This window comes from Polypterus senegalus, chromosome 6 (assembly GCF_016835505.1).
Source record: "Polypterus senegalus isolate Bchr_013 chromosome 6, ASM1683550v1, whole genome shotgun sequence".
NCBI lineage: Eukaryota > Metazoa > Chordata > Cladistia > Polypteriformes > Polypteridae > Polypterus > Polypterus senegalus.
The window spans coordinates 153,326,182-153,470,360 of record NC_053159.1 but is presented as its reverse complement, the minus strand read 5'-3'; positions in this window follow the sequence as shown (position 1 = coordinate 153,470,360).

Here is a 144,179-nt window from a genome sequence, read left to right as displayed (position 1 = left end):
ATAGATAGATAGAACAAGGCACTAATATAGATAGATAGATAGATAGATAGATAGATAGATAGATAGATAGATAGATAGATAGATAGATAGATAGATAGACCTGAACACACACCAGATTGACTATAAAGGAAGAAAATTAAAAGAAAGAAACCTTCTGACTTGGCCGTCACAGTCCTAGTGAGGCATTAGGCAGAATGCATCCTGTAACTGAGCCTGCCCTTGTAAATAGCTTGGTGATTCAGGGCTTTTTGCAGAAGCTCTTTAAATACATAAATACATAAATAGATAGATAGTAAGTAAACAAATTATTTAATTAATAAATATACACATACTCTTTGGTCTGATCCTACACCCAACTGAGTATAAAGCAAGAAAATTAAAAAGAAAAAAAAAACTTCTGAGTTGGCTGTCACAGTCCCAGTGAGGCATTATGTAGACATATTCTTGTTGATTGTGAAAGAAACCTGCTGAGTGAAAGTCCTCAGTGTTTGTGTGTCAGAGAGAGCATGTGCAGCATTGTTCATAATGGTGCTCCGTTTTGTTTGAATTCTCACCTTTACCTCCATGGGTGCCAGTGTGTGTCCTAAAGCTGAGCCTGCTCTTTTAATCAGCTTGTTAATTCAGTGGGCCTCTCTTGAAGTGACGTTACCAGCCCAGCATACCACAGTGTAGAAAACTGCACTGGCCATCACAGAGTGGTAGAAGATGTGAAGCATGTCACTTTCCACATGAAAGGAGCACAGTTTACTAAGAAAAAATAGCCCGCTCTGCTTCTTATACAGTTTTTCTGTGTTCTGAGACCAGTCCAACCTGTCATTGATGTAGACCCCCAAGTACTTGTAGGAGTGGACCACCTCTATATCCACTCTTTGAATACTGACCGGACATAGGGGCTCATTGATGTGGCAAGAGTCGATCGCCAGTGCTTTGCTTTTGCTCATGTTAAGATGCAGACAATTCTCTTTACACCAAGACGAGTTCACCAAGTTCTCCACTTGACTCCTACACTCTGTGTTACCCCCATTATTAATACACCCCATAAGTATGAACAGAATGATCTCCTTCCAGTTCTGAACATTTTAACTCTGCCAGGGTACGCAGAACAAGAAGTTCTTTCCATAATCATACCTCCTGACACTGGAGGCATACATATATCATTCAATGTTAAATTGAATATATGGTTTTGTATTGATATTTTTTGTTCATATATCTTAGATCAATCATAACAGAGGATGGAGAGCTACAGCAAATCTAGAAATAACCATAGAATGTAATCAGATTGTACAAATAAAAAAAAAGATATCAGAATTGTCAGTGCTGGTGCTTAGTTATTTTGCACCTTAGGCCACATTTATTAGTGTGCCAGCTCATGTGGCTGGGTCACCCCTATGATCTGCACCCTCAGTGAATGCCTAATTTACTTTAATGGTGGTGCCGCCCCTGGGGAGTGTTATATGACCAAAGAATCAGTGCAACAAGAGCAAAGGGTCATGTGTATAAAGCAGCCATCAGACCTGCATTGTGGTATGGATCAGAAGCCTGCACAGTTAGAAATGTTCTATGGAACTGAAGATGTGGATCAGGAATGAGAGGATCGGAGATTCAGTTAAAGTTGGAAAAATCTCTAAGAGAATTACAGGAAAGGCAGTTAAAGTGCCATGGGCATGTCATGAGATTAGAGGTGAGCAATGTAGGGAGAGGAATCGTGGATTATGGAGGTGTCTGACGACCAAAGACAAAGTAGATGGACTGTGTGAAAGGCCATCTAAGGGAGGGAGTGGTATCAGGTATCAAGTATATGATAAATGAGAGTGGAGGAGGCTGGGAAAATATAGGGACGCCACATGAAAGTGGGAAAATCTTTAGAAGAAGAGGAAGTTGTTGTATTGTCTTGATGGTGTTGTGCAGTTACCTGTCATTCATCTGTGAGAGCCATGTCAGTAAGAATCTCTTGGTACAGTGTACTCATGACAGTAAATCTGAAGTTGGAGTTAAGAGAATACAGTGCAGCCCATCCTGAAACATGTAACATGCATGATACTGGCTGCATGATTGTGACTGCCATCTGAATCCTTCTCATATCTATAGGTTGGATTTAGCAGGTAAAAAATTAAAATAATCAGTGAATGTCTGGGAATGGGTGAGTTAATTTCTACCTCATTTTATGAGGTAATGTGTTAAATCATTTTACACCTGATCTTTACTCCATTCCGATAAGCAGGCAAACAGCGGAAGGTCTGCCTGGGTGCAGATTAAAAAGTCTCTCCTGAAGGGATTGTGAGATTTTCTTTTGCACAAAGATTGAAATTCAGAAATCTGAATGCATGACATTAATGCAGTTACCTTTTTGGAAATTACCTCTTTCATAGTTCATGCCTGGCTGAAGATTCGAGAGCTGTTATTTCCTTGTTATCTAGCAGACACAGAGTGTAAAAGAGATAATTATACACAAAGCATATTTAAACCAAAGCAGTTGGCAGTTTTCTTGTGATTTCTTCTGTCAACTTGGTATATTTAGTGGATATCAGACTACAGTGTTATGCAAATGCCAGGCAGAATCGGGTAATTCATATAGCCAAACACTTTAAGACGCACCTGTTAAGAAAGACAATGAGGGGAGAGCAAATGTTCCGACTCAAACTTTGTGCTTATTCTCTACAGTATAAATTCATCCAACGTTTCTTTAAAGCCTTTAGCTACCTCTCAGAAATTTGAAAAAAATGGAGCGCTGTTAAAAAAGTCTCCATATTGCAGGCACATTTTATCTCTTTTAACATGGATGTAGATTTTTGAAATGATATTCGTATTAGGTTGATCTGTGATTATAAACTGAGAGTGAGAGTGTGCGTGAATGGTCCCGGTGGAGTTCTGGGTTACTTTCTAGTGTTACTTCCTGCATTGTCTCAGGGATAGGTACAAGCCCCTGCAGCTCTGAATTGATATGGGCAGATTTTACAATGTAATATTATCTTATTGTCTAATATAGCCAACAATCAGATAGTGAACTGTATATTGTTAAATATGAACTATTTCAACATGATATTCTTTGATTATAACAGCTGTCACGTACGTGCAAGCTAGAGGATGTTGTATGGACCAAAGAGAAGGTAATTCCATGCAAGGCCAGGGGTCACAATGTCTGGACTCCAACCAAAACACTTCTGTCTTACAAATCAACCCATTGCATCCAGGGATAATATACGGGTTGCTGCCCCAAACCTTTTTAAATGTGTCGAGTCTGATCTTTCAAACAGCATAATGCTGCAACAGACAATCATGATGCCTCACAGATTCCACATTCTGGGTTGGAATCCCATGCCTGGTCGTTGTGTTCAGTTTCGTTGTGGATTTCCCTCCATTGCTCCAAAACACATGCCGATAGATTAATTCTCAATGTGATGAAAAGGAACCCACCCTGTACTTCCAGAATAGTCTCTGGACCTTGGGACTCTTAATTGGGATAGTGCAAGTGGTAGAGATCGTCTCCCACAACAAATCCAGAACACAACTGTTAAGACCAGGTCTCTCCTCTTCCTTTTTAGGTGAGCGTTCTCAGCTCCAACTCAATGCACCATGGAGGAGAAACATTTAGAGCACGATCTGGGACTGTTTTGCATGTCATAAGTGTTCTTCAATCATACTTCCAGGTAGGATGGATGAGGGCAGGGAAGCTGCCTCTCAATAGGTTTCTTCAGCAGTTTTGGAAGTCCCCAACAGGGTTGCTTACTCCAAATACAGTTCCTATGTAGCCCTGCTTGAATCTAAAGTGGAGAGATGCCAGAGCTATGCTGACCCCCAGTATACTGGATGACCACATAACCTCAACCAACAGTTGCCCACTACCCATCCATTATACTGGCTAGGAAAGGTACCACCAACCACCTTGGCTAAGTTGCCAAGAGTGCTCTCCAACAGTTCTGGAAGTCCTGCTTGCTCCAACTAAATTTCCCATAGAGCCCTGCTGGAATCTAAAGTGTGGTGATGCCAGAGGTATATGGCCACCCAGCAAATTGAATGAACTCATTACTTCAGCTGACAGTTGCTCAATGCCAAACCATTACACTGTCCATGAAATTTAACACCAACCACTATGGCCCAATTGCTGCCAAGACCTCCTTCCAACAGATCAGGAGATCCCCAAATGGATTGCTTGCTCCAATTACATTTCATTTCTGTCCTACTGGAATCAAAAATTGAGTGATTCTGGAGCGATTCTGCCACATAGCATAATGAATCAGCACATTGCCACAGCCAACACTTGTCCACTGGCCATCCATTACACTGGGTAGGAAACTTACCAACCAGCCTGGCCGAGTTGCCAAAAGAGCACTCTCCAACAGTTCTGGAAGTCCCTAACAGGACTGCTTGCTTCAACTACTTTTCCCATGGTGCTCTGCAGGAAGCTAAAATGTGGTGATGCCAAAAGTATATTGCCACCCAGCATATTGAATGAACCAATTGCTTCAGCTGACAGTTGCTGACTGCCAATCTTTTATACTGCCTGGGAAACTTACCACCAACTACCCTGGCAGAGTTGCCAGTCCATCCATGGCTTCATTTCTTGCAGATTTGAACAAATTACATTGTGGTTAGTGAAGCAGCTGTTAGTGGAGTGGGGCACCAATTATGGTTATTGGTCAGATATTTATTTTTCAAATACAGTATATGCTGATGGAAAAACAAAAAACAATAGTCATTGTGGAAATGAAATTTCTACTTGCATTGCCAAAATAGCAAGCTAATTTGATTGAAAAGAAAACAACAAGACTACAAGAAAAAACTGCATAAAAATAATAACAATTATGAAAATTAACAACAGTAACCTTGCAGTTCTTCAGTGTTATGGACACATTGAGTATTTAAAAATACAGGAGATGACAACAAAGAAAAGAATGTGGTGAGGCAACCCAAGGTTCAACAACGTGAAATCAGAACTAAACTGGGAATACCGTGAACAAAAGGACAAGATGGGATTCGAGAAGTAGAGATAAAGTTAAAGTGGAAACCCAACAAAAAATCCTACTATTAGGGCCTACTCGGCAAATAAGTTAATGGATGCTAAAGATTCTTTTGAACTTGTTTTTTCCACTGAAAAATCATGTTTGTGAAAATGCTGCCATATTTAAAGAGTAATGTCTATCGTGTCATCAGTGTGACAATTCAGGTCACGTGATCTGCAAAATAGCATCACATAAATCTGGAAAACCAAGACATTTGGATAAAATTCAAAGAAAAACATGAAAAAACAGCAGAAATTGATTCCTCGTGTTTTAAAACCCAAGAATATGCAGAGGAATATGTATAAAAGCTGTCTAATACTATACTCAGTATCTTGGCTGACCACCTCTTGTAGCCACCACTGCTTGACAGCTCTAACCCACACCCAGTGATCCTCTGAATCTGCACTTGCTGAACGTTTTCCCATCTCTGCAGAATCATCTAATAAAGTTGCAGGCCAATGGCTGGCAGAAGGTCACATCTCCAAATGTTGCAAGCAATGGCATCATATAGGTGTTTTATTGGATTAAGAGCAGAATAGAAGGCATGCCAAGGCAGCAACAAGCACACCACTATTCAATCCTCAGGAAACCAGAGCAGCTGCTCTATGTGTGGCCTGGCATTGTCCTGCTGTAAGGTCAGATGTTATAGTACTGGCCACAGTGCCGCTGACTGATGGCCTCACAGAGTCCACTCCCCACTACCCTGGCACTGAGGTGGGTATTCTGTCCACTGGCAAAAAGGAATGTAAGATAAATGGTGGCAGCTGTTCTGTGGATGCTGTACTACTATATGGTGGTGAAGCGGGAGATGAATCTAAAAAGAAAACTCTTTGTTTATTGGTCAGTCAACATCCCTGTCCTCACCTATGCTCATGGGCTCTGTGTAATGAGATAAGCATCAAAAAATGAGGTTTCTTCACAGGACTGCTAGGCCGACACCATGTAATAAGACAGATAGATAGATAGATAGATAGATAGATAGATAGATAGATAGATAGATAGATAGATAGATAGATAGATAGATAGATAGATAGATAGATAGATAGATACTTTATTAATCCCAAGGGGAAATTCACATAATCCAGCAGCAGTATACTGATACAACAAAACAATATTAAATTAAAGAGTAATAAAAATGCATGTAAAAGCAGACAATAACTTTGAATAATGTTAGCGTTTACTCCCCCGGGTGGAACTGAAGAGTCGCATAGTGTGGGGGAGGAACGATCTCCTCAGACTGTCAGTGGAGCAGGACAGTGACAAAAGTCTGTCACTGAAGCTACTCCTCTGCCTGGAGATGACACTGTTCAGTGGATGCAGTGGATTCTCCATGATTGACAGGAGCTTGCTTAGCGCCCGTCGCTCTGCCACAGATGTTAAACTGTCCAGGTGTGAGGCGACCTTCATCTTTATGCTGCCTCCCCAGATAACCACCGCGTAGAAGAGGGCACTCGCCACAACCCTCTGATAGAACATCTGCAGCATCTTATTGCAAATGTTGAAGGATGCCAACCTTCTAAGGAAGTATAGTCGACTAATAAGGTGAGAAGCACAGCAATTTGTGAGAGCCTCAGAGTAGAATCACTGCTCCTCCAGATCTGGAGGAGCCATTTGAGGTGGTTTGTGCATGCTGGTCCTCCTCGAGCTTCTCTGGGCTCGTTCCACTGGGTGGAGACCCTACGGCAGACCCTGGACATTAAATCTCTCAGTTGGTTTGGAAACACCTTGGGATTCTTCAGGAAGAGCTACAATCTGTAGCTGGGGACAGGGAAGTCTGGGCAGACCTGTTTGGAGCCAGAAAAGCAGTTTCAGAAAATGAGAGAGATGAGAAAACTAAACGTTTCTCATTCCAGAAAATGTGTTCCTTTCTTCCATTAGTTTATATCTATAAAAAGCTATTTGATTCAGTGTTCCATGATTCCCAAATCCTACGTTTGAATCCCATGCATATTCTCCAGTGCTGGTTCTCATCACTGATCCCCAAAGATATGCTTGTTAGGTTAATTGGTTCCTTATTTGCCCCTGTGTGCATAAGAGGGCACTGCAAAGGATTGGTACCCTACCTCTGGGACATGTTCCTACTGGAATAGGCCCTGGCACCCCCTCAAGCTCTGATTTAGATTAAGTGGACTGAGAATGTTATTTTTTTCTCATATGATATTTGATTAGCTCAGAAAAGCTTCCAAGAAATCTTTCATGTAGGTAAAAAAAAACAACAACTCTTTTTTCTGTCAAATTATAACAGACATAATTTGTCAAGGTCACTGACAACTTTTTTTTGTATTCCTAGGAGATGATGACACCAAATTTTGGCAAAAAAAAAAAAAAATAACAAAACAACAAAAATCCCTTTAGGATGTTTCAGGCTGGTTGACAAAAAAGGAGATCACTTGTCTGCAGTCTCAATTTTGCTTTTTATTTCAGCCGTCACCCACGGCCTTCCTTTTTTTTTTAGCTTCTTATTTTAAGAAAGTAGATCTGCCTAGCACCGACTTTGCTATCAAGCTGATGGGCAAAATGCTTGCATGCAGAATTTGCTTCCAGGATAATTTAATAAAGGATAAAAAAGGTGCCTATATACAACTTCACGGGAAATAATCTAATGTGGCATTACTACCATTGCCCTAATATTTATTATTATACCACCAGCACAGAAGTTCAGAAATGCTGGAAAAGATATTAAGTTTATCTACTGATTCAGCAAGGCTGTCAGAGTCAACTGGAGACTGTTTCCTGTGACTAGCTTTTCAATATCCCTCTTGCCAAGTCAATTTCATGAGACACATTTCTTTTTAATTTTAAGTATTTTTATGCAAAGGAAGGTATAATGCTGTCTGCTTTGTATGTATGGATTAAAGTCCCCCAACCTCCGAGAAGGAAGACTCAGTGGCTCATGTGGAGACATCATAAGGTGCCACACCAGTCAAATGGACCAGAATCCAACCAAATGTTTTCATTTTTATTGACTAGTCTTTTCCAAAAGAAACTAACAATTTATACCTCAGAATCGTTCGAGAACTGAATACTACTAAACACTTATAATGGCTGACAATGACCACTATAACAACAGTCACTACTGCACTACAAGTTAAGCAAGTTATATTATTTATCTATTTCTATTATTGTACTCAACGTATATGTGCATCATACTTAAGTGCAACATTTAACTATTCTATTATACTGCATTATATTGTATTGCATTATAATTTAACCAGTAACATGCAGCGAATACACTTGACTTGAGCATTCCTAGTTTTCATACTCTTTCTCTGTACGTTTAGCATTCATTTGCTCAGAGGTTGATGGGCTTGCTGCTTCCTGACCAGCTCTTCTTTTCTCCACCCTAGCGGCCTGCTTCTTCTCTTCTTTCGTTCGCATCTTTTTACTTTAAAACTGATTAAGTCAGTGTTTGTGTTGCAATTACTTAGTATGTTTTCCTTAATTTCTCACTTAAGCTGGCACTTAAGTCTTCAATCTGCCTCAAGAATGATTTAAGATATGAAGAGGTAGGGGAAGTCACGGCAAAGGTGGTAGGGATGAGAACGGCGCCCATACAGATGAGCTGCACTGCCACCCTGCTGGCCACTGCAGAGAGTTGATTCTACAATAAAATAAAAATAAAAAGAAAAATAACCTTGGAGGTCAATCATCACCCTGAAAGCGGATGTCATGTAGTATATATGTACCAAATTTCAGGTCAATAGGTGAAACGGTTTGCAAGCTACAGGTGATTGAAAATCCTGGACAGACAGATAGCCATGGTAGTGTATTATATATAAAGATTAAGTCCATTATAAAGGGTGTCCCAAAATTCACGCAAGATTTGAATTTGGCGCCATTTGTGCGGTAAAGTGTTGCCAACGAAAAAAAAAGACAGGGTGACAGCCCATAGTTCAGGGTTATTAAAAATGGAGCGCTACACGAAAGAACAACGCGTTTTCATTGTTGAGCAATATTTTGAAAATAATGAAGGTTTGGCAGCTACAGTTCGCAATTTTCCTGGTCGTGTAATTTCCCGTTTTGGTGATCAGAATTGGCCATCCAGATCATGCGATTTAACGCCTTTGGACTTTTTTCTTTGGGGTTTTTTGAAGTCTAAGGTTTATGCCATCAAGCCCACGACCACCCACGCCTTGAAGGAGGAAATTGAGCGCTGTACCAATGAAACTCAGCCACATTTATGCAAAACGGTCATGGAAAATTTCAACAAAAGAGTGCGTATGTGCAGTAAAGACGTGGAGGCCATTTATCCGATATGCTATTCCACACATAACCCTATACTGTATACTTTATGAATCAATCTAAAATTTACAATTTTTAATTAAAAACCTGTGTTCTCTATCAAAATGACTTCTTCCATGAATTTTGGGACACCCTCTATATGAATGCACCTTTAGGATTGCTGCAGTTTTGTTGTACTAAGTGCAATGACAAAAAACGAATCTGGAACCTAATACATTAAATGCCACCTTAGCTGTTTTGTATCCATTGAGCTTGAAATAACACGCAGTGCTTATTAACTCACCTTTCATGTCATTAACCAAAATTTCCTGGGTATATTTGTATAATGAGTTAAGATAGGAAATCATAACTTTTTTTAAATGATGACCCTTTCGTCATCACCGAATGAAAGGCAAGTACCTCACTACCAACTTCTCCGCTCTCATGAGTCAAGCAGTTTTCCTTTTTGTGTATGATTGAGTCCATGATTGGTGTAACTGCTTACTGACTTTGAACCATAAACATTACTACTTTGGCTTATTGTGCTTTAAATAATAGATGTTTAATCCTCCATTAATAAACTGGATGGCTTGTTGAATTTTTGGACCCATTAACAGCATCTACAATGCGGTGGGGATTGGGGTTCACAGACATAGTTGTAGGTTTCTGTATCATTACTGGAGACAGCACCAGTGACAGTATTCAATAATGTTATAAAGCAGTGGTTCTCAAACTGTGAGGTGGGCCCCCCTAGGGGGGCATGAAGTAACAAAAAGGGGGGCGCGAAGATGTGAAAAAAAGAAAACAAGAATCGAAAATATGAAAAATACATCTATTGAAACCAAAACAAATTAAAGTAAACTACATTCTGATACTAGAAAAATAAATATAGAGTTAGATAAATGTCAATAAAAGTTAAATAGGTATAATAAAATATCCATCCATCCATTATCAAGCCCGGTATATCCTAACTACAGGGTCACGGGGGTCTGCTGGAGCCAATTCCAGCCAACACAGGGTGCAAGGCAGGAAACAAACCCCGGGCAGGGCGCCAGCCCACCGCAGGACACACACACACACACACACACCCACACTAGGGACCATTTAGAATCGCCAATGCACCTAACCTGCATGTCTTTGGACTGTGGAAGGAAACCAGAATACCTGGGGGAAACCCACACACACACGGGGAGAACATGCAAACTCCACACAAGGAGGACACGGGAAGCAGCGCTACCCACTGTGCCACCGTGCCGCCCATAATAAAATATGCATCTATGATATATCATTAATTAAAAAAGAACAAACTGGTATTAGTGGGCTCCTTTCAAAAAAACCTTAGGGGGGCACAATTAAAACTGTTATGAAAACTTGGGTTGCAAATACTTAAAGGTTGAGAAACACTGTTATAAAGGTTAATTCAGAATGGATTCATTCAACATTTATTTAAAATCAGTATGTTCACTTGAATAAAAATGATGTGATGTCATAATCCCTTCTGCCTAAAATAAAAAAATACAATCTTGCCGTTGTTTAGCACCACCATGATAGAAAATGAGCCAGTCTGCTCTGCTCAGTCAACTTCTCGCCGATTAGCAGATGTTACATGTGACAGTTTATTTCAATTATTGTTCCGTGTACCCACTGGAATGAAATTCTTATCTGGACGTTGCACCAACATGAAGCAGACCACCAGGGTCCATATCTGGAGGTCTGAATCCTGCTCTGTTGGTTAGGTATAATATCCATCCACACATTTTGTAAACCAGCTTATAATATAATATCACAAAACAATAGGTAGTTGTGAGCAAACAGTCGAGTTCTCTTTTCAATACACATTCATGAAATTGAAAACAGGGTGTTTTGGAGTTTATTTGGGTGGTTGAAAGAAAGGAACATTACTGCTTAACAGTTTAGCAACACCTTTAGCACCCATACATTTCTCAGAAAAGTATCATGGAAAACTCATCATGGAGATTCAACATGGCTAACCACAACCCATGATGAGCCAAAATGACGTACTCTTAAACAAAAGCTGTAATCCAGCAGGATAATAAAATTGTTACCCAAATTAGTTGAGAAGAAAATGGTGTACCTGCGGTACCGCTTTGGCCAGTGCAAACTTATCGGCATGTACTGATAAAGTGTCCTCCCATTAGCAATGGAGCTGTACAGTAAAATTTAGTGGAAATCGATATGGCTGCTTTTTTAAGGAATTTGGCATACAAACAGGTTGACAGGCAAAGTGTACGATAATTTTATTTATATAGATTTCCTGAGTAGTAAAACAACATAACATATGCCCAAAGACAGACATCAGACAGAAAAGATAAGATAGATTAAAAAGGAAAAAAAAATCACTGATAACATGGTGGTACAGCAGAGAAACGCTTGGAACTGTCCAACATTTCACAAAAAAATTAAACATGGTGAAATGATGTGCCTTCTGCTGCCATATGCTGTGTTACTTGACAGTGTTGTATGGCATCATGGCATACTAGCTAGCACTGCTGCCACACATCTACAGAGCCCAGTGTTCCAGTCTCTGCCTAAGCACCATCTTTGTGAAGTCTGGAAGTTCTGCTTTCAATTTCCTTGCAGACACCAGACACCTTCCCATATGCCTAACCTTTATTATTATTATTATTATTTTTTATATAAAATGGGCCATACACTGTATGTGTGAGTGGTATCCTGTCCTCAGTTGTTCCTGCCTTGTGCCCAAAAGAAACTCCTGTTCCCATGACTAGATTAAGCAGTTTTGACAACAGAAGAGTGGATAAAACAAAAATCAGGAGCCATGTTTGATTACTGTTCCCAGAAGTATTATGGGATAAAAAGGTTTTTAGAAGTGAGAAGTGAGGTGCATGAAAGCACCAAATAAATTTAGAAGTGCATGCATGTACCAGCTAGTGGCTGGGGTTGAATGTAATTAAAGCGGACTGCTCCATACACACACACACACACACACCCACACGCACGCACACACACACACACGAGATAGACAGACAGACAGATAGACACACACACAGGTGCGAGAGAGAGACACACACACACAAGTCTTTCAGTTATACACTGTATAAGTCTAATCCTGCAAGCTGAACTGAATCAATCAGGACTGATGAATGATTAAATTTCAAATACATGGGAGGACATGAGAACCAGGGTTAATTTACTGTTCACTGTCATCCTGGCCACTGTCACTTTCTACTGCCTCTCAAATTCCAAAAATGTGTGTGTTAGGTTCATTATTGAGGTTAATGAAATTGACCAGTATGAGTGATTATTCGTTGCGATGTGCTGGCTTTCCATTCAGAGTTCATTCCTGCCTTGGAACCAATGCTGTCCTGCTGACATAAAAAAGGAGACTGTAAGTTCAGGAAAAGAATAGTAGTAGGTGATTTGTGAATGATTTGTTCTTTTTGAAAGAGTCTTTTCAGTGAAATCATGGGAATTTTGGATCATTACTAAAGGTTTGACTTCAGTATCAATACCAGCTTTTCGGACCTCAGTAATAGTACCAAATAGGTCCCCCTTGAAGTTGCCGATGTGTCAAACTTCAAGCACATCACTCTTCATATTCTTGTCTCTGATGCACCGTGTCATATACCACATTGATCAATAAATTAGGTGATCCTCATGAAGTCACGATTGTTTCAAAGCAATAAGGGGGAGGGTTCCCCCTTTAAGCCGAGAGTGAGTAGAAACAAGGGTGCGGAGAAGGAGCCCATGAAGTCCTGATAACACTACTGTTCATACTACTGCATCACTTTTCATAGCTGTCTCCCATCACATCACACTAAGCACTGCATCGAAGCAATGAGGGTTGGGAGAGCTCATGAAGTCATAATCACTTTAAAGTGAGGGGGGGACATTAAGCACCGAGCATGTCAAAGCATTAAAGAGGGGGTTAAGTCAAGGTTGAGGGATCGAGAGAAAGCCTGACGTTTACTTCCAGTACTGAAAATATCAAATGTTGGTACCATACCGTTTGAAATGTTGGGTTCTTTGATACCTTTCTAGTACATGAAATCACTTCCTTATTAATTTAATGTTCCTGTTTCCTTTGTTATCCAACTTGTACTGATTTTCATGACATTTTAAATGAATGACAAGCTGTTTAGCTACAATTTAGAGGTGATCCTTCTGGGATCCCATATTTAACTCTGCACTTTTTGGACCTGAGGTGTACCGGAATAGTGAAGGTCTACCTGTACTTACCTGTGTACCGTTTGTGAGTTTATAAATAGTTTTCTCACTTTTTCTATTATAAAATCCTTATTCAGGAAATGCTATTTTATGTTATGTTTTTTGATGGCTACTATAATTTTGGGACAATCTTTGTATGGCCACAGTCCTGTAGTTTATGGTCTCTATGCCCATCATAAGTCATGTGACTGTCATATATACACACTTTTATGTGTGAGCTGTTGTGTCATTTAAAGTATACATAGCTAAAGAATCTTATTTTGATGTTTGTTTTATGTTCTGAGTTGAATTTAAAAATGCATATTTGATAACCCTCTTGATTTTCATTATTTACATGGCACTTTCAGGTCCTGAATATGTGACGGTTGTATATTTTTGTTTTACTCTGAATCATTGTTATGTTATCATTTTAGGTTATTTCTTTTGATGTTGTTTTTTTATTGATTAAATATGCACTGTCTCCTTTTTTTTTCTTGCACTTTGTGGGTGGTCCCTCAAGAGGCGGGGCCACCCTGATATCATAGCTATTGAGTCCTCCTTCTGGTTTTATATTAGAGCCAAAGGCAGAATTTCAATACTTTGTTCTGTTAAATTGTGTATATTGTTATTTGTTATTGGATTTTCTGTTTTTATATCCTCTTGCTGTGTTTTAAGGATTCTGTTTCTGGATTATGCATTAAGACTTTTTTATTTAGGATTTCCTATTAAGCAGCTCCTTTTTGCCTCTTTTGCTCTTTGGTGACTTGCTTTTCATTTATCCTTTTATGTTAATAAATACTTCTTTTTATAAAGATAATCTTGAGGCCCTCTGCACACAACCTGAGGTTTACAGTGACCCTCCTACTTATGGGGCTTTTTTTTGATAGATTTTAAGAACTGTTAAAGTTTCTTTGAGGGCTTCAATCCCTTTAGGGTCTGCTAGGCCTGCGCCAAGCCACTGAACCTGGGATTAAGTCCCATTGGGGTGAGGCTGTTCCAGGCAAGCAATAGGAGGCCTGGCCTGACCAGTAAAGCCTCTCATCGAAGCCTTTTGTAGGCCTCACCCCAATTTTGCCTTGTTTGAGACTCCATATCACATCACATTGTGACATCACAGAACTTTTCACATACAGTAAATGTTGCAGCTTCAAGTAGGCCCTATTGTTAGGGTTGCTTTCCTGGTTTTGAATATTTGAATCACTTCAAGCTCCAATTATGCCACATTGAAACATTTGTATACCTGTATTTTGAGGTATTATGTTGTTTGTATTAACAGAGAATTCATTATAACAGTTTCTTTTTTCTTCTTGTTGATTTGCTTTGACAAAGTCTTTTCTTTTACTTTTTATTTCATTTTATTCTTTGCTCATGTGATGCTGGTATTGCATCATGTGACTGTGGTCATCGCGGAAATTGAGGTATAAATATGGCACAATTTCTGGTGCGAATTATCACTCTGTTGGATGAAGAAAACAACTGCATAGTGCTAGTTAGCTTCTTTTTCAAAGCACACCTAACATCAAGTATTGTTTTCACTTTTTGAACTTGCGTTTGACTTTGACCATTCATTTTGGTTTCCTTCTTAATGGCCTTTCTGGCTCTGATGCAGGATTTGCTTTTTGACAATAATTAGTTAGTTCAGGCTCTTACATTGTCCTTCGACACATTTTCATCATAACAGATTTTTTCGCTCTCTGGCTTCTGGCTGACTGAATTTGTATTGGTTCCTAGTATTTTGACCTTTGCATTCCCTTTTTGACCACAATTCTTTGCATTTATAATAATCTGCAACACCCTACAGTAACATTTTGTGTCATCACCTCCCACCTATAAATGATGTGGATACACAGATTCTGGCATCTGTGTATTGAATCTTTTTTTGAAATCTCTCAAATGTTAATGCAAATACAAGCTTAAAAACATTCTTTAGGGAAGATTTAGTGTGAGGACCCCTTCCTTTGACCACAACGTCTATTTAACATTGATGGTTTTGGTTCAGTTCAGCTTTTCTGGTTTTTGAACCCTTCCCCTTGGTTGACTACATTCCTACCTTATCCTTGCTGTTCGCTTTCCAGTTATGACCCTCTGTATTGCCTCCTGATGATCTTATTAGTTTCCTTAACAGGTCCTACCTTTTTCACTTTTCTTGTGATGTTTCTTTCCCACTTGACCCATCAACGTTATGCTCAAGAACTAATTATATTTCCTCCTGCCTCTCTTTCTTTAAACCCTGGTCACTACCTCTCGCCATCTCAGCCTTCAACACAAATTGCCCTCCTAACGTCAGGTTCTCACAAGCTGTGATGCTGCTTTAAACATGATGGTCAAAAATTGCAAATAACAGGAAGAAACCTCAAAAACTGTAGTCTTTTGCAAACCAAAATTTAGTCCATCTAACATGACAAATTAAAAATCTTAAATTAAAGGAGTAAAGACTCGTACTGCGGAGATTCTGCTTGGACTTGTTAGTTGGGGTGCAACCACCATAACCACAAAAGAGAGGAAAAAAACCCTGAAGCAAAATTCTAGTGAGGACCGTTAACTCACAAATCATTCCTCCTCCTTCTTCCAAATGACTGCCTGTAGTTGAAGACATTAGGCAATCTGTCAAAGTAGTTAAAATCACACCTAGAATAAACAACAGCAATACTGCATCACCTCTGGAGTTCTCTTGAATACTAAAATGACAGTTTTGACAGCAATGATTATAATTCAAGCCATTCCGAGAAAATGAAAAAACAAACATTATTCTTAATGGAGGATGGCGGCGGTAGTTGATGTATAGGTCTGAAAAGAAAATGTGTTACATAAAGAATCAAAAACTAGGAAAGCCCATCATGCATCCTAAGTAGCGACTCCATGTATTTTCATGGTGCAGTTTGAAGAGGATCACTGGAATGGACTTAAATTGTGTTTATATTGTAATGGCCTGGGCTGCTTTTACTGAACATGTGTGGTTTTTGTATTCTGTGCTCAGATGCTTAGCTGTGCCCAGAGAAGTCTATTCACCCAACTCCAGGTCTTTAAGGGTCACATTCAGTCTTGATGCCTACTGTGTTTGTATGAAATGGATTTAGGAATAATCTGAGTGCCAGAAAGAAAGCAGACTTGCATTTGGGAATTTCTAAGATATTGTCTTAAAAGAACTGGCACTCTCAAACATACAGTACACAGTTTTTAATGTCTGGAAAATATTTGGGATTAAATCACTTAGAGATCTGTATATAGACAACATCTTTGCATCCTATGAACAATCACACTCCAAATTTAACTTTCCAGCAACACATTTCTTTCACTACCTTCAAATTAGAAACTTTGTTAAACAGAACCTGCCCAATTGTCCTCACCTCCCACCTACCTCTATGCCAGAAAAAATATTGGTCAGTCTTGAGGACTCAGACAGCATCTTAGTAATATATAAAACCATTTTAAAGTCCCTCCCTTTCAAAGATCCAAGAGTACAGTTGGAAAAGGATCTATCACTCAACGTGTCAGAAAATGGAGTGGAAGGTATGCACAGAGTTCAACTCAAAATTATATATAGAGTACATCTCTCTCATTTAAAATTGTCCAAGATATTCTAAGGGCAAGATCCAACCTGCAAATGCTGCAATCAAGCTCCAGCCTCACTGGGCCACAAGTTTTGGGCAGGCGCCAAATTAACATCATTTTGGGCTAAAATCTTTAAATGCCTTTCAGACAGCCTTGGAGTTATAATCCCTCCTAACCCACTAACAGCTGTGTTTGGTGTTCTTCCAGATGGGCTTAAAGTGGAGAAGGGCAAACAAACTGTAATTGCCTTTACTTCACTACTGCCACGTAGACTTATCTTGCTCCACTGGAAGAATCCAAACTCTCCTATTCTAAGTCAGTGGGTAACTGATGCTATATACTATTTCAAACTGGAAAAAATCAAATTCGCACTTAGAAGACCTGTACAAAACTTTTTCAAAACCTGGTAGGAACTAATCAATAACATTTTAGAATAAGCATTTTAATTGAGGAAGCAGGTTGTCTCCCCTCTTTTACTCCATGTATCTTTATTCATTTATTAATTTACTAGCAAAATACCCGCGCTTCGCAGCGGAGAAGTAGTGTATTAAAGAAGTTATGAAAAAGAAAAGGAAACATTTTAAAAATAACATAACCTGATTGTCAATGTAATTGTTTTGTCACTGTTATGAGTGTTGTTGTCATCAAGGATTTGATTACCATTATTTCTTTCAATCAGGTTCGTATTTGGAGGACGTGTTGTTTTGAACATTTCGTGTTTGTCAACCGTTGTAAAGATAACAGGTTTCATTCATCAAAGTGTTCACTACGCAAAGCGCTACTTGTGAATGTAAGATATTTAACGGGCATTCCCGGTATTATCTTGTGCTAAACGTACCATGGTGTGACGTAAGGGGAGCTGACTGTAAAAAGGCAAGGAGGCGCGTATTTTGAACGTAAAGGGAGAAGACAGCGAAGGAGCAGAAAAGTGAGAAGGAAAACGGTTTAAATAAAGAGCTAGGAAGGTGAATGGAAAGAAGCAGCAAGCAATAAAGCAAGAAAGACTTCTTAATAAGGATGGTTCGGTGCACGTAGAAGGTGTAACAATAAGATTGTTAAGCCTTATGATAATGTTCCCGGATGGAGGATTTAGAGAGACGCACTGGAAGAAGTATAATCTGAACCTCTCTACAGTTTTGTTTTTTTTCGGGTTGTAATGTTCATCAAATTTACGTATCATCTGGTCCAGTGGCAGACCGTGCATTTCACACCTAGGCCTTCAGTAGTGCTCCGTCTGAATCAACCCACCCCTCAAAAACTAATTTATGGTTAAAAAAACCATCTTAATATGCATAAATACAGTATAAAGAGCCGCTGAATCGCAGATAGATAACTCTTGTAGCCACAATAAATGCCTTTATTGATTAGATAAACCAGGGGTGAACAAGTTCCTGTCTACTGCAGCTACAGCCGCGACACACATAAAAAACCTCAATAATAACTCATAAACTTGCAATATTATTTAGGAAAATCGCAACATTTTACTCACCAAAAATTTCGATTATTTGTAAACAAAATCCATCCTCCTCTCTTTCCTCAAAAAGAGTTCAATTACTCTGTTGTACAGATTATTTGTGTGCTTCATTTCCATCAAAAAGTCCCTTTCCAAGCTAATGATGAAAGTCGAACCTGCCCTGTTGTATTTCTGGCATAAGTTTTAATTCGCTTTAGGGTTGAAAATGTTCGCTCGACAGAAGCAGTGTACATGGGAATGGTTCTCTGCCTGGCAACAAATTATGGCTGAAATATGATTGGTTAAATGCTTTAATACGAAAATACATGTCTGGAAGCAGCACAACCATCGGAAAAGCTATGAAAGGAAGTGGACAGACTATTTGGAATTATTTAATAAGTATTCATGGACAAAATATAATTAACATCAGTTTGTGATTCAGATATGTTTTTAGGCCATCAGAGAAGACATGACTTCGCCAGGTCTTTAGCATGAAGGCTTAATACCCTGCGTCTTCTCATTAAACTTGTATCTCGCGAATATCATGTGCGATCTTGCGATGTCCACGGCTTTATTTAATTTTAGCTCAGGTGGGCACTTAAAAGTTTCTCTCGCACTTTCGCTGAGGGAGGGTTTCCGCAGTAGCTGCACTTATGAATATGCTAAGCACAGTCCTTTATGCGGGAGGCGTGATGATGCGAGACGCAACTCCGCCTGACACGGCGACTGAGATGCAGGCTATTACAGTATATGGACGAAAGTAGGTTCCAGTTATGACCGTTACGCGTAGAATTTCGAAATGAAACCTGCCTAACTTTTGTAAGTAAGCTGTAAGGAATGAGCCTGCCAAATTTCAGCCTTCCACCTACACGGGAAGTTGGAGAATTAGTGATGAGTGAGTCAGTGAGTGTGTGAATAAGTCAGTCAGTCAGTCAGTGAGTCAGTGAGTGACTGAGTGACTGAGTGAGTCAGTCAGTCAGTGAGGGCTTTGCCTTTTATTAGTATAGACCTATTTACTTATTTTTACTGGCTTAATGTTTTACTCTGTTGGCCTAACTCTCTTTCTCTGGGGTGGGGGTTGATTGTTTCAAACCTATTTTTGTAACGCTTGAATTATTTGTATGGAATGTTATTTAATTCTAATAAAATCAATTAAATCAATAAAATTAATAAAAAAAAGTCAGCGGTTTAATGGATCCTTAACCAGACCTAAATTGGTAGTGTAACAACATGGTCAGGAGTCAAAACCAAGTCATTAATAAAATAAATTCATGATTTTGAGAGGCTTTAGTGCTGCAAACTCATAGGTCTTTGTTTTACTGATTTGCAGTTCAGACATCAGTTTATATGCACGTCTGTGTTACATAAAGGTTGTGTGATGTTGTCATATGTCTTGCAGCAACATGGTAGCACTTATGAAAGCAAAGTACAGAATGGAGGTATACAATGAAAAATTCTTAAAGAGAATGGTAGCTCAACAATAATACCAACACAAATTAGAGCAGAACATTAGAAAAGTTGTGATGACAAGAGGCCATTTAGCTCAACAAGTTCTTCAATTGTATTTTCTAGCTAACAACAGAATTTGTAGGTACCTAAAGTCCTACTCACCAAAACACTACACATTAATTTATTCCATGTTTCTGTGGTTATTTGTATGAAGAAAAACTCTAACATTTGTGCAAAAGTTGACCTTAACAAGTTTCCAAGTGTGTCCCTGTGTTGTTGTTGTTGCAGAATTTATGTAGAAGAAACAATTGGGATCCACTCAACTTCCTTTCAGAATTTCGAAAAACTTAGATCTTAATTTCCATTTCTTTAAATTGAAAAGTTTCAAATCCTTCAGTTTCAAACCCCATATTGACAGAATTAGCCTTGTCACTCTTCTCTGGACTTTCTCTAGTGGTTTTATGTCTTGTTTGTAATATTGTGACAGAAAGTGAACACTACTTTAGATGAGGCCTCACTTACTTAACTTAAGTATGATCTCCATTGACAAAATCCACATATCACGATATATAAACTAACACCCTGTTAGCTTTCTTCTGTACACTGTTTGGATATACTGTAGATTGTGACAAGTCCACCATGAAACTTGGGTCCTTCACTTAAAGTGTACTTTAAATTTTCAGACCTACTATTGTAAATTCAAACCTAACATTTTACTTCCTACATTTAATACTTCTTATTTACTTACATTAAATTTTATTTTCCACAAATCTGTCCAGGTATGTATGCTGTTGCAAGTCCCTCCGAAACAATTAAGCTGATTATACATTCACAGGGTTTATTAAGGCTACTGAAGTTGCTCCTCCATAATTAAAACAACTGTGGTAAAAGCAAGACATTGTTTGGTTAGTAAGTAGCATATAACCAAAAGAGTGGTGCTTTTATGTGTGTCACAGTGACACCCGCATGTTTGTTTGAGATGTTGGTAGTGAATCCCTATATTGAGAATCTTATGCAGAATATTGCAGAGTGACTGGCAATTGGCGCCACTCGAGACTTTGTCTGGATGGGATCTCTATGTGTATGTGTTTGTAAACTTATGTGTGTGTGTTACTAATCAAGTGATAGAGTAAATGAACCCAATAAATGGTACTGGTAAGTCTCACAAATTTCACAATAATACAGTAGCCATTGAACTGGGTAATGCTAGCTTAGCCTGTGCCTAAGTCCAACGTGCAGGTCCAGTAAATGAAGGGGTGGATGCCTCATACCTTGTATTACAGTGGGCTGCACTTAAAGCTACTTCAGGTCTTTGTTCATTTTTCCTAATGCTGTTTACACAAATAGATAGATAGATAGACAGACAGACAGACAGACAGACAGACAGACAGACAGACAGACAGACAGACAGATAGATAGATAGATAGATAGATAGATAGATAGATAGATAGATAGATAGATAGATAGATAGATAGATAGATAGATAGATAGATAGATAGATAGATAGATACTTCATTAATCCCAGGGGGAAATTCACATACAAATACAAAGACACTCTAATTAGTAGGCTTTCTATTTCCATTAAATATCGTTTAATCTAAATGCTAAAGGTGGTTAATAATACTATACTTTTAAAGAGTGTATTTATATATATATATATATATATATATATATATATATATAAACATTCCTTAATGCTCTCAGAACTACTGTGAATTGTCTGATAGTTTTTTTTAGCTGACCTCATCCTGCTAATATGAATACCAAAACCATTGTAATTAATGACTCACTAAATGTCAGTTATTAAATAGTGGTACATTTTGAGCATTTATTTGTCTATGCTTCTTTAATTCTTTGTTTCCATTAGGAAAATGGTTAATTGTAATGATCTCCCGTGCTGCTGTTTTTTTTAAGCCAACACCATGTTTCAATGGAAACTGTCCACAAAAGTTTTTTAGCTGACCTTTCTGACATACTTATTATCTTCTAATTTTTAACAACCTGCAGCATTTATTTTATTGTGTGCATGATTTGAAGTCAAGAGTTGGCACTTTATTCTAAAATCGCCACTATAATATTAAAATGGATCAACAGAACAAATGATATAGCAAACTTGACAGGCAAGTACATTTTAAGGAGTATAATTGAATAGTGAATACCATTAAAAGCAATTACTGCTTATTATGAAAGAATCATTTATATAATGGAGGGAATAACTGAAACAAAGTCATTGTGTTGGGTAAGGCAATCTCCAGCTGTCATCAAAATGCACACAAAGGAAGTGTTGGAAACTGAGAGGCTAACAAAGCCAGTTTTAATACTAATATTTGAAATCTCCCATAATAAATAACATTCAAATATCATGATTCTTAGACATATCAGAAATGACCTACATTGATAAAACTATTGCAGATCCTGCTGGCGATTGCTCCTTGCAGATGTATGCTTTTCAACATTATTGATCTCCAGTCCTCAAGGACAACAACGCTGGCCTTTCCTTCCCACTCAGGTTATTTCACTTAAAATGTTCCAGAATATTTTCAGTGTATTATAATAAACATTGACTGTTATTATGTGTTACAAATGATACTCTAAAAAGGCTATTCATAAAATATGCAATGCCAGTTACATAATGATCAAATACAATATGTTGAGTAATAAAATAACCTTGATTAGTCTGAATCAGTCGGTTAGTCTTTCCTTTACATATTGCCCTACATAATATACACAAATAATTAATAATGAGGAGGTCACCAAATCATTTCAAAAGCTTGCACACGAAAGACAGTGCATATCACCAGGGTCTCCATTTCACATCATACATCAACCCAGGGCCTCAGAGTTGGTAAGGAGTTGCTGTTCCAGTTGAGCTAGATAGAATTTCTGTCTTTCCAATTGAACAAGTGGTCTTCCGACTTCTAAACTGCTACTGGAAGGGGTTCATGATTTAATGGATGTGACGGCCTTTTAACAATACCAACTGAAAAAAAAAGATCAACTGAATAAAGTGGATTTTAGGGGTCATGGTGGACTCATCACTATCCACATCCTGACAGTGCACAGAAATGATCAAGAAGGATATTAGAATATAAATCACAATGTAGAGAGTACAAGTCAAAGGAAGTTTTATTTAAGCTTCATAACACATTAGTGAATCATCATCTGGACTAATATATACAGTTTTAGTCTCCATAGTACAAAAATGACATAATGGCATTATGATTATGAATGAATTAACTCTTTTAGGGCAGATGTCGACTGTTGTCAACCCAAGGAGTTGAGGGTGGATGTCGACTAAAGTCAACATTCAGGTACAGAGGGCGATAAAAGCTGTAAATGTCAATAAACCTGACCATTACGTTACAGGTAGACCCTCTATGCTTGGAGGACTGTTAGACTCGTTGACTTGACGTCAAATCCCTGCCTGTGCGTGAGTAGCATAGAGTGAACATTTTCTATAATGGCAGCAACATCAGGCAAGAGTGCAAAGCGAATGCGCAAAGCAAAATACTCTGTGTATATTTATTTTACTTTCTTGCGTATTATTATTGCTGAACCGGACTATTCACTTATCGAACTCTGATTTTGAGGCAAATGATCTAGAAATCGAAAATGAAACACAGGTAATTGCATCAGCTGACCGCCACCCAGTGGATTGTAGTGCTGAACACGCTCGTGTGGCTAACAGTAGAACGGTAACGTTCACCCTGGGAAGACGAAACAGATATACATCTGGGCTACTGGCCATCATCAGACGACACGGCGTGTTGGCAGAAACTGTGGATAACCAGCCGTTCGATTTCTTCAAGCTGTTTTGTTTTTTTACCAGAAGGAGCCTTTCTGTTTATGAGTGATGAGATAAACAGGTGTGTAATAAAAATATGAATGTACACATCGTAGGGGCTCATAGAACATAAAATAGAGTGACATTTGTCATAAATAAGTATTTTATGTTCATTTATGTGTGAAACCATTGCTTTTTAGAAAACTGAGATTTTTTGGAAAAATATTCAGGCCTGGGACAAAAGGAAAACAAAAAAAAAATAAAAATAATTAGCCCTAAAAGAGTTAATGAACCTTTATTATCATAAAAAGCCAAGCTGTTAGAAGTTTTCCACAGGGGGTTGTCACGGTATTTATTTGTTGGACTAGCAGAATACCCGCGCTTCGCAGTGGAGAAGTAGTGTGTTAAAGAAGGAAAGAGAAAGAAAAGGAAAAATTTTTAAAAATAACGTAACATGATTGTTAATGTAATTGTTTTGTCATTGATATGAGTGTTGTTCTCATATCTATCTATCTATATATCTATATAGCAAAATACCCGCGCTTCGCAGCGGAGAAGTAGTGTGTTAAAGAAGCAATGAAAAAGAAAAGGAAACATTTTGAAAATAACGTAACATGATTGTCAATGTAATTGTTTTGTCACTGTTGTGAGTGATGAGTGTTGTTGTCATATATATATATATATATATATATATATTTACACACACACACATAAACATATATATATATACATATCTATACATATACACATATATACATACATATATATATATCTACATATATACACATACATATACACACACACATAAATACATACACACATACATACATACACACACATATATACACACAAATACATATATATATACATACATACACACACATATATAAACATATATATACATATACATACATATCTACATATATACACACACAGCTATTTCAGATCAGTGCAATACGCTGCTTGTTAAAACGGATGACTCCGCTCTTACGTGCAAGTCTGCGTGGATATTATGAACTATCGTATTTGTTCAAGTTCTATTTAAATTTTAAATAGAAGGAATTTTTATTTAGTCGACAGAAATATCTTTGGTAGGAATGGTAAAACAGACAGGAATATTATTCGTGAATAAATCAACTCAAACCTTAAACAACTTATAATATTTTGCTCTCCATAAAAATATATCCTGTCTAAATTATACAAGTTAGAAATAAAGTAAACGTTAAAAGAACAAACATTCAAATTTCTTTACTCTTATGTAATTTTATATAAAAAATAAACTTAGATTTTAAATATCCCAAAAGATTTTGCTCTCCATAAAAATATATCCTGTCAAAATTATACAAATTCAAATATGAACATGCTGCATAACAAAACCTGGAAATATAAATAAAATGTGTTCCTTTCAGCAATAACAAATCAAATCATTCAGTTGTCTTTGCTCATATGTCATTTTAGAGCTGGACGCCTGGCATCTTTTTTGGCACAGGTTCGTTTCTGTTTGGTGTGAGGTTCTGTGTTGTGGAGATTCTCAGGATGGATTGCAGGTGCTCATCAGTGAGGCGACTCCTGTGTGCTGTTTTGTTAGTCTTTATCACTGAGAAGAGCTTCTCACACAGATATGTGCTACCAAACATGCACAAGGTTCGAGCCGCATGTAGACGGACTTTTTTTGTTCTTCAAAGTCACCAAAGCGCCGTGCAAACTCAGTGCAGTGCACCAGTTTATCAGCAAAGTGCGATTTGGGAACACCGTAGTGACGACTTGGTTTAACATTACTTGGCAACAGGGAAAGTGGGGCAAATTGCACTGGTGCATTGTGTCTCCCATAAAAGCAGCTTCACTTGAAATCACTTTGTGATTGTGCACGGGTTAAAACGTCCGCTGAAGTGTCAGATTCTTATTTAATATGCTGCTTTCTGTATCTTCTGCATTGCATTCAGGTTACCCTGATGTTTTGTCTCATAGTGCCGTCTTAGATTAAATTCTGTAATTACAGCCACATTAGCTCCACAAATGAGACACACGGGTTCAGTAAACATATACTCAGCCTCCCATCGGTTTTTAAAGGGCTCTATTTTCAGAATCAACTTTTCTCTTCAGCATCGTGTGAGCTAGCTTCGCAATAACTTGCAGCATCATAAGGTAGACTTGATTAACGCGGTAAGTGTTCGGCAAGGCAGCTGAAGCGCTGCATCATGGGATCTGTAGTTTATTGTGTTACCAGCGCTTCATATACCGGGCTTTAATAACAATAATACAGTATATAAAATGATCTCGGGGCGGATATAATTACCGCCCGCTGCCCTTGAGTTTGACACATATGGACTAAATAGAACTTGAAAAGATATATTTTTCAAATGTGATCGCGCAATTCAGATAGAGTTGACGCGCACTACAGCCTGCATGCCTCAATAAGTCATCCTCCCCTCGCTCTTACTTTTTACCGTTCATCTAATGAATACACTGAGTATGGCTTTACCAAAACAATCATTGATGGCGAATAAAGTATCCATTATTCGAGTATGTAGATCGGGATATATATATACATATATATATATACCCGCGTATCAGCGAGAAGTAGTGTGTTAAAAAGCTAGAAAAGAAAAGGGAACATTTTAAAAATAACGTAACATGACTGTCAATATACAGTATTTGTTTTGTGAGTGTTACTGAGTGTTGCTGTCATCAAGGATTTGATTATCATTATTTCTTTCAATCAGGTTCGTATTTGTAGGATGTGTTGTGTTCAAGTTACATTCCGTGTTTGTCAATCGTTGTAAAGATGACAGGTTTCATTCATCGATTCGTTTCTTACTGCATCAATAAACAGCTCGTCTTCTTCTTTATCTGAGACCTGACACACTGCATGCACGGGTTTTTTTTACACTGTCTTCCTTTAGCGGGACATTGACTTTTTCCAACGTGTGCTTTGTTTCCGCAGTAGTTGGATTTATGAATATGCTTATATGTATCAGGCGCTTCATATTTTTGCTGCCTTTTCAATTGTGTAATTCGGTTTTGTTCAGCTCTTTGGAACTGTTGCTTTTATCTGTGCACTGCGTCAGTTCCGTGAGCCACTCGGTGTACATGCATCGAAGGTTCCCAGCTGTGCTGGTGCCATCTCGTGCTATCCATGGCTGTATTTAATGTTACCTTAGTCCTGGCACTTAAAACTTTCTCTCGCAGTTTCGCTGAGTTTGTGTCAAACACCACCCTGACCATCTCATCTTCCTCTCCATAAGCACAGTCCTTCACCCGTGAATATTTACCCGTGGCAGTTTGCTATTGGATTGCCGCTGACGGACGGCCTTATATGGGCAGGCACTAAATTACAAACGCCAGCGGAAGCCTGTCTATGAACTTAATTTAAAGTGTAGGTTTACATCGTGCTTTGTTTCCGAAGTAGCAGAACTCATGAATATGGTTGTATATGTCACTCGCTCGCTTCTTATTGTTTCGCTGCCTTCTCAATTATATAATGCATATTTTCTTCAGTGCTTTTTTGAGGTCTTCCTGGTTTTCTATGTACTGCGTGATTACGTGGGAGGCGTGATGATGTCACACGAAACTCCGCCCCCACGGCGTTGAAGCTCATCTCCATTACAGTAAATGGAGAAAAACTGCTTCCAGTTATGACCATTACGCGTAGAATTTCGATATAAAACCTGCCCAACTTTTGTAAGGAAGCTGTAAGGAATGAACCTGCCAAATTTCAGCCTTCCACCCACACGGGAAGTTGGAGAATTAGTGATGAGTCAGTGAGTGAGTGAGTCAGTGAGTGAGTGAGTGAGTGAGTGAGTGAGTGAGTGAGTGAGTGAGTGAGTGAGGGCTTTGCCTTTTATTAGTATAGATTATAGATAACTCTACAAAAAGAAACACTTACCTTTGGACATAGGAGGAAGGGCAGAGACAAAGGGGCTCTGATTAGGTGCAGCTTCATGGGTGTGCGCACTCGGAGCACACACGGGCATAGAGTGCTTCACTGCCCATATGCACCTTGGGCAGATGAGGTTAGAAGCACCCACTTGAGCTAATGATGCGGGAGAAAGGATCTGATGAAGTGGGTGGTGGCACAGCCTAAAAAAAGGCTAAAAATCTTTAAGGATACTTACTGGGGAGGGAAAAAGATATAGTGAGAAAGAGAGAAGACTCAGCACCAGGTAAGGGAGCATAGCATGTGGTGAGCGTCATGATGAGGTGTCCTACTGGAGGAGATTAATATGACGATCAGTAGGATTGGTTGCATTAGTCTTGTGGCCGTATAAGACCAGGACGTTAGGAGCAGATGGAGGTCTTTCTGCGGTGTTCAACAGGACAATTCATACCTATCTGGTGCAGCAATATTAGGGAGTTAGCACTACAACGTGAACAGCAGGGGCTGATTGGGTAAACTGTGTGCTCATTTTCTTCATGTATTTACTTGTGGATAATCAATTTTATTTTTCTTGACTATACTAAGAAGACTGGAAGAAGAAAGGGTTTACTGTTTTGATTTTTTTTTATGTTGTGTCAAAATGACTGTATACATTATTTTTAATGACACTGCTCTGAGTTTGTCCGGAATATTACTTTTTTTTGGGTAAGATATTTATGTTAACCCTTCACTGTAAATAAAGAAGCACCTTTTTTCACTTTTACATCTACAAGTCTGTATCTCATTCTCTCAACCATTAATGCTCTGTGAATCAAGGTGAATCGTGTGTGACCAACGGCACAGGGCATAACAACAACAACTTATTTCTTTAATAGCCCAACAATCCCACAAGGAATGCCTCAATGGGCTTTAACAGGCCCTGTTTTTAACGAACCTTGACTCTCTAAGAAGACAAGAAAATACCCCACTCCCCACCCCCAAAAATCGTTGTTGGTATAAATCTCGGGAAAAGCAATTCAGAGAGAGACCCCTCTTCCAGGTAGATTGGATGTGCAATGGGTGGGGTAAATACAATACACGAAATTGAAAACAAGTAATCCAAACAAAACACAAGTAGTGTGGCCATAGCTACAGTATAAGAATATGAACACAAAGTAGACCAAAACATACAATATTTAACATGGCCACAATAGAAGCAAATAAAAATACAGCACACATTACCTAGAAAATCAGACCACATAAACCAATATGAAGATGACACCATGATAAAGCGCTACTGCCTCATAGCCCTATAGTCCAGTGTTCACATTACAGTCCACACTTTGTGGAGTTTGCATGCTCTCCTCATGTCTTTGTGGACTTTCTTACAAGTACGTCTGGCTTTCATCTTAAAGATGGCTTAATTGGGGATTAATTGATAAATTGGCATCTCAAAGTTATCCCAGTGTAAGTGTGGTTTCCAGTGATGAACCTGCACCCAGTTCAAAGGTAAGTTCCTATCTTGCACTCACTTTTGCCAGGATGATCTTAAAACAGATGAATAGTTGCATTAATTAATATCACAAATTTTAAAGGATTATCTTTATTAGTTGTATGAGGATATTGTGACAAGGATGGACAGGATTAAAAATGAGTACAGTAGAGGGTCAGCTCAGGTTGGAGACAAAGTCAGAGAGGGGAGATTGCGTTGGTTTGGACTTGTGCAGAGGAGAAATGCTGAGGATATTGGGAAAAGGATACTAAGGATAGAGCTGCCGGCCAACAGGAAAAGAGGAAGGCCTAAGAGAAGGTTTATGGATGTGGTGAGAGGGGACATGAAGGTGGTAAGTGTAACAAAACAAGAGGACAGGAAGATATGGAAAAAGGTGATCTTCTCTGGCAACCCCGGAGCAGCCAAAAGAAGAAAAAGATCCTTATGCGTTATAGCAGTGGTTCTCAACCTGTGGGGTGGGCCCCCCTAGGGGGGCGCGAAGTAACAAAAAGGGTGGGGCAAAGAAGTGAAAAAAAGAAAACAAGAATCAAACATATGAAAAAAACATCTGTTGAAACCAAAACAAACGAATTTAAACTACATTCTGATACTAGAACAATAAATATAGAGTTAGATAAATGTCGATAAAAGTTAAGTAGGTATAATAAAATATGCATCTCCATTTCAAAAAAATGTTGGGGGGGGGGTGTGATTAAAACTGTTATGAAAACTCAGGTCGCAAATACTTAAAGGTTGAGAAACACCTACAACTCCCAGCAGACCCTGGCAGTATTATGTCCAGGGGCAGATTCAGAGATCACAGGGGTTCCTGGAAGGAAGGAAATTTAGATAGATAGATAGATAGATAGATAGATAGATAGATAGATAGATAGATAGATAGATAGATAGATAGATAGATAGATAGATAGATACTTTATTAATCCCAAGGGGAAATTTAAGTGATCACTTTAAACAGGTACCAAAAAGATACCGAGGGGATCATGGTCATCTGTCTGTATTTGTTCCTACACATCACACACTATTGGATTACAGTTTGTATCTGGATGTATGTGCTGCTCTGTGCCTGCTTGTCCGTATGATTTCATCTTGGCTAGATACATCTTTGTCCATGGACCATTCCCAAACAGGCCAAATATTCATGCTACAACTGCAACCTGGTAGGACATTCAGAGTGCTGTGCACAGGGGTTTTCACTCCACACAACATTGTCATCTGCACCTACTGCAATGGACTGTTTGGACTTTACTGTTAGCGTTAATTGTTTGCTGAGTGGTGTCTGTACTTTTGTTCAGGTTCATGTATGTAAATAATTTTTGCTAGCAGGGAATCAAGGACAGCTTTTGTATACGTATGTGTTGTTTGGTTAATAATTGTTTTTTGCCTTCTTTATTTGTTGAATATATGCTTTATTATCTTTATTATTTATCAATTCATTGAGCCACTTATGGGTGAGTGTGTGTGTGCCGAGTCAAGGCTGAGTGTGTTCCTGGGGTCCCTGTGTAAAATAAGCAAATCACCATCTTTAAAAGGTGTGTGTCTTAGCATCCTCGCGATTGCTACAAAGTTAGAAATTTCTCGGAACAGGATAACTCACAGCAAGCCCAATGTCATTTATTGAATAGAACCACAAGTTTAATGAACCATTACAGATTACATTAAAAACAAAATAGAGAAGTTTTAGCATTTTTGACAGTGCGTCAGGTAGTTTGATGAATTGACACTAATACAAGTAATTAACACGATAACAAATCACTTATGTACAGCATACTGAGGCTTTTGATTGTGTTTTTAACTGTTCTTACTCACTGAAATTCAAACTGTTGATAAATTCATGTATGCAGATGACATTTGATTAGTAAACATTGTCTATAATGAATGCAGCATTTTGATATTTTTATTTATGTATTCCATTCACTTAATACTAGAAATTATTACTAAAGTATCCTTGTTCTTTTTTTGTGTAGGTGGCCTGGGACCCAGTAATTAACAACAATGCGTGTAGGTTTTTCTCTCAGTAGTTTGATTTCCTGTCTCACATTTGGTAATTCTTAGTTGGACATGAATGTGTGTGCATTACATGACATAGTCCAGTGATAGACTGCCACTCTTTTAAGATTTATTATTATTATTATTACTTTCTTGCTGCCGCAATGGACAGCCACAATCCTGTAGTGTAATAAACAGGTTTAAGAATGCTACAATAAATATGATTTGAAACTTAATCCATTTCAGGGTTGTGGGGGCCAGCAGCTAAAGCAACTCTCACAGGACATACAACTTGCCTATAAAGCACCACTATATAGACCCATATTAACTCAATGCATGAACATCCCACATGGACAAGGGGATAACATTCAAATTCTTCATAAACAGTTCTTTGGCCAGAATTTGAACTTGAGACTCCAAAGCAGCGAGGCAACAGCTGTAACTAGTGCACCAGAGTGTCACCTGCATTATGCTTGTGATACACACATCAGAAAAGTTGAGCTGAACCTGAGCAGACCAACTGCAACCGTAAGTAAATAGGGTATGTCATAAAAGTGCAAAGAAGTGGGAATTCAAGGTGGGGTGTATAGGTGGGTACGGAATTGGCTCAAAGACAGAAAGCAAAGGGTTATAGTGAGGGCAACTTTTCAGAATTAGGTTAATAGTGGTGTCCCTCTTGGACTGATGCTGGGGCTGCTGCTCATTTTAAAATACAGTACATACATGATATACACCAGAATATAATCGACAAGCTGGTTAAGTCTGCAGATGATACCAAAATAGGTAGAAAGAAGATAATGCAGAATCAACTAAATTAGTCTGACTTAGTCAGTATACAGGCTTGGGCAGATTTGTGGCAAATTAATTTTAATGGAAGTAAATGTAAAGCATTACAAGTATCAAGTAAAATGTTAGCTATGAATAATCCTAACCTTAACTTGACAGTTCGCCTTACGAGAAGGAACTGGGACTTGTAGTGGACTCATCAAGGCAGTGCACAAGAAGGATATTAGATTATATATCACAAAGTGTGGTGTAAAAGTCAAGGAGGGTTTGTGATGCTCTGGTGCCCACAGCATTGGCATTTCCTCTTTGAACCCAAACATCCGTAGATGGCTAGGGCAATGAGGTCACATTAACAAGCAACAAGGTTTTGCATTTTGTTTCCAAACAATAAAAGCAGTGTCCGATAAACTGTACAGTGCAATAAATAATTAAAATAAATAACTCCAGTGCTTGTGAGAAAGTTAAAACAACAAATAAATAACCATAACAATTCCATAAAACCAAGGATAAACCAGAGTCAGAATCGCCTTTAATTCATTCCCTGGCGCGTCTCTCTTTCGATCTTGTCTCACACCACTCACCTATCTGCCAGGTATGCTCAGCGAGGCCAAGACCCTGGCAAAAGCGGTCCATTCATGACTCCCATCCCAGTCATCTTCCCCCGTATCCACTGGAATACGTTGACCCTGACTCCGTCCACCCTCGGCTTCTGTCGGCTTTTGTGGGCTCCATTGGAGCCCAACATCACTCCTACTCGGTACTGTGCAGCAGAGCGATCCTGTCCATTCCATGCTCTCACCATGCTCCTCCGCAGGGATTCCCCTGAGCACTTTGCCACCTTTTCTATACACTGGCTTCAACTCAATACAATGCACTCTGTTTATTCATCTTACTTCTTCAATTTCTTTTCTCCTCATTCTCCTTTCTCTTTCCTACCCAGGCCTTTTATACCTTGTGGGTGCAGATGCTTAGTCCAATATCCTGCAGAGGGTCAATGAGAAAACCTGCTAAGCCACAGAGAGTCAATTTCCCTTTAAAAACTCTCAGGCACACGGCATTGCAGCAGCACAAACACACAACCACAAGTCTGAGCCGCACTGATTTTTACATCTAAAATCTGCACCACCACTGAACCCTTACTCGCTTCACCACAAGATTTTGTTTATGAAGTACCAAGGAAGCATTACCTGTAGATACTGTGTAAAGTGTTGGTCTCCATATTACAAAAAAGTCATAGCAGCACTAGAGAAAGTCCAGAGATGAGCGGCTAGGTTGATTCCGGACAGAGAGGTGTGAGCTATGAGGAGAGATTGAAGTAATTGACCCTTTTCAGTTTAAGAAAATGGAGATTAACAGGAGACAAGATTGAGGTGTTAAAAATTATACATGGAATTAGTACAGTGGACCCCAGCTGTTACTTTAAGATAAATTCTGCAACAAGAACACGGGTACACAGTTGGAAACTTGTCAAGGGCAGAGTTTGCACAAATGCTAGAAAGGTTTACTTCATACAAAGAACGATAGACACATAGAATAAATCACCAAGTAGTGTGATAGACAGGTGGAGTTTAAGGACATTCAGACGTCAACTTGATGTTATTTTGGACACTCCGGTGAACAGGATGGATGAGCTTGTTAGGCTGAATGGCCTGTTCTTGTCACAATACTTCTAATGTTCTAATAAGTGTCACCTCACAGCTTACAATTACATTAAAAAACAAACATTAGGTGTAAAACAGCTCTATAATATTCCATTTCAGTTGTCTGTGGTGACCCCCAAAACAAGCTAAACTTGAAAATATTGATAAGTCATTCTAAGCAGGAGCAAAGCTGCAGATATGTGAAAAAAAATAATCACAGAAAATAATTTGTTTGGAGTAGCAGAAGAGAGGGTAGAGAGAATCCATGAAATTATATCCCCAGGAAGAAGAGATTGAATGACAAGAAATAAAATTCTAAATTATGCACAACATACGTTTATAAAGACGAAGGAATAATAGTTTTTAAACTTATTAGGTTAACTAAGCCAATTATTTTTTGTTGGAGTCAGACACTCAATGATATAAAGCTGAGAATAGACATGTTAAGACCAGAAAGGTGTTGTAATTTCCCTTTACAAGAAAAATCTTGAATAATTGGAATATGCAAGGAAGTCATGTCAGTTAAATTGATGGACCGCAGATACTTAAGGGAAGATTGAAGTGATACTCTGGAAATGATCCGTTAGTCTTGGCTCAGCTGTGAAACTTTCCACAAAATGGAGAAACGCGTATAAGCAAAGCAGAGAAAGCTCGGCCCTTGGTGTGTGTCTGCCTGTAGAAGCAAGTAGAGGGGCTGCTACTTTTTTATTTGCGTTTGCATGCCTTGTGTGGTCGTGACAGAAAACAACTTGATCACTATGTAAATTGAGTTGGCAAGCATATAAAAAGATTGAGATTAATCACTCAAATTCCAATTACTTTAGCTTTTAATCAGGTTTAAAAAGATGACTTGTACTATTTAGGATTATCACATTTAATATATATTTTTTTTGATGTTTTTGTACGTTTGGTTAAAAAAAAAAGCTGAAATGAAATTTAAAAGTGGGATGATCATCCACCAGGTTGCAGGGCTGAAGGTAATTAGTTTTCGAGAGTGATGGGGATGTGCTGAATCTTTCATGTCAGAGAAAACAAGATGTGTGTTCTCAAAGAAGCCTGACAACTGCTACCTTAAAAATATATTTGTAAATGAAACACAGGCAGCCACCATATTATTAACCCGTGCATAACAAGGTGTCTTGAGTAAACAGTCTCACAGACAGTGGAAATGTGATTTTTTTCTAGACAACAAGCAGAGTGTAGCATTTTCAGTCCAAAGGAAGGAAAAAGGATGTGGGAATGGCAAATATTATATATGAAATGTATTATTATTATTATTATTATTATTTTGCTCCTAATTTGGAGATGATCAATGGGACATCTAGGAACTATATTGAAAAATAGGAGGTAAGATACCATTAGATTAATGTCAGGTGCCTTCTTACCACCACTGCAATCCTATGTCTTTATTTCTATAGGCTGCGGCAGCTTCATTGGCAGGACTGAATGTGATGTCACTTCCCTTCTTAGCAGGCTATTCAGTTCTCTTCTTTTGCAATGAACACCGTAAGACCAAATGTTTGTGGACACCCAAGAGCGGTGTTTGGGGGGAGGCAAGTTGGGTGACCACTCCCCAGACCACGTGCCTAAGTGGGCCCCGCTTTTGAGGTTCATGTGTCCCATTCGAGGGGATTTGTAAAGTTATATTATCCAGTTATATTTTGATAAAATCAGCATGTTATCTTGCAAAACATTAGCTGAATACTACAATGAGAAAATCCGATGTATGTTAACATTATTTTTATTAAATTCACATGCAAGTTTATACAGTCCACTCATACCGGTAACAGTGTTTGACGTAACCGGCCCTGCGTGGGGTTGGTCAGCTCTAGGCCCCGCACACCCCTAAGGCCGCCTCTGTGGACACCTGAACATCACATCTGTATGAGTTTGTTTGACATTATTTTCTAAAACCATGGGCATTCATAAGGAGTTGACTTCCCAACCTTTCAGCTATAGTAGACTCCAATCATCCTCAAGATTTTGAATTTTTCTATCCATTCATCCAAAAACGGCACTTGTGTTTAGGTAGTGACTTTGAACAAAGAGACCTGCCTTGCAATCGGTATTCCAATCCATCCCAAACTGTTCAGTGGGGTTGAGGACAGGGCACTGTAAAGGCCAGTTGAGTTCCTGCATATCAAACTTTTCAAACCATGTCTTTAGTGATCTGGCTTTATACTCAGAGACAAAGAGATGCTGAATCAGTAAATGGTCTTTTAACAATTGTCTCAAAGTTAGAAGTGCACAATTGTCTAAAATGTCTTTGTAAGCTGTTGCATTAACAGTACCCTTCACTGGAACCAAGGGCACTAGCCATGCCATGAAAAACAGCCCCAGACATTATCCCTGCTCCACCAAATTTTACCAAAGGTAGTGCTCTCCGGGCATCCACCAAACCCAAATTTGTCCATCAGACAGTGATGTGTGATTCATCATCCCAGAGAATACATTTCCACCTATCCATACTCCAAACAATTATGCATAGTGATGTTAGGCTTGTGTGCAGCTGCTCAGACATGGAAACCCATTTCATGAAGCTCCAGATGCACATTCATTGTGCTGATGTTTCTTCTAGAGGCAGTTTGGTGCTCTGTTGTAGGTGACGCAGCTGAGGATAGGAGCTCAGCACTCAGCGACCTCACTCTGTGACATTGCATGGTCTCCTATTTCATGCCTGAGCTGTTTTTGTTCCTAGACACTTCCACTTCACGCTAATAGCACTTAAAGTTAAATGGTCAGACATTTCTTATAATGACTTGTGTCAAAGGTAGCATCGTTTTAAAGTAATTGTGCTCTTCAGGTGATCCTTTCTTCTGCCAATGTTTGTCAATGGAGATTGCATGGTGATGTGCTTGAATTTATGCACCTGTTAAGAAGTGAGTGTGGCTTAAACACCTGAACTCAAGAATATGGAGGGTTGTTCACATTCGTTTGGCCGTATACAGTGGTGTAATGTTGTTACTAATGAATACAAGAGCTGGATTTGGGTTTGCTGAAAGGGCAAATGCCAGTGGGGTGGATTTGGCTGCTTTATTGTTATAGTATTTAAATTTATTGCATTCTATTTCCTTAGTTTATGTAATCTTAATATATATGAGATAAAAAGCTCCTTATTAATGAGGCATTGAAATGAAATTTTAACAATGACTACAACTGGACACCATGTCAAAAACGAACACCATTAAGATATTAGCAGAGGATTAAGTAATCATTTATAACACTTTATGGTTAACACAATCACAAAAGTTGAGTCATAAATGTTTCTACTGCCCAGGGGGCAACTGCACCCCTGTATGTAATGCTTTCACAGGTGAAGAGCGGTTTGCAAGAGCATCGAATCAGAAGATGCAGAAAGTAGACAATAGCGTAAAGAGTTAAGGCATAAGGTGAAGAGAGGTGGTGAAGGCTAAAGAAAAGGCGTATGATGAGTTGTATGAGAGGCTGGACACTAAGGAGTGAGAAAAAGACCTGTACCGATTGGCTAGACAGAGGGACCAAGCTGGGAAAGATGTGCAGCAGGTTAGGGTGATAAAAGATAAAGATGGAAACATACTCACAAGCAAGGAGGGTGTGTTGAACAGATGGAAAGAGTCTGTGAGAGGCTGATGAATGAAGAGAACGAGAGAGAGAGAGGAAGGTCAGATGATGTGGTGATAGTGAGTCAGGAAGTACAACGGATTAGCAAGGAGGAAGAGAGGACAACTATGAAGAGAATGAAGAATGGAAAGGCCATTTGTCCAGATGACATGCTTGTGGAAGCATGGAGGTGTTTAGGAGAAATGGCAGTGGAGTTTTTAACCAGATTGTTTAATGCAATCTTGGAAAATGAGAGGATGCCTGAGGGGAGGAGAAGAAGTGTACTTGTGCCGATATTTAAGAATAAGGGGGATGTGCAGAGCTGTAGTAACAACAGGGGGATAAAACTGATGAGCCACAGCATGAAGTTATGGGAAAGAGTAGTGTAAGCTAGGTTAAGAAGTGAGGTGATGATTAGTGAGCCGCAGTATGGTTTCATGCCAAGAAAGAGTACCAAAGATGTAGTGTTTGGTCTGAGAGTGTTGATGGAGAAGTTTAGAGAAGGCCAGAAGGAGTTGCATTGCGTCTTAGTGGACCTGAAGAAAGCATATGACAGGGTGCCTCGAGAGGAGCTGTGGTATTGTATGAGGAAGTCGGGAGTGGCAGAGAAGTATGTAAGAATTGTACAGGATATGCACGAGGGAAGTGTGACTGTGGTGAAGTCTGCGGTAGGAGTGAGGAATGCATTCAATGTGGAGGTGGAATTACATCAGGGATCGGCACTGAGCCTTTCTTATTTGCAATGGTGACGGACAGGTTGACAGATGAGATTAGACAGGAGTCCCCGTGGACTATTATGTTTGCTGATGATATTGTGATCTGCAGCGAGAGTAGGGAGCAGGTTGAAGAGACACTGGAGAGGTGGAGATTTGCTCTGGAGAGGAGAGGAACGAAGGTCAGTAAGAACAAGACAGAATACATGTGTGTAAATGAGAGGAAGGTCAGTGGAATGGTGAGGATGTAGGGAGTAGAGTTGGCAAAGGTGGATGAGTTTAAATAATTGGGATCAACAGTACAGAGTAATAGGGAGTGTGGAAGAGAGGTGAAAAAGAGAGTGCAGGCAGGGCAGAACAGGTGGAGAAGAATGTCAGGAGAAATTTGTGACAGATGACTATCAGCAAGAGTGAAAGGGAAGCTCTACAGGATGGTAGTGAGACCAGCTATATTATATGGGTTGGAGACGGTGGCACTGACCAAGAAAGTAGGAGACAGAGCTGGAGGTAGCAGAGTTAATGATGCTCAGATTTGCATTGGGTGTGACGAGGATATACAGGATTAGAAAGGAGTACATTAGAGGGTCAACTCAGGTTGTACATTTTAGAGACAAAGTCAGAGAGGCGAGGTTGGGTTGATTTGGACAAGTGCAGAGGAGAGATGCTGGGTATATTGGGAAAAGGATGTTAAAGATAGAGCTGCCAGGCAAAAGGAAAAGAGGAAGGCCTAAGTGAAGGTTTATGGATGTGGTGAGAGAGGACATGCAGGTGATGGGTGTAACAGAGCAAGATGTAGAGGACAGGAAGATATGGAAAAATATTATCCGCTGTGGCAACCTCTAACGGGAGCAGCCGATAGAAGAAGAAAGAAGGAATCAGAAGAAGGCACAGACAGGTCAGTATTCAAGCTGGGGTAATAACCAAGAAAACTGCAATTACTGTACATAGACAAAGCGCAGGACGTATAGCCAGAATCGTTGTCAACGCTCAGAGTTGGAAATCATAAGCCAGAAAAGGATACATGTAACCAGAGCCAAAAAAAACATGAGACATAATTTGCAGTCAGAAGACAACAAAATTAGTTCAGAACTAATAATATGTTTTTTCATTCAAGAATCCAACTTTGGACAACAAGGAAATTTCCAACGTTGAAGCATATCTGGTCTAGCGGGAAAACCTACCCATCCAGATGACTAGTATATTTTTTTTGAAGTATCATGCAAATTTTTCATCATAATTTTATATGCTTCAAATTTTCCTTTGTGGTCAGGTGGCATGGTGAGACAGTGGTAGCGCTGCTGGCTCATAGTAAGGAGACCAGGGTTCGTGCTCTGAGCCCACTCTGCATGGAGTTTGCATGTTCTTCCCATGTATGCATGCTCCGGTTTCCTCCCACAGTTCTTAGACATGTAGGTTAGGTGGACTGGCAACACTAAATTGGCCTTGGTTTGTGGTTTGTGTGGGTGTGCTCACCCTGCAATAGACTGGCACTCTGTCTAGGGTTTGTTCTTGTCTTGCGCCCTGTTCAGGATTAGAAAATGACTGACTGGCTACAACATCTCAGCCGTCAGTCCCTCATAGGCCAGGTGTCATGATTTGGTATTTTGGAACTTTCTGTTTAATTTTTCATGCATATTTTTTACACTGAATTTGACTTTGATCATTTGATAATGTTTTGCTGTTATAATTATAAAGTGATTGGGCCTCCGTTTTATACTTCATTTTGAGTCCTGGTCAGCTCTAAAGTGTGTGTTTTCCCAACTGTCAATATGTTGGAGCAAAATTGTGGTGTCACTAGCACAAGACTGCTGCTTTCTCCAACACCTGAAGACAACAAAGGGGGACTTTGAGGGTCGAGTTTCTCTTTATCCTGCATCCAAGTTTGTGCCTCAAGCTTCAAGGAATTCATCTTACAGTGTAATAGCATCTTTACTAGTAAGTTTGACTTGGATTATGATTAGCATTTTGGGCTCAGTTACTTTCACGTTTAGTGATTTTTCTGGCATTTGTCCCCATGCACATTTTTCTGATAGTTTTGGTATCTTTCCTAGTCTTCTTTTTTGCCTTGCCTCCTGTTCATGGCAGAACACAAAGTATGTGAGTTTTCTAGGTGAGTTAGACAGAATAAGCTTTTACCAGTTTTTGTTTTTTATTTCAATCAATTGCTGGTTTTAAGCTTCTTGTACTTTCTAATAAAATTATTGTTGTGATGTCATTGCCTAAAGAGGCATTTCAAAAACAACAATTAAAAACAGCAATTTTACATACTGTCACCTTTCTGTTTTATTAAAACAGAAATCACAACTGAAAACATAAATATATTACTTTATGGTCGAAACAAGACCTGCATTTGGTTTCTAGCTCTACATAGGAAATGTGATTTTAAGTGTACCTTAGTAGCTTAGCTGATGCCATTTTTAGTTCAGAAGGTAGGCTTCTTTGAGGCTGAGAATATTTTAACAGTAGAAATGACAGGACAGATGGCTAAAAAGATGGGTTTTTGAGGGAGGAGGGAAGTCAAAGGATCAAGAGAACAGATAGACAATGAACTATATGTAATCAACGTAGCAATTTGTTCATCTTAAACAAGTTGAAATTCCCAAAGGTCACTTCCATATCCAGTGACCGTAGGAGGACTCATTAACACGGATTCAATAATTTCTAGACTTGGCTTTCATTCAAGCAATTGCATGGTAATTGATACCATTTTCGTATGGATACAATCCAAGAATGTAGCACATGGCTCAGGAGGAGCAGAGGCAGCTGTGCCTGGGTAAGATCTGTAATAACAAAAAGAAGAATTCTTGGACTACCAATTCCTACATAACAGAAATCAGAGCAAAAATTAGAGTACTGAGTGTCTCTGCACATGCACAGAAAGCCATCATCTGCATTTCAAGACTTTTTTTGACTGTTATGATTTGGGCCAGTTAGTTTTGTTTTTTTTTTTTTTTGGTTAAAGTAAGAAGAAATACCTACTAAGACAGGATAATAAAGTTAAACAAAATACATAAAACAAATTAAAAATATTAAAGGAACCAATTCTAATTAAAAGTAAAAGGATGTATTTACAACCTGGATTTAAAAATGGTCACAGTTATAGCAGACCTGACATAACCAGGTATTTTGTTCCAAAGTCTAGGAATGGCTATTGCAAAAGCACATTCAACTTTAAGTTTTAGGTGAGCCCCCCCTGATGAAAAAAATTTGGACAGGGGCACAGTTTTTGGGGGACAAACTGAAGCAATACTTATCTATTATATAGTGTCTTTCACATCTATCTATTGTATAGTGCCTTTAATTTCTATCTATCTGGACATTCCACATGCTCTTCTGGTCCTCATTAAAGTATCAATGCACATCTTAGCCTGCCCAGTACCAGACCCATAGGGCAAATCCAGGCTAAAATGTATTATACCCCTTATACCATGCTACCCAATCTGATGCCAGCTTTCCCATTTCTACTGTGCTCCGAAACGTCAGTGCATAACATTCACAGTCCCCTTATTCTTCCCATTACTTGCCCTATGAATGTGGAAAGGAAGAGGTGCGCATGCCACCCAAAGTTTATACTACACCTGTCTATAAATTGCCCAATCTTTTGCCAACTTGCCCAGTTCCCCATTCTGCCAGTAGCCACACCATAATGTCTGCACCTCTGCTGCTGTAATCATCCAATAACCTGGAATTCCTCCTGTCCTATAACACATTCATAGCATAAGTCCAATCCAAATAGAGTGTTTGTCCAGTCCTCGACCACTTCCACTATATTCCATAAATCCACATCATACAATCATTAGTCCTTTGATTTTTCTGAAGTCCTGCATCCCAGTTTATCATTTACTACACCCACAGAGTCATTCACACCCTAATTTTATTTTATTCTTGCTGCCAGTCTGCCCAGTCCTATGAAAGTTCATCAGACTTACCTCACCGGCACACAAATTCATGTTGTAAGATTCTTAGACCCCCAAATCTTAAAACATAACTCGCCCCCCAATCTGTCTTGCATTAGACTCACAGGACAAATCCAATCTCAATCTTATTCTGCCTTTATAATCATGATAACTAGATTTCCTTGAACATAAATGTTTCCATCCCATCCTTCAGGCCTGAAACTTTCTCAATTACTTTCGGATTAAATTGATTCATTTCACTAAGCCTGCCAAAAAAATCTGCCTTGTACTATTGTCTGTATCATTTTCTCCCAACCTTTTATATGTAGTGACACACTTTTTGGAACCAACGTCATCCAAAGCCACAACAGTATCTTACTAATCACAAACATATATATATCTCAAACACTTGATCAACTGCCCAAAGGGGTTGAACAACCAGAGAAGCAGGTAAAAAAAGAGCTCTGATCAGGGCCATCTTAATGTATGGGCACAATGGACACTGGCTGGGGTCCCCAGGGGCATAGGTGCCCACAGAATTTCTGATGTCTATGTATATTTCTGCTTTCCTATCAGAAAACTGGTCCCAGTGCTCTACTTTGCATGGGGAACTATGATGCTGTTAAGTTGGCCATGGCTCTGAGATCAGCTTTCATTTAGTAAGCACTTTGCTGGCATCTCCAAGCTGCTTTACCCTTTTGCCCGCCACTCTCTGCCTCAAAGCCAACTTGCATTCCCACTATCCATCAATGCTGTTAGGCTCACTGTCGACCACAGAACCAGGGAAGATATACTCCAGTATCCTGGAGACACATCTGAAGTGCTCTAACATGGTGATCACGGTTCTGCTTTTATGCCAGCTTCTCCAGGTAGACCTATACTCTTCATGTAGACCGTGTCCTTCTCAGTTTCAGACCCAAGTGTGCTACACTATTATTACCATGGCACACTTGGGTAGCTCTCACGACGCGCCACTGTGCTGTGGCACAATGGTTATAAACATGACTGCAGTAACTTTCATGCCACTTGCATTTTTCAGAATGATGTTTTAGGTCTCATTCCCCTGTTGTTGTCGTCAACGCTTTGACACTTTGAAACAGAGAAAGAGAAAAAAGGCATTACTTACACCACATCCAGTTAGCCAACTCCGTTTGTCACAACGAGCAAGAAAATGTCTGTGTGTAACCTCATCCTCGTTCACTTGCCCGCTGCTGTATTTTGTAGTCAGGTCAGTATGGTCCAAGGTCCTTAATCTTCTTTTTTTTCTCCAAGTGAGCGATTTATGAACAAGTTTAAAGAAATAACCGAATTTTCTTTGAGTTCTGAAGTTCCAGTTGAAGTTGCCATTTCCATAAAGTTGCAATCGCTAAGCTGTAGTTAAGTTAATGCCGGGTATGAACTGTGAACCATTGCCACGAACCTGAAATAGTGCATCGACGATTGCCCAATCACATTAGATTAAAACAACCTAAAACAATACAATTCGTTGCCAATAAATGTGGGAGTGCCCCCGGAAAAATCTGAAAGCAACCAATTAAAGGGAAGCTTCAGGTCACCCATTTGCCAAAAGATCAAGGACTTACATACACTTACATTTTGCCAGCACCTTTCACTCAGGAAATATAGATATTCACACAGAAATTAAACAAATAGAGTAGGTACCAATTTTTAATTGATGTTGACATGCACTGGCATCAGGCATGTTGCACAAATAAACATTTATTTCATGATTATTGTACAGTTGTGGCCAAATGTTTGGAGAATGACATAAATATTACATTTTCACAAAGTCTGCTGCCTCAGTTTTTATGATGGCATATACTGCAGAATGTTATAAAGAGTGGTCAGATGAACTGTAATTAATTGCAAAGTCCCTCTTTGCCATGAAAATGAACTTAATCCCAAAAAACTAATTTCCACTGCTGTTGTAAAGAAGGCTTCAGGGTGCCCAGGAAAGTCCAGCAAGTGCCAGGACCATCTCCTAAAGTTGATTCGGCTGTGGGACTGGGGGGCACCATCAGTTCATAGCTTGCTCAGAAATGGCAGCTGGCAGATGTGAGTGAGGCAAAGACTTTTGGAGGATGGCCTGGTGTCAAGAAAGGCAGTAAAGAAGGCACTTCTCTCCGAGACAAACATCAGGGACAGACTGATATTCTGCAAAAGGTACAGGGCTTGCACTGCTGAGGGCTGTTGGGGTAAAGTCATTTTCTCTGATGAATCCCCTTTCCAATTGTTTGGGGCATCCAGAAAAAAGACTGGAGAAGAAAAGGTGAGCGCTGCCATCAGTCCTATGTCATGCCAACAGTAAAGCATCCTGATACCATTCATATGTGGGGTTGCTTCTAAGCCAACGGAGTGGGCTCATTCACAATTTTGCCTAAGAACACATCCACGAAAAAAGAATGATAGCAAAACATCCTCTGATAGCAACATCTCCCAACTACCCATGAACAGTTTGGTGATGATGACTTTTCCAACATGATGGAGAACCGTGTCATAAAGCAAAAGTGATAACTAAGTGGCTCTGGGAACAAAACATCAAAACTTTGGGTCCATGGCCAGGAAACTCCCCAAACCCTAATCCTATTGAGAACTTGTGGTCATTCCTCAAGAGGTGGATGGACAAACAAAAACCCACAAATGCTAATAAGCTCCAAGCATTGATTATGCAAAAACAGGCTGCCATCAGTCAGGATTCGGCCCAGAAGTTGATTGACAGCCTTCCAGAGTGAGTTGCAGAGGTCTTGAAAAAGAAGGGCCAACACTACAAATGATGACTCTTTTGCATAAACTTAATGTAAATGTCAATAAAAGCCATTGAAACTTCAAATGCTTGTAATTGTACTTTAGTACATCGTAGAAACGTCTGACAAAAAGAAGCAGCAAACTTTGTGAAAACCAATACTTGTGTCATTCTCAAAACATTTGGCCACGACTGTACATTACCTAATTAATTTAAATAGAGTTTTTAAAATACTTGGAGGGGGGTGGCTCCAGCGCCCTGCATTACAAATTGTCTCTGCGAACTCTTGGCACCTCTAAAAGTGTATGATCAGAAGACCTAAGTTGGTGAGATGGAATATTAAGGTATAAAAGTCATGGAGATATGAAGGTGTTAACCCATTTAGGCCCTCAAAAACAAAAAAATAGCACCATAAAATCAACCATCTAGGAGACTGGAAGCCAACAAAGGGAGGCTAAAATAGGAGACTTATGGTCATGCTTACGTGTGCCTGTCAAAAGTCTAGCCGCAGCATTTTGGACCAGTTGTAGCCAAGAAAGGGATTGCTGGGTAACTGCAGTGTGTAAAGAGTTACAGTAGTCCAAGCATAAATAAATAAAAGCACGAACAAAGAAAAGGGGTTTACATTCATAGTAGGAAAAAACAGGCTTTAACCCTAGAATTTATATGATTTATCCAACTTGAGGTGACTATAAAATGTCAGAGCTCAGCTCCTAGAACAGGGTTTAATGTATTGTGCTAGTGGACCAAGATTAGAATCGTAGGCATTATGGAGATCAGAGAGCCCAAATATCTCAATTTCAGTTTTCTTATCATGAAAATTATGAAAATGTAATGGAAATTTAAACATTAGTACACTAGTAGACATGTACAGTGTATAGTAATATTTCAAAAATGTAATTAATCAAATCTAGATTGCTAGAATTATGGGTTATTACAAAAGGTTGAGTTTTACTTTTGCCTCTCAGTTTTGCTATGTCTGCCATTAGACTGGTTAAAGGCACTGGTTATAACAGCTGCTCTAAAAAAGCAACTACTTTCTGTTCACATTAAAATATCTTTTTTAGCCCTTGTGGCATGTCATTTCAATCAGCCATAACGCATAACGGTGTATTTGTAAGTGTACACTGCTTTAATTAGGTTATTCCTTATATATAAACAGAGAGATGTGTATGTTTTAAAGATAGAGGAAAGGAGGAAGAGTTCTATTTATTTTCCCTTAACTTTTGGGGAAGGTAACAGTTTTGAGAACTTTTGACAGGCAGCCGCAATTTTGGGGAAGGGGCATCCTAGGAAGGATTTGTTTCAGCATTAAAAATGTTTTGAGAAGCCAGGCAAGAACAGTTAGTGAGGAGACAATGCTGAATCACTAACAAGACGATTTTCAAACAGACTTTCTTATGTTTCAATGTTCAGAAGACTCTAGGGTTACATTCCTTAGCCTTTCGTGTTGTGGAAAATAGCATATTGTGAAATTTCCATAAACAGCCCCTTACATTGTCCCTAAAATATCTATCAACATTAATATGTGCATCATGTGTATAAATTAGTCTATTAATATTAGTAATAACTTATTCATACATTTCTCACTACTCAAAACGCTTTACACCAGCGTTTCTCAACCTTTAAATATTTGCGATCCGTTTTTATAACAATTTTAATTGCGCCCCCTTAACATTTTTTTGAAATGTAGATGCATATTTTATTATACCTACTTAACTTTTATCGACATTTATCTAACTCTATATTTATTGTTCTAGTATCAGAATGTAGTTTAAGTTAATTTGTTTTGGTTTCAATAGATGTTTTTTTCATATTTTTGATTCTTGTTTTCTTTTTTTTTTTCACATCTTCACACCCCCCTTTTTGTTACTTCGCGCCCCCCTAGGGGGGCCCGCCCTACAGGTTGAGAACCACTGCTTTACACATAGTGAGTGGGGAGCCACTTCAACTACCACTCATGTGCAGAACCCACCTGGAAGATACAATGGCAGTCATTTTGCGCCAGTACACTCACCACACATTAGCTGTTAGGTGGTGAAGGGGTGAGTGATAGTTAGCCAGTTAGTGCCAGTGGATGATTAGAGGGCCAGCATGACTAGGTCATGGTGGGCAGTTTAGCCAGGTCAGGTCATTGGGATACACCCTACTCCTTATGAAGGATGTCCATGGATCCCTGATGACCACAGAGTGTCAGGAGCTCAATTTTACATCTCATCCACAGGACAGCACCATTTTTACAGCACAGTGTGTCCGTCATTGCACTGCACATTCTTTCCACTGGGTAAGTACCCCCTGTTGGCCTCACCAGCACCTCTTCCAGCAGTAATTAAAGCCTTTCTGGTTGGTCTCCTATCAAAGTACTGGCCGGGCATGAGTATGTCTGGCTTCAGGTGAATGACTTGTTCTGAAGTGCAGGTGGTATGGCTGCTGGTCTGATTTAATTTCATTTGATTCACAAATGAATGTAGATCAGTAGTTTAAAATACCACACAATGTGTGCAATAACATTATTTTGCATTTGTCTCAGGCTGCACATAGAGACAAGGTTAGAGAGGGAGGGAGACAGACAGCAGCAGGCAGGCAACACCACCGCATGCCACGTTAGGTGAGAGAGCATGAGAATACACAGAGGCGCGCATCTCCCTTCTTCTCGTCCTACTGGCGATGAGGCTACGTGAATATACAGCAAGTGTGAATTTTACTCTTCCTCATTCCCTTGTGCACAAAAGTGTGAGAGAGAGAGAACAAGAGTGGCACTAGGCCCACGTCTCACTCGCATTTAAGTATGTGGGATTCTTTTCACATTGGTGGGAATAAGAAGTGAGTGAAAATGCCAGGTGGGTGGTTGGAAAATCATCCAAGTCTCAGCCATCATAACAGGAAAAATTCAACTTCATTGTGGTTCAAAAGATGAAAACGGGTATTGCATGACTTTCTTTATAAGACAAAATTTTGCTTGGAATTTAGAGGAGGCTGCTTTTTAATTGAATACATTTCATCAAAGGTTGCTTTTTGGATGATATTATATTTTTATTTGTGCTGATGCAGTTATTTAGTAAATAAAAATCCTAATCACTCCTTTATGACAACATTCTGGCATACCACCTTTCTGAACAGCGCATTGGTCCCGACATATAAGTGGGGAGTGGACTGAGATTTAGGATAACATAACATTTATGTGAGCAACAGCCTGTGTTGAGGAGCTACCTTTCAACATGTGAAAAGAGTAATGCCTGTACAGCATTCACGAAATACAAGGTGTGATAAAAAAAGTATGGTGAATGTTGATGCAGAGCACCATACAAGAGCAATGCAAAACAATTTAATGAAGGTTCTGACATGTCCATACTAGAGCCTACTTTGTGACAAGTTTCAACTGGTTTGATACCATCAGTCGTTTGTGAGCCATTGTTGTGTTTTTCAAGTTTGTCGTTAATAATGGACATCGAGCAACGCATTAGCATGAAATTTTGTTTCAAATTGCAAAAAGCTCAGGAGATCCATCAGATGTTAAAATCGGTTTATGGTGACACTGCGCCGATAATTAAGACTGTTTACAAGTGGTTTGATCGACTTCATAATAGATCCGACTCGAAAGACGAAAAAAGATCAGGACGTCCTTCAACATCAATAACCGAGGAAAATGTTGAAACGGTTTCATTCTCCATCATGACAACACTCCTTGTCACACATCCCTTCTAGTACGACAATTTCTGTCGATTAAAACCATTATGCTGTGTCTGCACTCACTTTATTCGCCGTATCTGGCACCGTGTGACTTCTGGCTGTTCCCTAAATCGAAAATGACCATGAAAGGCAAACGATTTCAATCCATTGAAGACATCCAGGCAGCCACGACAGCCCAACTAAACACACTCGCAAGAAAACTTCTAGAACTGCTTCGCAAAGTGGCAGGAGTGTTAGGATGAGTGCATTCGAAGTGGAGGAGAGTATTTTGAGGTTGACTAGCAGTTCTTTTATCTTTTACTGCAATAAACATTTCTTTTTTAAAATATTCACCGTATTTTTTGATATTTTTTGTAAATCTCAGGTGTAAATCTGGACCTCCTAGTTGACGGGAAATATTCATGAACGTTTTCTGCGTGTGCATGTTCACTGCTGACACCTTAAATGAAGGAAGACTGTTCATATGTGCCATTATCAGACAAACAGAATAATGAAATTTGTTTTATACAGGCAAGGTTTACTCTTGCAAGGCTTACAAAAATTATGCTTAATATACACTCATATTTTGTCAACCAATTACTCAACAATTCTGAGCACATGAAAATACGAATTTCACTCTACGATGTACACATGGAAACAAATCTGAACTTGATTTGAACTTGACTTGGCATACCTTCATAAGAACCTTCCACTAGCCATACCAAAGAACTTACATTTTATGCAGTAAATAAAAAGCAGTGATTTGTTTGAAATAACGGATAATCTTTATCCACAACATGTTCATTCAGACACCACAGGAAATCATTTTAAGTAACAACACATGATTACTGGAATAAAACTCTCACGAAGGAACTGAGAAAATAACAATCAGATATCATCATCTTGAAACATAAACTGTCATAAATAAGCAAAGGGCTTGCACGTTTACATGAAAACAGATTTTTTAAAACTGTGGCAATTAGCAGCACCTTTTGTTAGACTCTTCATGCTGCTGTTCATTTAAGGATAACAGAGAATAACTGGGGAAAATGCATTTGGTTGTCAACAGTTTTGCTGAATTTCTATTGACCTAATTGAAATCCATCCATCCATTATCCAACCTGCTATATCCTAATTACAGGGTCATGGTGGTCTGCTGGAGCCAATCCCAGCCAACACAGGGCACAAGGCAGGAAACAAACCCTGGGCAGGGCACCCACACACACAAAGCACACACATGAGACTTTAGAATCGCCAATGCACCTAACCTGCATGTCTTTGGACTGTGGGAAGAAACCGGAGTACCTGGAGGAAACCCACGCAGACACGGGGAGAACATGCAAACTCCATGCAGGAAAGACCCAAGAAGCGAACCCAGGTCTCCTAACTGTGAGGCAGCAGTGCTACCCACTGCGCCAACGTGCCGCCCCCCCCGGAATTGTTTTATAATAATTTCTTCCAGGTTTCAATGATTATTTATTTGTGTTTTTTTTAATTTCTTAGTGCTCATTTCATGCTCTAATTTGAAGAAAAAAGTAAAGCAGTTTATTTTGGCTGTTTATACACTGTGTTTCTTTATATGAAGGACCTGGGAGTCGTGTTGGACTCATCAGTATTAACCTTCAGATGGTGTGCAGAGGCCATGAAGAAGGCTAATAGGATGTTAGGTTACATAGCACAATGTGTAGGATATAAGTCAAAGGATGTTATGCTTTGGGTCAGTTGCAAAGTGCTATCACCTGGGGAAGATCCTGAGTCTATCTGGTCTTAGTATGTACTGACGGTAACAAAACTAACATTTGGATTTAGCGTTTTTGCAGTGTGCCTGAGAGCTGATGACTTGCTGTGGGCCAAGACTAAGACTAAGTGCTGTTGCAGTGTGCTTCTTGGAGTCTGAGAAAGAGAACAAAGGTGCGTACTAACTTAGATCACCTCATGAGTTATTTAACAGAAATAATATGATGGGTAATGTAACATAATGAATTCCACACATTTCAGACAAACTGTTATGGACTTGAAAAAGCACTTACATGCAACCAAAGAAATATGTTAAGTACATTTTATATTTGTATTTGGACTAACGTATAGCCTGATACTGAATCAAATGTATTTAATTCCATAGAAAAAGACAAGTGATGCACAGAAATATTTATATTGCTTAATGTAAGAAACAGAATTCATATATTTAACCATTAATCTTCAGTGAAAAGTCACAGAGTTGATTTCCGTAATTAAGAAATTGCTCTGCTGTTGGCTCACAAAGAGCACATTTAAAGATGCTGCCAGTTTCTTTCATACTGTATTCTTTCGGAGTGCCATGTAGATATCTTTGCGGGTATCCTCCAGATCTGATATGAGATCTCTCATAATATATATTATATAGAGCCAGTGCCCTATATGATATATAAGAGCTTGTGTGAAGTTTTCGCTGCGATGAGACATTCTTTACGAATACTGTTTCACCTCTGATGAGGTATTTTAAATGTTTTGGTAAATGTAGGATTAATTTGGTTATTAGCAAAAGCTGTGCGCATAATGAATGACACATATTAACTCTTCTGTATTATATACATACTTGGGAAAAGAGTTACAACAAGACTCCAAAGATCCCTAAAGGCCCCAGAGTGTCACATACATACAGTATATATACTATAAATATATACAAAATATATAAATATAAACAAAAAAATGAAATAAGCCGGTGAGTTGTCCCTCTTGGAGAGTGGTCATTCGTGCTTTACTTTGCAATGGTATGATATAATATATAAGAAACCATTGTAATAAGAATGAGTCTCCAGACATCATAAAGGTTTGGGACAGCCACCTGTATATTATATCCCAGCTGCAAAGGTTTTTGAAATATTTGGACAGAGATGTTCACAAGACTGAGTCCAAAACAGAACTGACTCTTTGGAGGTAAGATGGTGGTTTTAAGGGCTGGGGAAGGAAATGATGTTATCTATGCCGGAACTGGAAGTGACGTCATCAGAGGTGCCGGAACCTGGTGAGATATCCTGGGAATGGTCTGCAAGAAACTGAGAGAGACAGTCAGCACACTCTGCCTCCCCTGGTCTGGTGTAGTATTACAGTTACCCAGGCCCTTTAGCTGTCTCCTACTCACGCGTGTGGGACTTCTTGTATGTGTATGGTGTGGAAGGTAACAACAGAAACAGGAAAATGCTAGCAATACTTTTTTCTTAGATATTCCAAGGCCCCCCAGGGGGACACAAAAAAGGTCTTCCTCGTGTACTTTAGATATGGTTCTAGTAATGTGTACCGCTTGTTTCCATTACTTACTGTATTTCTCAAACTTTTTATACACTTGAGGAAAAGAATGTTTACAATAACGACAGTCAATGCAGTGAGGCTTAACAATTACAATTATGTTTTAATAAGTTTACATTAGGATGGACTTTTTCCCTTTGCTCTGTACCTTTAAATGAAGAAGAATGGGTAGTGGCACATTGTCAATTGACAGAGGGTGAGGCAGTAATAGGCATTCAGACAGCCAGCTGAGCAAACCAAGGAGAAACACCAGGTCAAATGAAGACTAGCTGTGGATTAGTTAAACTTTGGATTGATCTTGCTTCGCTGTTCACCGAGATAGCACTTAAACCTGAGGTTCATTTCCTCTTAGAACCGTACTTTCTAGTCTGGTCTTGATCTGCTGCTAGAACAGTACTATCTCAGGTACACTGCAACTGACCATAAAATAACACACTGGTGAGGCCTCAACCTGGAATACTGTGTGTTCTCTGGACTACAAAGAAACCATAGTAATTGCTAGAAAAAGTCCAGAGAAGAGTATCTCAGCTGACTCTGAGACTGAGAGGTATGAGCTGTGAGGAAAGACTGAAAGAGGTGAATCATTTCTTATTAGGCAAACAGAGATTTGGAGGTAACAAAAAGTTTTTAAAATGGGTAAAGGAATTAGTACAGTGGAGCTAGCCAGTTACTTTAAAATGTGTTCAACAAGGACATGGGGACACAGTTGGAAACTTGTTCATGGCAGACTTTTTCACACATGTTAGAAGGTTTTTCTTTACTCAGAAAACAATAGACATGGAAGAAATGACCAAGTAGTGTAATAGAGAGTATGAGTCAACTTGACATTAATTTGGAAAATCTGAGTGAACCGGATGGATGAGCTTGTTGGTTTGAATAGCCTATTTGCATCAACATTATTCTAATGTTCTATAGTGATATTTTTTGTCCTTCTCTGATAATCCCCTTTATCTCATAAGCATTTCGAAAGTGAACAGCCAGTGGCTTAATGGCAATTGCAAATAGCAGTGGTGAGAGGGGGCATCCATGTTTAGTACCACATTCTACTTTGAAGTAGACTGAAATAATGTTGTTAATACAAACTAAAGCTTCTGGACTAGTATACGGTACTTTGATCCATGTAAATTTGTTCTGGCCGAACCCAAATTTGTGCAGTGTAGTGGATAGGTAGTCCCATTCAACCATATCAAATGCTTTTTCTGCATCCAAAGATATAAAGATCTCTAGGGTGTTGGACTTTATGGGTGAATATATATTGCATTAAACAGTTGTCGAAGATTAGAAGCCCAGTGTAAATCTGGTTTGGTTTTGTGATATTACCAAAGGAAGCACTTTCTTAATTCCTCTAGCTAGAACTTTGGAGAGTATCTTAATATTATTCAGAAGTGAGATTGGTCTATATGATCCATCCATCCATTATCCAACCCACTATATCCCAACTACAGGGCCACGGGGGTCCGCTGGAGCCAATCCCAGCCAACACAGGGCACAAGGCAGAAAACAAACCCCAGGCAGGGTGCCAGGCCACCACAGTGGTCTATATGATACCTATTGTAATAAGTCCTATTTTTAAAGACAATTAAACTAAGTCAGGACCACACATGCCAGTGCCAATACTGAAAGAAACAACTGTAAAGTAACAAACTATGGAGAAGAGAACACATGAATACAACTCCTTATGTAATGATCCTACAAAGATAATGTAGTTCTTGTTCAGAATTTTCTTCCCCTAGAAAAGTCCCCAATCCCTATTTCAGAGACCATTAGAGAAAGGGGTGTAAAGACACCATCAGGGCCTACCTTACAAAATGCTGAAGCTATATCAGTATACAGAAGACCCTAGCCATGTATTGTCCCATACGAAGCCACATGATTTATCATGCTACATTTCATTTGAAATGATGGTGCAATGGAAGAATAAGGAGAAGAAACCAGATATGGCGTTTCCATTTCTAAGCAGAACATCCTGCTTCCCACTATCCCATGGACTATAGCTCGTGAATTGTATTCCACAGCCATCTAATATAACCTTATTCTCTCTCTAGTTAATTTCTGAGAAATTATTTTTCGCATATTATTCGGAAAAGTCATAAATATATAGTATAGTAAGTATAATAAACTTACTAACGGTTGGGATAGCAAAGGGTGTTTTTATAAGAAAAGTAGCATTTAAACACAGTGATAAAAGCCATCAGTACAGATCTATTTGTTCTACAATTAATGATAATTAAGTTTGTATCGACTGTGTACATTTTAAGTATGTGGGTTTGGGGGTTTGACTTAACCCAACTCTTGCCAATCCTCAGCATGAGCGGCTCCGCTATAAGGAGTGAACAACTATTGAGAGCTGTGCCACAATCTGCATGGTGGAGAGTAGAACTTTAAGGGCTAGGAATATCCCAGAATAAAATGTGCCATCGGTATCATGATTCTAGACTTACCTCATGTTTTTTCTTCTCGTGAGTATTTTTTTTTTTCTCATTTTCATTGGTTTATTAATCATTTTTCAAACAATTCATTCTTTGTTTTGTTTACTTCCAGCCACCGTAGTTTTGTCCTGCGTTAGCTGTTTCACAAATGACAGTGGTCCCAGAAGTTATGTGTATAACATCAGTTATAGTATAGCTTGACATTTGACACAACAGAATTATGCATCTTTTGTTCATCGAGTTTGATTATTGAGTACAAATTCATTTTGATGATCTGTCTCCCAATCATCTTGTTATAATCCCTTGCCGGATTAAATGACTCCACTTTTTGTCATTCTATTCAAATTTGCTTGCATCTTGATGCTACCTTAACAACCTGATACTTAATAGCAAAGCCCCATTTTTTTTCCTAGATGCAGACTCCCAATTTGCAATTTAATAAGCGGAGTAATAAACTGCAAAATAGCCATTGCCTATAGTATTACCATCTATTCAAAGTAGTCATGGCTTGCAAAGGAATTTTCAGAATACTCAGGAAACAGAGCGCTGAGTCTATTATGTGTTAGACATTGATCTTTCTTAACTAGAACTGCCCACCTCACCAACCAAAGCAGAAAATTTAAATCAGCTTCTATAAAACAACCATAGCTCTCAAGTTACTAAGCAGGCACACTTTAAGCTAACATAGAGAGAAAATTTAAAATAGCTGGATAAAAAGCAATTACTCTATATACTTGCGTATAAGTTGGGTCTTAAATCCTGAAAAATCAATCATAAAATCTGACCCTGACTTTTTTTAACATCTTCTTGCCTCCTCCAATCTCGCACCAATTTCTCAGACACATCGAATTTTGTTAATTTAAAACCAGCTTCATGTTTTCTTCTAATTGAACGCTCCATCGTAGGTAAAGATGTATGAGGGTGTGAGATACAAAAAACACAAAAGAGTGCAAACGTCACTTCGGAATAGTTTGGGTATTACTGTGTGGTCACGTGGGCACAATACAATGAGAAAAAAAAAGGCAGTATGCTCCATGGTTACTCTCTCAGATGGGCATTAGCATATCAGAATTTCTAGGACCAATACTGTGAGTTTTCCGCATTCGACTTATATGACCGACATTATAAAATACCGGAAATTATACAGTAAAATCAAGCCCTGACTTATACGTGGGAGAACGTAAATGCCAGTATATACGGTAGGTGACTTCTCAACGACAAAACTCAACACCCAAATCTCAGAAGTCTCCACTATCGTATACATACTGCTTGTCATATCCACACTTAGTCACTACCACCCCAGGTTCAAGGGCCTGGATAAAGGGATGGGCGAATGTCTCTGAACTGCTTCATGCTTGTTAAAGTGTTCTTTTCTGAAAATAAAATCAACTTTGGGAAGCTCATCAGTTGATTAAAAGCATCAGATTAGATGCTGAGCACTTCTGATGCCTTTGACGTGGATCACTGTACATCTTCAGTGAGGCAAAACATATAGGAAGAGTTATCCTTCTGCCACCCTAACAGGGGAAATAAAAATATTTGCCGACTTCTGAATAAAAGCCTTTTTGATCGCTTTGCCTCCCCCCCACTACTCTATGTACTGAGAACTGGACACATTATATTATTGGTCCCTTAACAGAATAAATAGGTTACCTGTTTGAACAACACATTTTTAAAAAGTGTAAAAGCTGCATTCCCAGTCTTGATTGAAGCTAACAAGAGCCCAGGAGCAACCCAATAGCAGATGAATGTGAAATTTGCAGCAGAACTAATGGTGTGTAACCCATCTCAAATACAAGAGCTCCATCTTGCAGCCAAACAGCATTTATTGTTAAGAAGAATCTGATTGCTTTGGCTCATGGCCAGAAGAGTGCTCCTTGTGAAACATTTAAGTTTATTATTGTTTTTGATCCAACCTGGCAGAGGAACAAATAGGAAATTGCAAAATGCATTTTCTATCCCGAGTGACTGGATTTCCCAGATGGAAAAGTACTGAAAACCAAAGGGCTGTGTAAAAAAATGACACTCTTTAATTCTCTTTAATCAATAAGACATTTGCAATTGCAAATTATGCAAACACTTCTGAAGCTGAAGCACAAACCTTTCTAGATACATGTGATGGATCTTAGTACAATTATCATTTTCACAAAGAAAAACAGCACTTACACAATTTAAAGAGGGGTTATTATCTTATTTCAGTAGCAAAAAAAGAAAAATGCTCAGAAAGCAGCGACAGAAAGTTACACCCCCTGACAAAAGTAAAACACGAGTGATGACTTTTACATTATAGGCACATTAATTTCTTCAAGTTCAAGTTTAGAGACAGATATACTGTAATGAGTACAATAAAATACTTATTTGTCTGTCTCCCACAGAATTGTGACAGTAGCACCATGCCAAAAACTGACAATGAATTCAACACCATGTATTAAATTAAACATCAGATGTGTATATGAAACATACAGTGGCTGCCGTTGTCATTATAAGCAACTATTGAATAACTTTATTGACCTAAGGGTAATAACTGTTCCTGAACACAGTGATGTGAGTACTCAAGTGTTTGTTGGTAAACCTTTTCGACAAGATGTGCTGTCCCCACTCATTAATGATGATAACTCCAACATGTTTAAAACTGCTGACCCTCTCCATAGAATCCCCACTGCTGTAAATGGGAGTGTGCTCTGCCTTTGGTTCCTCAAGTCTGTGGACAGCTACTTGACTTTTTTGTCATTAAAAGACAAAGCCATTGTGTAAGAATGCAGCTTTTTTCTCTGCTATCATTCTTATCAAATCCATGGTGGTGGTGGCATCGATAGCTTTAATAATGAAGAGATGTTTTGTCACTCTATGTTTATAAATATTTTTTTCTTTTTTATTTCACCTTATACGATTTCTTGTATTAGGAATTTGTTAGTTTTCGCATACCCCTTGGAGTCAGAGCGCAGGGTCAGCCATTGTACAGCACCCCTGGAGCAATTGCAGGATAAGGGATACAAAGTATATTATAATATAATGCAAGTTTAATGTACACTGTCACATATGTGTGCTAGAAGGTCACCTTCCAGGCTCACCATGGTATCTGGTACCACCCCAGGACGATAGGGGTACTATCGCTAACAGTCTTGTTTCCTTTCTCCCTCTCACCACCTAGAGATACCGTCTCTTGACGACAATAAAGCTTAGGAAGTCGCACCCCTTGCAGTCCACTCTGCATAAAATGGGGGGGTGGGGATGTTCCCAGAAAGTGGTGTCTCATTTCAGACCTGACAGCAATAGTGACCACTAGAGAGAGAGGCAGAAAGTGTGACCCTTGAAAGCACTGATTCATGGCAATAGATTCTAGCTTTTAGTGCCTATGACTACTTGTTTTTCATTATAATTTTCTTCCTTTTTTTGTTTTTGAAATTAACCAGGGCTTTGCCCAGTTGGCATGCCAAGCATTTGGTTTTTTACTCTTGCCTCTTCATTTGCTGCGCTACAACGCATATTGTGACCGGTTGCTCCATATCCCTACCATTTTACGCCAGCTGCTGAGTGCTGATGCTCCCTTAGCTGCGAGCTGACTTTCTGTTACACAGTAAACCAATAGCAAAGAAACACACCTACCCTTCAAAAATCCCATCTGAAATAGTATTTCAATGTGAAGCAAACACACTCGTAACCAGCTATTTTGCGGGATCAGCTGCGGTTTTGCTCCTGTCCCATATAACATGCATCTCACACGATGCTTAGAACATTTCAAAGACCACTCCAGACTGTGTGGCATAATGGCTGCTTCTGAGCCACAGACCCTGCTCGACGAAGAAGACTTTGTGTTCTTTTAAACAGAAGGGTGGAGATGGAGTGTGATGTTTGCCAGTTGCTACCTATACGCTTGTAAACCAAAGATAAACTCTTGTGTCTGTTCCTGCCTGTTCAACACTGAAGTTAATCTTCTTTTGAAACCCTGTCTCCTGTGCAGTTCTACGACCCAAGCTTGACAATATATAAAAACTATCGTGGAAGGAGTCTTAGTCATGTCCAAGACAGGATCCAGGCTGTAAAACACCAGAGTAAAGTTTATACTGACAGAGGCCATTTCCCTGGCTGTTCACTGTAGTTAAACTGGCAACACTGATTGGATATAGGGGATTCAAAAAGTTTACGCAGACCCCTTCACTTTTTTCATATTTTGTTATGTTGCAGCTTTGTGCTAAAATCATTTCAATTCATTTTTTCTCTCATCAAACAACACTCAATACTCCAAAATGACATAAATGTTGTGACATTATTAAAGATAAAAAAGTAAAATGTCACAAGTATTCAGACCCTTTGCTATGACCCTTGAAATAATGCTCAGCTGAATCCCATTCTATTGATCATCATTGAGATGTTTCTTTACCTTGCTTGGAGACCAACTGTGGTCAATTCACGATGTGATTAGACATGATTAGCAAAGGTACAAACTCTCTCTAAATGGTCCCACAGCTGACAATGTGTGTTAGAACAAAAAACAAGCAATGAAGTTGAAGGAAATGCCTGCATAGCTTGGAGAATTGGTTGTGTTGAGGAACAGATTTGGGGAAAGCTACAAAAATTTCTGCCACATTGAAGGTTTCCAAGAGCACAGCAGCTGCCATGATTCTGAAATGGAACAAGTTTGGAACAGCCACAACTCTTCCAAGACCTGGCTGCAAAGTCAAACTGAGCTTACAGGGAGAAAAGGATTTGGCTAAAGAGATGACCAAGAACCTGATCATTAATCTGGCTGATCTCTAGAGAAACTGGGTGCAAATGGGAGAAATTTCCAGAAGGACAAGCTCCAATCCACTAATTTGGGCTTTATGGCAAGAGTGGACATATGAAAGCCTACTTGGAGTTTCCAAAGAGACACCTAACTGATTCTCACACTATGAGAAAGAAGGTTTAGCTCTAAGTGTTACATCTGGAGGAAACCAGGCACAATTCTACACCTGCACAATGCCATTCCAATGGTGAAGCATGATGTAGGCAAAATGATGGTGTTGTTTTTCAGCAGCAGGGACTGGGAGATGACTCAGGGTTGAAAGAAAGCTAATCGAACCAAAGAATAGATTCATTCTTCATGAAAAACTTCTCCAGAGCACCCTGGACCTCAGAATGGGCTGAAGGTTCACCTTCCAGCAGGACAATGACTTTATACACAAAACAAGACAACACGGGAGTGACTCAGAGACAACTCTGGGAATGTCCTTAAGTGGATTGACCAAAAAATAGTCCACTAACAGTCTCCATACAACCTGATAGAGCTTGGGAGGTTCTGCAAAGAAGAATGGCAGAAAGACCCCCAAATCTAGGTGTGTGAAGCTTGTGGCATCATACCGAAGAGGACTCCAGGCCATAATCAATGCCAAGGGTGCTTCAACCAAGTAGTGAAAGAAGGTACTAAACGTCTGTGTCAATGGGATATTTCAGATTTTTATTTTTAATACATTTGCATACATTTCTAAAATCTTGCTTAAGCTTTCTTTTGAGATGTGTTCTCCCAACAAAAATGATGTTTAATATGTTCAGTGGCCTGAGTGATACCCATAGCTAGAACTAGCCTCTCTGACTATCCATCCATCCATCTATTATCCAACCTGCTATATCCTAACTACAGGGTCATGGGTGTCTGCTGGAGTCAATACTCTCTGACTATGGAAAGTAAATTCAGTAATCTAATCTAATTCTAAAGTAGAGTGGCAGCTAATATTTCTCAGGAGGTGATGTTTGTTTTCTATGGATGGAGTATCGGCCTTCTGATTCTTGTCCCCTGCCCAGTACAAAATAACAAATCAAAAACAGCTAAAATGGAGAGTGATTGCAATTCAGGCTTTTAGTTTTCTTCAGATAACATAAACTTTAATGATCTGTAAAGATAATAGATGGATGCTTGGAACCAGCCAGTAGCACCACTCCTCTAATAGGTAATTCTCGATTTTGGACATTGTCAGTTGTGGTCGGTATTTTAAATTCATAAGCACATATGGTGCATCTTTTTATTATCTGGAAAACACACACACACACACACACACACGCACACACACACACACACACACTGATACTACAAGCCTCAACCTTCTTTAAGAACTGTAAAGAACCTTGAGTGCAGCGTAGAATGGAGAACAGGTGTACATTTTCTTTAAAGTAACAAAATATTTCTGCACCTTCTGAGTTTATGCAAACACATGAAATGTTTTAATTAATGAGGTGGTAGGGAAAATGACAGAGTCTTAATGAAGCTTTGATAGTAAACCTGTGATTCCAATCAACCTTTCGACCTGATTGAAATTCTCATGTACCTTCCAGCCTAAAAATTCTGAAACTTCAGATGGATCGAAAGGGTTTTAACCCTCTGTGTGTTGTCTCATAACCTAAAAAAAAAATGACTGGAGGTTTATAAAATTCACACTTCCCTAATTTAACAAACACATTATTTTTTCACAATCTGCGAAACATTGCTTGAATGTGTCGATCCAAACACTGAGAGAAATAATATGTTGCTGATATAAACTAAAACACAGCCTGCAGAAACTTCATTACCGAGTGACTGGAATGCTAGAAGAGCGTTCGATAATCCGTAAGGCATCACTTGGTATTCCTAATGCACATTAACAATATTAAAGGTAGTTTTCCTCTAATCACCTTGTCAAATTCAGATGAGACTATAAGAACTTCTTAGATCTTGTTTTGCAAAAATGGTGGATCCTGTGACCAGACTAAGTAATTAAAAAGGTATAGGGAGGAAAAAATATTTTTTTGTAGTAATTTTCTTTTCCGTTATAAAGGAACATAGTGACCTATCCTTCCTTTGGACATAGGTGGCACAGTGGTAGCACTGCTGCCTCGGCAGTAAGGAGACCTGGGTTTGCTTTCCGGGTCCTCCCTGCATGGAGTTTGCATGTTCTCCCCTTGTCTGCGTGGGTCTCCTCTGGGTGCTCCGGTTTCCTCCAACAGTCCAAAGACATGCAGGTTAAGTGGACTGGCGATCCTAAATTGTCCCTAGTGTGTGTGCTTGGTGTGTGTGTGTGCGCCTTGCAGTGGGCTGGTGCCCTGCCCAGGGTTTGTTCCTGCCTTGCGCCTTGCGTTGGATGGGATTGGCTCCAGCAGACCCCCGTGACCCTGTGTTAGGATATAGCGGGTTGGATAATGGATGGAATTCACGATGGCTTAATAAACCTATTCTGAAATTCTAAAACCATTTATAAAGTATGCGATGTCAGAGATGGCTGGGGAGGCGACCCGGCCGGGACGCCCAGGAGGACTGGAGGAGGGCTTTCACCTTCCCCAGACCATGTGGGGGGCGACCATCCTGGTTGCTTTGGGGACCATGGGTAGGGAGCTTGGAAGCTCAACCCTGTAAGGGCCCATGGTTGCCGCCAGGGGGCGACCCACTGCCTTCGGAGCCCTGGACCTCAGCACTTCCGCCACACCCGGAAGTGCTGGGGGAAAGAAGACTGGGGACACCGGGAGTGTTTCCAGGTGCACAGCTGACACTTCCGCCGACACAGGGGAGTGTCCGCGGAGGAGTATCGGGAAGCACCTGGAGCCCATCCGGGGTTGTATAAAAGGGGCCACCTCCCTTCATTCAAGGCTGGAGTCGGGTGAGGAGAGGACTAAGCAGGAGAAGAGAGAGTGGAGGCGGCCCGAAGAAGGAGAAAGGCAGAGTGTGTGAGAGGCCTGGACTTTGGGGAAGTCTTGGGGTTTGTGTGCACTTACTTGGACTGTGTAAATATTGCTGTAAATAAACGTGTGGTGGTGTTTTACAACATATCTGCCTGTCTGTGTCCGGGGCTTAGTCCACAGCGATAAAATCAGGCTAAAAATTCTTCTTATGTGTTAAAGACGTGCATCTTATTAAATTGTTGATTCTAAATTGGTCCTCCGTGGGTGCATGTGGAAGTGCTCTGTCATGGGACGGTGCGGCTAGATGCCTGCATCCCTGTTACATCTGCTTTCTTAACAGGCTAGCAGAATGGGGAATGCCCACTTTGTCCCACAGTGGTCCTGACATAGGCTGCAGCCTCTTTGATACCGTGAATTGAATTAAGCAGGTATGAACACGCTATGTTATGTTGTCGAAGAATATAATTGTGCTCTGTGTTTAATTCCTTCCTTGCACCCTGTATTGTCCAGATAGGCTACGTCTACTTAAAATCAAGAGTGTTTCAGCCATATTATAAACTTTCTGCACTTTGATAGTGGATAACTGAGGATAGACTTTTATTCTGGTCATTTACTTTCTTTCCAACAAGGTACAGTATCTGTATACACCAATGCTTCAAATACCTTATTTTTTCACTCATTTGAATTGCCAGCTGCTTCAGAGAGAGAATTTTGCCCAAGTGGGAATTTCTTCTTCTGATGAGATTATAATCCCCTCCTAATTTGTCTTCTCCAACTATCTATGAAGGAGTGTTGATGCATCTGCTAATTCAATCCTGCCTGATTTGTCAAACTGTAAAATACCTTCAACGGACAACTGTAAAATATGGCTTATTTACTCTCTGTAAATAGCCTCATCTGTAGAAGGATAACCATTTTTGCATCATTTGCTATCTAAAGATAGGCTTATGACTTGGTTCTGTGGCAGGCTTACCCTCTGATTACTTCTCCATCTCTTACTTATTTGCCTCCCTTGAGATACGCAGTTTTGCCTTTATAGTTCATGGTAAATACTGACAAGGCAGGCAATCAGGTTACAAACACGTCCTTTTGAATAATTCACCTAAAACACGACAGCATAGGCAATGTCACTCCGTGACTAAATGGGAAGCGTTTTTTAATCTGGTGCCATTTTTTCTGTTACCTGTATCTGAAACTCATGCATATTTGAAGACACACTGTGCCAAGCAATTGACTTTTTGACAGTTCTACTGATCAGAGAGAGCTGTGATAAAAAGCAAGTAAAATCATGAGCTTAGAGTGAACACAGGCAAATCCACGAAGGTCTGACAGCTATGGCCAAGCAATCTACAAACCACTAGTCATTGCCCTATTATTGTACTTATTATAAAAGCAAAAATATCAGGATCTTGTACTTGGCAAAAAAAAAAAATAGTCAGTGACAGCAGGGGTACATTACCTTTGTTTGAATGTTTAAGAGGCACAACATTTAGTAACTACAGATTAGGATGATGAATTGAAGAATATCTAAATAAGACTTTTCAAAGGCAGCTCATTTAAAATGTACGGCTTTTCACTGTTTAGCATATTGTGATTATCAAGAATAAGCTGATCATAATAATGAAGCTGTTATTATTATTTTGTCATCTGTATTGGTAGCTTTAGTGTTACTAATATTAATATTCAATTAAATAAAAAATAGTGAAAAGACTGCCTAAATATTATGCCATGGGAACAAGCAGCAGGCTTAGCACCTTTCACTACAGGGTCTTCAGATCGATTGCTGGCCGGGGTTCTGCCTGTGCGCAGCTTTCATTTGCTCCTTGTGTCCGTGGAATGCTAAATTGACCTGGTATGACAAAATGGGAGTGCTGTAAGTGCGTGATTTTGTCCAGTAATGGACTGGTTTTCAGACAGTGCTGTTTGGAAAAACTTTACGCCATCCCACCATGACCGTATAAATAGGCTGACCAGATTTCTATAATCCCAAAATGGGACACAAGTTATTGATCAAGCAATCAAGTATATCTCAAGAAATACTTCAGATGTCAATTGAACCGAAAAAGCAGCTTTGTTCTGCATACTTAGACTTATATTAAAGGGAACATGTGATTATATTGCAGATATTTAACAAAACACAAAGCATCAAAGCAGGACTGTCCCTGGAAAAAAGGGGACGTTTGGTCAGCAAACATATATTGGGAAAAAAGGTTGGGTTCAGAAAATTGAACTGCTGGATATCACTGTTTTGTGCTTTTCTCTAGACTGCAGCTTTCTTTGACGCCATTACAGAACAGTTAAACCTACTCATACATAGCAAAGTGAAAAAGCATTTGCCTCTTCCTGTCTTCCTCTATTATTACACATTTTTTACATATCAACCAAAATCTAATATTCCAGTAGATAAGGGGCACGTGAGTGTGTGGTATAATGGCAGGTCCACAGCTTAATAGTCAGGAGCCCGTTTTAATAAATAAATAATTGAATGGCGGCCGATCACCGTGGATGTGCTTGTTCACACAGTTGCAGGAGGTTGGTACAGTAAATGGGGCAAGCTGCGCCTCCACGTGAGGGTACCGTCTGTCTCAGTTGCTCCATCGGGTTTCTGCATTGCGTGATTGAAGCACTGCACCCATAGAGGCATATAAAAAAGAGCCAGCACAGTAAGAAGTGGTCAGAAAAAAGTAAAAAGAGAAGGCGAAAGGAGGAAAATTAACCTGGCCAGTGAGAGAAATACAAGAGAAAGACAGAGGCTAAACAGAGAGAAGACAGAGATGCAAAGAGAAAGTGAGAAAGCAGCTGTGCTGAAGGGAGTGAGCTTCTTGGCTGCAGGAGCCTGAAGGTGAAGAAAGGGCGCTCCTACTGAGCGATTGCCAGGGAGTAGAAGTGGCCCGATTGACATTGTCTCCTGCATGGGCTGAGTGTGAGCAGCGGGAGAGGCGTGTGCGGCTCGGCAGGTTGCTCCACAGATGCTGATGGAATGGTGGCAGGGAACTAAGCCAGATTATGAAGGTTGACTGCAGCTATTGGTCAGCATCTTCTCCTCCTGCGAGGTCAGAATGGGATAAGGGGAGGAGGTGCCAGGTTTTAAAAGGGCAATATGTGGGGCTCAAAATTTTGTGGATCATCTCTGGTTTTAACTTTTATTTGAATTAAATATATATGTATTTTTAACCTTCACTTGCCCTTGTCTTCATGGATTATTTATTGATTTAGAGCACTGCTGACCTATCCCTTGGGTACATTATCAGCAGTAGGGAGTTCAAGAGGCTCCCAGGATGCCACCAGTAGCATGGGGCTAAACCGTACCATAACAGAGTGAAATATATCACTCTTGTTAACTTATTTTATTTATTTATTTATTTATTTATTTTAATTTTTATTTATTAATTTTATTACAATCAATACATAGCAATCAAGTTTTTACAAAAAAAAGAATTATGTTAAGAACAGATTGATCCCCACCCTTGAGAGAGAGAGCAAGCCAAACGGTGTAAAATTTAAGGCTTGTAAAAATACCTAAATTAATAAATTCTCTGTGCTTTATAAACTTATTTTAAAATATTACTGATTAGATCCTGCCATGTTTTGAAAAAAGTCTGTACGGATCCTCTAACTGAATATTTGATTTTTCCAACTTCAAATAATATAACACATCGGTTTCCCACTGACTTAAAAGAGGAGAGTTTGGATTCTTCCAGTTTATCAGAATAAGTCTGCGTGCCAAGAGTGTAGTGAATGCAATCACAATTTGTTTGTCCTTCTCCACTTTAAGACCCTCTGGAAGAACCCCAAACACAGCTGTTAATGGGTTAGGAGGGATTGTGAGTCCAAGGCTGTCTGAGAGGTAATTAAAAATATTTGTCCAGAATAATGTTAATTTGGTGCAGGCCCAGAACATGTGACCCAGTGAGGCTGGGACTTGGTTGCAACGTTCGCAGGTTGGATCATGCCTTGGAAACATTTTGGAGAGTTTTAGTCGAGACAGATGTGCTCGATAAATAATTTTGAGTTGTATAATTGTATGCTTTGCGCATATGGAGCTCGAGTGAATTCTCTGCATTGCTACTTTCCACTCCTTTTCTGATATATTAATTGAGAGGTCATTTTCCCAGTGTGTTCTTGATTGTAAAATGATTTTATATATTGTAGAGATGGAGTCTAATTCCTCAAAATTGAGCAATATTTTTTCCAGCGTGGATGAGGGTGCAAGATGAGGAAAATCTGGAAGGTTCTGTTTAACAAAGTTCCTGATTTGAAGATAGTGAAAGAAATTTGTAGCTGGAATGTTAAATTTGGAATGTAATTGTTCATAGGATGCAAAAACTTTTTATTTTTATTTATTTAGTGAACAAGGTTATCTAAAACCAACTGTCAGTGTGTGATAATTAGAGTCTACTCATAGTACACAGTCAAGCTTGATTCCAGCCAGTTCTGCTCAATATCACCCTCACTTATTTTGAATCCTATCATCATATGCACGATGCCAGCAAAATAATTCAACAAATAATGCAAAGATCAAAGAAAATTTCTATAGTGTTTAAATAAAAGGAGTTGAAATTTGTCAGTCTGAAAACAGTACAAAGCCATTTCCCTTGTTCTTGACCTCCACCAGCTCACTCTCAGTTGAGTAATGGAAAGCACCAAATGGAATATATGTGGAACAGTATGGAATCTTCCCAGGAGTGTCTCACCTCCTACAATTACTCCTAGAGTGTAGCATAAAATCATCCAAGAAGTCTCAAAGGATCCTATAAAAATATCTGAAGGACTACCTCGTCTTTGACCAATGCCCACGACTTTACAATCAGAAAAGCAGTGGGTGAAGATGGACTTCATTGGTTAGTAGGAACACAGAGACCACTGCTAGACAAGAAGAACATAAATACTCACCCATCATTTGCCAGGAAGCACCTGAATCATCCCTAAGCCATTTGACCAGAGCTGCATGTATTAAACAACATAAGTGGCCATCTGGGGCACCGTCATCTGAGGGTTAAAAGTTAAGGGGAATGTGCTCCAAACATCCAGAGAGGCCCCTTCAACCCCAGTCATCAAAAATCTGATGACACAGATTGGGCGCCGTTACCTATTAGGCACTATTTATGACGGTAAAAGTGCACACGCTCCATACACCAAGGGGCACATGCTTCTTAAAGTCAGGTATATACACAAAGGGGTGCCATTTGTGCTACTGAAGGGGCACGTGCTCAGGACACAGAGGGTGACCATCATCCCCCACCACAGGTTATCACAATCTAATAATACAGACTACCAGTTATATAAACAAGGGGTGACATCCATCCACCCCACCTTGGGCTCCAAATGGGCTTCAACCAGCACTGATTTTGACAGAAGACTCAATGAACAGATGAGACAAACAAAACTTTCTGGGCAACATTAGCGTAAAGCAAACATAGCATTTCATGCTAAAAACATTATATCTCCAGTCAATGTTGGTGGTGGTGCGATGGCATGTTGCTGCTTTTTCAGCCTTAGAACCTCGACAGTTTGCAATAAGTAAAGGAATCATTAATTTAATGCATTTCAAACAATATTTAAACAGAATATTGTGTCTGTAAGCTGAAGTTGAAGTGGGTCATGCAGAAAGACAATGACAAAAAGATAGTGATGCAAAACATAAAGCAATTCCACAACAGAATGGCTAAAAAACAAGTTTTGTACCTTCCTAGCCAAAGCCCTGACCTAAAACCAATAGAGATGCTGCAACTGGACCTGAAACAAAATGTTTGTGCTTTAATCTATTGTTTCTATTGGGTCCAATAAACAATTTAGACACTAATGTTAACACAGTGTTAGCTGGTGTTGAAATACTGTGCTCATACAACAAATGTTAAAAGTTTAAACAAAATTTTTGAACACTTAGGCTCCCCTTATCTAATATTATGTTTTGAAGACCTGAAAACATTTGGTATCAAAAATAGCAATAACCGAGAAGATAATCACTAGATTCCTGAAGCCTACAAAAAAGACTCGTAATCCCAGCCCACCATAAATACAATACTATACAATACAATTTCTTTTTTTGTATAGCCCAAAATCACACAAGAAGTGCCGCAATGGGCTTTAACAGGCCCTGCCTCTTGACAGCCCCCCAGCCGTGACTCTCTAAGAAGACAAGAAAAAACTCCCAAAAAAACCCTTGTAGGGAAAAAATGGAAGAAACCTTGGGAAAGGCAGTTCAAAGAGAGACTCCCTTTCCAGGTGGGTTGGGCATGCAGAAATACGTTCACACCTCTACCATCAGCGTCTTTTGTTTTGTAAATGCGTCGATCAGCACATGCAGCAAGCAGCCTGCTGCCCCATCCTCCGCCTTGACGGAGCTCAGCTAACAGAAAAAGTTCTCCCAGCTCAAGCCAAGGCTCCTTATCTGCGTGTGATGTGCCTGGAGTTGTATAGGGTAAATAATACAGTATATCGTTATTTGGAATACATGCATTTCATGTGTGTTCTGTGTCTACAAAGATCTGGGTAAGTGTAGGATGAAGCGAAATACCGTTTATACTTGCATTTAAGTTCTCCCCGGATAAGTCGGGGCTTGATTTTACTGCATAATTTGTGGTATTTAATAATGTCGGTCGTATAAGTTGAATGCAGAAAACACACGCTATTGGTCCAAGAGATTATGATGTGCTAACGCCCACCCAAGAGAGTAACCATGGAGCACACTGCCTTTTTTTCTATGTATTGTGCCTACGTGACCACATGGTAATACCCAAACTATTCCAAAACGACGTTTGCACTGTTTTGTGTTATTTGTATCTCACACCCACATACACCTTTATCATAACAGCATCCCTTATATACGATAGGGCGTTCGATCAGAAGAAAATATGAAGCTGGTTTTAAATTAAAAGGCATTGAAGTGGAATAAAAAATTGGTAACTGCGCTGCTGCAACAAAATGTGACGTGTCTAAGAAACTGGTGTGAGATTGGAGAAAGCAAAAAGATGTAAAAAATAAAAAGTGTCGCATTTTTGAATGGGTGTATAAGTTAGATTGTGATTGTATGATTGATTTTTTTGTTTTCAAGACCCGACTTATACGTGAGTATATACGGTAAATGCGAGGCACGAAATGCTGAACACATACGCAAAGCAGAAACTTTTTCCATGTTATACTAATAATGATGTGAAGTGTATAATGTGTGAAGACTTTAGTCCAAATATCAAATAAGCACATGCACTTTTATTCAAGAATATAACCAAAGAAAAAAAATCAGAACGTTCGTATGTATTCTTGGATGGTGTAGCGGTAAGAACTGCTGCCTTATAACCAAGTTTGAGGGTTTGAGTCCGGGCCCTCCATGTTTTAAGAAGTGAGCTGCTATTATTTTTACTATAATATAATAAAAACATACATTTGATTTGAGGCTGTAACACCTGGTCTAAATTTTGGATACTTGTAAAAACTAGTACTTTTTTTATGATTCTGTTTTATACTGTCGGTGATGTTCAGGATGATCAAACAGTTTTGAGCCCATACCTCCAAAACGTATTCTATGGTACCAGTATAAAGCATTTGTGGTTTTTAGTGTGTCTCTTTTCTCAAAACCAAGTCAACATGGATGCTGAAAACCACAAAATCACATTTTTACTTCCACTGAAATTCTAACAATAGAGAACAATAGACATTAATTCATACCTAGTCAAAATGTACCAGGGAGAATCCTCTTTGTAAGCCTCATTTAAGAGATATTGATAACAGTAGCCTATCACAAATGGCAGGATATCTCTTGAAGATGACCCATCACCAATAGAAGAAAATGTTGCTACGGCAGAGCTAATCATAATGGAGATCTTAATTATGACAGTGTGCAACACAATAAATGTTGTTTGTTATGAGACAATTGAATCCATAACTTTAATTAGTTATGATGACAGCATCTCAAGGATGTCAGGGAAGACTCACTCTTCACACAGAAAAAGTGACACAGAAAGGCCTCTGGGGATTATCATATACAGTGTATGATCCAAAAATGGAAGAGCTGATATAAATTGTCTGTTTATGTGTGGAGTCTGGCAGACTGTGAGGAGGTGAGTTATAACACTCCATCCTCTGCGGCCACAGCATTCAGTTCACAACTGGAGAAAGGTAAGCTTATGTTGCTCTTTAAAACCTTTTTTCTGAGAGACATTGCCCTCTCAGGGCTACTGCGAACTCATGGCTGTGGTGACTTCACATGTCAAAGGTGACCATTATACCATTATAGGTGAGCAGTTTGGCACAAATGCCAAGGTATTGGACCTTATTGGTCTTGTCTTTGTGTCTGACTCATATATGATCATAATCAAATATACAATTACCAGTAACGGCTCACTGCAGTGAATACACTTGACTTGAGCATTCATAGTTTTCATACTCTTTCTCTGTATGTTTAGCATTTGTTTGCTCAGGGCAGCTGAGCAGCTCTTCTTTTCTCCACTCTGCTTCTTCTCTTCTTTTATTGGCGTCTTTTTGTGTTAAAACTGATTAAGTCAGTGTTTGTGTTGCAATTACTTAGTACATTTTCTTTCATTTTTCACTTAAGCTGGCACTTAAGTCTTCAATCTACCTCAAGAATGATTTAAGATATGAAGAGGTAGGGGAAGTGATGGCAGATGTGGTAGGGAATGAGAACAGCGCCCGTACAGATGAGCTCCACTGCCACCCTGCTGGCCGCTGCCAAGAGCTGATTCTACAATAAAATAAAAAAAAAAGAGGAATAACCTTGGAGGTCAATCGTCACCCCGAAAGCAGATAGTAGATGTCACGTAGTATATATGTACCAAATTTCAGGCCAGTAGGTCAAACAGATTGTGAGCTACAGGTGATTTAAAATCCTGGACAGACAAACGAACATCTACGGTAGCATATTATACAGTGTGACAGATAGGGGGCACTGTCGTCCCCTTGAACCCTCAGACAATGCGTCAGACACCAGATAAAAGTCCCAATAATGACTTTATTATAATAATAATGTGCACAAAGCACCTTCACCTTCTCTATACTTTTAATAATTAATACAATCACAATAATAATAACAATAATCCAAATCCTCCACACCTCCCAGCAGCTCATTCACCCTTCCTCCCAACTCGGCTCACTGCTGGGATCTCCCACAATCCTTTTAAAGTCTTTGTCCCGGGTCGGGTGAAAAACTCCTTCTTTTTCTTCAGCCTGTAAGTACGTCATTACTTCTGTCCCCATGACTGGGACATACTTCCAGGCTATATGGAAAATACAAGTCTTTGAGCCTCCCTACAGCATCCTCTGGTGGCCCCCACAGTATCCAGCAGGGCTGTGAATTAAAACTCCAAAGTCCATGATGCCCTGCTGGAATTTGGGGCATCTCCATCTTGCAGGGAGGGCTCCATCTGGCGGCTTGGGGGTATTGGCCGGGATAAGTTGCCGGCCATATTCCAGAACAGTATATAAAGATATATAAAAATACTGAAAGGCTGAACTTGTCAATTATTTATTCCACTATAATCATTATAAATTAATTTTCCTGGGATGGAAAAACCAAATTCTAACTGATTGAGTCACTAATTTGCCTGCTCTTTCGATGGATGAGGACTTTCCTGTATTCCCAGCCCACTTTATGTCCACTCTACTAGACAGCGTAAAATAAGACTTCTCAAACAATTCACCTTAGTCAGAGAAGTCAAACTTCAGTAATTTTGCTGCAATGCCAAATGCCATAAGCTAGAAAAAATCAGTTGAGCTGAAAACCTTTATCCCAGCCATAAATCTTTTTGTGGACACACTGAGTTATGGTTGGGAGCTGCTTTGCCACCTGAGGGTTTTTGCAAGTTGCCATCCTCGACTTAAATCTGAAATGTGCAATGTGCAAGGGAATACCTCAGCAGAATGTGAAGTCAACTGCCAGAAAGATGAGGCAAAAAGGAATATAATAAGAAACCAATTATTAATTACACACAAGAAAATCTGCAAAATAATGGCTTCAAAGAAAGTGAAGAAGAATGTTGGATTGGACAAATGTAAATCATGTGGCAAATTTTGTGTATCACGGTTTCCAGCCATGCTGGATTGTGTCCTGCCCCCTCCCAGCTCAAATGCACCTAAGCCTGTTTCCCCACTGGTGAGGGCTACCATTTTTCAAGTATCTTTATGGAAGTTCTGCACTCTAGTTGCTCCTTCTTCCCATACCAGTCAAGCATTGTGGTGTCTTTGATCTTTCTCTAGTATAGTGGAAGCTCCATTTAGCATGTCCTAAGAGAAGAGATGTCTTTAGAGGTCACTTTCTTCCTTTGACATCCCAGCCTTAATTATTCCTATGCATTCTCTTGCTTGTGCAAATGGAGGCAGATCATGGTGTATAATTTCAGTTATAGAGTAATCGGCAGGACAGTGTTACCTACTAAACTGAGGAGTACCCGTGACATAGCAATAAGTGCTGCTTCCACAAAGTCCAGAATCTTAGATTCAAATCCTCAGTTGTTGCCTGTGTTTGCGTGTTCTCCCCATTTCTTTGTGGGTTTCCTCTGCTTATTTGACTTTGCCTCACAGCTCTCTAAAAAAGTCCTTATTATCTATAAGTGGTGATTGGCCCTGTGAATGTGGGTTTGTGAGTGGTCCTTGCAAAGGACTGGTGACCCGTCCTGGGCTGATAGACTGGCAGGTTAGGCTCTGGCCCCCCACAATGCTGAATTGGATTAAGCAAGTTTAAAAATATTATTTTATGTTAAAACAAATCACTTGAGCAGTTTAAGTGGCTTAGTGGTCTGAGTGCAAATGTGCTGAAAGTACACAATTCAAAAGTATAAAGATGTTCAATTGAAAAATAAATGAATGGAGCGAGCTAATCCTAAAAGATAATCCGCTTTCGATGTGGGTTTAAGCGGAGAATCGTTGGGCACTGCCGACATATTTCATATGAACGATGCCCTCTATTGCCAAAAGCTGCATTTCTTCTAAGCCCACATGCTGTGCCAGACACTTGTGTAGTGCACTCATCCCTTTTGCTGTGAGGATTACTTCATGGGGATAAAACCATCTTTGAAAGTCCTCACCTCAGCTATCAAAGTCATTTAAAAAGTAATTACTATGTTATTATATGGGCAGACATGAGCCGATTCCAAGGGTTAAAAAAATGGCATGGCACTCATCTTTGTAGAGCACTAGCTTCAAGCAAAAAGTGATTAATATAAACAGAAAATAGAATTTATGGTAAATAATTGTTAATAGTAAAGTGGCCATTACAAGTTCTGCCACTTTTCTTACTGATTAAACAACCAACCAACAAACCAACCATTATCCAACCCGCTATATCCTAAACAACCAACCAATCAAGATATTATATTATATTATATTATATTATATTATATTATATTATATTATATTATATTATATTATATTATATTATATTATATTATATTATATTATATTATATTATATTAGGCGGCACGGTGGCGCAGTGGTAGCGCTGCTGCCTCGCAGTTAGGAGACTCGGGTTCGCTTCCGGTCCTCCCTGCGTGGAGTTTGCATGTTCTCCCGTGTCTGCGTGGGTTTCCTCCGGCGCTCGGTTTCCTCCCACAATCCAAAGACATGCAGGTTAGGTGGATTGGCGATTCTAAATTGGCCCTAGTGTGTGCTTGGTGTGTGGGTGTGTTTGTGTGTGTCCTGCAGTGGGTTGGCACCCTGCCCAGGATTGGTTCCTGCCTTGTGCCCTGTGTTGGCTGGGATTGGCTCCAGCAGACCCCCGTGACCCTGTATTCGGATTCAGCGGGTTAGAAAATGGATGGCTGGATATATTATATTATATTATATTATATTATATTATATTATATTATATTATAACCCAGCCACAGGGTATGCACAAACCAGTGTGTTTCTTTGTGCTGGTCACAAGCTCGGTTAAATGGGAAGGGTTATGTCTGGAAGGGCATCTGGTGTAAAATTTTGTCAGATAGATTTGTGGACAGCAATACAGAAAGATGATCCACTGTGGCAACCCCTAACAGTAGCACCCAAAAGAAGAAGAAAATATTATATTATATTATATTATATTATATTTGTCAAGCATAATCATTTCCAACCCGCTATATCCTTACACAGGGTCATGGGGGTCTGCTGGAGCCAATCCCAGCCAGCACAGGGCACAAGGCAGGAACAAACCCCGGGCAGGGTGCCAGCCCACCACAGGACACACACACACACACCAGGCACACACTAGGGACAATTTTGGATCACCAGTGCACCTAACCTGCATGACTTTGGACTGTGGGAGGAAACTGGAGCACCCTGAGGAAAACCATGCAGACAAGGGGAGAACATGCAAACTCCACACAGGGAGGACCCGGGAAGTGAACCCAGGTCTCCTTACTGCGAGGCAGCAATGCTACTACTGCACCACTGTGCCGCCCATATTATATTATATTATATTATACCTTGCTGCTTTAAAAAAAAAGAAAATGTTGTAATGGGTAGCATGTTAAACAGAGGGTCTAATGGCATGGCGGACTGCCTCATGACAGTTACACAGACTAGCAGGGCCATGACATCACGCAGTGGCACCCCAGCCCAGAAAAAAGTGCACCACCAGGCTGTAATACACCCTGTAGTGGCAACAGACAGAGGTACTTTCAAATTGTAACCAGAAAGAAAAGTGCCTGTCTGACAAAGCATTGAACATGGTCATGAACAATGGGCAGAGCTGCCTTGGAGCACAGACCCTTTAAAGGCCCAGAAGGCTCGGGGTAGAGTGGTTTTTACAGCCTCCAGAGTTCAGTGTGTCATGGTGGTCATGGGAGTTTATACTAAGTGCTCCTGTGCTGGGGTTTGGTTAGAAGTGACTGCAAGATGAGGTTTAAAGGCACCTCACAATCTGAAGAAGTTTCGAGGCAGAGTCTATTCCTATGAGGTGGGGAAAGCATTAAACTGGGGCTGAGTCAAGTGGTCATTATAGACAGTTTGTTAATTGTTGTTCATCTCTTAGATTTAATAAAATTCATTATTTCTGTATTTTTATCTTCTTTTCTGGATCTGGTTTCAGGGCCACTATGAAAACACTCCCTAGTTCCCAAATTGTGAAACATCAACCCTTCCTTCTGACCTCCTAACCTGCTTAACCAGGGTTCTCAGGACAGCTGGTGCTCACTGGGTACAACACTGGGACAAGGTGCCAGTCCATTGTGTCCACACACTAGGGCAATTTAGCAATGCCAACGCACCTAACTTTGGATTGGGGGAGGAAACTGGCGCACCTAGCGACAACTCATGCAAGCATGGGGAGAATGTGTAAAGTCCATGCAGGGAGCACCTGGAGGCTGAACCACAGTCTCCTTATTGTAAGGCAGCAATCTACTATCACACCACAATGTGAAACCTTCAACAAAAAGGAAACGAGGACAATATGTAACTCTGTGATGTCCTCACAGATTTAAAAGCAAAATGATTTGTTTTTAGGCTGAATAAATCAAAATGAAATGTCATATGATCTCCATTCCTAATACACTTAAGCCTACGGCTGCATTGAGGACATAATTTTAAGAACAGGAAAAGCTGTCCTGTCTTAATAACATCCGAGCCGCTGCATTTCCTTTTCGAATTAGGAGATGATGCGTCTGATTGATGTTTTCATATGTAAGACCTTGCATGGTTGCTCCCTTGGGTCCGGCCCTTAGTTTATACAATCAATTACATGTCATTTTCATTCCTCAACCTCAGCCTGACAGAAATACAGTAAAGGTGATGTGTGCATTTTTAAAATGCAAGTAATTATTTAGTGTCCAGCAGCAAAAATAAATCTCTTTCATAATCAGTTTTCATCCAGTACATTTAAAAAGTGCTCGGACATTTTCCATTTCCAAGTGCACCAGTTATCATTACATTTTAACAACGTATAGACAACAGAAATAAGCTAATGTAAAATGAAATCTGTTCATTTACTGCACTGTTTTAAAGACATAAACAGTTGGAGCCTCTCCTGACAAAGTGGGGAACAAGGTAGGAACTCATCTTGGATGAGATGCTAGTCCATCTTGGGACATCCAGGGCCCATTCATGCTTACAACTATGGGCCATTTTGTATTTGACAATTAATACAACCTGCACACCTTTATGGATATAGAACAAAAACTGAAGAATGTGAAAACCTGACAAAAACATCTTCTAAGTAAAGGACTTGAATGCATGCATTGAGTCAATGAGGCAGAAGTGCCAACCGCTGCCCATTCGAGCACATATCCACACTCTTTCACTCACTCATTCCTCACTTTAAAGTGCACCTCGAATGTAGAACATTGCAAGAACATGTCACCTTGACAGAGAATGTGAACATGCTGAGAACTGAAGCAGGAGCCGTTAGACAGCAAAGTTAAGTGCCAAGCCACCTATAAGGTTAAAGGATAAACCTGCAGTCTGGTGGCATACAAATAATGACCCTGATGTATTGAGTTGCTGCCAGCAGAATCAGGCACATTTTCTGCCTTAAGCCCCTTGTATGTTCCCCTTTCATGCTGACCACAATTCAAAAAGCATGAGATATTAAAATTTTCTGTTAAACACTAATTTTGTGTAGTCTGCTTAAACAAATGCACAAGTAACATAACACAGATGTCCATAGAGCTCAGAGACATTGAAAAACAGGCAAACAATCAGTAATCAATCAGGCAGGCGTAAGTGGGAAGTTGGTACTAGAGTTGTTATCATTTTATTTCTTTTTCTATTTTTTGAGTGACTTTTGTGTCTTAAAGGGTCAGATTGGCTTTCATTTGGGTTTTTTTTTTCTGTTTTTTTTTTTACTTATGCTGATCAAAATAGTGATATCTGTTTTTAATAATGCTGAAAATCATTCCGGTCTTTTGCATATCACCATTATTATTTACTATATGAACTGTTATTTTGTGTCTTTTGTGTTTACCTTCCTCTGGTAATTCTACCTGAGGATGACCAGAAGTACACAAAGTGTGACTTTATCTCAAGTTCAGTCCTTGGGGACCTCCTTTATTATGAATGGATACTCCTTTAATTTTGTATGCATTTTTCTAAACTGAACATGGTCTTCTGGGTGTCTTTTTAAGGGTTTTCAGACTCAATGAATCAGTTTTTTGTTTTTCTTCCCCAAAGGATTTATTAAAAAAGTTAATTACTTTTTATTTAATCATTTAGTGCCATTGTGTATGGAAATGGGCACTGTTACTTTGTGGAGGTGGCATCGTTCCTTACCCTGGCGATATTTCCCACAATTCACCAAGAAGTCATGGCGATGATATCATCAGTTCAACTACTTAAAGTTCACTCTCTTTACTTCCAATTTATCCAAGTTTGGATACAAACCTCAGAACTCTTTAGGGATAGTCTCTTTGAACTTTTCTGCCTTAAAGAGACATTTTCGTTCATGAGTACCGATTTTGTTTTTGCCTGTTTTGTTTTGACACAAGATAGTATTAACCTATGGTTAATAAATTTTGCACATCTCTTTTCAAAAATGTTTCTGTCTCATTTAGGCAAACATCCTGTGTCTGCAGGATTTTTGTTGCAACTACTTTCACGATCATTGAGTCCATTTTACCTTTAATTATTCTCATTTTTTTAATTAGCCATTCCATTTAGATTTTTTTCTCTCATTTTGCCATCAGAAAAATGGATTAGTGCTAGATTTACATTTATAAAAAAATGAAATATTTGTAATTTGTTTGCCATTTTTTACATGCTTAACTCTGACATTTCATTTTAATTCACCTTTACTGTGGTGTTTGCTCTCTTAATTGTATCCAAATACTGAAAGTACAGTAGATACCAGAGTAAGCAAAAGCAACCCTCTAAAGTCCGGCCATTTTAGTTTAGTTAAGTTAGTTATTTGTGTGCTTATTAGTGAATAATGGCATGAGTAACTAGAAAATGAAAAAGAACAAAATACTAAAATAGAATTTTGTTGCATCTTTACTCCTGACATTCTGCCTTATTTACTACAAAATAAAGAATAACCAATTTACAGGTTTCTAGATGGATGTAAAAACAAACAGGGAATTAACCTGTTGTTAATGACTTTAGGTGTCCAAGTAAAAGAGCTGGTTGGTGTGAAAAACTGCAGTCATGGGGGGCATCCAGGACTAGGGAATCCAGGAACTCCTGGACATTTTTCATTCCCACATTCCCGAGAATGAAACTGCTGTAATTCCTGGGAAACCGAGAACAACCAAGCTCACATATATAGCGTGTAACAGTGTAAAAATCGATCAATAAATAACAGAGTTATAGTTAAAAATAATTAATTGGCAGGGTTTTTTGGCCCACAGTGTAGTGTGTCGCCTATTAATTCAGTCCACAACAGACCAGCAGCAGTCGTCAGTCTCCCGGCTCCCACTAAGATTGAGTACAGTGGACTGGGAGGAGTCTGCACTCTGCGTCTTTAGTTGGGCTGTCGTGGCTGCCTGGATGTCCTCAATGGATTGAAATTGTTTGCCTTTCATGGTGATTTTCAATTTGCCAGATCCAGCGAATAAGGTGGATGCGGACACAGCGTAATGTTTTTATTCGACAGAAATTGTCATACTCGAAGGGATGTGTGACAAGGAGCATTGTCATTATGAAGAATGAAACCATTTCAACATTTTCCTTGGTTATTGATGTTGAAGGACATCCTGATCTTTTCTTGATTTCAACCGAGTCAGATCCTTTATGAAATCGATCAAACCATTTGTAAACAGTCTTAATTGTCAGTGCAGTGTCACCATAAACCAATTTTAACATCTGATGGGTTTCCTGAGCTTTTAGAAATTTGAAAAAAAAATTCATTTTAATGCGTTGCTCGATTTCCATTATTAACGACAAACTTGAAAAACACACTTGAACTCAAATTGAAACTTGTCACAAAGTAGGCTCTAGGATCGACATGTCAGAAACTTCATTAAATTGTTTTGCGTTGATCTTGGATGGTACTCTGCATCAACATTCATCGTACTTTTTGATCACACCTCATAGACAGATATGTTCACTGTCAGTGTCATAGTGCATCTTTTACAAGAACTTCTTTAAGGTTACAACAGGGAAAGATTTGATTGCTCAAGCCCAATTACATGTCTTCCTGTTCTGCCACAGAACTGAAGACAACTATCCAGATGAATAAGCCTCAGCCCCGCCTCCTGCTACGCCACTGGCCCTACTCAATTATAAAGGACCCAGCCAACCAAGAAAATATGATTCATCTTAGAACCAGCACTGTTCAAAGATACTTCATAATGACCAGAGACTTTGTTTTTCAGCTTGTAATTTCTTTGACCCTTGCAGCAGTTAATCAAGCTATTAAATAGGGTTCCTTTTTTCCCTATATTTTGTTCATGTTGTCACTGTCCTGAGAGTCATTTTGATATTATAATGCATTTAAAATTCCCTCGACAAAAGCATTTTAAAGGTGGATGTTGCTCTTTTTAGTTGTTGTTACACTGTCCAAGAAAAAAGAAGGCAAACTTGAATAATGGAGGTGACCGGGAGAAACTCCAAAATACCAGAAAAAAGTTTAGTACCGAGAACCAGTCCTATCTTTTGTCAAATCTAATTGCTAAGCCAAAAATCAAAATTGTAGGCAGAAACGGAGTCTGCTAACAATGAATAAACAACACAAAGAAAATTTGTTTGATGTTACACAAACTTGGATGACCAAGAAATATATGGTCCTGACCTTTTGTCCCATTGCAGTGATAACATCAGCACTGTGCACCTCCAAGTGTGGTGACAAAGCAACACATAACAATTAATGCTTAAAATGGCAGCATGCAGGAAAACAAAGGAGGAACTGGAAAAAGACACAAAAATATAAAACCTTTAGAATGTAATGTCTAATCCAAACATTGAGGCCAAAATTGAGTTTTGCAACTCTAAAAACCTATATCCATTTGTATAATCCAATAACCAGAACTCCAGGAGATGAGTAATTCATTTAAATTGGACATAAATCATAACAGCTGTCCACAGTTGTTTCACACTGATCAAGGCAGAAATTCTGAACTGACAAACTGTGTGGTGCCACATACTACTTAAAACAGAAAGCAAATAATGATTTGAATTTGTGCAGCACCTCTAAAAACATTAATCTTTTAACTTTTATTTCCACATCTTATCTTTTGATCACCTGCTCCTGCCCACAGCACTAAAATTAGCTCCTGTATAGCTGTCAACCAGGGGGGCCAGGACCCTTGGCCTCAAATTTAAATGTGCAAGGCATACTGTATAATGTAAAGAACAAATAGATAAACTACTAATATAAGCTAACAATAAATTAATAAACTTAATACTGTATATTCCCAAAGAAATTATATATACAAAAGAAAACAGAGATGTAACACTAAAACCACAAAAGAAATTGCTACTGGGAGGAGTTCATATGTTCTACATTATATCAAGTGTGCTGGGTCCAAATCTGCAGTCAGATTTTGTATATCATGTCAAGACCGAAAGCTAAGTACATGTATGCAAAAATTAAATTGCGCATAATGCAGAATTAGTTTCTGCCCAACAACTGCCTGACGTCACGCTGATGTATTCATAACAACAAAACAGAAGGAAATGAACTGAAATGAAAATTTTTATTTATTTAAGATTCTCTTTAAGCTCATCTCAGTGCTTGAAGCATTTGGTTTTATACTTGTGAGTGGTCATAGGTGTCCATTGCTGAAACCAGCAGTAATTACCCATTATGTTGGGGTTAGACAGCAACAAAAACAAAATTTATTTAAGTGGGCATTTGAAGTGGTCTTGACATCTTCTTTCCATAGCTGAAATATCTTGATGAAGTGTCTCTCCATGTTTATTACTTTCTGAACATCATCCAAATTTGGTGGAAAAAACTCCAGTTGCAATTTTAGTCATACACAAATAACAGTCTTAGTGACAATTTATTTGGTCAAACCTCACCACAGGCACAAGAAAGGGCATGGCACACCTATTGCCATTTAACCCCTGCATAAGACCAGAATAAACACGCTGTGCAGCTGACATGAGGTGCCTGACTTTTATCCTGATCTCCGATTTGACGTTCAACATAATACTTAGTGACAATTATCACTCATTTTGTCAGGTTTTTGCGCTAATCAAGCGGAGTATATCTAGCACAAATGTAACAAAACATGTCGGGATGGCTGACAGCTGTGGAGTACAAAATCAGTAAATTTAGTTCTGTATTTTCATTGTATTTTGCTCAAGACCACAACAGATGAACTAAATTCAGGACACATCAAAGCATATCTTCTTCCCAGTTGTACCTCACTTTTAAAACAGCTGTTCCAACAAAGAAAGAAAATATGCTGGTGCCTAAGACTATTGATTAGTTTATAATCTGGGCATCTGGGACAACAAGTTGCTAAGTTGGTTTTACAGCCGGGGAAAGGAAGGCATGCCAGTAATACTAAGCAATGTCAAAAGTTTTATTGTTTGGGAAAAATCAGACATACTCAAGATTAAAGAATCTGAGCAAAATTCATCCATCATAGTGACAGTCAGCCAATCAATTATATGCAACAATCGTGTGTTGTGAAACCCCAACATGAAATTTTATAATAAATATGCCTTGTCTGAAGAGCAACATTAGGGACGAAGACGTCAGGAAAAGGGGAACAGAGGGACGTCAGAAGAGGCTGCCGGCATCGTGCGGACAGTTCCATTTGATCATCAGAAAAGCATTTAGTTAACAACTATCATTGCTAGATCACAAGCCACCTGTGACATTCATCCTTGTCATCTTTATTTCTTGTAAGCTTTTTCTAAACACTCTATATTTCCAGACTTTGCTGTCAGTCCTATTTTCTATTATTCTTTGTTCTACTGGTATTATTATTATTCCTGTAATAAATACTATGCTGCTTTTAACTTTCTGTGTGTTGTCTTAATGTCTAGAGTGATTGAAGTAATAAGGTAGATTTCATTCAGCACCTGGTGCAGCCGGAGGTTCCCCATTAACTCTGTGTTGCAAGGTTTATTAAGGCTGAGGGTGAGAGCTCCACCCCATAGTAGCGAACAGTACGTGAAGTAAGGCATTCTTGGCTGATAAATGGCCTATAGTCAAGGATACTGAGCCTTTGAATGTTTAAATGTATTCTTGGAGACCAAAAGTAATATTTAGGTCTGATATATGTTTAAAACATCATATGTTGTTCATGCTGATAATAAGTAAGTGCTTAGAAAGTGACAGGCTGTGTTATTCCTAAGGCACTTGTGTGGTTTAAAGTGCTAGAGATTAACCAGCTGTGTGTGAGTCATTCATGGGACACTGTTTGGTTCGGGTCTGTGTGCATGTAAGTCATATGAAGTCCTAGGAGAGTGAAAAGGTGTGTTATTCATAAGGCACTTGTATAGTTTAAAGTGCTAGAGATTAAGCAGCTGTGTGTGTGTCGTTCACAGGACACTGCTGAGTTTCTTTATGCGTATAGCTATGTTTGTGTGTGTTAATCTTAAAGTGCAACAGTAGACCAACCCAGTAACGAACCTGATGAGAACACTAACCCCTAGGTAAAGGATAAGTAGAGGGAAATACCACAATAATACACTAACTCATCTGTGGCTCTTCATTTTAGGTTTAAAACAGAAACACTCAAAAACAAAACCTCAGCAAGCTGTAGGTGTGCCCTCAGTCCCTCTCGTCTTATAAAATCACTGCTGACATCAGCTTACTGATATGTCCAAACATGCTGCAGTCACACCTACATGAATATGTTAATGCTAGGGGTTAACAGGCCTACATATGTTAGTAGTGGTAATCATGGCACCATGCAACAGGGTGTAAAGCAAGCTTTCAGGCAACAGCTAAATTAGTCCTAATATCATTTTTATCCATGTGCGAATAACTTAAGATCTGAACATGCTAGGCAAATCCTATTTTAACATTTGGAATCATCATACTCAGTTTATTATATAACACATGCTGTTCTCCCCAGTAGTAAATTCTCCTTTTAATCAGTAACAAAATGTGCATAATGCTAATTAACAATAAGATTAAATCAAAAGAAAACAAATCAGAGCCAGAGATGAAATCTTATCTATTTCCTAATACCAGGATAATTGTTGTTTCCAGGAAACAGCAAAGAGAAGAAAGACTTAGCCAAGACTAGCAACTTTGTGTGCTTAGCTGATGTGCTTGAGTCGTCAATAGCTGAACATCAGCACATACAGTAATCCATTAACCAACAGCCACTATGAGTGAGTATGGCTGGGTGGGAGAGCACAACCCCTGTAGGACTGGCATCTTATGCAGAGTTGGTTGCTTTTTTTTGTACCCAATGCTGACAGGATAAGCCCCTGTGCCGTGGCACCTTTTAGTGGATAAAGTGAGTGCAGTAAATGTATACCTGGATGGATATTGAATACTGACTTAACTATTTCTTTTTTGTATTTATTTAATTGCATTGTTCTTAAAATTGTTTTTATATCCCATTTAAGAGTAAAAGAAACAGCTTGAGCTCAGATAACAGTTAGTTATCATAATTAAAGCCTCTGGGAAAATGCCTTTGCATCTTGCCTATGCTTCAGATTGACAGTTTTTACCAAAATACATTAAAAATGTTTTGAATTTTACAAATCCAAATTCAAAAATCTCAGCTGAGGCAAAAATATTTGCAGTTTTTCTTCTGTCTCATGTTTAACATTAACAGCAAAAGCACTACTAAAAGCTGAACTTGTGGTGATCTATAAAATTAAATATCTTTTTAGGTTTTTACTTTACCTGAGCATACAATTTTCTGTCTACTTTCACTTTTACTTCACTATATTTTCAAGTTTTGATATTTTGCTAGACATATTAGTTACTGCAATATTAAACCAGAAAAACAAAAGGGCTATGCAAATATACACAATGTTTTGCTCTGTCAATTATCTAAAACACAGAAAACACTTCACAGCAAATTGCAGAACGGGATAGGTTTGGATGTTGGTGATGAGCTGTTTACCTCCACTGTGTAATCCTTCAAATTTACTTACACAAAATTTCATCTGCCATAAATCTGCCCAAGTCTGTATGCTGGTCTGTACTGGTTCAGTGGATTCTAAATTGTCACCCAGTTTGGTATGATCTGCAAACATAACTAGCCTGTTATTTATATTCCTATCCAAATCATTTATATATATTAAAAATAGCAGCAGCCACTGCCCTACCCCAGAGGGACACCACCATTAACATCAACCAATTCTGATAAGTTTCTTCGCACCATCAACCTTTGATTCCTGTGTTTCACCAATTCTGCACCCATCTACAAACTACACCCTAAATGTCCACTTCTTTTAGTTTCAATGCCCAATCTGTTATATGGTACCTTATCAAATGTTTTGTGAAAGTCAATGTAAATAATACATATACCACTCTGATCATATCTTTTTGATGTTTCCTCATAGAATTCCAGCATGTTAGTAAAACACAGCTTCTCCTCTCTAAACCCATACTGATTGTTCAGTAAAACTCCTGTTCTCTCCATATGTTGCTCAATCTTTTCCTTTATTAATTCCTTTCATTAACTTTGGTGTGATATATTTTAAACGTACTGGCCTATAGTTACTTGGATCTACCTGATCCCTCTACAATCCAAAGACATGCAGGTTTGGTGGATTGGCGATTCTAAATTGGCCCTAGTGTGTGTTTGGTGTGTGGGTGTGTTTGTGTGTGTCCTGCGGTGGGTTGGCACCCTGCCCAGGATTGGTTCCTGCCTTGTGCCCTGTGTTGGCTGGGATTGGCTCCAGCAGACCCCCGTGACCCTATTCGGATTCAGCGGGTTAGAAAATGGATGGATGGATAATATTTGCTATTTTTCAGTCCTTGGGAATTTCTCCAATGCACGGTGACTTCCTAGACATACAGGATGTGTCAAGGTTTTGCACATTTACTTGCTAACTTCCTTAAGAACTCAGGAATAAATGTTGTTTGGTCATGTTGATTTGTTTGATTCCAGCCTATTTAATCTAAGCAGTACTTCTCCATCTACAATTTCTAAATCCCACAGTACCTCCATAGTAGTCCCAGTTACCGCTGTGAGGTTAACCACTTCCTCACTTGTGAAGACCTCCAAAAAATGCTAGTATAGAGCACTTGTTTTTTCATTGTGTATATTATTTAATTCCCCTTCACTATTTCTGATGCACTTCCTCCTTGACTGTTGTTTAAGTGCTAAAATACTGAATTAATCTCATTTGGTCATCTTTTGTTTTATCTGCTATATTTCTCTCTAAAAAACCCTTTAGTTTCCCTAATATCCTTCTTAATGGTTGCCCTGATATTCTCATATGCCCTACGATTCACATTGGACTTATTAGTCTTATATGGTTTATACAGTTGTTTTTTCCTTCACAGGTTCTTTTTTAATTGTTTATTAACACACTGCGGTGTTTATTTATTTCCTACTAATTCCAATTTGTGGGATGTACCTGTCCTGCATTAAATAAAGATGTTCCATTGCTCCTCAACTGTCCCCAGACTTAAAAGCTTTTCCCAGTCTATATTCTTTAGCCTTTGTGCCACATGTTCAAAATTACTCTCTTAAAGTTAAACGTAACTGTTTTATTCTCTACCAAAACACTGAGAGCTGCATTATATTATGGTCACTTGACCCCTGCAGTTCAATCACCTCTACACCCTCAGTTCAACAAAATACTAAATTTAGACAGAATTTCCCCGGCATTGGTGTTTTAACATACTATGTTAAAAAGCAGTCACCAATTGCGTCTATAAACTCCTGCTCTTGCGCTCCACTTCTTGCAATGTTATCCCAGCTAATACAACTTGTTTTGTGTGTTGCTCACATGTCTGCTTTCATTAGGCTGGGCATCACGGTTCCAAAGCAGATCGTTAGGAAAAAACAAAAAGCCATTCCTTTAAATGTGAAACTAGAAGTGATAAAGTCTGGGTAAAGAGCTTTATTAAACATTACTTAATGAAGGGCAATGCCTTATAACTAATTTTATTATTAACTTAATTCTGCCATATTTTATGTAGTTAGATATTATTTGAACACAAATATACTAATCTAATTTTTGAGGTCAATGAAAACACGTTTTCCACTTAAAATAGTTTTAATTAATTTGCATCAAAAAATGCCATTTTTTTGACAGTTGATGCATTGTTTGGTTTCTTAGATCAAAATTGTGAAAATTTCTAACAGTGGATTTAGTCCAACTATGACAGCAGTTCCAATAGATGTGTTTTGAAATATTAGTATGGCTTGTATGTGTGAATATAATAGTTATGAAGAGTTACTGTGGTGAACTTTAAATATTGGGCGGCACGGTGGCGCAGTGGTAGCGCTGCTGCTTCGCAGTTAGGAGACCCGGGTTCGCTTCCCGGGTCCTCCCTGCGTGGAGTTTGCATGTTCTCCCCGTGTCTGCGTGGGTTTCCTCCCACAATCCAAAGACATGCAGGTTAGGTGGATTGGCGATTCTAAATTGGCCCTAGTGTGTGCTTGGTGTGTTTGTGTGTCCTGCGGTGGGTTGGCACCTTGCCCAGGATTGGTTCCTGCCTTGTGCCCTGTGTTGGCTGGGATTGGCTCCAGCAGACCCCCGTGACCCTGTATTCGGATTCAGCGGGTTAGAAAATGGATGGATGGAACTTTAAATATTTGGCAGTATTTATGTTTGTGTCATCATGGTTTGAAAGCACAATCATATTTGTACAATATTATTGACAGAAGGCTTGGGAAAGATCCATGGAGATAGTTGAAACACCTATCTAACTATTACACAGTTTGTTAATAACCAACCTATATGTTTACCTGATTAGTCAGTATAAAACAGTATAAGGATATTAGTTAAAGGTTATTTCCATACAGAAACACAACATAATGGCTGTACAGCCTATATCAGGCGTGCAACTGAAAAGAAAGCAACAAGTAACATATAGGAAGGGAAGGAGAGAACAAAACTAGGGGAAATAAAGGAAGAAAAGACAGGAGAAAAGATGAAGGGAGAGGTTTAAAAGTTAGTTGGTCATTAAGACCTGGAGAAATATGTGATCCCAGGGTAAGAATGAGTTTAGCTTCTTCTGATTTTTAATTGGAAAGTGTCTTTGAAGACACGTGAAAGAACACAGATGCGGAGATCAGTGTGGCATGATAAAGGTGTAACGGTTGTCACATATTTTCATTGTTGTGTATGCTTTTAACTGTTTCTGCCACGTGCTTCCTTTAGAGATTATGTCCAGAGGAATTATTGACTGTGGGATATTTCTTTAAGGAAAGTAGGGGTCCAAACAGCGCCTGTGGGTCCTGGCTAAAATAACGTTGGTGTGACGTAAATCTTCCTTAAAAGGCAAGGAGACGCGTAGTTTAAAAGAGAGAGAAGAAAAAGGAAAGAAGCGAGGAGGGCAGAGGGAGAAGAAAGTTTGTTTAAAGAAGTAGCTGGGAAGGAGAACGGAATTGGGTAAAAGAAGCGATTGATAAAGCACGGAAGGCTCCGGGAATACGGTTGGACGCAACGAAAAGGAGTGCGGGCTAATCGGAAAGGATCTTCAGAGTGCACGGCTTTCAGTTGTATTTGTGTGGAGGGCAGAGGCCATGGAAGGACGCTAACGCTCAGACTCCCGGGTGAGACGGATTTCAGGTTTTAAAGAAGAATCGTCGCCAAGCCGGTGAGATTGCTCCTTTTTACCTATAAATACAGTTTACTAGTCAGCGGAACGTAGTTGACTGAATTACTAGATTATTCACGAACTTCCCAGGCCGTGTGGCTAGACTCTTTAAATCAACGTAATATTAAAGGGGATGGGGAACGTGTGGGGATTGTGAGACTGCGTGTCTAATTTATATTTGTATATATGTGTATATATGTGATTTCTACAGATATTTATTGTGAATATATGGGGGTGTTGTTAGATAGGTTATATCTCTGTTGCTTTTCCTGGCTTTCTTTCTTGCTTTCTTTCTGTATAGGATATAAGGGTAAAAGGGGTGGCCTATTACTTAATTTTTATTTTTTGGATAAGGAGTGATTTAAATGATGTTTTTTTTTGTTGTGATTTATAATATATATTCTTTTTGTTAAACCATTGTTAGGTGATTATTTCTTTTTTTTTGGTATAAACAACTCCATCTGGGGGACATCAAAGTTGGGTCTAAGGTTCAGTCGGTTTTCGGACATTATAATAGTATTTTCCTATGAGCAGGAGTTTTTCGTGTGTGTCGGGCTCCTCATCCAACAATTAGGGGAGTTCGCTACAAAAGGATGTGAAGTGATCTACAGGTTTTTGATCGTAATGGCTGAAATGTTCTCCCAGAAATGATCTGCAGCTCTCTCCCTGTTTCTCCTATGTGCTGTAGATGAGAGTACGTCTTACATGTAGATGACAGTACTTCTATTATAGCTCAATGTGTCTGGTGTGGAATGCAGCTGTCCACTGTGAACTGTGAAGTAAACAGCAGATGAGAAGTTTACGTAGGTTAGGTGGTCAACAGAAGGAGATCAAGGGAGGTTGGAAAAAAAGGCTCCTGTGAAAAGATCAGTCTGAAAAAATAGGGAAATTTTGTTTAGAATAGTAGGACAATGTGAGATGTGGGTTTCATTATTGGGGTTCCTCTTAGGGTGGATGCTCCGAGGACTGCTCCTGGCTTGATTGAGGGTCCTATCCGTAATAAAAGCACTGAAGAAACTCCTCATTCTAAATTCTTCATTACAGAAATCAACCTCATCACTGCTAAAGAGGCAGAGATCAATGAACTGTGAAAGAGATGGAGAGTTTTTAGTATGCCAGGGATGGAAGGAGCTGTAAAGAAGGTAATTGTGTGAGTCAGTTGGCAAAAATATTAAAGAAACCCGGGAGCAAAACTCTGGATATAAAAATATAATGGACATCTGAGGAAAAGAGACCAACAAATGGAGTAAAAATCTACCAAATGAAATAAAGGTGATTGTTTTGCAACAGGCAATTCTTTCACTAGTCTTCCCTGTGCTTAGGCATGCTCCCTTCTTAATGGCAGTGCCAGAAAAATCCACGTGAAAAGAAAAACATATTTTAAAAGAACTCATTCTTTTACTTCTGTAAGTGAAATTTTTCATTTTAGTTTTGTCTTTTTGCTAAGGACATTAAATTGACATTTCCATGCTTTGTAACTTTTGCCCTTCCTTTTAAAAGAAACAAATTCTAAGGAAGCTAGCGTCCCCTGCTGGATACATTAGAGTTGTGGATAAATTGCAGGTGAAATGTCAAAGCAAATTCTTTCCCTCGTTTACCAACAACCAATCAAAACATTAATTATTTATTGTAGCATTATTTCATTAACAAAATCAAAGCAATAATGTAATTAATCAAATGATCGAAAGGAATTAAAAAAGAAAATTAACAGTGCAAAGGCAATAAACTCATTAACTGTTAATCAAATGAACCAATAAATTAAGGCAAAAAAGGCTAGTACTAAACAAAGGGCCAGGACCTTAATTAACTAAGAACAAAAGCTAATAAAAGGGGGACAAATCAAGAAAAGCCTGTCTAGATTTAGCTTGTTGTAATAATCGGGACAGAATTTAGGGTGTAGAGGTGATCAAATCACTAGGGTCAAGTAACCATAATACAATACAGTTCTCAGTGAGTCTGTAAGAGTGTGGATGAAAAGACTAAAATTGTTAAGTTTAACTTTGTTAGAGCACATTTTGAGCAGATGCAGCAAAGACTAAGTAGGATAGACGGGGTTAAGCTTTTAAGTGTAGAGACAGTCGAGGAGCAGCGGAAGTTTAAAAAGGTTTTACATATAATGCATGACAGATACATACCTAAAGATGGAATTAATAGGAAATTAAATAAAAAAACTCCACAGTGGATTAATAAAGATTTAAAAAAGAAGCTGCAAAGGAAAAAACTGGGAGGAGGTCAAGTACATCAGGAATAGTAAAGGGGAATAAAAAAATACAGGCAGTTAAATAATGGGTGCTCTAAATAAGTCTTTTTCTGAGGTCTTCACAAGTGAGGAGGTAGATAACCTCCCAGCAATAAATGGGACTAAAAAGTAGGTACAGGGGGTCCTCGGGTTACAACGTTTCGACATACAACGTTTCAAGTTTACAACGCTCACTCTCATACAAACTTAAACAAATTGAGACATGAGAAGGAATAAAGGTAAGGATTTTTTTACACTCATTTTTTCTGTTACTACAGTACAGTGTACAATACAGTATATTTTTCCTTTTTCTGAGGCTTAGATTTTGTGTTTTTATATTCTAGATTATTATTTTGCAAATGTGTTAAGATAGGTAAGTTACTTAGAGTAGAGTGTGTTTCAACTTACACCAAAATTCGGCTTACATCACTATTGTAGGAACGGAACTGTGTCGTAACCTGAGGACCCCCTGTACTCATTGATTTGGAAATTGTAGAGGTAGAATTACTGCTTAGATTAAATAGGTTGAAATCAAACAAATCATCAGGACCAGATAATATTTACCCTTGAGTTCTTAAGGAGGTTAGCAAGTACATATGTAAACCCTTGACACATATTTTTAGGAAGTCACTGCACACTGAGGAAATTCTAAAGAACTGGAAAATGGCAAATATTAATCCTTTTATATAAAAGCGGTCGGGATTGTCCTTCCGTCCCATGAGTGCTACGCAGGCGCGGAGTTTCACACACGCCCCCGTCCATTTTGCAATGCACGATTGGATTTGTAGTTTCGTTTTTCCAGGTAAAAGATGATTTTTTACTCCAGACTGTGCGATATCTTCTTCTTCTTTCTAACTATATAAAATCGGTCGGGATTGTCCTCCCGTACCGTGAGCGGAAAGCGTAGTGGTATTCCGCTTGTCACAGACTTACTACTTGCAGCTTGCGGTACGAAGCGACATGATGTGAGCAGAGTTCTGGTGCTCCCATCGTTCCTTGCTTTTGTGCGCGATGCGCTGGAAAAATAGACAAAATTATGTCTCTGGAAATAATTAATGTTGATGGAGTACAAATGCCTCACCGCGTAGTAAATATGAGGGGGGTTCAAAAGGGCAACCTCAATATAGAAAAACAGTTTAAATTTCATCACAAAAATAACAGAAACTACGAATATTAAAGTAATACCGCTCAAATGCAATATAACCAAATTAATGAGTTTGTATAAAATATCAAATTGATCTATATATTGAATTGCCTTAAGAAGTGGTCAACGTAAAAGTCGGTCGCCTTAAAAGGCGGGTCAGCCTAGTTTTATATAAAAAGGGTGGCCGGGCAGATCCAAACAACTAAAGGCCAGTAAGCTTAACATGCATCACAGGAAAATTAATGGAAGGAATTATTAAGGATAAGATTGAGCAACACATGGCAAGGACAGGAGTTATTCTGAACAATCAGCATGGGTTCAGAAGAGGGGGGTCGTGTTTTACTAATATGCTGGAATTCTATGAGGAGGCAACAAAAGGATACGATCAAAGTGGACCATATGATAGTATTTATCTTGACTTTCAGAAAGCATTTGATAAGGTGCCACATGAGAGGTTGGGCATCAAATTAAAAGAAGTGGGAGTTCAGGGTGATGTTTTTAGATGGGTGCAGAATTGGCTCAGACACAGAAAGCAGAGGGTGATGGTGCGAGGAACCTCATCAGAACTGGCCGATGTTAAGAGTGGTGTTCCACAGGGGTCAGTGACAGGGCCGCTGCTATTTTTAATATATAAATATAAATGATTTAGATAGGAATATAAGTAACAAGCTGGTTAAGTTTGCAGATGATACCAAGATAGGTGGATTAGCAGATAATCTGTAATTTGTTACATTTTTAAAGAAAGACTTGGACAGCATACAGGCTTGGGCAGATTTGTGGTAGATGAAGTTTAATATCAGTAAATGTGAAGTATTACACATAGGAAGTAAAAATATTAGGTATGAATACACAATGGGAGGACTGAAAATCTTATGAGAAGGATTTAGGAGTCATAGTGGACTCTAATCTATTGACTTCCCGAAAGTGTTCAGAAGCCATCAAGAAAGCCAACAGAATGTTAGGTTATATAGCACGATGTGTGGAGTACACGTTCAAGGAGGTTATGCTTAAGTTTTATAACACTGGCACAGGCTACAAAAAAGACATCGCAGCGCTAGAAAAGGTCCAGAGAAGAGCAACTCGGTTGATTCCAGGGCTACAGGGGTTGAATTATGAGGAAGGATTAAAAGAGCTGAGCCTATACAGTTTAAGCAAAAGATTAAGAGCAAACATGATTGAAGTGCTTAAAATTATGGAAGGAATTATTACGGTGGATTGAGACTGTTATTTTAAAATGAGTTCATCATAAACATGGAGACAAAGTTGGAAACTTGTTAAGGGTAAATTTTGCACAAAAATTTGAAAGTTTTTCTTTACACAAAGAACCATAAACACATGGAATAAACTTCTAAGTAGTGTGGTAGACAGTAAGTCTTCAGGGAATGTCTAAACTTGACTTGATGTTTTTTTAGAAGATATAAGTGGATAGGACTGGCGAGCTTTGTTAGGCTGAATGGCCTGTTCTCGCCATGATGGTTCTACTGTTCTTGGTAGAAAAAGTTAAATAGTCCCTTAGGTACAAGGTAAATGGACTCTGTTGCTCACCTCTGCACAGCTTTAAATGCTGTGATATCTTTTTAGTTGCATGCTAACACTCTACTTATGATAATAATAGTAATAATAAGTGCCTCATACAGTCTTAGTATAATGTCCCCTAATTTATATAGTTATCATTTTTACAATTAATTTATTTGTCATAGAAGACATGGGTTGGCTGGCACCCTGGCCAGGGTGGATAGTTTCTTGCCCAGCCAGGAAGCCATGATAAACGAAAGATATGGATGGACATGTCAGTAGTATCTTTCCTGGTCAGGAGGCAAATATGAGGGAAGGACAGTGGAAGACTACCTCCTAGGGCTATGTGTTCCCCCAGTATACTGGTTGGTGGTATCCTTCTGGTATGGTTCCCATCATATATAAAAATATATGTATAGGAGGCTAATAGGTGAGACAACTTGGTAGGGCTATATACTCTCCCTACATGCTAGGTGGCAGGCTCCCTGGCTATCTGTGCAGATACCTCCAAGGCATACTGGGAACAGGAGTCCCATTGGGCAGGCATCTTGAGTTCCAGGAGTTCTGCAGGGATACGTGACCCCTACTTGTGAATTTCCCCTTGGGATTAATAAAGTATCTATCTATCTATCTATCTATCTATCTATCTATCTATCTATCTATCTATCTATCTATCTATCTATCTATCTATCTATCTATCTATCTATCTATCTATCTATCTACTTCATGGAATTTCCGTTTGACACAGACATGCTTTCAACAAGCTATACCCTGGCACCGGAAACACTCTCGTGTTTAGGGAAAAAAGGAGCTGCTTATCCTCATCCAGGCGAGTAGGAGTTGGGTGGAAGCTCGCCTGGAAGAAGGGGAGGAATAGAATTGAATGGAACTGTGATTGTGCTAATTAAGAAGCCTTTATAAAGGTACTTATCATTAATAAACCTTGTATTTACACCCGGGACTTGTGTCTGTGACGTTGTGTCTTGTGTCACAATATTTATTGTGATGTATGTGCATCAGAGGATCTCCTTACAGGCTCTGTAGCGTGAGGGGGCCCTATTGATAACATTTTCATCTTCTTCTTTCTCTGCAGTGCTTAGAAACCTCCCAGTGAAGGCAACTGACTCTATCCCTTCTGGTCCTCCCTCCATAAAAGAGTTGGCTTCCCAGAAGAAGTTGCCATTTTGGGATGAGTGATCTGAAAGACGGAGCATCCAAACAGACTGACCTTATCTTGCAGCTAAAAGCCACATATCTTTTATTCACATTTTTACCCCAAAACCTATAGGACAAATGCACAAAAAAGCGTGTCTTTTGTTTAAGGTGTTTAAACAAAAGTAACAAGCCGGATAGTGCCCCAAATTTTTCCTTTTTAGCACCTTGTCATTCAGGCAGCCAGCCAAAATTATATATATTATATCTGATATATATTTGTATATCCATCCATCCATCCATTATCCAACCTGATATATCCTAACTACAAATGAAAATATATATATATATATATATATATATATATTATATCTGACATTGTATATACTGCATCATTCCATATATCAATATGGAATTTAAAAATGGTATAAATGCTTCTTCTAATGGGCATAAAATAAATCTTCAGCATTATCCTGTCAGTTGTACTTTATCTTCTTATCGATGTAACTGAATCATTTTTTCGGGTCACAAGATGTCAAACTCTGTTCTGGCGGCACTGGACACAAGACACAAATCAATACAGGACAAAGCCTCAGCAGTCCTACTCCATGTGAAAATTAAATGGTGGCAAAGAGCACTTGTAAACAATACTGGAAAATATTGTTGCATGGCCATTGGCATAAAGAAAATCCTTATTAGCTGGAAGAAACTGAGTCACGATGAGCTCAGTTTTTAACAAAAGGATCCCCTCAATGTCATTTTTATCATCAGCAGGCCCTTTCTCAACTATTCCCATTAGAGTTTCAATGTCATCCAATAAGATCTTAATGGCAAAACTACCAGAGTCTGCACCAAAGTGATTGTTATGACAGAAAGCAAAGCAATTTATTATATAGTTAAATGTTAATTGGTCTTCATTAACAATGAATTTTAAAATGCATTATATTCAATAGCATTTAGGTCATTTAATTGACAAATGGTGTTGTCTTTACATAACCGCACAAATTACATTTGCATTACAGCACATTAATAACCAGCCGTGGAAGGTCTTCCATGTTTCCCAATCAAACCGGTTTAAAAAAAAAAGGAAAACAATTCCAAAGGCAAAATACAAATTGATATACTGAGGCTGTGCTTTTTGAAAGACCCCATTCTGCGAGATACGAAACTTTAATTTAACACAAAGGTCATGTTTACATAGCTTTCCCCCGAGTGCCATTAATTACTCAATTTACAAATATAAAATTAATACTATGACTTGTATTTAAAAAAGCAAAGTGTCAGTAACAATTATATCTAATTTATATTACAAAATAGGTTCTTGATAATGTTTTTCTAAAGATTTATTTGTTTTCTTAATGAAACTGAAAAAGATTATACAATTACAATTAAAATGGCATTGCTTCTTCTTCTATTACTGACAACTTTAAAAAAGTAAAATAGATCATGATGACTACTCCTACTGTTCCTAATATAGCAGGGCATAAGAAAATAAGGAAAGTTTACTTAAGAACAAACTATGTAGCCTCAAAACAGATTGTCACCTGTTATTCACATACCCATCTACGTTCTGAATTTGAATCTTTCACTACAGATCCATCCCCATAGCATCTGGTGTAAGGTGGGGTTCAAACCTGGATGGAATGCCAGTCCATCACATGCCATATTCACCCACTGACTCACAAAATTTCAGTCTGGATTGGCTAATTAACTTCATGCCAAAAACCCATTGTGACACAGGCCAATTTTATGCAGACACTTCATCACACCTAATAAACGTGCAACCCTTTAGATGGAATGAGCTCTGTATAGTTATAGTCTAAACTTTACAGTTAGCTAACTTCCTTATTTGTAAATGTGTCCTCTGTGTAGCTTAGACATTTGACTGATGATCCAGGGGTTGGGGTATGAAGCACCACAATGAAATAACCAAGGGGTTTGGGAGATCGGAGACCTCCAGCTGGCGTGCCACTAAACAATGAAACAGTTGACAGATGTGCCGTCCAGTTAAAATTGCTGTGCTTACTGCCAGGACCACCAGCAGGAGAGGTGGGCTGAGTGTAAGCAGCAGGTGTCGTATCCAATTTAGTCTTCCTTGTCCTCCATGTTCAGTGAGTAGATGAGTTAGGTCTGTGAAGCTGGCACCATTACGATGGCACAGGGACGAGACTTAAGAACTCTTCAAGAACGTCTAGTGAGGCAGTAGTAGTAGTAGTAGTAGTGTTGTACTGTTTACTGTGTATTTTTATTTGTGCCCAGAGTTTATCCTTCCATTATTGTTATTTTATCGAGTAAAGGAACATTTGTCTTTTGTTGTCCTGGTTTGACATTTTTTCAGTTAGTTAGCTAACTCTAAAAACTCCTAAGCTTTATAGAGCACTATACAACACATCAAATGGCGTCGCTGAAAAGAAAGCACCAAAGAGTCTGAGCTGATGCAAAAATGTTGTAACCGGTGACAGACAATTTGAAAACCCCTAACGCAAAGCATAGCAGACTATTTCACATGTAAATTAGTATGAAATGACTTCCTTTATGTTGTGCATTATTATAATTGCAATATAATTCTATTATAATTGTGTACTTAAGTGTATTTAAGATAAGGTGTGAAGTCAGGTTTTTTCATTCCTGCGATTGTTAAGATGTCATCATGTCTTACTGGTCTGAGTAAAATTTGAATTGCAACTACGCCTGTGAATATAATGGGACATGCAAACCACAACTCTGACAGTTGCAAAATTGTTTATGTGAAGGATAATGGGAGGAATAAAAAAGAGAGAACAAAACAGCAGGAGAAAAGGAGCTCAACTGTACCGCCCAACACAAACTTCATCTCACCACGTACAAAATCTTTAGTGGCTGCTCCTTGCTTTTGTTCCAACTATTAAAATGAATCTTAATTTATATTCAATAATTTCACTTGTAATTTTCATGAGAAATCTTAAAGCTAAATGTGTCTTTTTTAAATTAAGCCACTGCTGACAGCCACAGAGTACAGCCCCTGACCTAAGGATAGCCACTGGATTAAAGAAAAAAAAAGATTATCAAACCCACTTTATTTTTACATAGCTCAAAATCACACAAGGAGTGTCACAATGGGCTTTAACAGGCCCTGCCTTTTGACAGCCCCCGAGCCTTGACTCTATAAGAAGACAAGAAAAAACTCCCAAAAGAAAACCCTAGTAGGGAAAAAATGGAAGAAACCCTTTCCAGGCAGGTTGGGCATGCAATGGGTGTCAAAAAAGGGGGTAAATGCAACACAATACACAGAACAGAACACAAATGGTCCTCAAACAAGACTTAACAATAACATTCATTAAAGCAGCCCTCAGTCAAAATTGTTTAAAAAATATATATTAAAAATGTATTGGACTGAACGAAAATGTAACTGAATGTAATCTTCTTCTCTAAAATAATGAGAGAATATAAAGTCATCTTCCCAATCATCTTGCTTTAATTGGGTACTGTGAGGATGGCACATGGCTCCTGGGTTTACATCTTTGCCTGGTCATGTTCTATAAGGAGTCTGCACATTCATTACATTTTTTCCTCTATCACTTCAATTTTCCTTTCACATTGCAAAGATATGTTACTTTATGTTGTTAGAGGTGACATAGATAGATAGATAGATAGATAGATAGATAGATAGATAGATAGATAGATAGATAGATAGATAAAGGCACTATATAATAGATAGATAGATAAAGGCACTATATAATAGATAGATAGATAGATAGATAGATAGATAGATAGATAGATAGATAGATAGATAGATAGATAGATAGATAGATAGATAGATAGATAGATAGATAGATAGCACTTTATTCATCTCTCATTATGTTGTGAACTGCAGTCCATTCCTTAGTTTCTCGCATAGTTACTCTGTGTAATATCCGCAAGGTCACACGACTCCAGGCCCAAGTTGGACATGTCTCTGATGGCAGGAGTACTAGCATGTGTCACCAAGCCACAGCAGATAACACCAGCTTGAATATTTTATATTTTTCCAATTTTACTCATCTTTAAACCACTTGGATGACCAAATGCAAGCAAGTCAGACACTGAGGAAGGCACACATGCACTCAAGCAACTCATGTAGCATCCCTCTCATACTGCTGCATTAGGTAAATTAACCATAAAAGTACAATAAAGTTTCTTCAATGGAACTGAATGAAAGAAGAAAGCATTTAAGCAAGCATTCAGTATATAAGGCTGAATTTTTTAACTAATATCATCTGCAGATTATTATTGTAAAGAATCAAGAGTTAAACCAATTAATTATACACAAAAGGTGTTAGCTCCCCTAAGTGACAGAAACATAGGATGTTTTTAGCAAGTAAACTGCATTTGATATGCAGGCAAAAGATTAAAGGTGCTGAATGTGTAACAAGGCCCCCCGCTGTGGATGATTGTGACACAAACGTCAAGGACCGAGTGGGATTACAGTCCACATTCAAGATTCAAGAGTATTTATTGTCATTTCATCCATATACAGTAGTACAGCATACAGTGAAACGAAACAACGTTCCTCCAGGACCATGGTGCTACATAAAACACAGGTCAACGGAGAATTCATGACACATAACATAAAGACACGTGCTGAAAAAGTATCACGTACAACAGGCAGAGCTGGGGCTGCTGTTTATCCGTGTCTGAAGTGCCGTTTTTAATTCCATGTATTTTTAGACCGAAATGAAAGGCTTTAAGATAACTCCCACTTTTGGTATTGCTATTATATAATAAATTAGTTTCTTTTAAGTTCTTAGTTATTTATACAATTTCAATGAATTACTGGGTTTTAACTAATCTTAATAGCTATAGAGGAGCTTACACTTCTTTTGGTAATTAATGTATATACTTTCAAAAATGTTACGTTTAAACACCACTAACATACATCATTCCGTGCCATTTTGATATTACTTGAATTGAAATCTGCAGTCTATAAAAGCTAGTGAGCCACCACAAGCCTACTTGGTCTACGTTTTTAAATACATGACATTGCAAGGTACTGTTAAAATGCATGTAGCCACAAACACATGTAGTTCCATTCTGTTATCCCTGTTACTTTTGAATACAACTCATTGTTACAAAGATATTTAATAAGAAAAAAAACGTGATAACTGATTGTTGGATGAAGTAAGCAAAAAATGTGATACGTTCCAACTTTTGTGTCAGTTAACTAAGTCATCGAATGCACCGGAATATTACATATTCAAACTTGATTTTTCTGGTTTGATATTTCAGTAACAAATGTATCTACCAATTGGAGTAAAAACAGCCATTTGCATTTGCATGAAGTAAAAGTAAAAGCAGACAGAAAGTTTAATATGTGCGTGAAGTAGAAATATTCTCAACACATATTTCTACTTCATTGCTATATGTTACATTCCCCATCGTTGTGCCACAGCAACAAAAATGATAAAGCAGCAAATCCTGAAGTGTATGCAAGCTTCTCTTCCACCAGAGGATGAGCTACGTTAAACAGGTAAGTCTGGAACTGAACTCTGTTGGCCTTCAGTGGTGCTGTAATCCAGGTCTTTGACCCTGAAGTCTGTTGTCTGTGCAATACAGATAAAGTGAAGCAGCAATGAGATCACACGGCTTTCAATCTGTCGTCCAAGTTGTGTCTGAGGGGCAGGCAGAAGTTTGTCTCCTTAATACAACCCCAGCGGAACCATTTCAGTGTGAAACTTTTCTACCAATTACTGCTCTGTTCCACAGTCCATTTTCACAGTCCACTCTACAACAGGAACCCATTGTTTGACCACATGGGATCACAACAAAAACAACTATTGTGGCCACATATTTTTTTGAGTGTGCCACATATACAACACTGCCTCAGTGTCACACAGACTTTTCTCTGGGTATTGAAGTTTTTCTCCCACATCCAAAAAACATGTATGTTAGATAAATTGGTGAATCTAAATTAGTGCTTGAGTGGGCCCTGAAAAGCAGTGGCACCCTGCCCTATATAACTCTCTGGCCGACGCTTAGTGCTACGTAAATACGGCCTTGCACCCCATAACTCAAAATTGGATTAAGTGGGGTTGGAAATGAGAATGTCATATCCATTCATCCATCCATTTTCAAACCTGCTTATTATAAACAGGTTCACGGGAAAGCTGGAGACTATACCACCAAGTATTGGGTGTAAGGCGGGAACAATCTCTGGACAGGGCGCCAATCCATCACACACTCACACAAACTCACACCCTAGGCCCAGTTTAGCAATGTCCATTCACCTAACCTGCACGTCTTTAGACTGTGGGAGGAAACCATATCATGCTATTTTGTATGATGTCATTTCATGTCATGTTATGTTATATGATGGTGTTTTATGTCATGTGTTGTTATGTCATGTCACGTCATGTGAAGTTATGTCTTACAAGGTCATTTTACATCATGTCATGTTATGTTACTTTATACTAAACAGACCATTAATAAATAATTAATTTCCAGTAAAACATTTTACACCTGATTAATTAAAGACAGAGAACCTAATCTCTAGGGGGGCAGAAGGCTGAAACCTTTCATAGATGGAAATACAGAGCACATAGTCTAAAACAAACAGCATGCTGGAGCCTGACATATGCGTTTGGAGTCTGGTGTAGAAAACAACCCTACAGGAAACCATACTGCAGAAACATCCACTCAGTTAGGCATGTCAGGTTTACTAAATCAAACTGTTCAGTACTGAGCATCACATCCTTGTGCTGTCTGTGCCAATTTTTAAAAGATGTCATTCCCGTACAGTTGTATTTGTACACGGCTCCTGAAGACATATGTCCAAAGTGTGTGCTGTAAGAAAAAAAGTTTGTAAGTCTTCTAAAGTCATTGGTTATCCAGTCTATCTGTTCATTGACAGAACTGAAAATTAACTGCTTTTGCCTTCGATTTTTCTTCTTCATACTATAAACATGTACACTCAGCAGGGCCGTCTCCCACTAGTGCTTCACTGGCAAACATGAAGCAGCTGCCCCATGCTGAAAATCAGCAGGCACCATGAAAATGGCAGCTAAGTGTGTTCTTGCTCCCAAAAGAGTGATAATATTTGATATTAAAAGCAGAGGTGGTGACCTAAGAAAGAGGAGGTAGAAATGGGCATGAAAAAGTTGCTGACAGAGCATAGAGAGGGAGGGAAAAAGAGCTAGAGAAAAAGAAGAATGTGTCCGACACTGTGATTTTTAATATTTGAGTTAAAGCCTGCAGCATAAACTACTGAATGTGCACATCTTGCCACATATTGTGTGACAGAGATAGAAGGACTCACGCGGGCACGGTGGTTAGAACTGCTGCCTGACACCTACAGAGTCCAGGTTTTAATTCACAGCCCACTCATCCTCTCTATGGAGTTTAATTGTCTATGTGAGTTTTCTCCAAGGGCTCATCCTTAAGTCTGGAGTGTTGCTGTAGTTGAACTGTTACATATAGAAATGGACTTCTGGGAATAAATGTGAGTAGAAATGTACCTAGAGATGGCCTTTCTTCCTAGCAAAGCTCCCTGACATCCTGAAAGTCTTCGATGGAGAGATGGAGTTACAGAATAGATGAATAGGTTTAAAAATGGACAGACAGAGCAAAGGATGGATGGCTAATGAATTCACTACAGGTACGACAAATAGTGTGGAAGTGAGTAGCATTTTGGATGATATGCTGTATCATCTGAGACTGCATGTGTCATAGTTTGGGAAATTTTCATCTGTTGACTGCAACAGAATCAAAAAGGAAAGCTTAGATGAGAACATGCTACTAAGCATAATGTAGTTAGTCAACCTTTATTGCCTTAATTCAGATGTGATGATTCACAAACCACAACTATTTACAGCACTTCTTCAGGTAACATATTCTACATATCTGTGGTTCATTTTATGAAGGAAATTTTCCAAAATTTGCCCTTAGCCAGCTTTCATTTGTGTTCCTATATTTTAGCTGAAGCTCAAGACCAGAGAAAAGTGAACCATCTATCTATTATGGAACTCGGTTAATCCAGGTTCCGGTTGTGAGGGTCTCAGCCTATCCTTTCAGCATTGAGAAAAGTGGGACAGAGTGGAAGTCCATACCAAGTAACCAAACATGAACATCTTTGGGAAGTGGGAGAGAAATCAGAGCCTCTAGGAAGAATGTATAAAAATACAGAGGGGACATACAAGCACCACATGGATAGGGACTGGGCTATAATTTAAATTTAGTAGTGAAGTTTGGGAGTTCCAAAGAACAAAAGTTCCGAAATACCTGAAAAATGTCCACTAGAGGGGGAAATACCATCAGAAACCCAGCTAGTATCATATAGGACAATGTAGACTCTTTATGCAAAAGCTCTGTAGAACAAAAATAAGCTCAAGGAGCATGAGGGCACAAAAGGCTTTTTAAAACAAATCCAAAGAGTCGTCAAAATACAGAGCAAAGAAGTCAACAACTCCAGAAATTCACAATAAGCACATAAAACACAAGAATAATTCACCAACTCCCAAACACATATGAATGAATCACAAGGAACTGTGGGTTGCCCCCACCTTTACAGGGCTAAGGACAGTCCCATGGAGTGATGAGCAGGTTGACCCTGCCTCTTGGGGTATCACCCAGAAAACACATGGAACATTAAAGAAAATACATGGACTTAATGAAATGAAACAAACACTGTTAACATAAAAAAAATAAAAATGAAATTTGTACTTTGGATGAAACACAATACTCTCTTAGCACATCCTGCTACCCATTGAAATCTAAGTAATCGATTCAGACCTCAGAATAATTGGCATTAATGTTTTCAATGCACCATCTACAGTAAGGTATTTTGCAATGCTTCTAGCAATAAAATGCACTGCATTTTTCATTCCAACAGATGGCACATAACAAACATTTTGTAGTACTAAAATAAATTGCAATTTTCATTCCAACATTAGCACTTCTTTTATGAATACCAAACTAAAAGGCATGCACTAGAAATAAAGCCGCTAACAGACAAACACACCCACACAGACAGTTTTCCTCTTATTAAGGTGGATATTTTAGGGGTAAAGGATGGGAGGAAGAAGGAAAGACTGAAAGAACTGGATATTTGAATCCTAAGAAAACTAAAACTTGGATAAGACATGCCAGAAATGTCTAAAACAAGAAAGTTCTATGTAGCTTTAAAGAAAAGGCATACAGCCCAGAATTCATAATTTATGATAAAACAGTACAGCTCAAAGCAGTTAACATCTTCAGTTGAAATACATTATAGGTCAATTCAATCCACTTTATTCTTATAAAGCACACTTTTACTTATAAGCCCATGGCACAATACATTCATTCATCCATTCCTTCATTTTCCAACCTGGTTATCCAATTCAGAGTCATAGTGAGCAGATTGCTATGCTAATAGCACTGGAATTGAGGCATGAAAACAACTCTGAACACACAGAAGAAGGAAAGTCATAAACTGTCTTCTTCTGTTTGAGGATATCTACACTTCACTGGCCTTTGGGCTCCGAGTTTCTTTTTTTGTTTTCTGTTTCGGATGCTTCTTGGATTGCGATCACCAAGATTGTCATCATAATTGGAAAAGTGATCATCATGACATATAAACGAAAGACCTGTGTGTGTATGTATGGAGCAGTCTGCTCTGCTCACACTCAACCACAGCCTCTAGATGATTTATGCACATTTAAATATTTTCACAGCTTTCATGCACCTCCCTTCTCACTACGAAAGACTTGGTGAAGCAAACACCGAAGCACAACAACGATGCTGGGCTAATGAGAAAGATGAAGACTTGTAACTTGTAACAATATAATGGTCCAAGGAATAGCCATACTATTCCAAACACCATAACTGCTTTAGAGTTGTTACTCTCACTGCACCTTCTTCTTCTTCTTCTTTCAGCTGCTCCCTTTAAGGGTTGCCACAGCGGATCATCTTTTTCCATATTACTCTCACAGCACCACTTGGAGTATTTATACGGATTACAAGATTACAATATGCAAACTTTCGAGGCAACTCAGGCCCCTTCTTCACCCTTCCTTCAGTTGCCTCAAAAGCTTGCATATTGCAATTTTTTACTTAACCAATAAAAGGTGTCATTTTGCTTGACTTTGCTCTACATTCATAATGACTAACACGGTACAACACCCTAGTACTACAGACATACAAGAATCGTTGTTGTAAGCTTACAGATGGCTTAATGTCTATTACAGTGCTGATTGAGTGGCGACTGGGTATTTGGGGAAAGAAAAGTAAGGACAGGAATTGCAGGTTAGTACGTTTGAACAAGACAGTAATGCTACAATAAATTATTTCATTGAAGGTCGCACATGGCGCAGCAGCATCTTGTGTGACATGAACAATCACTGCGCCATCGTGTTCCAATGTTTAATAACATGCTTTCATTCCAATCATCATGAAAATGATACCACATATACATCTCAGAATTTTAATTATTCTGAGAGCTGTAATATCATGAATGTAATGGATTCTGTGTCCTGTCAGACATACATACAACAACATACAAGTGAAACATCTCAGCAGTGGAGAGCAAGGTATTAAGTTTTCACTAAAAATGTTCTCTATCTGGAGGTATTTTTTCGAGACAAAGAATAATAGGACTCATATGCCAGCAATATGGCTAAGATATGGTAGCGCCAGTTTTTTCTTACAAAAGCCAATGTGGCAGCAAGCACACAGTGGATCCAAGTCACCTGCACTGTGTAATTCTTAAGAGTAAGCTAATGTTCCCAGGGTTAGTTTCCTGCCTTGCGCCGTGTTTGCTGCGATTGGCTCCACAAACCCCTGTGACCCTGTAGTTGGGATATAGCGGGTTGGATAATGTTCCTGAATATAGTAAAACTGCTAGGGCATCTTTGCATTGTTTTTTTTGTCCCAAAGCCCACACACAGCTAGTAGTACATACTATAAGAGCAACCACGAAACCTGGCTGATCTCTCCGCAACATGTATTCACATTGGTAGTAAATGAGAGTCTGTTTTTTTTTTAGGCAAACTATATTTAACACTAGAATTACCAAAGCATATGAAAAAACTCATAAACCCAGCCCACCTTAAATCTGTTTGCACCTCTCCGTCAGCATCTTTTGCTTTGTAAATGTGTCGATCAGCACAAGCAGCATGCAGCCTGCTATCCCATTCCCCCATCACTGCAGGAATGGCATAAAGCTCTCCCAGATTAAGTTTATCTGGGAGTGAGGTACCTGGTGTTCTATAATGTAAATAATATATTGTTATTTGGAACATCTGCATTTTATGTGTGTTCTGTGTCTGCAAAGATCTATGTAAGTGTAGGATGACAGGAAATGCAAGAAATGTTGAACAGATACCTAAAAGACAAACTTTTTTTCATGTTTTAGTACTAACAACAAAATTTTGACATGAAGTATATAATGTGTGAAGACTGAAGTCCAAATATCAAATAAGCACTTTCACAAAAGGTACAAATATAAAAGAACAAGTGCGCTTTTATACAAGACTATATCGAAGAAAAAGAAATCGGGTTAGTGTACTTAATTGTCATGACTGCTTTGGTAGTACAGCAGTAAGAACTGCTGTCATAATCAAGAGTTTGAGGGCTCGAGCCTTGCCGTGTCATAAAATAAATATTTTGAGTAGTGAGCTGTTCTTACTGTTACTACTATACAATAAAAACATACATTTCATTTGAGTCTGTAACAGCCGGTGTAAATGTATGGTACTTGTTAACATTAACATTTTTTTTTATTATTATTCAGTTTTATTCTCTCAGGTGCATTCATGCTCCCCCTGATATGACACTGCTATTTTCAAATAAAGACGAACTATAACAGAGGTGAACTCAAATGAGGATGAGGGTTTCATATCGGAGAAAGAGAACAGAAGCCCATCCACTCACATATCAGAACAATACAGCTCCACCAGGCGTAAAAGCGAAAGATGCCACCTTTTGGATGCAGCAAGAGGTTGGGTGTCATTCTGCCAGTCAGTCTGCCCCTTACCTGTCCTTTAACGAAACAGCATAGTTTATAGAACTCACCAAGATATCATGCAAAGTCCAGTTTGTGATTATGTTTTGTGATGGTCTTTATATAAAAACATTTATATGTTACTTACATATATAAAAGTCAGATTGAATGTTATTTACCTTGATTTATTTACGTATCTTCCTACAGTGTAAAGTCACAAGTAAACTACAGAGCTTCCTCTGTTTGATCGACACAGGCATGCTCACAAAGTACATGTGTACTGAACTGACTTAAGCAGCATGTGGAAACTCCTGTCACACCCAACGCAACTGTTTTTAATCTTATTCAGAAAAAGATCTCACTCGCCCCACGGGAGAAAGTCTTTCTGAGAACCGTTTCTGGACAAAAGCAGAACCATAACAACAGTTGTGTGGAGCTTCTAAAAACACTATGCTTTGCTGCAGTTTTAATCTTGGGTGAATCCTTTTGTTCATTACCAGCAGAAAGCTTCTCCAGATAAGATAGCAGTCTATCACTGTGAACACTCATCCTTACTCAGATATATCTCATATCTATACATTTAGAATCATTAATCAACCTGGCCAGTGTAGCCAGTACATAAAGAAATGTGCTGAAAGGACTCCATCATTATACTTAGAACTTAATATGATGTGCTGCAGGACACAGTTCTGGGACCTCTACTGCTTTCACTTTACATGCTTCCAATTAGAAAACATAACAATAGTTTTCACACAAATTCAGATGATTTCCAATTATGCTTTTCTTATAAATCAAATGAGGCTTCTCTAATGCTGTCTAATTAATTGTGTCAGTGAGTTAAAAGAGTTGATGAATGACAACTTTGCATTTGTCTTTGAATACAGAAAAAACAGAAATGATAATTACTGGAGAGAATGATGTTGACTACAACAACATCCTGTCACTATTTAGCTTAGTTAAAATCACCATTAATTTTACTGAATCAGTGTGCAATTTAGACATTGTCTTTTACACTAGCATGTCTACTATAAGAGATACCCATTAATTCTTGGCTTTTAAATCCACGTTGACATCTCACTACTTTAGTCCAACGTACCCAGAGTGGAACTGCTGATTAGCTGTGCATACTGCATTTTTGTTTGTTAGTCATTTGTATAGAAATAAATTGTTTCACAATATTTATAAACCATTACTAACCATCCTCTATTCTGTTTCTCTTCTCAGTATCTGGATGTAGCACTTGGTGCCACCTCCAAGTTGTTTTTCTGCCCATGGAAAGGTCATCTAAGATACTGGGAGCCTTGGACTCATTGGATGGAAAGATTCTGTCATTAAACTGGATGAGCCAGCACAGATACCAACATTGAATATCCAGGACTGGGTGGCCAGTTGGCTGCAGTCTCCAGGGGCCTTGTGCATAAACGGTGCGTACGCACAGAAATGTTGCATAAGAAAGTTTCCACATTCAAATATATATAAAACCTACACTTGGCGTAAAGCCACGCACTTTTCCACGGTACCTCATACCCTGTCGTACGCAAGTTCTCTGCTTGGTTTTGCAGACTGGCGGCACTCAGCGTCAAAGCAGTGCTACTGTTCCTGTGTGGTTACTCTTTATTTTCCTGACGCAGCTTTATAAATACACTGAAACTAACCACATATTGTTGATTAGTGTAATGCATCTGATTGTAATTAATTTGTAACAATATAATGATCCAAGGAATAGCCATACTATTCCAAATACCATAACTGCTTTAGCGTTGTTACTCTCACTGCACCTTCTTCTTCTTCTTCTTTCAGCTGCTCCCTTTAAGGGTTGCCACAGCAGATCATCTTTTTCCATATTACTCTCACAGCACCACTTGGAGTATTTATACGGTTTACAAGATTACAATATGCAAACTTTCGAGGCAACTCAGGCCCCTTCTTCACCCTTCTTTCAGTTGCCTCAAAAGCTTGCATATTGCAATTTTTTTACTTAACCAATAAAAGGTGTCATTTTGCTTGACTTTTCTCTACATTCATAATGACTAACACTGTAGAACACCCTAGTACTACAGACATACAAGAATCGTCGTTGTAAGCTTACAGATGGCTTAATGTCTATTACAGAGCTGATTGAGTGGCGACTGGGTATTTGGGGAAAGAAAAGTAAGGACAGGAATTGCAGGTTAGTACGTTTGAACGAGACAGTAATGCTACAATAAATTATTTCATCGAAGGTCGCACATGGCGCAGCAGCATCTTATGTGACATGAACAATCACTGCACCATCGTGTTCCAATGTTTAATAACATGCTTTCATTCCAATCATCATGAAAATGATACCACATATACATCTCAGAATTTTAATTATTCAGAGAGCTGTGATATCATGAATGTAATGGATTCTGTGTCCTGTCCTGTCAGAGAAAGAGAAAGAATGTAAGCACATAGTGATTCACACACATAGAGCACATTGAAGATCAAATACAAAACAAAGCATTTAACATGCTACTTTAGTTACGATGGGATTTGAGAAACTAGTAAATTAAATGATTTTAAGATGAAGTTTATGATGTTCTACTTTAATGACAAAATAAACTACCAGATTAAAGTTCATATTTCGTGCTTTTTTCCCACTGTGTGTCTATTTTTTTGTCTGTACCCTAATTAGCTCAGATGGTGGGCTACAACTCGCCGACTTTGATATGTGACTTCTTTTTAATTTCCAGTACTGTGCAACTTTGTGAACTTGAGCTTTCGAGCTTCTCCAACACGCTATGTCACTCAATCAGCTTCTTTTTGTTGATTATACCACTGTTTAAATCAACAAATAGTATGCTTTCCCTTTGCCTCCACTTGGTATTCGCTGAAATTCTTATATTTTCCCCCGTGCTTTTCCCATTGTCTTTTCACAGAAGGCTGATCTTAAGGGCGATTTATATTGATTTGCATATTCATAGAGGCGTAATTCTGGGAGGAGTTGGGGCGGGACAGAAGGCGTGTGCACGAGCGTTACTTTTCACGCTGTCTGGGATTTATGGAGCGGAAGAATGTGGAAGTTGGAGTACGCACAGATTCCTGCATCTGGATTTTTCTGTGCACAAGCACATTTCAGCTTTTGTGCTTATGTCATGTTATAGTGCGAATCCTATGCACGGCGTTATACATGAGGCCCCAGGACTGTAAATGCGTCTGACTTTGTCTTTTACATTCTCTGTTATAATCAAACATGGAACACCAATGGGTTTATTTTCTCTGGAGATGATCCTGACTGGATTTTGTGTTTTCCTTCCCTCTATTGTCAACTGTCCACAGTTCTACAGTTAATTAATAGACAGATATTGTTGCTTTCCATTTAACTTAATCAGTTCAAAACGTATTTGTTTTCTTGTGTTTATAAACAAATCTGATGAAGTTGATACAGCAGAATTCTTTCAACTTAAAGGTGCATCACATACCGTATATACTCACATATAAGTTGGGTCTTGAAACCCAAAAAATTGATTATAAAATCAGACTCTGACTTATACACCCATTCAATGCGACACTAAATTTTTTTTTTTTAACATTAACTTATTGCTTCCTCCAATCTCGCACCAGTTTCTCAGGCACGTTGAATTTTGTGGCACCAGCGCAGTTACCAATTTCTTTTGACACTTCAATGACGTTTAATTTAAAACCAGCTTCATATTTTCTTCTGATTGAACACTCCATCGTAGATAACGGATGCTCTTATGATAAAGATGTATGAGGGTGTGAGATACAAAAAGCACAAAACAGTGCAAACGTCACTTCAGAATAGTTTAGGTATTACCGTGTGGTCACGTAGACACAGTACATAAGAACAAAAAGGCTGTGTGCTCCATCGTTACTCTCTCAGGTTAGCATATCATAATCTCTTGGACCAATAGCATGACTTTTCCGCATTCGACTTATACAACTGACATTATGAAACACCAGAAATTACATGGTAAAATCAAGCCCGACTTATCGGTGGGAGAACTTAAACGCGAGTATATATGGTACTCAAGGACACCTGTGGAAATTTTAGGGATGTGCATTAATGCCTAGGATTCTACCATTAGATTGGATGGCTTGCATAGACTCCACTACAGAAAACCCAGGAGGGAGTAGGCAGTCAGTTAGCCGAGGTCACTGAGACTGTGATTTTGTTTTTTGATTTTCTCTTATATTTTTGATCTCCACTGTTGTAAATTGACCATAGCTCATCAATTAATTAATGGATAGATATTGTCGATTTCCATGTTTAATCAGATTTCACTTTGTTCACTGTGTATTTTAACAAATCTATAATTATTTGTGTCCCAGTCATATATTTAGCAATTAGTTTATTCTATACTTGTATTTTAACAAGAATTGTTCACAGCACTCTGCGCCTGCACTCGGTGAAGAGTGCTATACAAAAGGTGAAAATGTAAACTAGCTGGAGTTACTAGACTAGGATTTGAAACTCAGCAGTGCCAGCCTACCATACCGTCATGAATATGCTCTTATAAACCTTAATGTGAATGCTAAAAGAAAAAAATAAATAAGCAAAAAAAAATCAATACCAAAACGTGTTCAGGCTTTGCCACGTACAGCAGCCTAATTAACATAGAAGTCAATACCAGACGTATTGATCCTTTTGCAAATCTCTTTATTCCAGATCAGGATCAAGGGGAGTCAGGGCCTATCCCAGCAGCATTGGTCACAACCGAGATGAGAGGCCAATCCATCTTAGGGCATATTCATGCATATGTACATGCACACAGGCTCATTCATGTGAACTTAACCTAAGAAATTACACTTAAAAAGAAGGTCTTGAACAAAAATGCCAAAGTGGAATTTGGCTAAAAATCCTATTTAATGTAAACACTATATATGCTTGGAATCAGATGTGTAACAGTGAGATGAAAGAAAGAACCTAGGAGATACTCTGGGGAACCTCTGCTAATGTGAGTAGAATGTCACAACTCCACTCCAATAGTAATAAGATTTGGCATACCCAGTGTGGTAAAAAGCAAAATGTTTTAAATTTTGTTTTACCTGCTACAGGAAACCTACTGCGTACACAGGTCACATACTAAATACTAAATCGTGTTTATTTACTAATCAGTCCACCCTTTCTTGACCTGCTATATGCAGTACTGAGCTGTGGTGCGCAGAAGCTTATACAGTGCCTACAGTATAAAGAAAAAAGTCAAACACACAGGTCTTTACTTCTGTATATAATGTAGATATCCATCCTAAAACAGAGATGCTATCAGTGACTGTTTTCATCCATATTTATTGTCTTTTTCTGTTTTTATGACGCTCATCCTTTTCCTATACCTTCAGAGTCATTAGAACTCTCGTTCTAACCATACTCAGTCAGCTTCAGCCAGCAGAGGCATACTTGTGTCTCAGTTGGTGCACTAAGTATGAATGAAGAGCCAGCAAGTGTCCCATGTTTTGTCCACACCAGCTCCTTGATAGTTCCTAAGTTTCTAAAGTAGCATGAGAGTGCCAATGCCACTTCTTGATCCAATACATCCACCACAAAATTACAGATAAAGATTACAAAATGCTTAAATCTCTCCATCCATCTATCTATTTTCTAACCCTGTTACTTATTAAATGCTCATAAACCAATTTCATGGTTTGTGGTGAGATGCAGCCTATTTCAAAATTCTAAAATGATAGATTTAGAGAGGAGGTCTAAATCCAAAATACATAAATCACTGCTTGAGCTATGGAGACCTATACACGTGCTGCTGCCGAAGGACTGCATTTGACTGTCAGATAAATTAGAGAGTAACAAATTGCTACTCTTTAGTCCTTTGTTACCAAACAGTCATGTCACAGTAAAAAGCTTTTGACACGAAACTTTCCTACCGTCTGTTACACAACTCTCAAGCTTCATTAAATATTTAACTTTGTTTTACAGCAATAATCTGATGGCAGGAGCCACATGTTTTATTTTGTTTGTGGCCAGACTAAGAAAAATGTTCTGTCATGTAATCACATTGGGGTCATAAGTACTATATGTTATTATAAATCTTACACATGATATTTTTTCCTCTTTCATTCATTGGAGTCCAGCAAATTCTCATATGCCCAGGGGGCAATTATATAGAACTATAGCTGCTATAATACTTTATGAAATTCATAAAAAACACTTCAGTCTAAGATTTACAATTAGCTTCAACTAACAAAACATCAGTCCAGGGTTTTTGCTCAGACAACACAGAATTTTGTTCTCATCACCCAATTATTATAACTGCCAGTTTTCTTTACAGTTGAAAAAAAAGTACTTATGGTATTTCAATTCTAGCAAATTCAAACTACAAAACAAAAAGTTTGCACTTAAATTATCTATCTGTCTATCTATCTATCTATGCCACCTCTAACAATTTAGAGTAACATATTTTTGGCGATGTGGCAGGAAAACTGAAGTAATTGAGGAAAAAAATGGGAACATGACAAGAGAGAGAGGTTAGGAGCAGGCACTGATACAGCTCATTGATACAGCTCACCCACCACATGACAAACCTACTCAGGTTCCCAGTTTAGGACGTGAGTGCAGCCATTGGGTGACACCTTAGCACCACACTAGTTCAGATGGAATGGAACAATGTGAGGTTTTTAATGGTGGCTGGAATGCCAATTCTGCCACCAACCCCCAGGTTTTTTTCCCTGCAGGTTGAAGGGCCTACATGCATGGATGGATGCAGATTAACATCATACCCAGGACAGAGCAATTGCAGGTTAAGGGTCTTGCTCAAGGGCCCAACGAAGTAGAGTCATTTTTAGTGTTTACATGATTTGAACCGACAGCCTTCTGATTGCCAGCGCAGATCCCCAGCCTCAGAGCCACCACTCCGCCCACAGACATGACATGACATGGCAAAGAATGTAAACCCAACAGCCATGCGTCATCCTCACAGAACCTATGTAAAGTAAGATGATTGGGAAGATGACTTTATATTCCCTCATTATCTTGGAGAAGAAGACTACATTCAGGTACATTTTTGTTCAGTCCAATACAATTTTTTAAAATCATTCTGACCGAGGGTTGGTTTACCAAATGTTATTTAGAATAGACTCCGGTCCACTGTGACCCAAAATCTATCTATCTGATTGTCTGTCTGTCTGAGAAACCAATGGCAAAATGTCCACACCTTCCTTTATTATCCATTGTGAGCACTAAATGTGGGCTTCTCCATATGCTCTCCTGCTCTTTATGTGCCCGTAACACTGCTCCATAGCAGGACCCCTGTTGCCTGGGGTGTGGCTGGAACAATCTTTTTTACTCCAAAGAGCATCCTGCTGCTGGACAGTAAGAGTGGAAAGCACCTGTAACAGAGTTGGACCAGAGTGCCATAAATCCACACCTTGCTAAAGTATAGCAAGGTGTATGAACAAAAGACACCATATGTAAAGCAACACGTTCATCTGGCTAAATGTGGATGTTGACTGATTAACGACTACCCAGCAGACATAGATTTTATGCTAGCAAACAAAGACCACTGTGTAAGAACCCCTTAGAGAGAACTTCAGTATACCCTGCCACCAAAATGTGTGACCAAAGCAAACAAGGAGAAGTTCTTCTGAACAAAGAAGGAAGAAACATTCTGAGCATCCTCCCACATATTCTGGGCAAACCTAACCCAGAAGGATTGGGAACAAAACCATAACTACAATTACGTTTATTCTGAAAACTATTGATTGTAACTGGTAGTTAGGATTAAACCAGCTAATACTGCATGTTCTGGTTATTGGTATCAACGTAACTGAAAAGCAATAACCTTTGTTTTTGTTTTTTTTTAGCTGCAAGATTCTCATCCTAAATTAAGTAGAAATGTTTGGAGGAGTATTAGTCTCACACATACACACACACACAGGAACTGTGTGTGTGGGGCATAATCCAGTGTAGACTACCTTTGAGCAATTTAACACCACCATCATGGTACAGGTACTAGAAACTGTTTAACTAGCAAAAGAACTTAAATATCTTAACCCACTGAAAGATTAGAATTCTTATATAACATTTTAAACCCATTCAGGAATTCTTAAGGTAAGAATTAAGGAACTAGAATTCATATGTGCCTTATTAGTTATGTGCCTTTTTCTGTAGAAGAGAAAAAGATTAAACTAAGCCAGCCTAGATGTATGTTTTGTATTGTTTCTTATCGTACTTTGCCTGTGTCTGCTTGCATATATCCAGCTTCTGTTATTCTTACGATATGAATACATTGTATCATTTGGTTTATTGCAGCAAGAATGTCTGGGTTTTTTGTTGAAAAGTAGTCTATCATCACGTCCGAGCCACAAACAGAGAAAGTAAAAGTTATTTAATGTGGGCCCTTTTTAATTTTTAAAATATGTTCATAAATTGTATTGATCTTGTCACAATTCTGGTGTACTGGCTAGAAGATGAAACCGAGATCATTTACTCATCCCACTTGATTCATTTAATCGCTGACTTTAAACTGGAAAGGTGTGAATGAGTGTGAGCATGTGAGTGTCTTCTATAGCAGACTCGCTCGCCGTCCTGGAGTTGGTTCCTGCTTTGGGTCTCATGCTACTGCTCTGGCAACTGTGGTCCTAAAATTAGCTAAAGTAGATTCTGAATGGATTATTTATTGAACGAGAAGCACAAATTTCAAGTCTTTAATGTCTTAGTATACTGATAAAATAGAAATTAAAAACAATATAAAGGTAAAACAAAATGAAAAATATGCCCACAGGTATAACTAACACAATTCACTTTAAATGACTCGCTCAGTCAGCGCAGCACCTGATTCAGTCCCAGAGTCTCTTTTGTGAATTGGCCAGTGGATGACAGTGTTTTTACAGAAATAAAACATAAATGTAAATTTATTAGTAATTGGGTCAATCTGAACACATACAGAGGTGGCAAAAAACAAACAGCAGGAAGAGCAGTGACCTTTGAGACCACAGATCAAAGGTCCTAACCTTATACCATGAATATGCCATGTGCACAGGTCGGGCGTCCTCTCAATGCGCACACTAACATTGATTTGAGATAAAGTAAATTGAGATTACTTTCATATTGTGGCTACTAGAGAGATCATACAGTTAACAACATCATACAGTTGTTGTCATAAAACTGAAGCACATTGGTGTAGGGCACCAGCAGAGCTTGTCTTCTGTTGTAAACTCATCTTTTTGAAATGTGTTCTTCAGTGCATCAATTCCAAGTAGCCTTTCATTTAATAATCATCGTGGTGTGCAAATACTTTCTATGATATCTTGTTACCAGAGAAAGAATGTTTCTGCCCAATGAAAGAACCAACGCCATGCCTACAGGATGTTTATTGATACAGTTAGTCTGCTTGAAAATTAAGTGTGAAATGTAACTGAACCAACTAGAAATTGAAACAAAGTAACGAAATGTCCCCTGATTCGAAACAAAGCAAAAGGCTATGAGTGTGAAAATGCCTTAAAGTAGAACCACACTGACTGATTGTCGGAGGGGATTCTCCAGCATAATACCATTCCATTCCAGACAACCAAATACTATATACTGTATATCCTAGTTGGTTAAAGTTTTAGAACATATCCATTTTTCCAGTTTTTATTGAAATATATTGTGGCGTATAGCCAGGACACCTATATACTGGAAGAACCCGGAGAGAAAGCATATTCAGGATATTACCTCCCCTGGAACACTGGACTCCTTTGGTACTGTGTATCTCTTAGGAGAGTCCTTCTGTACCGTTAGTTTCACTTTGTGTCAAATGAGCGGTTGCTCATGGCATCCCGAATGAGGCACATTACTTGCATTGTGAGGGAATATCAGTTATGGCACTACAGCCATGTGGCACGATTCCCAGAGGGTGATCCGGATCACAGGATCCTTATCATTAAGAACCAGAGTGGCTGGACCAGGCCAAGGGGTTGCCCACGTAACACCTGGCTGCAGCAGATAGAGGGGCATTTATGGAGGGTGGGACTGGGCCGCGTGTCTGCCTGGGGGATTCTGAGTTGTTTCGTCGTGTAGTGGGCGCAGCAACACACTGTACCAGTGCATGCTCCCCAACTTGACTTGATTTGAACACTAGATGCCAACCACAGCAGTGCCTCAGACTCCCACAGAGCTCCTTGGGAGTTGCAGTTTGGAGCAGCCCTGCTGGGTTCTGTGGGCGTTCCAGGGGGTATTGCAGGAACGATCACCAGACACCTGTGGCACTTCTGGGTGCCCTATAAAAGGAGCCAGCCGCCACTACTCTGAGAGATGAGGTGGACAAAGCTTGCTGGAGGAGGAATGCAGGCAAAGAGAGAAAGAAGAGAAAGAAAAGAAGGAAGAAAAGAGTGGATGTACTGTGTTTTGGGTGCTGTGAACTGTGCTTAAGGGCCGATTTATACTTCACGCTCAGAACGCGTACGCGCCTGCATCATGGCTGCCACGCGTTCCCAGCGTTCATTTCACACGTCCTCTGAGCAGGTCCTCAGAAATTAACGCGACGCATGCGCAAGTTGCAGTACCAGCAAAAAGTCGGGGGGCGCAGTGTGCTAAAAGTTGGAATGTGACGTCAGAGTCTCTGTTTACTATCTACATGTGACAGAAAGTCTCTATGCAGATCCTACGGGGATCGATGTGCGTGCTTCGCTGTTTGATGAATGGTTCGATGTGGTGAAGCAAAATGCCGACATACAGATGCATTCGTGGTGCTTTTATATTTCAGCGTCGCACATTTGCGATCGTAATGACACGATGCATTTTAAAAGTCCCACATAACATCTTTGTGCCGTCTTTTTTTTTTTTTGCAACTTCACAACAGCAACATAATGTTAAAAAAATTAAGGACACAGTGAAAACGTGTATTTTGTGATTAAAGTGGAAATTTCAGCTTTAATCTCGAATTGTCCACTTTAACCTCGTAGTTTACTTTATCATTAAAGCAGACCATCGTAAACGTCATCCCAGTTTTTAATCATTACGAGCTTCTTGGACCTGACAGCTGCGGCAAGCAGCAATAGATCACCAGACAGAACAAATTAAATGTATGATATTCCAACTCTCTGCACATTTAGCATCCTTAGATTTATACTTGATATCACTTTCATGATGGAATGCATTAGTGTGTATGTTACACTTTACATATAATTTAGTTTAACGAATTAATACTGTTAATAATTATCAATCAATCAATCAATCAACATTTATTTATATAGCACATATTCATACAAAAAAATGTAGCTCAAAGTGCTTTACAAAATGAATAGAAAAATAGAAGACACAATAAAAGATAAACATAAGTCAACATTAATTAACATAGAATATGTAAGGTCCGATGGCCAGGGTGGACAGAAAAAAAAAAAACTCCAAAGGCTGGGGAAAAAAATAAAATCTGTAGGGGTTCCAGACCACGAGACCGCCCAGTCCCCTCTGGGCAATCTACCTAACATAAGTCAAACAGTCCTCTTTGTATTTAGGGTTTTCATGGAAGGACCTGATGATGATGGTCACGTAGACTTCTGGCTTTCAGTCCATCAATGTTGGTGCATCATGATGCTTTGAGTAGGTGGTGGTGGCGCAGGCCGCCACCACAAAGAAACCGGAAAAAGAAACAGAAGAGAGAGTTGGGGTCAGTATGGATTTTGGAGCCACTGTGAATAGTTATTATGAAGAATTGAACATACAGAGTATCAGTATTAAGTTAAAGTGAAGTTATAAAAAGGCCATGTTAAAGTAATGTGTTTTCAGCAGTGTTTTAAACTGCTCTACTGTATTTGCCTGGCGAATTCCTATTGGCAGGCTATTCCAGATTTTAGGTGCATAACAGCAGAAGGCCGCCTCACCACTTCTTTTAAGTTTAGCTTTTGGAATTATAAGGAGACACTCATTTGAAGATCTAAGGTTGCGATTTGGAATATAACGTGTCAGGCATTCCGATATATAAGATGGAGCGAGATTATTTAAGGCTTTATAAACCATAAGCAGAATTTTAAAGTCAAATTACACACATGGGGGGAATAATTACACACATGGGGGTGACACAGCGGCGGAGCGATAGCACCGCTGTCTAGCAGGGAGTTATGTTGCTGGTATATCCTGCTTGTAGTCCACACTGTGTTCTGGTTTCCTTCCAAAGATATGCAGATTTGGTGCCGCTAAAATGACGCTAGTGTATGTGTGTGCTTGTATTCACCTTGCAATGAGCTGAGACCTCGTTCAGGGATTGTTTCTCAGTCGTGCTCAATGCTTGCTGGAATGGACACATCCCTGGATTCATGGATTTAATCAATAAACATCCTTTTCAGAGATATTGTGGTAAGGTGTTATCGGAATTTAATGAGTGTTCTAGGCAATTCACTACACAGAGAACCTGATCATGTTCTCACTGTGATAATATCTCACACTGCCACCTGGTGGATTCCTCCAGATTTACATAAAGTACGCGCGCAAGTATGAACATTACAATGCTTGCGTAGCAGGAGCGTCCGGCCTTACAGGTGGGAAACAGAGGAACAGAGGAAGAAAAAAATAAATAAATAAAATGTGTGTCACAAACTTGTGTCCTGGATCTGTCTATGTCAGATCTGGTCGGCAGGAGCGTCCACTGCAGGCCCCAGTATATATTCTAACCCAAAAATCACAGATGCATACACATTTAGTATGGGTTTTATAGTCATCCCCTTTGTAAACCAGCAAACCAGTCTTGATTACCACGAATGTTTCTATCTTCTTATATTACAAGGATTCCAGTGCACTACAATAAAGGACTGTTCCCAGGTATCCACCTTAATAAAAGAAGAGGCGCATCACAAATATCAGCACCCTTTTCACGAATCCTGTACCAAATGCAGACACACTGCAGTGCAAACATTAACATTGAGGTCTTCATTGATTTCTTAGATTTCAACTCGTCTTAAAAGGGGGGCACAGCTAGAAGTAAATACAAATGCTGTGAAGAGAGAAATATTTATTATATGCAACATCTACAGCTTCCACTTTCAAGCACACACATACACACACGTTCACACATCTGAGCACTGGAGAAGCATTCTATAAAAGTAATTATTTCCAGAATATTGACAACAGTATATAAGCATTATTCAAGATTTAAATTGCTTGGATTATTCAGCGATCATATCTATTTAATTAAGATATTTAATTTAGAGATTAAAAAAGTCTTCTAGTCCCTGAGTCACACCAAGCTTTTTGATGACTTTTTTGCCAAATACTTCAAGTTCAAAATTCTTCCAAGCATTTTTATCAATGTTTGTGCTCTCTTTTCTGCTTTATGCTACTGAGACTGCCATTTCATTAACTGGAGGAAAGTTTAATTTGAAATAAAAGTGGTGTTACCTGATGTGGATTTTGATATCTTTTGCCGTAATAAAAAACAACTGAAGCATACCAATACGGCTTGCAATTAAGAAGTTTCATGCTACTCTTGCTAAATATAGCTTCAGAATGCTTCATGAATTCCTGCATATGTTTACTGAGTAAACATTCATTCTAATTAGAATATAATTTCACAGACAAGAGACGTATTTGGACAGTAATCCAAAATGCTTATAATTTATGTGTTGATTTATGGGTGAAGCTAAAGGTTTGATTTCTCACATTAAAACATGGCGGGGGTGCTTAAACTGCAATGCAATACACTGAGATGCTCTAAATGTTATTTGCTTTTAATAATAATACATCAAAACCTGACAGAATTTTATAACAGCAATCAACAAAGGCCAGAACTCTTGTTGTTTGTCAATTATTTTTAGTCTTAGTGTACTTTTTTCAGTCACTTGTTTTCCAAAGTCAGAAATACCCGTAGTAACAAACTGTAGAGGCTGAGCCAGTTTATTTTAATGCATATGCGGTGTATGTGAATTTATTGTATGACTAAGTAAATAACACCTTTTACAACCTACTATTTAAATATTAGAAATGTTTCAAAAGCCATCCATCCATCTACTAAGCCAGCCATTCATGTAGTGGGCACAGGGCAGGAATCAAACCTGGAAGCGGTGCCAGTCCATCTCAGAGCACACTCATATGTACAAGGTGACAGTTTGGAATTGGAGATTAAATTAACAAGCATGTCCTTGGGATGTGAAAGGAAATCGGAATGCTGAGAGATGAAAATGCATGTGGACACAAGGAGAACATGCCAGCTCTACTCAGCCACTGGGAGCCTGCAGCACTAACAAATGTGCCATTGTGCCGCTCTCTTTTAAAGTCTTTCTTATGAAAATTGTGGTTTTAAATGCTTTATCAAAACACAGAATAATTAAAACTGTATAATTGTTGTCCTATACACTTTACCCTACAAATTTTATCTTCTCTCAGTATATTCATTTCTAATACTTCACAGCATTCTTTGAATTTTCTTATACACTGCAGTCTCAGATTTTCTGCACATGAATCTATAGTGTTGTGTACCCAATTATATGGTGCCCTCTATAATGTTTTGGACAAATACAGATTTTTTTCTTGAGTTACTCCACTGCTCCACGGTTTTAAATTACAAATCAAACAATTCAGATGCGATTAAAGTGCACATTGTAGACTTGATGTAAGTGTAGTTGCATACATTTTAGTCCATCCATGCAGAAATAACACTTTTTCTTCAGTCAGTGGTGTGACTTTATGCATATTTAATGTTTTACTGTTGTTTTTGTTAATTTTTTTTAGTTATTTTTAATGTATTTATTATGCCTGCTGGTCTCAATAGTAATTCTGTAATTGAGCGCTTTCCCTTTAAATGTTCCTTGTTCTTTGTGGGTGGTGCCCCAGGAGGCGGGGCCACCCTGACATCATGACCCTTGAGTCCTCCCTTTTGTTATTTATGTCTCTCAGGGGCCGGAGATCATTCGCTCACAGTACAGTATTCATAAGTATTGTTTTCTTGTCAAATTTTCTGTTTCTTTTTTGATTACTTTTGCTTGGTGTTTTTGAATTATTCTACTGAACGGTGATACTTGTTTGCTGAGGGTCACCTTTTTGTCAATTTCATTTTTATTTCTTTTTGCTTATTTGAGCACTTCCCTGTATTTTACTAATTTTGTAAGATTATTATTCCATTTGTAAAGATTGTTTGGTTGCCCTTTGTTTAATACGTGCTGGGGGTTTACGGTCATTCCCGCTCTTGTGATATTTTTGGGACATTTATATTTATTTTTTGAGCCTGCAGACTCTGAGGTAGACCACTTGAGTTGGGTTTAAGCCCATAGGGGTGAGGGCTTTTCCAGCCGGGATAAGGAGGCCTGACCTGACTAGTGAGGACGTTTGCCATGTGTGAAACTCTATTTCATAACAGCTGGATTTGTGATGTGGCAATGAACTAAGAACGGCACCAGGCAGCCACTTTGTTTTATATTTAGCCTTCAATTAAATGCACTCTCTATCAAAAGGCCCACCACGCTTTGCAGTAATTACAAAAACTATATGGCTGGCATTTTCTTCTCCACCTTCTACAGTACAGCATGGCAGCAACCTCTTCTTTGGTGTTTATTTTTAGGACGTCCCTACATTTTTCCTATTCCAGTAGAGGTTTCACTATTAACAGGTCAACATTATTTCTTCCCAATCATTCTATGTATTTGTTTGCAACATAAAATTATGTTATAAAATGAAGTATTTTTACAAGTAAATGTAAAGGGTACCAAGATCTCAAAAAGAAAAAAAAAAACATTCAAACTTACTGAATATCTCCACTTTTGTAAAGGAAAAAGTTCAAGTTGAAAAATCTCAGTTATCCTTTAGTCACTGCTGCTTTGTTTTTATGAAGTATGGACATCATTTTTAAAGTAAATGTCACATAGGAAGCATCCACTAATATAAAATGAGTATGATAAGGTAAGAAAGTGGGGCACATATAATACAACAGAATAGTTTCCTTCTGACGAGTGGAGAAGATGATTTAACAGTAGGGGACTGATATAACTGTACTACATAGTTCCATTTCCTGACAAACATTCAAAAAACAAATTGACCATAATCCATTTTCCTCTTAACCTGATTAGTCCAATAGAGAGCCAAGGAGAGCTGACAGCATTGGCTCTAAGAAAGCAAATAACTCGGGATGGGTCAGCCATATAAAGCCAACTTAGGGTTACCAGTTGACCTGTCAAGCTCATCTTTGGAATGTGGTATAGAATGTATGGAGATAGTGTGTAAACTTTACATAAGCATTGGCAAGGCCTGGTTTCAACATGAATTCCTGTATTAACCATAATATCTTTAAACCCCCAAAAATGGATCCTTTGAAGATCTTTGTTGGAAATATAATGCTCATTATTTATTACTAGCTGAAATACCCAGCATTGCCCGGGAGGAAAATAAAGTGTTTATTTTTAATTGTTTGGAAAAAATATAATAAAAAAAACCCACAACTTTAAAAATAAAAATAAATTAACAAACAATGAAGACTCACTAATGTGCTTGCCTTGCGGTCTTGTATGTACGTTATCATCTAGTTGACGCTCTGAACTGGTCAACTCAAACATAAAGAATGCTGGCAGTCACCTCCAGTTCACCCTCTGGTGGTCGTTCCGAGTGTCAACTGGATGATAACATGCATATAAGACCACAAGATCACCCCCCACCCTACCCAGAAGGGGATGGGTTAGGGTTTATTTCACCCAACAGTATTTTTTGGTCGGCCAATGAGAAACACGTGTACCAAGTTTCATGAAAATCATTCCAGCCGTTCGGAAGTGATACTGGAACATACATACATACCTACACATATACATTGACTTTTACATATATAGATTATTGGATTTTAAGTGATTAGAAACCTAAAGAAAGATTAACAGCAACACAACATTGTCATATAAATGTAATATGATGTAACATTCTCAAACCTTTTTTATCCAGCTTGAGGTTTGCAGGTGGCTGTAGCAAGAGGCATGGCACAAGAACCAACCCTGGACTGGGTGCCAGTCCATTGCAGGGCCCACTCTTGCAAGGCCAAATTTACAATTTCCAGTTACCCTAACATTAATGTCCTTGGGAATTCACAGGGGCATAAAACACAACCGGGAGAATGAACAAGTTCACACAAACTACTAGACGTGGGATTTGATGCCAGGAAGCTTCATAAAAAAATGCAAATAAATATTTTCTTTGCAAATAAAATTGCCAACAGCTTTTCATTTCTTCCCACAATTTAGAGGGGTTTAATGCAGACGGAGAGAACAATTTAAGAATGTAGAAGCGTCTAATGTCAAAACTACAGTGCAATTTTGCTCTAAGAATGTAAGATACACACAGGTAAGAATCCACGGTTTCATTCTCGTAATACAAAGTTTCAAACATATGAGCCAAATTAAGAAAAAAAGGGGGCTGGCATTTTCAGATTCTCTTTCCCGCCTCACACACACACACACACACAACCCACCAACACCGTCCGTTCTAAAATGAACCCCGACTCATATTGAATTCTCCGTGTGTCCAGAGAAACCCACAGTTAAATAATTCACAGTCGCTGATGTGTTTCAATGGGCTTGATGCTCTATGAGCACTCTGATGTTAATGATGAAAGGCTGGTGATAATGGTTCAGTGATGCAGACGGTATCCATCAAGATAAGAGTGAGATGTCACTGATGGAGTCTTTTAGCATCATTAGCATCCATCAGGTAGAATTACAGGGCAAAACCTTACAGCAATATCTGTTATTATAAACATTATTATTCAGTGTTGTGGCTTGCTGGGTGCATGTGTTAAAACAAGGCAGCGGTAGAGATAAGGGGTATCGACCAGGTCACAGCGACTGCAGTTCAAAGCAGAAGAGGAAACCAGGAGGGTAAATTAATTTATGGCAAAATGTTTATTAGATAAATTAGTATATGCCTTTGTCTGCCAGAGCCATTTTAGTTTGCTGTATTTTCAAAGGAGGAATTATCAAAATGCACCATAGGGGGTCCATCTTTTGCAGCAAAACAAAACCGCTATAGATCTTGTGTTGGCAATGACAGACTACTGATGTCAGTGGGATATTTTTAGTTGAGCAGCAAAAGAGATTTATGCGATTCTTACTTTCAACTTTAAACAGGATGACAAGATCTCCTACTTTTAATGCTAAACTTGATATCTTAGTAGTGCAGCTTTCATAAGAGATAACTCGGTTTAGCTGTTGTGATGAATGTCAAACATGTGCCAATGACAGTAAATTTACTGAGGTCCCCACGTAACGCTGGTAAAAACCAACTGCCTTGATAATTAAAAAAGCTGTGGTCCATAAAAATACTGACACAATAAATTAGGTGTTCTGAGAAATTCGCATTTTTAATAATTGTAAAGATAAGCCAAGGAAAGCATGCAATCATTTCCCATGCAATTTTCAAATATAGAATAACTAGTCTCTTATTGTACTTGCAAAATTTAATTAAACAAGGAGCCCTAATAATCTTTTCTCACGCCGTTCCCTACCAAGTTCATTCCAAAGTCAGCAAGCTTAATTAAAGAAATCTACATCCTTTGCCGTTCCTCATTACTGTCATAATAGTGTATTGAAAGAAAATAAAAGGATAAATGTTTTAAAACTGCTAGTTGATGTTCAACATTTGTAAAGACTGCTGGGTTAGGGTAGGAACTTAACTTTTTGATTTCTACAATGATGGCTGTATACAGTATATGGTAGGTGGCTCCACATGAGACAATACATGAACAGAGACAGGTGCCCTGTGAGGGGCTGGCACCACATCTACTAATAACAATAATAACTCTTTACATTTCTCATTATGTTCTTTACATAGTGAATGGGGAGCCATTTCAACCACCTCTAAGGTACGGAATGCACCTGGATGATGAAATGGCAGCTATTTTGCACCAGAATGCTCACCATACATTAGGTGGTGAAGTAGTGAGAGAGACAGTTAGCCATTTTGAGACAAGGGATGACAATGGGGCCAGAACAACTAGGCCATGGTAGGCAATTTTATACAGGACATTGGGACACATCCTACTCTTTACAAAGGATGCTCAGGGATCTTTTATGACCACAGAAAGTCAGGACCTCGATTTTACATCTGATCTGAAGGACAGCACAATTTATGCCGCACAGTGCCCCCATCAGTGCGTTGGGGCATTGGGATCTATAATTAGACCACAGGGTAAGCGCCCCCAGCTGGCCTCACCAACATCTCTTCCAGCAGCAACCCAAGCTTTTCCTGGTTGGTCTCCCATCTAAGTATTGGTTGGGCCCAAACACGCTTAGTTAGTTTCAGGTGGATTACATGTTCTGAAGTGCATGTGGTACGGCTGCTGGCTGAGAACTTAACTTTTTGGTTTCTACAATGATGGTTCTATACAATATATAGTAGTCAGCTCCACATGAGTCAGTATATGAACAAAGGAAAGTGTTTTGTGACGGTCTGGCACTACAGCTAAGGTCGTTTCCTCCTTTGTGTTTGATGTTGCTGACATTAATTGAGTTAGCCAATGAATATATGTAAATATAACATGCCGCAAAATAACACTTGCAAACTCACTTAATCTATTACATGATCACAGCAACATTGTGGGCAAGGCAGGAACCATCTCTGAAGTATGAAAATATGTGGTAGAGAATATTTACATTGACTGTCTTGTATATGGTACACAAACAGAAATACTGTAGATAATACTTTATTGGTCCCCAAGGGGAAATTAAGGCTTTACAGAAGCTCAAGAAAAATGGAAATATTATAACATACAACAATCCCTCAGAAACAAACAAGAACTTCTATCTTGGCTAATGATAAGAGATCTGTCCAACAACAAGCATGCAGGTGAGAGTATTATGGGTCAGGTTGTGGTCAGATCAGTCCAGAGGTGCCATAGGTGAATATTTAAATAAGGAAGGTCCAACTTTTTTGTATCCGTGAAAGGAACATGTTGCATACTAATGGAAGTTTGTTTTCTCCCAGAGTTCTCTTTGCTGAAGTCGCCCATCATTCCAGGGTTGGAATGAGTCACCATTAGAGTGCTGGTAACAGAGTGAATCATTTCAGTTGCTGAGTCCCTATTCAAAGAGGGAGGAATATAAACATTAATCAGGGTGATGTAACTTCTTCTCCGAGTCAGTACCATGGACAAACTCTGACAGTCAGTATTTCAAGGCATTTCAGAGATATTTTAGTTTTAATTGCAATGTGCTTGCTTTTATACCCCTGCTCATTCACACAGATGTCTCGTTCCTTTCCTACCTTTTTCGCACTCATTATTATCATATAAGATGAAATTGGTCCTGCATGACAATAGCTTACAATTACATGGAACCTCCTGAGGGTTTATATTCCCTAGAGATACTGCTGACTGGAGATATTGTTTTCCACCCCTCCAACGTTACCTGGTCATGACTCAACAATTAATTAATGAAAAGAGTTTTTTTGTTTTATATTTATGTTAATTGGTTTCAAACTCTTTTATTTTTCAGTGTGTTTAAACAAATCTGATAAAATAGATAAAGTCGAATTCTTTCAACTTAACGATGAATGACGTACTTGAGGACAATTGTTGGAAATTATGGGAACGTGCATTTAGGACTAAAACCAGGAAGCACTTCTTACACAAACAGTTGTATGGATCTGGAACAAACTACCAAGACATGGAGTTGAAGCAGAAACCTTGAGAACCTTCAAGAAGTATCCGGAGGGGATACTGAAACAGCTTAGGTATTAGCTAAAGAAACAAGCTTGATGGACTGAATGGTCTCTGCTGATTTGTCAAATTTCTTATGTTCTTATGCTCACCAAGTTTCATAGTAAAAGTAAACCCATACCTCAGAAAGTCTGGGTTGTATGTTATATTAACATTCGTGTCTTGTTCAAGTTTTTGGAATGAATATTGTGAGAATGATAAGGAATTGAAAGAGTAGGTGATGCTACAGAGAAGTTGAAAAACCTGTCCCTGTTTGCTGTATTCCTTAATAACGTGTGCAGGACATAACAGGTTGTTATCTGCTTCAAAACTGGACTTATGTTAGCTGTTTCAATTCTCCAATATGAAGGATCAACATCTCTTTGACTGGATCCAGAACAGAAATCTGTACGTGATGGCTGATTTAGCTGATGACTCATTTACAGTGTCCAATGACCCACATTTGGATCACAGCCTTTTAGAATATTTGCCTCTGTATGCAATCTCTGCCACTTACAGCATTCCAACATATGGCACATATAAGTATTCCTCTGCTTCCATGAGAGACCTTGTAACAATCCCCCTATAAGGGGTGCGATCGCTACAGTTCACCACCTAAGAGGGAAGGGGACGATGTTCAAAAAATATTTTAGCATTAAAAAAATGTTCGGTCCTCGACCCCTCCTCCACCCTCTCCGTGCCCGCCAATACAAAAACCCAGATGGTAGTAAGGTTGATTAAATAATTCAAGGGTATTGTAATCCAGGATCCAATGTTTATTCATTTACATGAAAAGTGATTGGGTGCTCGTTAGTGATCCCTTTTTCCTTGGACGATCCGAGTGGCAGCCTTTCCAGCAGCTCCGTATATGACTTTATCTTTTTACCTTTTTTCTCTATTTTTCTCTATTTCACTGATCACTTCTACCACTTTCTTTTATGTGGAATTGCTCCCTGGACACTTTTACTATTTTACTATTTGACATGGATTTTTACACTCCGAGAATCGCCTATTCAAGTAGTCAGCTTAAAGCACTGAGAAGAAATGCTTATGCGGTGTGGTTCCTTATTTACCTGACGAGGTAAGAAGACGATATCGGGCAGCCGAGCAGCAAAGATAAAAGATAAGATTAAATCGAGACAACTTGAGAGAAAATGGCGTTATAAACCGTCGGTGCCTTCTGTGATCCTGGGAAATGTAAACTCACTACCAAATAAGATCGACGAACTGGCTGTGCTGGGGAAAATGTCAGAACCTACAGAGAATGCAGCTTGCTGTGTTTTAGTGAAACGTGGCTAACGTCTACCATCCCAGATGCTAACGTGGAGCTACCTGGGTTTAGCACAGTTAGAGCGGACAGAGACGCAAGTACCTGTGGAAGAAGAAAGGAGGAGGACTCGCTCTCTATGTCAATACAAAGTGGTGCAACTCAGGACATGTAAACGTTAAAATCTCCACTTGCTGCAGGGACATCGAACTGTTGGCCGTAAGTCTGCGCCCTATTACTTGCCCAGAGAGTTTGGACACGTGATTGCTGTTATTGTTTACATCCCCTCAAGCGACGCGGAGATGGCGAGTGACATCATCCATTCCGCAGTTGCTAAGTTACAAACGCAGCACCCTGAGGCACTTGTGCTAATCGCTGGAGACTTTAACCATGTAACGCTGGACAAAACATTACCTGCCTTCTCCCAGTATGTGGATTGTAACACTCGGGAAACAGGACTATCGACCTACTGTATGCAAGCGTTAAAGACGCATACAGCGCCACCCGCTGCCTGCGCTTGGGAAAGCAGATCATAACCTGGTTCTGCTTCAGCCTCAATACAAACCAAGAGTGAGGCGCTACCTACAACCACACGCTCATTCAGGAAGTGGTCCCTGAGGCAGAGCAGGCTCTGAGAGACTGCTTTGGAACTACAGACTGGGATATATTGCTTGGGTCACATAGTGAGAACATTGAAGAGGCTGTTGAATGCACAACTGATTACATCAACTTCTGTATGGACATTGTAGTTCCAGTAAGAACAGTATGCTGCTATGCTAACAACAAGCCATGGATTACAAGTGACATCAAGGGCCTTTTGAACCAGAAGAAAAGGGCTTTTAAAGGTGGTGATCAGCATGAGCTCAAGTGCGTGCAGAAGGAACTCGAGTCCAGCTCAGGGGGCGAAAGAGCAGTACAGGAGAAAGCTGGAGCAGAAGTTGCAGAACAACAGCATGAAGGAAGTGTGGGATGGGATGAAGATTATCACTGGCTGCAGCTCGAGCGGGTGCCGCCATCGAGACAGGCGTGGAGAGAGCAAACCAAATGAACAACTTCTTTAATAGGTTTGATCACAGTAACCCACTCTCACCTCGAGTACTGCATCCTCCAACCATCCTTCTGCTGATACCAGCATAGGTGAGACATCCCCACCCACAATTACAGCAGCCCAGGTGAGCAGAGAGCTGAAAAGACTTTGTGCCAGCAAAGCAGCGGGTCCAGATGGAGTATCGCCACGACTGCTGAAGGCCTGTGCGCTGGAACTGGGGAGTCCTCTACAGCATCTTCAACCTGAGCCTGGAACAGGGAGAGTCCCAAGGCTTTGGAAAACATCTTGTATCCACCCTGTCCCAAAGGTATCACGTCCTAGTGAGCTGAATGACTTCCGGCCTGTTGCTCTGACGTCACATCTGATGAAGACCATGGAGCGGCTGCTGCTTCACCACCTGAGGCCACAGGTCCGCCACGCCCTCGACCCTCTGCAGTTCGCATACCAGGAGAAGGTGGGAGCGGAGGATGCCATCATCTATATGCTACACGATCCCTCTCCCACCTGGACAGAGGCAGTGGTGCTGTAAGAATTATGTTTTGGACTTCTCTAGCGCCTTCAACACCATCCAACCTCTGCTCCTTAGAGACAAGCTGACTGAGATGGGAGTAGACTCACACCTGGTGGCATGGATTGTGGACTATCTTACAGACAGACCTCAATATGTGCGTCTTGGGAACTGCAGGTCTGACATTGTGTTCAGCAATACAGGGGCCGCAGGGGACTGTACTTTCTCGGTCCTGTTCAATCTATATACATCAGACTTCCAATATGACTCGAGTCCTGCCACGTGCAAAAGTTAGCTGATGACACTGCTATTGTGGGCTGCATCAGGAGTGGGCAGGAGGAGGAGTACAGAAAGTTAATCAAAGACTTTGTTAAATGGTGCGACTCAAACCACTTACACCTTAACACCAGCAAGACCAAGGAGCTGGTGGTGGATTTTAGGAGGCCCAGGCCCCTCATGGACCCTGTGATCATCAGAGGTGACTGTGTGCAGAGGGTGCAGACCTATAAATATCTGGGAGTGCAGCTGGATGACAAATTGGACTGGACTGCCAATACTGATGCTCTATGTAAGAAAGGTCAGAGCAGACTATACTTTCTGAGAAGGTTGGCATCCTTCAACATCTGCAGTAAGATGCTGCAGATGTTCTACCAGACGGTTGTGGCGAGTGCCCTCTTCTACGCGGTGGTGTGCTGGGGTGGCAGCATAAAGATGAAAGACGCCTCACGCCTGGACAAACTTGTTAAGAAGGCAGGCTCTATTGTAGGATTAAAGTTGGACAGTTTAACATCTGTGGCAGAGCGACGGGCACTAAGCAAACTCCTGTCAATCATGAAGAATCCACTGCATCCACTTAACAGTGTCATCTCCAGGCAGAGGAGTAGCTTCAGTGACAGACTTTTGTCACTGTCCTGCTCCACTGACAGACTGAGGAGATCGTTCCTCCCCACACTATGCGACTCTTCAATTCCACCGGGAGTAAATGCTAACATTAATTTTATTTTAATTTTTTCATTTTTTCATTTTATTACTATTTAATTTAATATTGTTTCTTTGTATCAGTATACTGCTGCTGGATTATGTGAATTTCCCTTGGGATTAATAAAGTATCTATCTATCTATCTATCTACCCTGGGTGAAGTCTGATCGCTCTCTCTTCTTAGGCGTAGATAGCCGTGCTCCTTGCCTTCTGCTTCTCTCCATCTGTTTTTTTCTCAGTTAGCCATTCTCTTTAAAAGTAAAAGTTTCCCGCAGAAACGTCCATTTCCTGCTTAGGTCGTCATAGCAACATAACACCTGCTCTAGGCAGCTGGAATCCTTACCAGGTGGGATCCTCCCTGACTTAGTCGTCAACAATAATGCCTGAAGAGATTTTCCTTTATCATCATCCAGACCCTGTAAATATAGTGATGGTAGTCCAGAAATTAAACCTGTTGTATAGTTATGTAGGCTTGCTACAGCCTAAAGCTAAGAATAATTAATCATTAAAAAAATAATTTATTATCATATTAATGATTAAAGGTGGCCCATCAACAGAGGTCTATTTTCCTTTTTCAGGGGCTATGTTGTTAGCTATGATGCTAACCCCATCATTTCAAACTAATTTCAGAATCAGGCATTGTTTTCTGACTCAGAGCCTTAACAGCTTGGGTCATCTTTAGTCATTAAATTCTCAGGATGAATGTCGTTCTCCGTGATCACAGCAGCTTGATGCGAGTACAGATATAAATGGAAACCATTCTTATAAAAATGTACATTGGGTAGGATTCATGTTACAAAGGCAGTAAAATGAAATGATCAGATCATCAATTTCAGCAGACATGAATTACAGCACATGCTGCCCAGACACAATGTAGCCCATTATATGCTATTAGCAGCCCCCGTCTCCAAACTGAATGGTTCTTTAATTTTTTTTCTTGTACGTAAAAACTGTTTAGGCTGCTACTAAGCAAGAGAACAGAAAACATAAATTATAATATTTTTCTATTGATGTCAAATAAAATTAGTTATTGATAGGAAAACATTATTTTCTGAGGGTAATGCTCAAAACAAGATATGGCAAAGAAACTTGTGTAGGATGATTTGTTCTGTGCTCACCCGCAATCAAGCCAATACTCAATTGGAAAATATGTTATAAGTTGATAAATCTCAATAGGATTAAGGATAGTGCAGTGGGTATTACTGCCATGTGACACATCCAGTATTTCAAGTTTGAATCCTGAAATTAGTCATTGTCTGTGCACAGTTACCATATTTACCCACTGGCTTCTTGGGTTTTCTTCCCACACATCCAGAGAAAGAAGACTTGGTTAAGATAATTACCAGCTTCAAATTGGCTTCAGTATTAGTGGGCATTGCAACAGTCTGAGACCCTATCCAAAGCTAATTCGTCTCCTATAACCAGTTCTGCCAGGATGGTATCCTACCCCCAACAACTCCATACTGAAAGAAGTGGGTTTGAGAATGTTATATTATGATTCTTAGTGTGTGTGTGTATTATTCATTTAATTTAGATTGCATTATTTTAGGAAGTGGATGATGGCACAGGGGTAGCACGGCACAACAAAGTGGCGCAGGGTCAACATGCCAGGAGAGGAGTTTGCATCTTTCTTCTCACATCCATGTGGGTTTCCTCCCACAGTCCAAAGACATGCAAGTTAAATGGATTGGTGAAGCTACATTAGCCCCTGATATGTGTGTGTGTGTTCACCCTGCAATGGACTGGCACCATGTCCCAAGATTATTACTGCCTTGTTCCTTATACCTGCTGGGATAGGCTCCAACTTCCCCACAACTCTGCTCTGGTTGAAGTGGGTTTGGAAAATGTTTAATTTATTTTAAAAAAGGTAAAATTCACCTTTTTTTCAAGGCAGAATGTAGCATGCACTTCTACAGACAAAGAGCTTCAGAAATGTAGGATCAAGTCACATAGCTGAAGTAAAAGCATTGACAGATTTTTAAAATTTACTAAATGAAATATTTTAGGAACTTCCACCTAGCAGATAACTAAATTAGTGTGATTGACTGAATGGTCTCCTCTTATTTGTCTGGGTTTTTTGCTTTATAATGAACCAGAGTGTTGGAGACAAGGTATGTACCAACTCTAAATCACACCATAGTCTAGCAGCGCTAAACGACCAAACATGTATACCTTAGAGATAAAACTAGAATATGTAGACACAATACCCTTGACAGCCAGAGAAGAACAATGTTATGCAGTGAAAACTATCAAAGCTGTCTTGCCTTGTTTGTTCGGATAAAGTTTGAAGTAGCATACGAGATACAAGGAGACAAAAGCACTTACAAAAACTGCAGGCCCCAAGAGGTGATCTGAGGACACCCTTTTTAACTCAGTTGGAATCACCATTTAGTTTTACTGAATCAGCATGCAATCTTTGACACCAGCATGCCATTTAAAACACACATTACAGAACTATTAAAAACATGTTTTTCTGTATTAAAAATGTTTGATAATTAAGATGTTTTATAAATATGCAGGGTTTTGAGAAACTAATTCATGCTTTTATTTCTACTAGGATTGACTACTGCAGTGCATTTCTCATTGTCTGTTCAAATCATGCTTTAGAGCTTTCAGTTAACTAAAAATGCTGCTGCACGAATCATCACATTAACTGGGAAGTTCGACCACATTAAATCCAGTCCTTAAATTTCTACACTCCCAGTTAAGCTTAGGGCTTATTTCAAAATCTTCCTTGTTACATGTAAAGCTTTAAATGGACAAGGCCCTGCTTATGAACTTGCCACTACTTACAAACCAGAGTGTGTATTAAGATCTCATGATGCCAGCCTACTCAAGATTCCAAGAATTAATAGAATAACAGTGGCAGGATGAGCTTTTAGTTGCAGGGTCCTGAATCTGTGGAATGATCTGCCACCATAATGACAGAATAAAAGACGCTCCTTCAGTCTCAGCTGGTAAATCCAGGAAGAAAACACGCTACTTTAGGCTAGCACAGAATGACCAGTTGTGAATAGTGCATCATTACTTGGTCATTTGTACAAACATATAAGCATTACAGTATATTACAAATTGTTACTATCTCTCCTCTGTTCTGTTCCTCTTCTTGGTATCTTGTTGAGTCAGTTTGTGCCACTGTTCTGCTGCCAAGTTGTTCTTCTGTTCTTGGAAAAGTCATCTGAGATACGGGGAGCCTTTCACTCATTGGACGGAAACATTCTGTCATCAGATTGGTTGAGCCAGCACAGGCTCCACTACTGAATTTCCAGGAGGGGTGGCCAGTTGGCTGCCGTCTCCAGGACTGTAATTGTGTCTGACTTTGTCTTTGAGTCTCTCTCTCTTACAAGTGACTGTAGACCCCCAGAAGTTTATTTTCTCCAGGGATGCTGCTGACTGGAATTTTTGTTATTCTCTTCTCTATTGTCAACTACTCATAGTTCATCAGATAATTAATGGATGGATACTGTTTGTTTCCATTTATGTTAATCACTTTCAAACTACTTTATTTCCCTGTGTGTTTAAACAAGTTTGATAAATTTGACATGGCAGAATTCTTTCAACTTAACAGTGAATCACATACTTGAGGACGCATGTGAAAATTATGAGTAACTGAAATTACAATTAAAGCCAGGAAGCACTTTTTTACACAGAGTCATGTGAATGTAGAACAAACTCTTGAGATATGTGTTGAAGCAGAAACCTCGCAAACCATTAAGAAGTTTTGGGATGATATATTGGAACAACTCAGCTATTAGCTAAACAAACAAGCTTGATGGGCTGAATGGTCTCCTTTTGTCTGTCAGATTTGGTATATTCTTATATGTCTTTATATGCCCTTAGTCAGTAGTTAATAATATGTAAAATTTATAATTGCATTCTGCTTAAGAGCTGGTCACAGCTCTCTGCGCCTGCTCTCAGTGATGTGCACTATAGAAAAATAATCTGAACTCATTTGAATCTGCTTACCTGATGGATCTAAGAAAGATGGAGTCAACCAGAACATCCTTTGGATGTCCCGATTACAAACCAGACCACCAATAGGCTGACCAGATAACAAGCTTAGAATACAGAAGGGAGCAATATCAAGACACCAGATGGAGAAAAAAATAACAGACTGACCAATGGGACTACTGATTTTTGATCTGGATATTTATTTGAACAATTCTATTTAATATAAACATTTATAATACAGCAATTTGAGCATTTTAGTAGGGATATGCACATGTATCCTATGTGGAGACACATGCTGTAGATGACAGTTTCAGAGTGTCATTAATTGTTTCTCTGCCTCATAGAAGATATCCAAGAAGGGGCGAGGCTTCATGGAATGTAAAGGAAGTGATGTCAGTTTATTTCCTGCTGGAGGAAAGGGGAGAAAGAGTTAACAGCCACACCCCCTCTTGGTCTGGAGTGGTACTGCTTACCCTGTCAGAGTCTTGAAGGTGTCTCTTAAGCTGTCATATCAGTCAATAAATAGACATACTCTATAAGCTGATTTATACATATACATACATACAGTGGAACCTCGGTTCACGAACGTCTTGGTCCATGTACAACTCGGTTTACGACCAAAAAGTTCGCCAAACTTTTGCCTTGTTTCATGACCACACACTCGGTATACGAACAAGCCAGTTTCCTTTTAGGTTTGTACATGTTCAGTCTCTCCCTTTGCATTTCCTGTGCAGCGAGTGAGCGAGCAAGAGAGAGAGAGAGCGCAACACACACACACAGGCACACGAAACAGAGACACACACACAGGCGCTACAGGCTCACGAAAGAGACACACGCACACACGAAAGAGAGAGAGCGAGAGCGAGCGAGCAAGCGAGAGAGGGAAGGCTGGATGCATAAGGTAGAAAAGGCTTGTTTTTGTTTTCAGTTCTGTATACAGCAATCGGTTCATAGCGTGCATTGTTGCAATGTTACTTTTCTTGATGGTTTATTAAATTCCGGATTTTTCAAATGTTCATTTTTTTTCCCTCTGCTTAAAACTCATTAAAAAAAAGTGTTTTGAGTGAGTGGTTCCTAGCACTATAGCGTAAACTATTGCAGTGTTAGTTTATTCTGTTGTTCAAGGTTTTCTCAGTGTTATTCAATGTTTTTACATTTAGTTTACTATTACGCTGTGCGTTCTATGGTATAATTAACTATATTTGTGTGTAAAAACTAAAAAAATATATATTTACATACAGTTCGTACGGTCTGGAACGGATTAATTGTATTTACATACAATCCTGTGGTGGAAATTGCTTCGTTTCACGACCAAATCGGTTTACGACCAGAGTTTTGGAATGAATTATGGTCGTGAAACGAGGTTCCACTGTATGTATATATATATATATTTGGATTTGTTTTTGGGGTGAGGACATATAAGTTTCTTGGGGAAAGCGACGTAAAACTGACCATTTGAGAAGCATGGTGAGCTAAGATCAACCCCTGCCAACTTGAGTGTCTGTCCCTGGGTCTTGTTAATTGACATTTCAAAGCAAAACTTCCCTGGTAACTGTAATCTCTTGAATTGAAAGGTCATGTCCATCGCGATTAGAGGAATGCGAGGGATTAAAACCATCTCACCAATGCCACATCCTGTGATGATTATCACCTTTATGATGTTGTTCTGAAGCTGACAGACCTGGACATGGGTACCATTGCAAAGTTTGGGTGGGCTCAGGTTTCTCAAAAGGATGATCGGTGCTCCAACTTTCAATGTTAAGTTGTGGGGTGGCATGCCAGGAGGATTAATGGAATAATTAATGGAAACAACACTTCAAATAATTTGAGCACCAATGGATTCATTTTATGCCTCCTCCTCCCCTCTGCCTGCAGGCCTCTCTCTTTGCTTTGAGCTTATAAATCACAAGCAAACTATGATACTCAGCACGATGACATAAGTCGCAAAATCAACCGGAATGTTCAAGCAAACTGTAGAGAGAAAATTATCTAAATGCGTTACACAGTTCACTAGTGAAAAGTGGACAGACATAAAGGCAGACAGGTTGACATTGAATTTTATATATAGAGAGACTTGATTTTTGTCCCTCCAGCAACTACAATGAAAGTAACTTTGCTTGCAGGTGTGAGCAGTTTTGCTAAAATTCTGACTTACATGTAAAACAACTTTTGCTGAAATTCAAGGAAAGGACTTTCAAATTACACTCTAACTGAATAACTGGGTATATTTAAGTAATCCATGATTTCAAATATGAATAAAGATGAGCTAAAAAGCACTGCAGACTGAGTGCATTACAGTTGACAAAATGAATTGCAACGAATGGCAAGATTAGAAAGAGAAGCTGCAGCAAAGTATATAAAGAGAAAAAATGTAATAGATAATGTTGCACAGAGTTTATATGAAAGTGAAGCAGCAGTATATAAATTAAAACAAGCAAATGATTCTGAAGAAACAAAAACTTGAAGTCGCTATAAGAAAAAGAAACAAACTAGCCAGTGACACTCTTCTCTAGATGTTCAAAATGTCTACAATGGGATGACAGTTATTAATTGAAAATAGAAAATCTTATTCAATGATGATCAGGAACTTTGAAAAATCTATCAGAATTCACATTAGCAAATGAAGAAATGATTTCAGAGAATTATTGTGGAGCCATGGATATTTGTTGTAAAGAATGCAATTCAGTAAACTTTGCCCACCAACGCATTTAGAGTTAAATGTTAGACCCATTGTCCATGAGCAAAAAGATTAACAGAAGGTCTAGTCCAGCGGTTCGTAACTTGAGGTCCGTGGACCCATAGGAGGTCCATGGATGGGTTTCAGGGGGTCCTTGAGGGTCAGATATAAATGAACATATTCAATATACAGCCCAGTACTGTTGATTTAGAGTCGATGTACTAGTAGTAGTAGTAATGGTAGTAGTAAACATAGTAGTAGTAGTAGATGTTTTAGTTTGCACAAGACGATTCTATTTCATAATAATGAGTAGCCATCACTTTTTGCATAAAAATGAGTGTTTTTTTTTAGATTGTTTACTTTAAAGTTTAATAATACTTTGTCTATGTCATATATGTATGAGACAATCAAATCTTGATAAATAAAGTACATTTTATTCATTGCATGCAATACAATACAATGCCGTACAATTTATTTTTGTATACCCCAAAATCACACAAGTGCCACAATGGGCTATAACAGGCCTCTTGACAGCCCCCCAGCCTTGACTCTCTAAGAAGACAAGAAAAACTCCCAAAAAAAAACCTTGTAGGGAAAAAATGGAAGAAACCTTGGGAAAGGCAGTTCAAAGAGAGACCCACTTCCAGGTAGGTTGGGCGTGCAGTGGATGTCAAAAAGAAAGAGGTCAGTACAATACAATACATGGATCAGAACAAATCCTCAATACAGTATAAAAATAAAAATTCTACAAGTACAGGCCAGAATTTAACAGTACATCATATCATGTTGTGCTTATGTGAATATTTCTGGGGAAGGGAGTCAATAGCTTTCATCAGATTCTTAAAGGGGTCCGTGACTCAAAAAAGGTTAAGAATCACTGGCCTACTCTGTGAAAATATCAAAATGTTTACGGCAGTTCATTGGGATCACTTTAAAGAGTGCTAGCTGTGAACAGTACTGATGAAGGCCTACTGTATCCTGAGAAATTTCAAAGAATTTTCTTCCTTCCTTTTCTGCTTATTCCAGTATAAGACTCTGCTGTCTGTGTGGAGCTTCCATATTCTCCATATACTCATAAGCAGCTCAGGTTGATTGGTAATTCTACACTCAATGATAGTGATTTTGCTCCACGATGGTCAATGGTTATTCCCTACCTTGCTCCTAATGCTGCCAGGATAATCAAATAATACATTCGCTTTTTTTGAATCGCATTGCCTACTTTGTTAAAGCAACGGAACTGCTCATGGACTAAAGTCAGAAGTAGACATTTGCAAGTAGACGTTTGCCCCTGAGCAATGAGAATCTCCGACACACAGGTATGCGTCTTTAGAAATCCCTCTGGGAACAATTGTCAGAAAACAATAAAAGGTAAACAAACAGGCAAACTCACTTCACAAAGATTAAAAAGAAATGATTAATGGCTTGACTGGAGTCTTCCTACGCAGAGAAGAACCTAAATAAATTAGACTTTAAATGAACTGGAAAAAAAGTTAATGGGTGGAAAAAAGGAGTAGAGAAATACATTTTCCTTCTCCCTTTTTAAATTAAATGAGTTAAAGATATTTAGTTCCATAATTCCTCATTTGATGATGCTTCAGTGTGTCAAGGCAAGTACAACCGAGAATGCACATTATGAGCAATTATGTTTTGGAATGTACAGCAACCTCCCATTCCAGGCTCTGAATTTAAAATTTGCTCAGACAGATGTAACATGTAGAGCGTTTCAACATTAATAAGTTGGATTTGAAAAGGCTGCACAAGTGGAGTGTGCATTTCAGAATATGTAGTTTTTAGATTCAATGGATTAATTTGTAATGTACTAATATGGCAACAAAGGTAGAGACTGGTGGGCCACGTTGGTAGCATTGCAGCCTTGTGACAATTACACTTAAAGGGATACTCCATCCAAAAAAATATTTCTTTAATTTGTTGCTTAACCCATGTCTTGTGAAGCGATAACTGAGAAAAAATGTTATTCTTATGTTTCATAGAAAAGGGTTTATGACGTTAAAAAAGCCAGTGGTGGCCAATGCTGTCCAATGGCAAATGGTATGAAAAACATCTAAAAAATTTCATGTTACTGGTGTTCTGTATTCCAGTTGTATGCTCACAACATGCAAAACAAATGTGTTTTTTGTTAGAATATTGTTAAATAGATGTTTCCAGGAAAAATCAGCACACACCATAAACAAGAAATGGAATTCACATGGGATCGGTTTTTGTGAATTGATAATGTACCTCTCCCTCTCATTCACTGGTCAAGAGCCATGTTTTCAATATCAAGATTCTGTGTCATTTGGAAATAGTTCGGGATTTTAAACCTTATTTTCTGAAACTATGTAGAAAAGTATTAGAATTTAAATTGCAATCATTTATTATGTCAAATAATAAAAGAAAAATTGCTACAAGCAGGATTCATTTGACATTCTCAGTCCATCTACCAATGACAATACGTAAATACCTTGACCATGGAGCAATGTTGGAACTAGGAAAAATTTAGTAGGGGTGGACTGGACTTTCACGAGTGGTATCGATGTATGATAACAATCCAAACAATGCCCACATTATTTTAAATTCACAACAAATATATCCAAGAGTGCATAGGAAATAGAACTTCATCATGCACAATGTAATGACAACACTGTAACAAATCAAAGGGAAGTTGTATCATGAAATGCACATAAGGTAGCACATGTCATCAGTCAAGGGAAGGACAGGACTCAAACGGAATGTTGGGTGCCAACCGGGCGAACCCGTTTACTTGAAAGCAAGAATAGAACTGAAAGTAACAGATGTGAGGTAGCACAAGGGTTAACAAAAGTAAAGTTTTAGCCGTTGGCTTCATAGTGATAGGCTCTGAAGAGCAGTCTAGTCACAGGATTGGAGCTCCTTAAGGCAGTGCACTTATCTCCTGAATGAGACAGCACCTTTCAGGTGCACCTCGCTTTTATAGCTCCCGAACTTGAAGTGACATGGTCAGTTGCCCTTAGTTGGCATTTTCTCTGAGCTGAGGATGATAAGAGGAGATGGATTCACCTGCAGAGTCACAGCACCATACTTAACTGCAGGTCTACGCCCACAGTTTCAGGACAGAAGTGACGACTAGTAGTTTGGTATTAAAAGTTTAAACCAAACCTTAACCTTAACAAAACTAACCCCTAACATTAACAAAGCCCTAACCTTAACCATTTATCATACTTGCTAACTATACTAAACCCTAACTTTAACTTCCTTCTTAGAACTGCTGGCATAGACCTGCGGTAATGTATGGTCCTCTGGTTCAGCAGTTGGATATTTTTTTTTTTTATTATTAATTTTATTACAATCCATACAAAGCAAACAAGTTTTTACAAAAAGAAGAATTGAGTTAAGAACAGATCGATCCCCACCCTGAGAGAGAGAGCAAGCCAAAGCGTAAAATTTAAGGCTTGTAAACATACCTAAATTAATAAACTTATTTTAAAATATTACTGATTAGATCCTGCCATGTTTTGAAAAAGTCTGTACAGATCCTCTAACTGAGTATTTGATTTTTCCAATTTCAAATAATATAACACATCAGTTTCCCACTGACTTAAAGAGGAGAGTTTGGGTTCTTCCAGTTTATCAGAATAAGTCTGCGTGCCAACAGTGTAGTGAATGCAATCACAATTTGTTTGTCTTTCTCCACTTTAAGCCCTCTGGAAGAACCCCAAACACAGCTGTTAATGGGTTAGGAGGGATTGCGAGTCCAAGGCTGTCTGAAAGGTAATTAAAAATTTTTGTCCAGAATAATGTTAATTTGGTGCAGGCCCAGAACATGTGACCCAGTGAGGCTGGGGCTTGGTTGCAACGTTCGCAGGTTGGATCATGCCCTGGAAACATTTTGGAGAGTTTTAGTCAAGACAGATGTGCTCGATATATAATTTTGAGTTGTATAATTGTATGCTTTGCATATGGAGCTCGAGTGAATTCTCTGCATTGCTACTTTCCACTCCTTTTCTGATATATTAATTGAGAGATCTTTTTCCCAGTGTCCTCTTGGATCTTTGAAAGGAAGGGATTGTAAAATGATTTTATATATTGTAGAGATGGAGTCTAATCCTTGAGATTGAGCAATATTTTTCCAGCGTGGATGAGGGTGCAAGATGAGGAAAATCTGGAAGGTTCTGTTTAACAAAGTTCCTGATTTGAAGATAGTGAAAGAAATGTGTAGCTGGAATGTTAAATTTGGAATGTAATTGTTCATAGGATGCAAAGACGTTGTCTATATAAAGATCTCTAAGCAAGTTAATTCCAAATTTTTCCAGATATTAAAACTGCATATGTTTGTGAAGGTTGAAAGAGGTGGTTCTCTTGCAGGGTGCCACAGATGAAGCTTCTCCGTCTTAAAATGCTTTCTACATTGGTTCCAGATTCTAAGTGAGTGGAGCACAATTGGGTTATTAGTGTATTGCCGATAGCGTGTGTTTATTGGAGCACAGAGCAAGGAATACAAAGAAGTACTGCAGGATTTTACTTCTATTGCGGTCCATGCCTGTGTATGTTCTTCTATTTGTGTCCAGGTTCTTATCGCCTGTATATTTGCTGCCCAGTAATAAAACTGGAAGTTAGGTAGAGCCATGCCACCTTCTGCCTTTTGTCTTTGTAGGGTCGCTCTTTTGATGCGTGGATGTTTTGAATTCCAAATAAATGAGGTTATTGTTGAATCTAATTGCTTAAAGAATGATTTATTAATGTATATTGGGATGTTTTGAAATAAAAAGGAGCTTAGGAAGAATATTCATCTTAACAGTGTTAATTCTTCCAGCTAGTGTGAGATGAAGGGTTGACCATCTATGCAAGTCTTGTTTAATTTTTTCCATGCAGACGCGAAATTTTGTTGATAAAGAGCTTTATGTTTACTTGTGATGTTTACCCGAGGTATTTAAACTGTTCTGCAATGATAAAAGGTAGGGTGTCTAATCTAATATTATATGCTTGAGAATTCACTGGAAAGAGTACACTTTTATTCAGATTAATTCTGAGACCAGAGATCTTTTGAAATTCTGTGAGTGCTGCTAAGACTGCAGGCACAGAATTTTCTGGAGTCCGAATATACAGTACCATATCATCTGCATATAATGAGATTTTCTGTTCCAGTCCTTCTCTGCTAATCCCCTTTATCTGATCAGTATTTCGACAATGTATTGCCAGTGGTTCAATGGCAATGCAAACAGCAGCGGTGACAAGGGCATCCTTGTCTAGTGCCACGTTCTAGTTTAAAGTAGTCTGAGCAAATGTTGTTGATGCAAACTGAAGCTTCTGGGTTAGTATACAGTAATTTAATCCATGCACAAATGTTGGGCCAAACCCAAACTTCTCCAATATAGTAAAAGGTATTTCCATTCAATCATGTCAAATGCTTTTTCTGCATTCCAATAATAATAATATTTCTGGGGTGTTTGATTTAGTTGGTGAGTATATTACATTAAACAGGCGTTGAAGATAAGTGTCGGCGCCTAATTAATCCAGTTTGGTCTTGTGATATTACGAGGGAGCACTTTCTCCATCCTTCTAGCTACGATTTTAGAGAGTATTTTAACGCCGTTATTCAGAAGTGAAATTGGTCTGTATGATGCACATTGTAATAAGTCCTTATTTTGTTTTGGAAAGACAGTGATTAGTGCTTGGTGAAAGGTTTGTGGAAGAAATTGGTTATCTCTGGCTTCTGTAAATGTTGCTAATAGGAGGGGAGCTAGCTGAGCGGAGAATTTCTTGTAAAACTCTGCAGGGTAGCCATCAGGGCCTGCTGCTTTTCCACCTTGGAGTGACTTTATAGCATCTAGTAATTCTGATAATGCCAGAGGTTTATCAAGTTCCTCCACACTAAAAGCGGCTATTTGTGGTATCTCTAATGTATCCAGAAATGCATTAGATTGTATATTGTCTTCTTTAAACTCAGTAGTATATAAGGATTTATAGTAGTCTCTGAAAGTGTACATTATATTTTTGTGTTCGATGATTTTATCGCCGCAGTTGGATATTATTGGATAAAAGAGATACAAGAGTTAGTGATCTCGTCCCCTGGTGTCTTAAAGTTGTAGTGTTTAACTCAGATGAGCCCGGAAAGTGACCCTTGGACGTGCATGTGTGACACACCAGTAATTTTTAATTTTCATTTGCTTTTACTATTTTCTCCCAGTTGCCACCCCGGGTTGGTAACGAGACAATCAGACTGCCTGCACAAGGCGGCAAAGCAATACATGGTTGGCTGACTGCCTCGCACCAAGCTGGAGACGAGCTGTCTTCTCAGTTAATCGTTTGTACCTGCTTCTCTTCCCAGTGTGCGTGGGTCTATTATGTATTTATTTAAAATACGCCAGCAAGCCACAGACCTTTCTTACCACACACTTAAATTGAAATCTTCGGTCTTTAAAAGCTGTTGATCCGTCACAAGCCTCTTTAGGCTTCATTTTCAAAATGACATTGTAAGGTGTTGTGAACAAAATGTATTTAATGTAGTCAGTATGTAATTGAATTGTATTATTGCTGTTATTTTTGAATATGGCTCCTTGTTACAAAAATATTTCATAAAAAAAAATATAACTGACTTTGATAAAGTAACTAAAAATATGTAATGCTGCAACTTCTAAATCAATTAATTAAGTCCCTTGAATGTTATACCACATGTACATATTCTAACTTGTTTAAAATTCACTTCAGTCCAATACTGATGCATGTAATTCACCAAAAGGAATAACCTGCCCTTCGACTTGAGCTGTTTTCTTAATTAATTTTCCATTAGTGCTGGATAATTACTCTCCTATGAAGTATTAATATCATATTTATGTAGCAAGGCCAAAATTATACTCCGGCTGATGAATGTTTTATAAGTCAGAAATTACCTGGGCTATGTGTTGATCAAAGTTAACAAATATTAAATATTTGGTAAACAACATTTAGAAGATCAGAATAAATTGCAATTATTTAAAACTGTTTTTAATGACGTGGTCTACGCTTGTAGAGTTTAATAGGTTAGCTTTGCTCCTGCACACAGAGGAGTTTCAGAAAGTCAGCGTTACTTGACATTCCGATTTGTTTACTTTAATGGTGACTATTTTATTTCCTGCTTTTAGTTATCTGTTTCTTTTAAGTGTGTCTGATATGTTGGGTTTTACTGTACAGCACTTTGGTCCGACTTGATGTTGTTTTTAAAGTGCCTTATCAATAAATAAATAAAAATTAGAAACAATGGAGATTATCCTGATTGTGGTACTTCATTTTTGGAAATTTTTGTTATTTTTTGGTTGCTATAAATGTCATTTTTATTTTTACGTTTGAGATGTCATGTTGCCATTTTGCTTAAGGTTTTTCTCAGCAGCCACCAGAATTTTTTGTATTTATGTTGATCAGTGCCACCATGTTGTCACCAATAATGATACAATGAGAGGTGTCATGAAATATGATAATGCCATGACAGACAGCATTGAGCTAAAGCTTTGGTTACAAGTAGTTTTGGCTTTTGGCTAGTGAGGTTTGATAAGGTTTCCAGAACTATTCTTAAGATCTCAATCATAAGCAAGATGCCTTGTAAAGTAGAAAGATGAAGTAAGATCATTATCTATTCTTATAAAACAGCATTAAAATATAGTAAAAATGTAGACCTATGTACATGACTGTTGCATTAGTCCTCAATCTGTGTTATTTATGGTTACTGTATATAAATAAATAAAAAGAACCACATTACATACTAAAACTACTGTAGTGATTACAAATATTTTAGTCAGAGTAGCAGTAACAATAAGGTAAAAAGTGTATATAAAGCAATTTCAAACCATGCACTAGGTTGATTAACCTAAATGAAAGTCATCCATTCAATTTTAATGCATTCACATGTAATGTAGTAAGCACATACTACGATCGCCATGACTGTCTTTTTGTCTCACCATCTGTCTTTCTGCATGAAGCAACTCTGCTCCGATTTAACAGATTTTGTTGAAATTTGACACACTTATTCTTCAAGGAAATTTATCAGGAAAGTTTGGTTTTCAATGAGATATCTCAAAGGGAGCACACTTTGCAAATTTTTGAAATTTCAAAATTTCCCATTGAAAAACACTTGTGAGCTCATCTATTTTAAAACAGAAACTTTTTGTCAGATTCCAAGTATGGGTTAGCTTACTGTTTCAATATTTGAGAGAAGTAACTACGACTTGTATATTTGGTGTATTTGCCTGCTTTACTCATTTGACTGCCAGTCCTTACAGCAAAACAGATTCCCAATACAAGGAGGCGTGTGATCATGCAAACCACTAG